This window comes from Zootoca vivipara, chromosome 6 (genome assembly GCF_965207765.1).
Source record: "Zootoca vivipara chromosome 6, rZooViv2.hap1.1, whole genome shotgun sequence".
Classification (NCBI taxonomy): Eukaryota; Metazoa; Chordata; class Lepidosauria; order Squamata; family Lacertidae; genus Zootoca; species Zootoca vivipara.
Genome location: NC_142589.1, coordinates 84,741,611 through 84,881,859, shown reverse-complemented (window position 1 = coordinate 84,881,859; position 140,249 = coordinate 84,741,611). Strand labels below are relative to the sequence as shown.

The 140,249-nt window shown below is 48.0% G+C and overlaps 6 protein-coding genes across 29 annotated transcripts; 3 read left to right on the top strand and 3 right to left on the bottom strand.

Annotated features, from left to right (window-relative positions):
* Positions 1 to 30,286: 30,286 nt before the first annotated feature.
* Positions 30,287 to 44,789, top strand: TMEM161A (transmembrane protein 161A). Its single transcript, XM_035120576.3, has 12 exons — positions 30,287 to 30,630; positions 32,353 to 32,456; positions 32,962 to 33,042; positions 33,280 to 33,377; positions 34,719 to 34,875; positions 37,117 to 37,268; positions 38,151 to 38,211; positions 40,380 to 40,523; positions 40,645 to 40,758; positions 41,349 to 41,523; positions 41,931 to 42,027; positions 44,009 to 44,789. The coding sequence occupies exons 1-12, from the start codon at positions 30,628 to 30,630 to the stop codon at positions 44,284 to 44,286; spliced, it is 1,464 nt and encodes a 487-aa protein (XP_034976467.2). The 5' UTR covers positions 30,287 to 30,627; the 3' UTR covers positions 44,287 to 44,789.
* Positions 44,790 to 47,837: 3,048 nt separating this feature from the next.
* Positions 47,838 to 78,829, bottom strand: SLC25A42 (solute carrier family 25 member 42). Of its 15 annotated transcripts, none has more exons than XM_088672897.1 (10): positions 78,713 to 78,829; positions 74,889 to 75,051; positions 66,702 to 66,947; positions 60,720 to 60,845; positions 59,706 to 59,817; positions 57,523 to 57,548; positions 56,022 to 56,188; positions 55,333 to 55,449; positions 53,124 to 53,275; positions 47,838 to 52,217 (listed from the first exon to the last, which is right to left on the bottom strand). In XM_088672897.1, exons 4-10 carry the CDS (start codon positions 60,804 to 60,806, stop codon positions 51,892 to 51,894), a joined length of 987 nt encoding a protein of 328 aa, XP_088529023.1. In that variant the 5' UTR covers positions 60,807 to 60,845; positions 66,702 to 66,947; positions 74,889 to 75,051; positions 78,713 to 78,829; the 3' UTR covers positions 47,838 to 51,891. The 15 variants fall into 15 exon arrangements, with proteins under 15 accessions (XP_088529023.1, XP_088529022.1, XP_034974448.1 ...); XM_088672896.1 differs by having other exon boundaries at positions 66,847 to 66,947; XM_035118557.3 differs by having other exon boundaries at positions 66,874 to 66,947.
* Positions 78,830 to 82,598: 3,769 nt separating this feature from the next.
* LOC148685508 (uncharacterized) lies at positions 82,599 to 88,394 on the top strand. The gene is made up of 5 exons (XM_088671361.1): positions 82,599 to 82,895; positions 83,151 to 83,300; positions 84,528 to 84,701; positions 85,584 to 85,997; positions 87,980 to 88,394. Exons 1-5 carry the CDS (start codon positions 82,599 to 82,601, stop codon positions 88,268 to 88,270), a joined length of 1,326 nt encoding a protein of 441 aa, XP_088527487.1. The 3' UTR covers positions 88,271 to 88,394.
* Positions 88,395 to 90,770: 2,376 nt separating this feature from the next.
* ARMC6 (armadillo repeat containing 6) lies at positions 90,771 to 104,218 on the bottom strand. Of its 2 annotated transcripts, none has more exons than XM_035120409.3 (8): positions 103,844 to 104,218; positions 101,436 to 101,581; positions 101,220 to 101,302; positions 100,208 to 100,778; positions 98,672 to 98,817; positions 97,258 to 97,389; positions 92,430 to 92,567; positions 90,771 to 91,888 (listed from the first exon to the last, which is right to left on the bottom strand). In XM_035120409.3, the coding sequence occupies exons 2-8, from the start codon at positions 101,554 to 101,556 to the stop codon at positions 91,676 to 91,678; spliced, it is 1,404 nt and encodes a 467-aa protein (XP_034976300.3). In that variant the 5' UTR covers positions 101,557 to 101,581; positions 103,844 to 104,218; the 3' UTR covers positions 90,771 to 91,675. The 2 variants fall into 2 exon arrangements, with proteins under 2 accessions (XP_034976300.3, XP_034976299.3); XM_035120408.3 differs by having other exon boundaries at positions 103,716 to 103,875.
* A 2,369-nt stretch (positions 104,219 to 106,587) lies between these two features.
* On the bottom strand, positions 106,588 to 110,195 carry LOC148685507 (uncharacterized). The gene is made up of 3 exons (XM_088671360.1): positions 110,157 to 110,195; positions 109,314 to 109,727; positions 106,588 to 107,000 (listed from the first exon to the last, which is right to left on the bottom strand). Exons 1-3 carry the CDS (start codon positions 110,193 to 110,195, stop codon positions 106,710 to 106,712), a joined length of 744 nt encoding a protein of 247 aa, XP_088527486.1. The 3' UTR covers positions 106,588 to 106,709.
* Positions 110,196 to 115,477: 5,282 nt separating this feature from the next.
* On the top strand, positions 115,478 to 135,988 carry SUGP2 (SURP and G-patch domain containing 2). Of its 9 annotated transcripts, none has more exons than XM_088672893.1 (12): positions 115,485 to 115,613; positions 115,780 to 115,855; positions 117,954 to 118,069; positions 121,177 to 122,607; positions 123,570 to 123,687; positions 124,082 to 124,530; positions 126,839 to 126,950; positions 128,217 to 128,617; positions 128,750 to 128,811; positions 130,578 to 130,714; positions 132,417 to 132,540; positions 135,660 to 135,988. In XM_088672893.1, exons 3-11 carry the CDS (start codon positions 117,961 to 117,963, stop codon positions 132,538 to 132,540), a joined length of 2,943 nt encoding a protein of 980 aa, XP_088529019.1. In that variant the 5' UTR covers positions 115,485 to 115,613; positions 115,780 to 115,855; positions 117,954 to 117,960; the 3' UTR covers positions 135,660 to 135,988. The 9 variants fall into 9 exon arrangements, with proteins under 9 accessions (XP_060131409.2, XP_088529019.1, XP_034975277.3 ...); XM_035119386.3 differs by having other exon boundaries at positions 132,693 to 135,988; XM_088672892.1 differs by having other exon boundaries at positions 130,572 to 130,714.
* The last annotated feature ends 4,261 nt before the right edge of the window (positions 135,989 to 140,249 follow it).

The following is a 140,249-nucleotide window of genomic DNA, read 5'->3' as shown; positions in this document are numbered from 1 at the left end:
TAAGCGTCTAAACGTCACAAGAGAGACAGTGTGGGGTAGTGGTTAGAGTGTTTTACTAAACCTGGGAGACCAGGGTTCAAATCCTCCACTTGGCCATTGAGCTCATTGGGTGACCTTGTGGCCAGTTACTGCCACGCTGGCTCTCTCCTTCTCCTCCTGGTCCATGTTATTATTTTTATTATTTTAAAAAATGCTTCCCCCACTCTTCCCCCATTCCACCCACCCCCAAAACTGCAACCAATGTACATCAGCCACAACATAATGGAGGTCTTTAAGCAGAGGCTTGACAGGCATATGTCAAGAATGCTTTGATGGTGTTTCCTGCTTGGCAGGGGGTTGGGCTGGATGGCCCTTGTGGTCTCTTCCAACTCTATGATTCTATGATTCTAATTTTGGGTCAGCACCCTGCTCCCAGATACAGATGCAGTGATTGTTAAACCCATCATCCAGTAGCAGGAAGAGAAAAAGTTGGTACAAAAACTGAAGCTGAGGTGTGTTTAAAAGAGAGGAAACTTAACAAAACATACTGGTTATTTCAGTACAGCCTAACCGGGAGTGCCAACTCCTTTCTTGAGTGAGGCTCCTCTGCCTTTAACAGCAGTGCAAAAACGCAAAAATCAACAGGTACACCTTATCATGGAGCTGCAGTAACAATGTGCTGCCTGCGCCTGCTGAATTTCTATGTGCAGCTATTAAATGTGCAAGAGCCTCTTGGGAAGATGCTGGAGGAAAGGAGAAAACAGGAAACCAAGCCTTATGAGGGACAGTTGAAGGAGCTGGGGATGAGGAGAGCCATCTTCAGATATCTCAAGGGCTGTCACAGGGAAGAGGGAACAAGCGTGTTTTCTCCTGCTCTGGAGGGTAGGACTCGAACCCATGACTTCAAGTTACCAGAAAGGAGATTCCAACTAAACATCAGGAAGAACTTTCTGACAGTACGAGCTGCTCGAAAGTGGACCAGTCTCCCTCAGGAGCTTGGGACTCTCCTTCCTTGGAGGTTTCTAAGCAGAGGTTGGATGGCCATCTGCCATGGATGCTTCAGCTGAGATTCCTTCTTTGCAGGGGGTTGGACTAAATGACCCTGGGAATCTCTTCCAACTCGACGATTCTATGAGTCTTCCTTATAGGAAAGGTGGTTGCAATCCTAGTGGTGTTACGAAATCCCCAAATCCATAAATCCTAGTTGGGTTACTTTCAGAGAAAGTAATGCTTCTGAAGACCGGTTGTTGGGAACCACAGGTGGGGGCAGCTACTGTGCTCAGATCCAGTGTTAGGGGTTCCCACCGGGGCACTGTGAGGGCATCATGTTGAACATGTGGGGAGGATGGTGACCAAGATGAAAACCGGTCTGGAAACTGAGTCCTCTGGGGAAAGCTTGAGGGAGGTGTGTGTTGTTGTGAGCTTAGTCTGCACGATGCCCAAGTCCCTTCTAATTAGTGCTGTCCTGGAACCAGCAAGGGTTAAAATGCTTGGAGGATAATAGTCAGGGCATTTGTAGAGTGGGAAGGGGCCCTAAGCGTCATCTAGTCCAACCCCCTGCAATGTAGGAATCAGAGGCTTAGTCAGAAGCCACCTACCAGGGATTCTCCTGCGATTCCTGCATTGCAGGGGGCTGGACTAGATGACACTTGGGGTCCCCTCCCAATGCTGCAATTCTGTGACTCTGTGACTACATGGGCCCCCGTCAATCTGGTCCAGCCGGCTCTGCTGATGTCCTTCCATTTGGTTTCCAGCCTGGTCTTTGGGGACTCCCCCGCTGGTTTTACAGACTCCTGTCATTTAAACAGACTCTCTTTATTGGCCTTAGAACCTCATTTCAAAAGGCAACCTTTCTGCTAACACTGCAGGGCAGCTGATGATGCCGTAAACTATTTGACCTCCATCAAAGAAGGGATCTTGTTCTCCCATTGGCCAAACACAGCAAGAAAGGGCTCTTCCGCCCTTCCTTTTTGCTGCCTTTTTAGGGACAGGTCTACCGTATGTCCAAGCAATAGTTCCCTTTTATAAAATTTCCAATAGTTTTAAAAAATCATAGAATCATAGAATCGTAGAGTTGGAAGAGACCACAAGGGCCATCCAGTCCAACCTCCTGCCAAGCAGGAAACACCATCAAAGCATTCTTGACATATGCCTGTCAAGCCTCTGCTTAAAGACCTCCAAAGAGGTTGCTAGTTTTTCTTTTATTGCTTTATCTTTTTTGTAAACAGTTTTGAGGGTTTTATTTTACAATTGTAAAATTTATATACCGCTTGGTGGTGGTGGTGGTGCTGGTTGTTGTTTTTTTAAAAAAAAACCCACCTCAAAACTGTTTACAAAAAATCTTACAGTGGGCAAGATTTGAGATACAGGCAGCATAGCTACCAAGTTATCCCTTTTTTTAAGGGATTTTCCCTTATGCTGAATAGGCTTCCTCGTGAGAAAAGGGAAAACTTGGCAGCTATGACAGGCAGTGGAAGGAAAATGACAAAATAATTGTAATGTGAAATTTTTTCTGTAATAGATAAAGATATAATGCAGTAGAAAAGGTTTGTGGAAGTGAGAGTGGGAAGTCAACTTGCGAAATAATGTAATTATTTGATTTGAAGGTTATTGTGAAAATATTTGGAAAATGTAATAAAAAAAATTATACGACAAAAAAACTGCTCATAAAAAAAGAAGGCTTTTTGATTCCAGTTAAGTTATGTAGGCTGAGGAGGACATTAAAGCAGAATCCAGTTGCCACTGCAGCCAAATGTTGCAGCATGTGCAGCACTTCAGGTCACAGCTCAGTCAGTTAGCTGCATCCTCCTCCACTTGCGCTGCCCCATTCCCTCCCCTCCCACCCACTTTTCTGTCCATGTTCGCCAGCAGTGAACTGTTCTGAGTTTCTTTCTCTCTCCACTGGGTTGAGTATGCTTGGCATGGAGGAGACGGAGAGGAGATAGAAGAGCCATCTTCCAATATCTCAAGGGCTATAACATGGAAGAGGGAGCAAGCTTGATTTCTCCTGCTCTGGAGGGTAGGACTCGAACCCATGGCTTCCAGTTACAAGAAAGGAGATTCCGACTAAACATCAGGAAGAGCTTTCTGGGCAGTAGGAACTGTCTGGCAGTGGAACAGTCTCCCTTGCAAGGTGGTGGGCTCTCCTTCCTTGGAGGTTTTTAAGCAGAGGTCTAAACAGGCCACCTGTCTTGGATGCTTTAGCTGAGATTCCTGCATTGCAGGGGGTTGGGCTAGATGACCCTTGGAGTTACTTCCAACTCCACAATTCTATGATTCTACAAAACAGGAACCTCTGAAGAGCCAATGGCCTATTTAGTCATAGAATCATAGAATCATAGAGTTGGAAGAGACCACAAGGGCCATCCAGTCCAACTCCCTGCCAATCAGGAAACACCATCAAAGCATTCTTGACATATGTGTGGGATGCAAAGGGTTAAGTGCAGTCAAGTCACAACAATCCCTAGATAGTCCACTTGGAGGACTGAGGAGGAGGATATGACTAAGCGTAGTTTCCTCTTCCTTCACATGCAAATGAGTTGAGGAAGTGGCAGATAAATCCTGAAGGAAACAGCCATTTTCCCTCTCTTGGACCAGACCTCTTGGACTACACACATCTTAGTGAGTCTCTCCCTCAAGGCCTCCAGCCTAGAGAGAGAGATGAGATGGAGTCTCACTTCTTATAAGTGAACTTCACAATGTATATATTACCTTTTAACTAAGCAAGTCTACCTCTTGAGTGTGCTGTACCTCGAGATGCTTGTAAGTAAACATCTTTTATACTTTTAAGAGCATTGTGTTGTGTCTTTTCTTTTAAGAGGGAAAAAGGGGAAATACCAGGAAAATACACTTTATTTTAGTGGCTTAAATCAAGCCTGCGCAAACGTTCTTCTGCTGTGTATTTTGCAAAAGGGGAATGTTTTACTCTGCTAAAGTTTTGTGCTTGCTAGCGCAAGCGGGGATAGGATATATTAAACAATATCTCCTCATCCACATTCCTGAACATTCCCACAAAGGGTTATTGCGGCCCAGAGTTGCGTATTTTGTGTATTTTTGAAGGATTGATTTGGATTGTGATTTTGAACTCTGTAGGATTTTTCCAGTTAGGATTTCCTGGTTGAGCACATGGTCTCTTTGTTCTGCAGTGTGCTTGGGGGATTAACTACCCCTCCCCTCCCTCAGAGTTTACAGCACTGAGAAAGCTCAGAGGTAGTGAAGATATTTTTGAGATTTTGAATTTGATTTTTGAAAGATTTTTGAATTTTGGAAATTTTTGAAGTTTTAAGATGGCAAGCTCCAGTTTTGATAGTGAGGCAAGACCAAGTTTTATGCTGCTGGATGACAATAATTTTGTGCAGTGGAAGCAGCGCGTTTTAGTTTATCTTGCTGCTAGGCGTGTTCTGCAGGCCATTAAGGAAGAAAAGCCTACAGGAACCGATGCAGAAGCTTTAGCTAAGATAGAAGCTTGGAGTATTAAAAATGATGAAGCCAAGCACATAATTTTGAGCAGTTTGAGGAATGAGCATCTATCAATGATAAATTTTGAAGATGATGCATCTAAGATCCTAGAGGACATTGAACGCATTTATGCACAATCTACAGAGAGTTCCTATAGATACTTGTTGGATAAGTTACTCAAGTTGAAGATGAATTCTAGAGAAGAGTTTACAGAGCATTTTAAGAATTTTTCTGAGATTGTTCAAAGAATTGCCTTTACTCCCAGAGCCTTTGATGATGTGACTAAAGTAACGTTTATGCTTGCATCATTGGGACCTACGTTTGCTCCATTTAAAAGTATAATGGATCACACAAAGGATTTAACTTTTAATGAGCTTATCAACCATTTAAGAGAGGAATGCAGAGATAGCCTTGATTCTCAAGAAAGGAATCCAAGGAGGAAGGATAGCAGCTATGCATCCAAGCATTTTGGAAAGTCCAGACAGACATCTAGAGAAATAATTTGTTTTAAATGCAATGGGAAAAACCACATAGCAAGGAACTGCAAGAGTCAAAATGGGGATAAAGTTGAATCCCACCCCTCAAAACCACAAGGTGTTAAGAAGGGGAGTCATGAGCAAACCATGTTGATGCAGGAGAGGAGTTTAGCTGTCCAGGATTGTGAAAATAAGCGCAATAAGTGGATTCTTGACAGTGGAGCGAGTTCTCATTTCTGTTATGAAAAGGAGTATTTTAATGAGATTAATGGGGATGAAACCTCTGAAATTGAGATTGCTGATGGCAACATTGTAAAGGCAATTGGTTCAGGAACTGTGAATTTGAAATTCAACGTAGATCATGAAACAATTAATACTAAGATAACTGAAGTTAAGTTTGCACCAAAGCTTAATTGCAACTTACTCAGCGTGTCCAGTTTGGACAGGAAAGGTTTTAAAATTACATTTGAAAAAGGACAATGTATTGTGACTAAGCATGATGAAGTTTATGTTCAAGGCACACTAAAGGATGGTGTATATGAGCTTAATGTTTCAGAGAACCAGCAGAACCAGTCTGCAAAGGTGGCGCAACCAAGTCAAAAGGATGAAGGAAGTCTGGAACTCTGGCACAAGAGACTTGGACACAGAGACACCAACGTTATTCTGGAACTACAGAAAGGTGATCTTGTGAGAGGTCTGCAGGTAAAGCAAAGCAACACAAATACACCAACATCAAAATGTATAACTTGTGTTAGTGAGAAAGCAACTAAACCTTCTTTCCCACGTTGTGCAGAGAAGAGAAGCACTAAAGTATTGGACATTGTCCATACAGATCTATGTGGACCAATGAATGTGTCTTCTCTAGGAGGTAATAAATATATTTTGATATTTTTGGACGATTTCTCGAGATTCTGCGTAGCCTACTTTATCAAGGAGAAGAGTGAGACAGTGGAATTGTTCAGGGACTATCTTAACATGGTCAAGAACAAGTTCCAGCGAGCCCCTTCCATTTTAATGTCCGATAATGGTGGGGAATTTTGTTCACATGAGATGCAGGCCGTCATGGCTAGAGAAGGCATATCACACGTGACCACAGTTGCCTACACACCCCAACAAAACTCAATTGCAGAGAGGAAATTTAGATCCATTTTGGAAATGACAAGGTGCATGCTAAAGGAAGCTAACTTGTCACACAGGCTGTGGGGTGAAGCGGCTCGTTGCTCAGTCTATCTTCAGAACAGACTGCCCACAAAAGGCGCAGAGCGCACACCATTTGAACTTTGGCATGGAAAAGCCCCAAATTTGTCACATATACGTGTATTTGGAAGTTTGTGCTACTATCATGTGCCCAAGGAGCACAGACACAAACTTGATTCCAGAGCGAAGGCAGGGATCCTAGTTGGGTACGCTTCTGGAGGAAAAGGATATAGAGTCTTGGATCCGCAAACTGGCAAGACAAGTTCGCAGCATGTAATTTACTTCGATGAGCAAGGCAAAGTTGATACAAAGGACACTGCCATTGATTGTTCCAAGGAGCCACAGGATGAGGAATTTGTGATTTTTCCTTTTGAACCAATACAAAGTACTAATCCAACTTCTAGTGTCGTAGCACCCCCTATAGGTGACACCCGAGAAGACGTGGAGGTCCAGGCCCCTGGCAGCACCAGAGACGAAGATGATGACGAGCAGCTGTATGGGGATATGCCACTGCTGGAGGAGGATGAGGAAGCTGATGCGGTCGAAAGACCAGAGGTCAGACGCTCATCCAGAACCAACAGAGGTGTTCCACCATTACGGCTGTCCTACCTTACAAGGTCGGCGTCTCCACAGGAACCTTCCAAATGGGAAGAGATAGAGAGGATGCCACCAGATGAAGCCAGTCTCTGGAGGAAAGCTGCTCAGGAGGAGATAGATGCACTTCATCGGAACAGGACCTGGACACTCACAGAACTACCTCCTGGTAAGGAAGCAATTGGAAGTAAATGGGTGTTCAAGGTTAAAAAGGGTTCAGAAGGGGAGGTGCAACGCTACAAAGCTAGGCTTGTGGCACAAGGTTTTTCCCAGAAGTATGGAGAGGATTACGATCAAGTGTTTGCACCGACAGTTCGATACAGCAGTGTCAGACTACTTTTAAGTATTGCAGCATCTAAGCAAATGTCAGTTTACCATATTGACATTGCGACAGCCTTTCTTCACGGCGAAATTTCTGAGCAGATTTATATGAAGCAGCCCAAAGGTTTCATTAAACCAAATGAGGCACATCTAGTGTGCAAGCTGCAGAAAGGACTTTATGGTTTGAAGCAAGCAGCGAGGGCTTGGAACCAGAAACTCCATGAGATGCTGGTGCAGCTTGGGTACAAGCAAGGGACTGCTGATAAGTGCTTGTACACCAAACAAAGGAATGGACAGTTTTCGTACATTTTAGCCTTTGTTGACGACCTTTTAATTTCTACGTCAAATGAGAAAGACTATAAAGACATAGTCAAACACCTCAACAGGGAAGTAGAGGTCAAGGAACTTGGAAAAGTGAAATACTACTTGGGAATTCAAGTTGAGAGAGAAGAGGATGGATCGTTCTTACTCAGCCAAAGGCAAAAGATAACTGAACTGATTGAAAGCATGCAGATGCAGGACGCACACCCAGTTGCGACACCGATGGCCACAGACTTCTTGAAGAATCAACAAGGTTCGAAGTTGCTGCCAAACAACACGCAATACAGGTCAGCGGTCGGCAAACTTTTGTATTTGGTTACCACATGCAGACCTGACCTGGCAAGTGCAGTGGGGATCCTAAGTAGGAAAGTAAGTTGTCCCACTGAGCATGATTGGGCTGGAGTTAAGAGGGTTGTTCGTTATCTAAAGGGAACCATGGACTGTAAATTAAAACTGCCAGCTGTCAGAGACCCTAAACTGCTTGGGTACACTGATGCGGATTGGGCTGGGGACAATAAGGATTATAAATCCACAAGTGGCTATGTTTTTATGTATGGGGACGGAGCTATTGCATGGGGCAGCTATAAACAGAAATGTGTAGCTTTATCGTCCACAGAATCTGAGTACATTGCGGCTTCGGAAGCTTGCAGAGAGATCCCCTGGCTGGATCAGCTCCTGAAGGACTTTGGCGTGCCAAGAACGGGACCTGTCAGCTTGATGGAGGACAATCAGAGCAGTATGAAGCTGACACAAAGTGAAAAGTTCCTTGCACGCACCAAACACATTGGGGTCAGGTACCACTACATACGCCAGGTGATCGAGGATGGACTTGTTGAAATGTGTTACTGCAACACTGACCAGATGACTGCAGATGTCCTAACAAAGCCCCTGCCAAGAGAGAAGTTCCAGGATCTTCGTGGCAAGCTGGGACTCTTGGGTGGTTGATTAAAGTTATTTATGTATGTTTTTGTGTATGTTGTGAATTGCCTGAGAAGGGGTTTGTGGGATGCAAAGGGTTAAGTGCAGTCAAGTCACAACAATCCCTAGATAGTCCACTTGGAGGACTGAGGAGGAGGATATGACTAAGCGTAGTTTCCTCTTCCTTCACATGCAAATGAGTTGAGGAAGTGGCAGATAAATCCTGAAGGAAACAGCCATTTTCCCTCTCTTGGACCAGACCTCTTGGACTACACACATCTTAGTGAGTCTCTCCCTCAAGGCCTCCAGCCTAGAGAGAGAGATGAGATGGAGTCTCACTTCTTATAAGTGAACTTCACAATGTATATATTACCTTTTAACTAAGCAAGTCTACCTCTTGAGTGTGCTGTACCTCGAGATGCTTGTAAGTAAACATCTTTTATACTTTTAAGAGCATTGTGTTGTGTCTTTTCTTTTAAGAGGGAAAAAGGGGAAATACCAGGAAAATACACTTTATTTTAGTGGCTTAAATCAAGCCTGCGCAAACGTTCTTCTGCTGTGTATTTTGCAAAAGGGGAATGTTTTACTCTGCTAAAGTTTTGTGCTTGCTAGCGCAAGCGGGGATAGGATATATTAAACAATATCTCCTCATCCACATTCCTGAACATTCCCACAATATGCCTGTCAAGCCTCTGCTTAAAGACCTCCAAAGGAGACTCCACCACACTCCTTGGCAGCAAATTCCACTGCCGAACAGCTCTTACTGTCAGGAAGTTCTTTCTAATGTTAAGGTGGAATCTTCTTTCTTGTAGTTTGAATCCATTGCTCCGTGTCCGCTTCTCAGGAGCAGCAGAAAACAACCTTTCTCCCTCCTCTATATGACATCCTTTTATATATTTGAACATGGCTATCATATCACCCCTTAACAGTCCATCCACCTGTTCTCACCAGCCAGATGCCTCAGTGGGAAACTGCAGTTTCCAGGCACTGGTATTCAGAAGTACTGCTGTCTCCATCCTGGTCAATAGCCTTCTCTTCCATGTCCGATTCTCTTTTAAATATGTCCAGGTTGGTGACCCTCATGGCCTCCTGCAGCAGCAAGTTCCATAGCTCAACTATGCGCTGCGTGAATAAGTCCTTTTATCTGTCCTGACATTCAGGTTCACAGGAGGCCTACGAGTTCTAGCATTGCAAGAGGGGAAGGAAAACTTTTCTTTCCCACTTTCTCCAGGCCAGGCCTTGTTTTATGAACTTCTGCCGCCGCATCCCCTCTTTCTCACCTTTTCTCTAAACCAAAACTTCCCAAACGCTGCAACCTTCCCTCTCAAGCAAGTCGCTCCATCCCCTCAATAGTTTTGCTTGCCCTTCCCCCTTTTATAAAAAAATAGTTTTCATTGAAGATTTTCTTGTGTTACAAAAGAAACAAGGAAATGTACATATAGCATCTCCACTTTTGATTCATAGTATCCTGGAATTGTGGAGTTGGCGGGGACCCTGAGGGGTCATCCAGTCCAACCCCCTGCAATGCAGGAATAGGCAGCTGTCCCGTCACACGGGGATCGAACTGGCAACCTTGGCGTCGTCAGCAGCACTCTCTAACCAACCGAGCTCTCCAGAGTCTTTTTCACCGTTTTTCACAGTTTGTTAATGTTCAGTATAAGACATTAATGTAATGGACATCGTACAGTTGGGGGGAAAGAAGGGGGGAAATGGTATTGTTCTTTCATTCTATTGCATAGAGTTAGGGTGGCGATTGGGGCCGGATAACATGGGTAGGCCCTTTATTTCTATATTTATTTGTCTTTATTGGCCTTGCGAGGGATTGGAAGCTCCAGAGCTTGGTGGGTTGTGTTCAGCTAGTTAGGACCCTCGTACCTACGGGACCACCTCTCCTGGTATGCCCCGCAGAGGACCTTAAGTGTCCACAAACAACAACATTTTGCAGATCCCAAGCCATAAGGTGGTTAGACTGACCTCAACTAGGGCCAGGGCACTCAGGGCTGATTTCCTTCAGAATGGATAGGTTTGATCTTCTTGCAGTCCATGGGACTCTCAAGAGCCTCCTCCAGCACCATAATTCAAAAGCATCAATTCTTTGGCGATCAGCCTTCTTTATGGTCCAGCTCTCACTTCCATACATCACTACTGGGAAAACCATAGCTTTAACTATACGGACCTTTGTCGGCAAGGTGATGTCTCTGCTTTTTAAGATGCTGTCTAGGTTTGTCATTGCTTTTCTCCCAAGAAGCGGGCGTCTTTTAATTTCGTGACTGCTGTCACCATCTGCAGTGATCAAGGAGCCCAAGAAAGTAAAATCTCTCACTGCCTCCATTTCTTCCCCTTGTATTTGCCAGGAGGTGATGGGACCAGTGGCCATGATCTTGGTTTTTTTGATGTTGAGCTTCAGACCATATTTTGCGCTCTCCTCTTTTACCCTCATTAAAAGGTTCTTTAATTCCTCCTCACTTTCTGCCATCAAGGTTGTGTCATCTGAGGTTGTTGATATTTCTTCCGGCAATCTTAATGCCGGCTTGGGATTCATCTAGTCCAGCCTTTCGCATGATGAATTCTGCATATAAGTTAAATAAGCAGGGAGACAATATACAGCCTTGTCGTACTCCTTTCCCAATTTTGAACCAATCAGTTCTAACTGTAGCTTCTTGTCCCACATAGAGATTTCTCATTTTAACTAATTGTTTTTCTTTTTTTTATGTTTTGTTGTGGTTTTGTTGGTGTCAGCCGCCCTGAGCCCGGTTTTGACTGGGGAGGGCGGGGTATAAATACATTATTATTATTATTATTATTATTATTATTAGTTGCCGTGTGGCTTGTTTGCCTGTGAGTGGGAGGGTCAGGTTAGCCATATTGAGTTGTGTGCTGTTTTGTCCTGTTGTGCCGTATATATGAAAAAGGAGAGCCACACCGGGGCAAAGGCTTCCACATTTGCTTCTCCCTGTGCTAGCTTGTGTTTGTTGGCTAAATTCTCTAGTAGGGCAGTTTCCCGTACATTTTGGTACCCACTGGTCTATGTTCACACCTGATAGGTCCTTCCAGTGTCCAGTTACCATATTGCTAGCTGCTGAGAGTAAGTGAGTTATGAGTTCCTTGTCATGTTGTTGTTGTTGTTGTTGTTGTTGTTGTTGTTGTTGTTGTTGTTGTTGTTGTTATATTTACTATTGTTATTTTATTATTATCATTTTATTATTTATACCCCACCCATCTGGCCAGGTTTCCCCAGCCACTCTGAGCAGCTCCCAACAGAACACAAAAAAAGAATAAAACTTCAAACATTAAGAACTTCCCTAATAATAATAATAATAATAATAATAATAATAATAATAATAATATATTTATACCCCGCCCATCTGTCTGGGTTTCCCCAGCCACTCTGGGCGGCTTCCAACCGAATATTAAAAACATTATAGACTTCCCTAAACAGGGCCGCCTTCAGTTGTCTTCTAAGAGTAAAAGAGTTACTTAAACAGTGCATTGTTATCCTGGAAGATATTTAATAGGGCTCGCCCCCATTTTCACCGGAGAAATGTTGGAGGGGATGTCTCTATTTCATTGGAGGAAGGTTGGAGGGGATGCTAGTTCTGTGCTTGCTTCTATCACCTGGTTTGCTATTTTTGGAGATTTTCTGCAGTAATAACAAGGCGTTTGCTTTTACCTCTCCTGCTTCTAAATTCTCACTACCCATAGGTAGTGCCTGCCAAAGCCCAGACACCCACTGAGCATGTGTGCATCATGTGCGAGGTGTGGGGCGGAGCAGAGGAGCTGGTGTAGAGTCCATAAATATTATATTGTAACTTCTCTGCATTTTAAGAACTCATCTCGGTTAATGGCCGGGTGAGACAAAGACTGCATTGAACTGTCAACTCGCGGCTAGACACCCCAGCTGTTGTGAATGGGCACGCGGACTGTGGGGCGGGGGGAGATGGGGCACGATAAAAAAGGACCCCAGCGTTCAAGGTCAGAGGTAACTCCACCCTCCCCCACCCTCCCCTCATCACCACCGCCAGGCATGAATTATTCAAACTGTCCTCTTCAGGGCTGTAAAACGAATAAAGTTAACTTAATAGTTGTGTGTGTGCGTTGCGGGGAAAGGGATGCAAGTTGACCTGTATTGGAAAAAGAAAAAAATGCTGGATTGCCCTCAGCAGCAATATTCGTTTATTTTAGTAATCTAATCTGCCCATTTCTAACCAGTGTGCAAGAAGAACGTGAGAGCGTAAGGATCAGGCCTAGGGCTCATCTAGTCCAGTATCCTGTCCCATAGTGGCTAAGAACCCAGGGCTCCAGGTAGATTGCCTCTGGACCTGGAGGTTCCATAGGAACCTAAGGAGAGCCTTGTTACTGGATCAGGCCCAGGACCCGTCAAATCCAGCATCCTGGTCTCACAGAGGCCCACCAGATGCCGCACAAGCAGGATTCGAACACAAGAGCAACCCTCCCCCACTGTGGTTTCCAGAAACCAGTATTCAGAAGCATTGCTGCCTCTAAACTGTTGTTGTTGTTGTTGTTGTTGTTGTTGTTGTTGTTGTTGTTGTTATTGTTATTATTATTTATACCCCGCCCATCTGGCTGGGTTTCCCCAGCCACCCTGGGTGGCTTCCAACAGAAATATTAGAATACACTAATTTCTTAAAGATTAAAAGCTTCCCTAAACAGGGCTGCCTTCAGATGTCCTCTAAAAGTCTGGTAGTTGTTTTTCTTTTTGACATCTGGTGGGAGGGCGTTCCACAGGGCGGGTGCCACTACCGAGAAGGCCCTCTGCCTGGTTCCCTGTAGCTTTGCTTCTCGCAGCGAGGGAGCCACTGACAGCCCTCTCTCCTCCTCCATGAATTTATCCAATCCTCTTTTAAAGCCACTCAAGTTGGTGGCCATCCCTGCAGGGAGTTCCACAGTTTAATAATGTGCTGCGTGATGTGATGTGTTGACTCTTCCAATGTACAACTTCAAATAGAGCCGGCCCCCGTGGTTCCCTAATTATCAGGGGTCCCTCCCCCACAGTTCCCTAAACTCATCCCCAGTGCCCGCTACCCTATAAAAAGCAAAATTCAGAACAGCTGCTTGCAACAACAATCTTTATTATGGTCTATAGATCAATTCATTACAAAGCTATACCCAAGAAGGACATCCTGCTTTCATGTTTCAGAAGCATTTTGTTCAAACTTAGAGTTGGGATCATAGATTCTTGCAACCACCGATAAAAACTTCGCCACTGCTAATGTTCTAGCATTTGACCGGTCCTCCAATAGGAACTCGATATAATAATACTCCTCCAATTTTCCTGGGATCAGGACTGTTGTTGTTGTTGTTTAGTCGTTTAGTCGTGTCGACTCTTTGTGACCCATGGACCAGAGCACGCCAGGCACTCCTGTCTTGCACTGCCTCCCGCAGTTTGGTCAGACTCATGTTCGTAGCTTCGAGAACACTGTCCAACCATCTCGTCCTCTGCCGTCCCCTTCTCCTTGTGCCCGCCATCTTTCCCAACATCAGGGTCTTTTCCAGGGAGTCTTCTCTTCTCATGAGGTGGCCAAAAGTATTGGAGCCTCAGCTTCAGGGTCTGTCCTTCCAGTGAGCACTCAGGGCTGATTTCCTTCACTCAGGGCTGATTTCCTTTTCCGATCTGGAAGCGCGCCGCCGTGCTGCGCGGCGTAAGAGCGGGCGGCGGCAGCGGGCGGAGGGGGTCGTCGCGGGCCAGATTGGGAGGCCAATTGGGCCGCGTCTGGCCAGCGGGCCATAGTTTGGGGACCCCTGGGTTAGAATCATAGAATTGGCCCGCTTGAATGCCTTTCCATCCTCCGTGTTGTCTGGAAGGCTCAGAGGCATCCCTTACCAGAACAGACTCTGCACCTGTGGCCAGAATGTACCTGACTCTATGGATCACATGATTCTGGAATGCCCTCTTTTTAACACCTTACGTGATGAACCCCCGGTGTCCTCTTTATGGCTCTGCACCCCCTCCAATAAACAACTCGTGACCCAATTCCTGCTGAGCGATGACTCTCCTGCACTTACTAGAGTTATGGTGCAATTCTTGAGTAGAATTTTTGAAGTAAAATCTGGGGCAGTTGGGCCTACACAATAGTGACCACCGAGGGCTCATTATCCCCTTCCCCTCTCCCCTTTTCATTGTATGTCTTAGAATTATATTTTGTATAGATGGTTTATATGATTTTATTCCTATATATATATGCCAATAAAGGTGTTGGAAAGGAAAGGAATCATAGAATCATAGAATTGTAGAGTTGGGAGGAACCTGGGAGCCATCTAGGTGGAATCTACAGACATATATAATAAAAGCTGTGAAAATGCTTTTTTAATAAAAAAAAAAATTGAAAAATATATTGAATTTGCCATAGCTCACTGTTGCCATCTAGTGTCACATTTGTATATTTCACTTTATAACCAACTTAAAAATTTATTTGCAACTGCATAGCTGAGTCCCTGGACTAACCCCCTGCAATGCAGGAATCTCAGCTAAAGCGTAAATGAGAGATGGCCATCCAACATCTGCTTAGAAAACTTTCAAGGAAGGAGAGTCTACCACCTCCTGGGGGAGACCCTTCCACTGTCAGACAGCTCTTACTGACAGAAAGTTGAGTTGGAATCTCCTTTCTTGTAACTTGAAGCCATTGGTTCGAGTCCTACCCTCCAGAGCAGGAGAAAACAAGCTTGCTCCATATTCCATGTGCCAGCCACTCCCCTGAATAAATACTTTTTAGATACCCTCCAACATTTATCTTATGAAAATAGGCCGTAGGTTTACCCGTCACCCGGAATTTCCTGGACATAGCCAGGATTCAGCCATCAGAAACTGTGTCTAGGCAGAAACTGCTGAAATGTCCAGAAGATTCCCGATGTATTGCAACCCATGTCGCAAGTGTAGATTTTGGCAAATTTCCTTAAAAAGAACTCTTTTTGAAAAATGGCAACACTAAAAAAGGGAGGTCCTTTTCCATAACAACAACCACAAGCACAATGTTATTATTTATACCCTGCCCATCTGACTGGGTTACCCCAGCTACTCTGTGTGGCTTCCAACATGTATAAAAACATTTTGTTGTTTAGTCATGTCCGACTCTTCGTGACCCCATGGATCAGAGGACGCCAGGCACTCCTGTCTTGTACTGCCTCCCGCAGTTTGGCCAAACTCATGTTGGTAGCTTCGAGAACACTGTCCAACCATCTTGTCCTCTGTCGTCCCCTTCTCCTTGTACTTCTCTGTACAGGGCTGCCTTCAGGTGTCTTCTAAAGGTTGTCTAGTTACTTATCTTACTTATTTAGAGGAGGGAGAAAGGTTGTTTTCTGCTGCTCCAGAGAAGTGGACACGGAGCAATGGATTCAAACTACAAGAAAGAAGATTCCACCTAAACATTAGGAAGAACTTCCTGACAGTAAGAGCTGTTCGGCAGTGGAATTTGCTGCCAAGGAGTGTGGTGGAGTCTCCTTCTTTGGAGGTCTTTAAGCAGAGGCTTGACAGCCATCTGTCAGGAATGCTTTGATGGTGTTTCCTGCTTGGCAGGGGGTTGGACTGGATGGCCCTTGTGGTCTCTTCCAACTCTATGATCCTATGATCTCCTTGGCTCGGGGGCTGCATAACTCCAGACTCTCCAACATTTCTCTGATGAAAATAGGGACATCCTAAGGAAAAGCGGGACATTCCAGGATCAAATCAGAAACCAGGATGGCTTCTTTAAGTCCTGGACTGTCCCTGGAAAATAGGGGCACTTGGAGGGCCTGTTTTAACAGGGTAGGAGGCACTGGGAATGTGCTTATGGAGCCAAAAGGGCAGTGGGCCGAAAAAAGAAGCAATGATTCTTCAACATCAACATCGTTGGACTGGCCATGTTGTGCGGATGCCTGATGATCGTCTTCCAAAGCAACTACTCTATTCCGAACTTAAAAATGGAAAGTGTAATGCTGGTGGTCAACAAAAGAGGTTTAAAGATTGTCTCAAGGCAAGTCTTTAAAAATGTAGTATAAACACAGACAACTGGGAAACACTGGCCTGCGAGAGCTCCAGTTGGAGAACAGCCTTTACCAAAGTGTCATGGGCTTTGAAGAAACTCGATCTCAGGACGCAAGAGAGAAACACGCTAAGAGGAAGGCACGCTTGGCAAATCCACACCGTGATCAACTCCCGCCCGGAAACCAATGTCCCCACTGTGGAAGGACGTGTGGATCCAGAATTGGCCTCCACAGTCACTTACACTTATTTTTTACATTGTTAAAATCGTGTTTATGGAAGACAATCTTACTCGGCTACAAGTGATCGCCAAAGAAGAAGAAGGGCCAAAAATGTTTGGGAGCCACTAATTGAGCCCCAGCCCTTGCTGTCTGTCTCCTGCAGGATATCCCCCCTTGGCTTACGGTTATTGCGTCTTCCTGCCCCACTCCCCTAGGCAATGAAGAGCCCCTTGGGGGGCAGCGGCATGTCGAGACGACAGACATCTCTCTTCCTCCTTGGCATAAATGGGCTGTGTGTCAGGGGAGATGCACAGGGCACACACGCCCTGAATCCTTGCCGTCCTTTTGATGCACGTCTAAGGGCGGGGGGGGGGGGGGGAGAGAGCTAATTGACATCAGCGCCTGGGAGCAGATGGGGTGTCCACCTGCTAGAGAAATGCAAATGATGTCTGGAGCAAGGCGGGCAGCCTTCAGGACGGGGTCAAGCGAGGGAGGGGCGAGGGAGGAGCTCAAGGAGGAAGATCCAACGGTGAACAGAAGTAAAGCCGGATCAGGCCATGTCTTGGCGAGGAGAGAGCCCGTGTCTGTGTGTGTGTGTGTGTGAGTCTGTCTCTCTGGCCTTTCTGGCTGCCGGGAGCAGAGAGAAGGGAATTCTCTACAGTGAGAAGGGGGAAAGTATTTGATCTCCTGCTAAATTTGCCCGTTTGCCTTCTGACGAAGAAATGACCAGTCCAAAATTTTAATAGGTTTATGGTAGCCGTGAGAGACAGAATAACAACAGGGAAACCCCCAGAAGCCCTGTTGTTGTTTTGTCTCTCGCAGCTACAATAAAAAATTCCTTCCAGCAGCACCTTAGAGACCAACTAAGTTTGTCATTGGTATGAGCTTTCATGCGCATGCTTTCGTATCTGAAGAAGTGTGCATGCACACGAAAGCTCATACCAATGACAAACTTAGTTGGTCTCTAAGGTGCTGCTGGAAGGATTTTTTTGTTTGTTTGTCTCGACTACGCCACACCAACACAGCTACCTACCTGTAGCTACAATAAACCTGCCATTTAAATTATGGACTGGTCATTTCTTCGTCAGAGGGCAAACGGGCAAATTTAGCAGGGGATCAAATACTTTCCCCCCACTGTAGTTCTGTTTCTTTTTAAGCAGGGGGTTCGACTAGATGACCGTCAGGGTTCCTTCCAACTCTGATTCACCTTTAACGTAGACAAGTTGTGATGCAACCTTTTAATAGAAATAAGACACTTGCCAAAGTTGGGTGCCACCGCCTCTCTATGCAAGACTCCAGGGGGTTCCAGGCACCCACCCAGGGTCTGTGGTCCTTTGGGGAATTGAGACATGGCAGAGACTGACAAAGCTTTAAGAAATATGGTTTAGTCACCTATTTACACCTTCAGTCTGCCTGGAGGGAGTCCCAATCTTACAACATGGTCATTTCAAGAGGGGTTTGTGCAGCCCTGGAGTCCAAGGCACCTCTCCCGGCCAGCCTGCCCAAGATGAATCCCATCCTTCTCTCCCTTTCTTCTTCCCAGCACACCTTGCTTAAAAACCCTCTCTTTTCCTGCCACTTCACACCCAGTTACCCTTCAGCCTTCCAAACCCCCAGTCTCTGTCCACACCTCAGGACAAGGGGGGAGGACAGTTATCTCCCATTGCCAATGGCTCTCGGTGGACCTCTCTTGTTCCTAAATGGCCCTAGCTTGGCCAGGTCCTTTTGCGCAGGCTAGCCCAGGAATTCCTCTGCGGCTTGTATTTCTCCCTCCACATCCCAAATAATCAAAACCTGGACTCCCTCCATGTAGACTGAAGGTGCAAATAGGCAAAGAAACCATATTTCGTAAAGCTACAACAGTCTCTGCCGTGTCTTAATTCTGCAAAGGAACACAGACCCTGGGTGAGTGCCTCGAACCCCCTGGGCTCTTGCCATCGCTCTGCAGAGAGAGGGGCAGGCACCCAACTTTTGTAGCAATGTTGTGGTTACAATATTGTACACAGGTAAATAAGAAAACATGACATGACGAACATAAAATGGGTCGCCAAGGGTGTAAAAGACTATGTTTTTATTATGTTTCTATATGTGCTTGAAGCCACCTAGAGTGGTTGGGGAACAATATTATTATTATTATTATTATTATTATTATTATTATTAAGCATATTATTTTACAGTACATCATAATAAGATAACAGTAAACTAGGAAAAGGAGTTCTTCAATAAATCCATGTGTGAAACACAGAGTAATTGGCATGAGCTAATGAGCAGCGTCTTCATATCTATTGCAATATATGTTGCATGTATTTCTCATCCTTGTGTTGCTCCATTTGTGCATTTAATAAAACTGCACCATGCAGTGCAAAAAATCCCTTGCTTCTTCTCTCCCCTTGCCACCTCCAATTTTTGTGACAGCTTTTTCATTATGGCTGTTTGCCGGACGATATTATACCAGTGATTGATATTAATTAATTGCAAGGTTTTCTGAGTTCTGGCTACTACCATTCTATCCACTGTTAATAAACATGTTGTCAATTTATTACTTCTTAATTGGTCCGTGTCTGAAGTATATAAATTAAGTAAAACATTGGGGGTATAGAGTCAATGTAGGGCATGTGGATAATGTCATTCTCTTGTTTTGTCACTAGGTCGCACTGTTCTGAGTCGGTTGTTTCCTGCTGGTGCTTAAGAAAGACAATGGTTCTCATTCCTGGATTGCTGCGTGTCCTCTGAGCCTTCCCTGCTAATAGGTGAGGGGGCTTGGAATCCACAATCGCAAGATGCATTTAGAGCGCAATGATACCACTTCAGACAGTTGTGTCTTCCTTACCATTCCCCCCCCCCAAAAAAAAGAAATATTGTGGGAGATGTAGACTCAAAGAATCAAAGAGCTGTCGAGTTGGAAGGGATCCAAAAGGACATCCAGTCCAACCCCCCTGGAGTTTGTTAAGGATGCTGAGTGTTGCTAAGGGACCCTTATATTCCGAGCTACAATTTCCAGAACAGTTTAACAATCTATGCCACTTCATGGGACCTCTGGGAACTGTAGTTTACGGGGCGGGGAATAAGGGTTTCTTAACTACAGTTCCCAGAATTCTTCCTTGCTGCTCCAGAGGACTAGAAGTGATGGTTGGACACCCGTGATATTTTTCTGCCACTGGCACCCAAATGTCCCTGTCTCTCCCTCTGTCCTCTGCCTCCCCTCCCGCACTCACCCCAACACCTTGCGCGAGCCTTTTGGCGAAGGCAAACCCCCCACCCACCAAAATATTCTGCTAGCCAAGCAGTTTCTGCGCACTCAAGAAACGCTCCTTTTAGCCTTGCTGACCTCCCGGGCACCTGCGACGGGCGGAAAGCACATTTCTTAAGTGACAATTTCCCATCACTAAATTAAGAGGGAGAGTCATTTTCCGTCACCCGCCCAAAGGTTCTGAGCAAGGCATAAAATGTGTCATTAGCGAACGTGGGCTTGTGGGGGGGGGCAACACTCTCAATTGGGGGTCGAGGTGGGGGGATGAGACCTGCGCTTGCTAGTTTGCACCTGACACTGCGGGTCGATGCTATTTGCTCAGAAACTCTTGCACTCACATGAGGTGGGGGGGTGATATTTTAAAACTGGCCTTCAAGTACTTCCCAACCCCCTCCCTGGAAAAAACAACCCTAATTCCCCCCCCCCTCTGAATTAAAATTGAAGACATATCAATGTCACTGAATGTCTCTGATGATGCCAAGATATATTGTCAAAAGAACTTGGCAGTTCGAGTAGCGATTACAACTCGGCAGAAAACAGCCCCAAATCTTACACTGGTTGCTCGAGAATACCACTCACTCTGAAATAATGGCCTACCACCCCTTTTCAGGAAAAAAAAATACTCAGTGCCCCCCCCCCTGAAATCTATCTTCTCCAAGCGAACAAACAGAAAGATGCAGGGACAAATTTTCATTCTTGTATGCATCTATATTTCTACAACACAGTAAAGAAAGATGTTGTTGTAAACAAGACACCTTGAAGTTGCTGTAGCATCATTAACAACAGGTGAAACATGTACGAATGATTTTTTTGTTTTTTAATAATTTTTATTAAAGATGTTATTGGTTTACAAAAGCATGTGCCTTGTCTCTTTTTCAGGTTGAAAAGTCTTTTCTACAGATCAGTTACACTTGTTATGAGACATTAGTGGAGAGTACAGTATAAGGCCTGGAAATGATGCCTTATGAGGAACGGCTTAGGGAGCTGGGTATGTTTAGCCTGGAGAAGAGAAGGTTAAGGGGTGATATGATAGCCATGTTCAAATATATGAAAGGATGTCATATGGAGGAGGGAGAAAGATTGTTTTCTGCTGCTCCAGAGAAGCGGACACGGAGCAATGGATTCAAACTTCAAGAAAGATTCCACCTAAACATTAGGAAGAACTTCCTGACAGTAAGAGCTGTTCGGCAGTGGAATTTGCTGCCAAGGAGTGTGGTAGATTCTCCTTCTTTGGAGGTCTTTAAGCGGAGGCTTGACAGCCATCTGTCAGGAATGCTTTGATGGTGTTTCCTGCTTGGCAGGGGGTTGGACTGGATGGCCCTTGTGGTCTCTTCCAACTCTATGATTCTATGATTCTATAAGGCCAGGGAAGAAGAGGGGGGAGAGGAGGAGTGGTGGTGAAACTTATATTATTTTGTGGGGTTTTATGTCAGCCTCAATTGGCTAGATTCTCTTTCTCTTCTCTTCTCTATGCTTCCACTGCCCCCTTATTTTTATTCAACACCCCCAATTGCACCCAAGGCTCATACCGCCGCCCCCCCTGGATCGTTCCAGCGCTCCCCAGGGGGCAGTATCACCCACTTTGGGGAAAACTGTCCCGGGGGTGATCCTGCTCACTTTGGAACCCATTGGATGATACGATCTCCCCAAGGGTCTCCTCCAAGCCTTCACCAAGATTTAGAGGGGCGTGGGAAACAGCAGCCTCAGGAAGCCCCTTTAACAGGAAGATGCCAAGCTGGGAATTGTCTAATTCTTCATTCGGGGGGGGGGGATGGGGTGTCCCGTGCGGAAAACTCAGGACGCTGGCCTGCTTTGGAAGGGGAGCCTTGCCAATCGGAGGCTAGCAAAAGCCACGAGGACATCCACCACTCTGTCACTAACCCCTCTCTCTTCCTCAAACACAGGTGACGAGAGCAAAATTGCCAGCGACGCTCGACACTTTTCTATCCAAGATTTGACTGGATGGTGTCTTCTTTCCAGACCTGCTGGGGTGACTTTTCCTGCCCAAGGGAAGGATCCCCTTGGAGGAAATTTGGGGGAGAACCACATGTTAGCAATTGGCAGGACCAGGGCCAAGACTGGGCAAAGCAATGGGTGCGGATCTCACCTGAGTTCCAGCTGAAAAAATGCCCTGCAAAACAAATAATAAAAAGAATCATAGAGAGTTGGAAGGGACCCTGGTGGTCATCTAGTCCAACCCCCTGCAAGGCAGGAATATGCAACCTGCAAGCTAGGTGTTATGCACACAATGCATTAACCAGCTGAGCTATCCTGAATCAAAACATAGTAAAAATAAAAATAAAGCATAATAAAAACAATAAACAATACACACTAATAAACAATAGAATCTTTAACAAAAGCTCCTAAACATACAAAATCCAAAAGCCCAAATTGACATATAACATTTATCAACAACCTGCTGGTTGGGCTGGAGAAGAGAAAGGTCTGATATTTTCCCAACCTTTCCTGTAACATCGTCTCCCGGAACCAGGCGGGGACTGAAAAGGGAAGAGCAGAAACAGCTTCCACGCAGGCGCAGTCTCCAGCTGTCGGAGGAAGGTACATAAACTGGCGGAGGGGGGGTGGTCCCCAGTCGCTGCAACTGCTCCGTAGAGTGTGGACCTGGCTGCTGAGATTGGTGTGCGAAGGTACCTGCAGTCGTGGAAGAGACTGCCTTATCTTTGACAATAAAGAGTGAAATCTTTGCCGTGTGCATTCCTTTGCCTTGACAGGCCTTGGCCTCGTTTCAACACTCTTGCATTCAGAATGCACATTAAATACCGTAGCACACGCCATCGTCCTTTGCATTCCACACCAAATTCAAGGACATTTCGATAGCAGCAGAGAACAATGGAAATTTGGAGGGGAGTGGTCTGGGAACCGAGCCTGATGAGGAACGATTGAAGGGGCTCCCTATGCTTAGCATAGAAAAGAGACTAAGAGGAGATAGGAGAGCCGTCTTCAAATATCTAAGGGATATGGAAGAGAGAACAAGCTTGTTTTCTCCTGCTCTGGAGGGGAGGACTCAAACCTATAGCTTCAAGTTACAAGAAAGGAGATTCCAACTAAACTTCAGGAAGAACTTTCTGACAAGAAGAGCTGTTTGAAAGTGGGATGGGCTCCCTTGGGAGGTGGTGGCCTCTCCTTCCTTGGAGGTTTTCAAGCAGAGATGGGATGGCCGTCTGTCCTGGATGCTTTAGCCGAGATTCCTGCATTGCAGGGAGTTGGACTAGTTGACCCTCGGGGTCCCTGTCAACTCTACAATTCTATGGTGGTTGGTGGCTTCCCAACTGCTAGCCAATAGGTGCTCGTGCATGATTTGCAGACATCCATTATCTCACAAAAGATGCACTAGCATTGGCATCTTGGCAAAGACAGAGATTGACTGTAGCCAATAAGTGCCTTAGGACATTTTGGATGACTTGTGTCTTAATTGGTTCACTTGAACAGCTGGTCTTTGTCCACCTTAACTCTCCCAATTCAATCTTCTGAAATATTCAGCTTTCTGAAAACTGATACTGTCAACAGGAGCCTGCCAAAACTAATGTTTTGTTGTCCAAGCCAAACCATTCTTTGAGGTGTCATCAGGACGGGACTTTGGGCAGGGGCTGAGCAAGCGCACCATAGGGGGATGGAATTGCCCTAATAAATACGGCTTTATCCTCCTCCCTCCTCTGCCTTCTTTCCTCACGTGCCGTGTCTTTTTGGGATCGTAAGCCTGGTTTTTTGTAACAGGAATTACATTGGCGGAATCAGGACAGGTGAAAGGAAGGAATTCTTTGTGCAGCTCAGTGTGCGCACGCATGTGTGTGCATATATTTCTTTGTTGACAAATAAAAAGTATAAAAGTACAACTGCGCAGCCACAAAAAAGAAGTCACAAAAATACATACAAAATGGAACAAGAAATAGTATCCATGTATAAAACAAAACATAACAATAACAAAAATGTGTACATTACAAAAGGGGAGGGGCTTGCTATTGTAATTAACCAGACCTTAACATAATACGGTGGTTATAAAAATTAATTCCAAATATCGTTAAATTTAACCATGGCAAGTCTACGTTTGTACACAACATGTTCATGTGTAGCGAGTTTGTACAAATCTTCAGTCCAATCATTACAGGCATTTAGATTTTTCCAGTTCATCAATATCAGTCTTGTTGCTGTCGTAAGGGCATGGAGATGGATTCTGTCCCTTTGTTAGATTCCATGTCTTGGGTATATAATTCAAAAGGATATTTTCCTCTGCAAATTTAAGATTGTTCCGTGCAGTCCTATTGATTGCCTTTATTACCTTCTGTCATAAACTTTTCAGTGTAGGACATGGTACGAACATATGTGCAGAGTTAGAACTGCGGAACTCCCTGCCACAAGAGGTAGCGATGGCCACCAACTCGGGTGGCTTTAAAATGAGTTTAGACAAATTTGAGGACGAGGGAGCAGGATAAGGCTATCGAAGGCTACTCAGCCATAGCTCCACCTCTGAATACCAGGCGCTGGCAATTCCAAGCAGGGAGAAATGATTTTGGACTCAGGTTCTGCTTACAAACTTCCCATTGGGATACACACTGAGAGAACAGGTTGCTGGATTCAATGGGCCATTGGTTGTTTGATAGAGGGACAGTCTCTCGGGAGGTGGGGGACTCTTCTTCCCTGGAGGCTTTTAAGCAGGGGTTAGGTGGTCATCTGTCCTGGATGCTTTAGCTGAGATCCCTGCATTGCAGGGGGTTGGACTGGATGGCCCTCAGGGTCCCTTCCACAACTCTACAATGCAGGTTTTTCTTGTGTGAGGGTGGCAAAACTTGGAGGAGAGCTGCGGCTTCTGCCACATCTCCTCCAGCAAGCTGGAAACAAGAGCTAATCTCTCGACCTGACAGCTCCAGCGAGGGCGGGCAGATCTGTGGTGAAGTCCGGCTAAATCCTTAAGTCGCTTGTAAGTTCCCCACCGGAGGGATCTCCTATGGCTGGCTGCTCATTTGCTGGGTGGTCTGTGGACAGAGTTAACGGCGGATTAAGCCCAGGGATGGGGCCCTTTTGTGTCTGCCCAACCAGGCAAAAGAGAAAAAGTTGTAACCTCTCCCTAACGCCGTCCTTCTCTCTCCCTCTTCCGCCATCCCTCTAGAAACACAGGCATCGTATGATCACAGAGTTGCGAGGGACCCCAAGGGTCATCTAGTCCAACTAGAGCATCCCTGGGAGGTGGCCACCCAACCTCTGAGGAAGGAGAGTCCAAGGGAGTCTGTTCCATGACCAAACAACTCTTACTGTCAGAAAATTTTTCCTAAAGTTTAGTCGGGGTGCTCCTTTCTTGTGAGTTGACTCCACTGGTTCAGGTCCTGCCTCTGGGAAGTCCACAAGGAAACAGCTCCCGTTTCTTATTTCTTCCCCTAGCAGCCAGGATACAATGTGGTAGACTGTCTTGGGCTAGGGAGGCTCCATCTGGGTCGAATGGCAAAGCGCTGCTGACAAACCTTTCCAAGCATGTAAGGCCTTGCCTTTGAGGTGGGGGGGGGCGGTGATGGGAGTGCACGGAAAGTGAAAGGAGGGAAAGGAAGAAAGAAGATTCCAAAAGGAAATTGAGGCAGACGGCAGGAGGAAGCCCAGAGGAAAATGGGGGTAGAGGGAGGGAGGGAGGCAAACCCTCCAACATTTCTACAATGAAAATAGGGACATCCCATTCCATCATCATCATCATCATCACCATCATTTTATTATTATTTATACCCCGCTCCTCTGAGTGGGTTGCCCCAGCCACTCTGGGCAGCTTCCAACATATATAAAAATGTAATAGAACATTATACATTTAAAAAAAAACTTCCCTGTGCAGGGCTGCCTTCAGTTGTCTTCTAACGGTTGTCTAGTTACTGGTTTCCTTGGCTCCGGGGTCACATAACTAATCATACCCTCCAACATTTCTCCAATGAAAATAGGGATGTCCTAAGGAAAAGCGGAACATTCCAGGATCAAATCAGAAACCGGGATGGCTTCTGTATACCTGGGATGTCCCTGGCAAATAGGGACACTGGGAAGGTCTGGGAAGGAAGGGCAGAAACCAAGAGGGAAACTGAGGCAGATAAAAGAATTAAAAGGCTTCTGGTTATGTTTTCTAATTTGCCATTCTTTCACTAAAGTTTTCTCTAAACAGTCCTCTTGAACTCTTTCCTATTTTTTTCCTCTCTCTCTTTCTCTCTATTGCTTTGGAAGCTTTCCAAATACTAGATAGATGGCATCTAATCTTGATATTAAAGAGAGATGGAAAATGCCCACTCCCCCAATAAATGAAACCCTGTGTGCCCATATCGCGCATTGTCCCAGATTCCTGTACGAAGGGACCCTCTTCTCCAGGGCTGCGAGGAAAGGCCAAGGGTGTGTGTATTTGTGTGAGGAGGCCGACAACGACATGTGCCGGTTTGTTATGCTAAACCCTAAAGGCCCCCATTCATCAGGGCTCTCGGGCGGAGAGGTCTGGAGAGCAAGGAGTTCACAGGCCCTCTGGCATTGTGATGCTAAGTACCTCCTGCCCGCAGACGTGCGCAGGGCCGCACTATGCTCTGCGCCACAACTCTGGCCAGCTGCTCCTCAGACTGCGAAACCCTCGCCGGCGATCCGGGACAGGCTGGTCTCCTTGCTGTCGCCACACACACACAACACACACACACCTCCGATTCCCCGACTGGAGGAATGTCTGAGAGATCCCGGACAAAGGTGCTAGGCCTCCTTTGGGACGCCAGAGCGAAGACCTAACTCAGACCCACAGTGGAGAAGGGGTCCCTCTTCAGCTAACAGCTGCAGAGGGGGAAATGCAGCTATAAGTCACCCCAACCTCTGAGCAGCAAGAGACTCCGGAGGGGGCCAGGTGCTTACCCAGAGTTCAAATAGAGGTCAGCAGAGACTGCGGTGGCTTTAGGGTTTATTTACACATCTGTGCAACCCGAGCATAGGGTGGAAGGGCTCCTACTTCCTACCCCAGGAAACACAATCCCACTACTGACACCAATGTTGCACATGCCCCGGTCTCTGAACGGTGAGAGATTCCAGGGGTTCCCAGTGTTTACCCAGAGTTTGGTTTCCTTGCAGTTAGGATATATGGTCTTATTTGCGTATATGCACAACATAAGCCTAAGATGGAGGGGCTCACATTGGCCTCCCCTCCCAGTTTGGTGCCATCTGCAAATTTGATCCTCAATTCCCTGGTCCAAGTAGCTTATAGAGACGTTGAACACCAACGGGCCCAAGGCAAAATGTTTAACACGATAACATTAGCAAAGCCTGTCAGACAAGAAGATGCCCTAGTGAGAAGCCAGCTAGCAGGACCTGAGCAGAGCTGCAGAATTCAAAAAAGCTTATAGGCTTCGGTGAATAAATGATATATAAATGTTGTTAAATAAATAAAGTGAAAATGAAAAAAGAAGGTGGATGTTGAACCGTTTTGCTTCGAGTCTCTCCTTCCTTGGAGGTTTTAAAACAGAGGTTGGGTGGCCAACTGCCCAGTATGCTTTAGCTGAGATTCCTGCATTTCAGGGGGTTGGACTGGATGACCCTTGGGGGTCCCTTCCAACTTTACAAGTCTATGATTCTATCATTCACTCTACCTCCATTGCATTGGTCACTGGAATAAAGACATAGGGATTGTCCTTTCACGCCATCCTCACCCCGCATGGAATCGAAACCTGCGTTTCTTGGGGGGATTTTTGGGGGGTTGGTGGGGGGACACAGGGTAAACCGGTTTCCACAAGCTGTTATTCATCCCTGTGATATTAAGTGGATATGCGTTACTAAGCATCACTTTGAATTCATCAGTCTTTTGCATAGCGGTGATTTTGTGTGACAGTGAGTGACCAGCAAATTACTTGTTTTCCTGTTTTCCTAGGAACTTAGGAAACTCAGACCATTGCTTAGCCCAGGGGTCAGCAACCTTTTTCAACCATGGGCCGGTCCACTGTGGTGGGCAGGACTATATTTTTTGGGGGGAAATTGAACAGATTCCTATGCCCCACAAATAACCCAGAGATGCATTTTAAATAAAAGCACACATGCTACTCATGTAAAAACACCAGGCAGGCCCCACAAATAACCCAGAGATGCATTTTAAATAAAAGGACACATTCTACTCATGAGTGCTCACTGGAAGGACAGATTGTGAAGCTGAGGCTCCAATACTTTGGCCACCTCATGAGAAGAACAGAATCCTTGGGAAAGACCCTGATGTTGGGAAAGATTGAGGGCACTAGGAGAAGGGGACGACAGAGGACGAGCTGGTTGGACAGTGTTCTCGAAGCTACCAACATGAGTTTGACCAAACTGCGGGAGGCAGTGCAAGACAGGAGTGCCTGGCGTGCTCTGGTCCATGGGGTCACGAAGTGTCGGACACGACTAAACGACTAAACAACAACTCATGTAAAAACACCAGGTAGGCTCCACAAATAACCCAGAGATGCATTTTAAATAAAAGGACACATTCTACTCATGTAAAAACACGTTGATTCCTGGACTGTCCGTGGGCCGGATTGAGAAGGCGATTGAGCCGCATCCGGCCCACGGGCCTTAGGTTGCCTACCCTTGGCTCAGCCCTTCTGCATGCAAAGCAGCTGCTCTGCTGCCATCTGTAAACTTCACACCAAAAGAAATTCTGAAGCTCCACCCAGTGGACAAGGACCAGAAGGACCTCTCATCGCCCAGAGGCGTATCCATGGCAACCCTGCATCTCTCCCAGCCAATCAGAACCCCAACACCAGAGCCCTCTCCCCTCCTGTGGTTTCCAGCACCTGGGATTCAGAAGCATTGCTACCCTCTGGTGGTCTGGCGGTTAGGATTCAGTTCTCTCACCACCACCACCCAAGTTCAGGGAAGTTGCTTTTGGGAACATGCCATGCTCCTTCTGGGGTCGTTTGTCCACCTTTGCTCCCCACCTCCACCCAGCTTTCACCTGTGGCTCCTGGAAGCTGTCAGCAGGCGACAGCGGCCACAATCTTGGGAATGGCTTTGACTGCTGGCCGGCTGAACCAGGTGAGGGGAGCCGGTGTGCCTTGAACGCTTGGTGAGTTAGGGACTCCCTCTGTATGCAAAGACAGGCTCTGGTGGAATGCAGGGATGAGAGCAATAGCCCAACAATGATCAAGAAGGCAGTTTCTGTAGAGGGAAGCGAGGGGAAGGTGGGGCTTGTTCACCTGGGAAGGGAGCCCATCTAGGAGAAGGAAAACTCTGGTCCTTAACCTCTGCTGCCTTGCCTGCGGTATATCTTTGGGGGAAGAAAAGGCTCAGGAGTGAACCCTGCAAAAATCCCTAAGGCGGTTGGATGGCACCTTACACGCGGCCTCCTTCTGGCAACTCCTGCTGCCCAGCTGGTGCCCAGTGTCTTGCTCTGCTTTCCTTTGGACCCCGTCAGCAAGGCCGAGATTGGGGTCTAGTCCTCTGGGTAGCCTGGGACCCCCAGACACAGTGCCCAGGCTTGCGCCCCCCCCCGGAGAGGTCACTTGGGTGCTGCTGATGCAGCAAAGACAACGCAGGAGGCAGCAGTTACAAATTCACAGAATCATAGCATTGTGGAGTTGGAAGGGACCCCAAGGGTCATCTAGTCCAACCCCCCGCAATGCAGGGGTTACCGGCCTCTGCAGCCGCAGTCGGTGCTCTGATTCCCCAGCGATTTGACCACCTCCGGAGGTGACAGACAGATGCCAACGACCAGGGGAAGGAGAACACAGCCATCCTGCCTAGTAGTTATAGTAGTTGTTGTTGTTGTTGTTGTTTAGTCGTTTAGTCGTGTCCGACTCTTCGTGACCCCATGGACCATAGCACGCCAGGCACTCCTGTCTTGCACTGCCTCCCGCAGTTTGGTCAAACTCATGTTCGTAGCTTCGAGAACACTGTCCAACCATCTCGTCCTCTGTCGTCCCCTTCTCCTAGTGCCCTCAATCTTTCCCAACATCAGGGTCTTTTCCAAGGATTCTTCTCTTCTCATGAGGTGGCCAAAGTATTGGAGCCTCAGCTTCACGATCTGTCCTTCCAGGGAGCACTCAGGGCTGATTTCCTGAAGAATGGATAGGTTTCATCTTCTTGCAGTCCATGGGACTCTCAAGAGTCTCCTCCAGCACCATAATTCAAAAGCATCAATTCTTCGGCGATCAGCCTTCTTTATGGTCCAGCTCTCACTTCCATACATCACTACTGGGAAAACCATAGCTTTAACTATACGGACCTTTGTCGGCAAGGTGATGTCTCTGCTTTTTAAGATGCTGTCTAGGTTTGTCATTGCTTTTCTCCCAAGAAGCAGGCGTCTTTTAATTTCGTGACTGCTGTCACCATCTGCAGTGATCAAGGAGCCCAAGAAGGTGAAATCTCTCACTGCCTCCATTTCTTCCCCTTCTATTTGCCAGGAGGTGATGGGACCAGTGGCCATGATCTTGGTTTTTTTGATGTTGAGCTTCAGACCATATTTTACTACATATAGTAGTAGCCACTGGATTTGTGAAAAAATCCCACGGATTTGTGCAATCCTCTTCTAAAGACATCCATACTGGTTGCAAAACGGCGTGCGTGATTTACAGGGAAGGAAAAACATTGTGATTTTTTGCAGAGGAAAACGTGCAAAAAAAATTCTCTCTCCGTTCCATCTTAAAGAACCTGGTCTGGGAAAGGAAACTACAAGCCCCGAAATGCAACGCGCTTGGCAGGCGACTGAAAACCGGTAGCAGGTGGGGGGATGGCAAAAATCCCCGCCTATCTTCAAACTTTTTTATTTTTTATTTTGCTTTGTCATTGGCTGCCTGGCTGGCAATCACGGGAAGTGCCCGCTTGTGATTGGCTGGGAGGGTCGCACTCCTTCTTTGGTCTGCAAGATCATAAGTGCAGGAAAACTTGCTTGCCTTGCCTGTCTTTTGATTTGGGGGCGTTTTTTGCTCGTGACCCTCCAAGAAAATGGTAAGTTTTTTTAAAAAAATTGCAAGAATGCATTGGTGGGCGTTTATGGACTTAGGGGACTGGAGTTGGGCTTGCGGGGCAAGTGGGTTTGCTTTCTGTATGAGAGAGAAGGTTTGCAAGCTTGCCAGGGTCCTAGGACCACAGAACTGTAGAGTTGGACGGGGACCCCCAAAGGACATCTAGCCCAAACCCGTGCAGGGCACGAAACACAGCTGCAGAACCCCTGGCAGGTGGTCATCCGACCGCAGTTGAAGAACCTCCAAGGAAGGAGAGATTGAGATCACCACCTTCCGGGGTCATAGAGCTGTAGAGCTGGAAGGGACCCCCAAGGGTCATCCAGTCCAACCCCCTGCAATGCAGGAATCTCAGCTAAAGCATCCATGACAGATGGCCATCCAACCTCTGCTCACGAACTCCCAAGGAGGGAGAGTCCTCCACCTCCCGAGGAAGACCGTTCCACTGTCAAAAGGTTTCCCCCAATGTTAAGTGGGAATCTCCTTCCTTGAAATTTGAATCCCATGTCCAGGCCACACAGCCAGCCGCCAGCTCCACTTCCTACTCTTAAAATAGAAGGGGACTCAATATCTCTGCACTAACCTTACATGGGGTCTACGTTTTTGGTACAGCTGCAGAGAGGTGCAGAGAAGTGTAGGATTTGGGGCGGGGGGGCGGGGTGGAGGGCGAACGTCGAGGTGGATCTGAAAAGTGGGGTGAGAAATTCACTACCTGCTTCTAAAACTGAATGCAGGATCCCAGCTGGAACAGCCCAAAGGGGTAGAACTGTAGAGTTGGAAGGGACCCCGTGGGTCCTCCAGTCTGCCCAGGATGGGGTTTGAACCCATGACCCAGAGATTAACAGCCTCATGCTCTGCCAACTGAGCTATCCTTCACACGAAGGTATAGACTAGAATCATAAGAGTTGGAAGGGACCCTGAGGGTCATCCAGTCTAACCCCCAGCAGTGCAATAATAGGCAGCTGTCCATTGTGGGGATCGGAGCTGCCTGCAACCTTGGCGTGTGCCCCTATTTTCCAGGGACAGTCTCGAATTTGCAGGAGCCGTCCCGGTTTCTGATTTGATCCCGGGACGTCCCACTTTCCCTTAGGACGTTGCTCTTTTTGTCGGAGAAACGTTAAAGGGAATAGTATTATTGGTAGTAATAATAATAATAATAATACTGAGGTCCAGCACTGAGGTCCAGCACGGAGGGCCTTCTGGCGGTTCCCTCGTTGCGAGAAGCCAAGTTGCAGGGAACTAGGCAGAGGGCCTTCTCGGTGGTGGCGCCTGCCCTGTGGAACGCCCTCCCAACAGATGTCAAAGAGGAAAACAGCTACCAGACTTTTAGAAGACATCTGAAGGCAGCCCTGTTCAGGGAGGCTTTTAATGTTTAATAGATTACTGTGTTTTATTTTTCTGTTGGAAGCCGCCCAGAGTGGCTGGGGAAACCCAGCCAGATGGGCGGGGTATAAATAATAAATTATTATTATTATTATTATTATTATTATTAATATGGCTGGGTTTCCACAGCCTCTCTGGGTGGCTTCAGTGCCATCCTCTAACCAACTAAGCTATCCGACTTATCATCATCATCATTGAATAGGATGTCTCTATTCTCATTGGAGAAATGTTGTAGAGGATGATGATGATGATAATAAATAGAACTTTGGCGAGAATAAAGCATTTGACTTGACCCAAGGCCTCTTCCTCTGCTTCTGCCCTATAGGCGGTGATGGGGGTGCAGCTTGTGGTCTCCCTGCTAGTTGCCAGCATCATGCAGAAGATGGCCCCTCACTGGTCCTTCGCCCGGTGGATCCTGTGCAACGGAAGGTAGCAGAAATTCCCTTTTTCCATGCTTATAATTCTTATAATTATTTTTCACATCGTAATTCTACCTTGAGATCACAAATGCTACAACAACCCTGCTAATGTTTCCAGATTTTTACAGTGCTCTTTAAAGTAATCTACAAAAATTTCCCATTCATGATTAAATTTTTCTTCATCTTGGTGCCTGATCTGCATGGTGAGTTTTGCCATTTTGGCATAGTCTATCACCTTAGTCCTCCATTCTTCTTTCATTGGAACGTTCTCTTCTTTCCATTTCTGGGCAAGTAACATTCTGGCAACTGTGGTCGCATACAGAAATAGTCTCTTTTGTTTCTTTGGCACTTCATCTCCTAATATTCCTAGTAAAAAAGCCTCTGGTTTTTTTAACAAACAAACATTTTTTCATTTCATTATATATCATTCCCCATCAATCCCAATGGGACTCCTTTTGAGTTGTGTTCGGCCCAATTTCTGTTTGGTGACCCCTTTCCCCCTCTTCTTCCGACAGCCTGCGCCGGTTCAAACACCCTTCGGAAGAGGAGCTGCTCGCCCTCGCGGGGAAGCCGAGGCCGAAGGGGAAGAGGGAGCGGTGAGTGGAGTTGACGTGAGGGCGGCCATCTTGTCTGTCCAGCAGGCTGAGGGAGCTGGTGGCCGGCGGTGGGGCGGCAGCTGGGGGAAGGAGCTACGAATCTCCACCCGCAGCACGGAGACACCTGGGAAAGGCGTGGGGGCAACTTAGATCCACCTTTGCCCCCCTGGCGCTGTCTTTGGACCACACAGTTCCCTCTGGTGCCAACCGGCTGACGTTTGTCTGTTTATCTGACAGGAAGATCAACGGCGTCACCGAGGAAAAGCCTTCCTCCGTCCCCCGGAATATTGACCTTCACTTGGACAGCAGCCCCATCACGGCCGTGGACGCTCTGGGTAAATGCACCGAGGTTGGATCCCCTAAGCCAGGCATCCCCAAACTTTGGCCCTCCAGATGTTTTGGACTACAATTCCCATCACCCCTGACCACTGGTCCTGATAGCTAGGGATCATGGGAGTTGTAGGCCAAAACATCTGGAGGACCGCAGTTTGGGGATACCTGCCCTAAGCTCTCTCTCTTTGGCAGAAATGGGGGGCTGTCTATCCTCCTCTCACTTCCCCAAATAGCTTTGGGGATCAGGGAGGCCTGAGGTGGTCTGGTCCCCTTGGGGACACCCCAAGCCTTTCTTCCTGAGATTGTTTTAGCTTTTGTTTGTCAGAGCCAAGTTTCTAGTCCCTTTGGCCGGCGGATAGAGTTGTGCCCAATTTTCCCTGAAGCAAGCAAGTTTCCTGCCACTTGCCATAGGCTGCCCAGCGAGTTACGGGGATCGTAGACGGCATTTGTGTATTATTAGTATTAGGTACTTGTTTATATATCACTTACATGCCAAAGGAGTTTCTCAGCAGTTTAATTATGATGATGATGATGTTGATGATATTTATATGCCGCCTATCTGACTGCAGCGGCTAGTGTGTTGGACTATGACCTGGGAGAGACCAGAGTTCAAATTCCCCCCTTCGCCAGGAAGCTTACAGGTTTATACTAAAAATAATAATTCATACCCCACCCATCTGACTGGGTTGCCCCAGCCACTCTGGACAGCTCCCAACAAATGCCCTCCCATCAGATGTCAAGGAATAAACAATTATCTGACTTTTAGAAGACATCTGAAGACAGCCCTATATAGGGAAATTTTTGATGTTTGATGTCTTAGTTGTGTTTTAATTTGTTGGAAGCCGCCAGGAGTGGGTGGGATATTATTATTATTATTATTATTATTATTATTATTATACTACATTAAAAATCTTCAGTGGTGCAGAATTCGGCAGCCAGGATGCACACTGGGGTAAAGACAGTTTGAGCATATTGCACCGATCCTGGCCCGACAGCACTGACTGCCAATTAGTTTCCGGGTCCAATTCAGTGCTAAGCTGGGATGGCTTTAGATAAGGCAGGCTCCACGGTTCCTTGTCAGATCAACCATTTATTTGGAATATAACTCAGTCGGCAAACCGTAAGACTCTGAATCTCAGAGTAGTGGGTTTGAGCCCCACGTTGTGCAAAAAGATTCCTACATTGCAGGGGGTTGGGCTGGATGACTCTCAGGGTCCCTTCCCACCCGTTCTAGACCATTCCACAAGGACTGGGAATTTGCTGTTTCTTTTTGGAAGAGACTTTTGAGTGCTGCTCGTCAGGCTCAGGAGGCGATAAGAGCATCTTCCTGTCTCTCTTCTTAGTGCTGTGCTATTTCCTGGAATATCAGTGGTATGTGGACTTTGCAGCATATGCCACGGGGATCTACGTCTTCACTGAAGGCTATTACTGCCTGGTTGACCCCCGGAAGGAAGCCAACATCGGGATTCTCTGGTGCTTGCTGGCGGTCATCTTCTCCGTGTATCCTTTGGCCCCGGGGACGTCATTTGCGGCCACCAACTTGGGACAGCTTTAAAAGAGGATTGGGTCCAATTGAGGAACACTGGGATTCCTGCATTGCAAGGGGGTTGGACTAGATGACCGTTGGGTCCCTTCCGACTCTATGATTCTAAACTAGGAGAGGGCTCTCGAGGGCAGATGGTGCCCAGAGTGGCTTGGGAAGCCTGGTCAGATGGGCAGGATATAATTATCACCATCATCATCCTCAGGGGAGAGTTGTTCTTCTGATTGGATCCTGTTTCTGGGCTTCCTTTTCAGGCATCTGCTTGGCCCCTGTGACAGCAGGCTGCTGGACTAGAGGGGCCCCTGGCCTGATCCAGAAGGCTCCTCTTAGCTTCTTATGACCGCTTCCCATTTCACATGCTTTCATAAAAAAAAAGTGTCTGCATATCATAATAATATAATAATAATAATAATTTATTATTTATACCCCGCCCATCTGGCTGGGTTTCCCCAGCCACTCTGGGCGGCTTCCAACAGAAAAATAAAACACAATAATCTATTAAACATTAAAAGCCTCCCTGAACAGGGCTGCCTTCAGATGTCTTCTAAAAGTCTGGTAGTTGTTTTCCTCTTTGACATCTGTTGGGAGGGCGTTCCACAGGGCAGGCGCCACCACCGAGAAGGCCCTCATGATTTATAAGTCTGAGAAATTGAGCTTTACGTTTAAGAAATGCGCCAAGTTTCCTGGGCAAGAGGCCTGGACTCCTGTCTTCAGCTCTGGGCGCTACAGTTTGAGAAGGATGTCGACATGGTGGAAGGTGTGCAGAGGAGGGCAAATGAGATGATCAAGGGTCTGGAAAGCAAGCCTGATGAGGGACAGTTGAAGGAGCTGGGTACGTTTAGCCTGGGAAAGAGGAGACTGAGAGGAGATAGGGGAAGACTGAGATCTTCAAATATCTCAAAGGCTGCCGCACGGAAGATAGAGCATCTTGTTTTCTCCTGCTCTGGAGGGTAGGACTCGAACCCATGGCTTCAAGTGACAAGAAAGGAGATTCCAATGAAACACCTGGAAAGAACTTTCTGGCAGTTAAGAGCAGTTCAACTGTGGGGTGGAAGGTGGTGGACTCTCCCCTCCTTGGAAGTTTTTAAGCAGAGGTTTTTAAGCATCTGTCCTGGATGCTTTAGTTGAGATTCCTGCGTTGCAGGGGGTTGGACTACATGACCCTCGGGTCCCCTTCCCACCTTGCAGTGTTATGCTTCTATGCTTCAACACCTCAGGATTAAAAGACAAAGTTTTAAAGCATTTGAATATCCAGTTTATAGATCTTGTGGTGGCAAAACAATCAGTATTTCTGCAGGAGGTGCCAGGAAGCTGACAGGCAGGGGATTAACCATTATTCCTCTTCCCAGGGAACTCTGGGAATTGTAGCTCTGAGAGAGGAATGGGTGGGTTGCGTGTCACCGCTCTGAGCAAACTACAGCTCCCAGAATTCTTTGGAGGGGAATGCCATGGTTGTTAAAGTTGCATCAGAGAGCTTTTAATTGCATAGAGTCAAGGTGGCCGAAGCGATACTCGGAGTAGACCCAATGGGATTTAGGAACCCGTGTTAGTTGCCGGGAGAGAGGGGCAGATTGATAGAGCACCCTGGGAACTGTAGTTCCGTGAAGGGAACAGCGGGCATGAAATAATCCCCAAAGTGAAGCTATTTCAGGATCGTGGCCCAACCAAGGAGGTGTGTCAGACTAAACGAATGGAAGAATAAGGAACCAAGAAGAAAGAAATTTCATCTAGGAACGGGGAAAATTTGTGGAATACTGTATCTGAATTTAAAAAAAAATTACACACAATTAAGTTCATTAGCAGGATTAAGGTAAAACAAGCCGTTAAGTGTAACTTTCATGAAAAATCAGGGAGTAATAAATGGAATAACGTGGGAAATGCTGTGTTAAAAATTAACATTATAAGAAACCTCAAGGGTGAAGGGAAGGGCCTCTTTCTCTGTATATATATATATGTGTGTGTGTGTGTGTGTGTGTGTGTGTGTGTGTGTGTGTGTATATATATATATATATACGCACACACACACACACGTATATGTGTATTTATTGGAAAGTTATTTGATTTGTATGCCTGTAAAAAAAATCTAAAATTGAAAAAAACTGTATAGAGACGAATGAATGAATAAAGTGAAACCCTTGTCTTTCTCTGGAGAAGCGAGGTTTCCGGCATATGATCCTTAGCGCAACCCTTCCCTTCAGCAAAATCTTTTTCACGGTGATGACGCATTACTTCCGATCCAAAGAGGGGGGCGAGCGATCGGTCTGCCTGGCCTTTGCTTTCTTCTTCTTCCTCGTCGCCATGCTGGTCCTGGTCGTCCGCGAAGACTACCTTGAATTTGGCCTCGACGCAGGTGGGTGAGCTGGGGTTGAGCTCACAAAGCAGGGGTTATATAGAAATAATTTTACTTATTTCCTAAAGTGTATGCACCGCTCGATGGTCGGAAGAATGAAAAAAGTAGTTTTTCTAAAATTTTCTAGAATTCTAAAACTTTTAGATACGAAAAGGTTAGAATACCAAATCAGGTTACTACTACTAATAATAATAATAATTTATTATTTATACCCCGCCCATATGGCTGGGTTTCCCCAGCCACTCTGGGCAGCTACCAACCGAATATTAAAAACACAATACAGCATTAAACATTAAAAACCTCCCTAAACAGGGCTGCCTTCAGATGTCTTTTAAAAGTAAGATAGTTGCTTATTGCCTTGACATCTGAGGGGAGGGCGTTCCACATACCCTTCGCCCCCCACAATAAAATATTTGAGGGGCCCCTCCAAAGTTGATGGCCATTGCCTTCCAAATAGTGTGTGTGCACTGCGTCACGTGACTGATTATGCGGGGCTTACCTGCAGCCCCGCTCCCCAATATTTTATTCCAATTGGCACCTCTGGCATCGTGCCTGCATTTTCATCCCCCCATAACTCAAAAAAATTAGGACCTAGGAGACCTTTATTCACACCAGTGGCTTGGCCTTTGTACAGCAATTTTTATGAAAATCTGAGATTGATTTTTTTTTAAAAAAATTGTGATCTGTCATGGGAAGAAGAAGATGACAGTGGTTACTTAGACCTCATTGCTGGTTGTGTTGGGGTCCCTGTGAAAATTCAATTTTTTGGGGGGGGGGGGGTAAATGTAGGTCCGCCACTGTATTTTGATAAGGCCTCATTCCTGTCAGCAATCGTGCTGCAGCATTCTCCTGGATTCTCACCTGGCTCTCTTGTCCCCACAGGGCTGAATAGCGTCCATGACAACTTGGAGGTCTTCTTGAAGGGGCAAGGTTGGGACTGGACGTAAGTGTGTCTCTGAAATCTTTTTTTAAAAAAATTAAATTTTTATTCACTTATCTTTCTCTATCATTACATACATCCATAGCTGCCAAGTACCCCGTTTTCCCCGGGAAACCCCCGTTTTTACTTACCTTTTCCCGGTGGTCCCCCGTATCACTTCTTCTCCCGTTTTTCTCCATTATTTTCTCCTGCCGGAGGCCAATTTTTTCTTTCCGATTTGCCCTTCTATGGGCACCAAAAATAGCCGCCGCTGGCTTCAAAAGTCGCATCTACGCATGTCCGGAAGTGCATAGACACGACTTCTGGTGTTGGCGGCGGCCATTTTGGTGCCCATAGATGGGCGGAGCAACACCGGAAGTTGCATCGATGCACTTCCTGACATGCGTAAAAGCGACTTTCGAAGCCGGCGGCGGCCAATTTTGCTGCCCATAGAAGGGCAAAGCAACACCGGAAGTTACGTTGACGCAACTTCCGGTGTCACACGGCTGCCGGTCCCGGATTCTGCAGTCCGGGACTTGGAAGGTAAGCATACATCCCATATCAATAACATTTATATTTCATTCCCTCTTCCCTTTCCTCCTGGGCTTCCCCCAACTTCCACTTCTGGTTTGTTCCCCCCTGGTTACATACTGCTGTTTCTTAAAGGTCCACTATACCATTGTCATTTAAAATGTTCTTTGTTAATAAAGATGTGAGTATTTAAATCTTGCCATCAAGTCAATAGTCTTCTTTGTTTCTGCAAGTATATTATAAATCAGGCATCCCCCAAACTTCGGCCCTCCAGATGTTTTGGACTACAATTCCCATCATCCCTGACCGCTGGTCCTGTTAGCTAGGGATCATGGGAGTTGTAGGCCAAAAACACCTGGAGGGCCACAGTTTGGGGGTGGCTGTTATAACTGGTTCCCACTCTTTTTCAAAGTCTCTGTTGTCTTTTTCTCGAAGTCTGTCTGTCAATTTTGCCAGTTCTGCATAATTCATCAATTTCTCCTGCCATTTTTCTTTAGTTGGAATTTCTCCAGTCTTCCACTTTTGTGCTATCTGAATTCTTGCCACCATAGTAACATACATAAATAATGTCCTCTTCTCTCAAATCTTATGCCCCGCCCAGATTTATTTATTCGTCCACCTCCGACCCTCAAGTGGAGCTCTGATGTCTGAAACGAGGCCACTCCAGGACTGTTTTGGTCAGCTCACATCAAAAAGGATATTCTAGAGTTAGGAAAGGTTGGCCAAAATGAGCCAGGTGATTTCCCTACAAGGAAAAGTTGCCGCGTTTAGGGCTTTGTAGTTTGCAAAAAAAGGCGGGGAAGATTGTTCCTAAAACCGGTGCTGAATTTTCATTTGGCTCAGCTGGACAAATCAAGGAAAGTCATAGTCCTGCTCTGTTCTGCCTTGGTCAGACCACACTTGGAATATTGTGTCCAATTCTGGGCACCACAATTTAAGAAGGATGTTGACAAGCTGGAAGGTGTGCAGAGAGAAGGGCGACCAAGATGATCAAGGGACTGGAAATCAAGCCTTATGAAGAATGGTTGAAGGAGCTGGGTATGCTTAAGCCTGGAAAGAGGGGATATGAGAGCCATTTTCAAATATCTCAAGGGCTGTCACATGGAAGAGGGAACAAGCTTGTTTTCGCTTGCTCTGGATGGTAGAATCATAGAGTTGGAAGAGACCACAAGCGCCATCCAGTCCAACCCCCTGCCAAGCAGGAAAACCATCAAAACATTCCTGGTAGGACTCGAACCCATGGCTTCAAGTTACAAGGGAGGAGATTCCAACTCAACATCAGGTAGAACTCCCTTAGGAGGTGAAGGGCTCTCCTTCTTTGGGGGTTTTTAAGCAGAGGCTGGCTTCTGTCCTGGATGCTTTAGTTGAGATTCCTGCATTGCAGGGGGTTGGACTAGATGACTCTCAGGTCCCTTCCAACTCCTACAATTCTATGATTCTCTGGCACCCACCGAACCTCCATGGAGGGAGCATTCCACAAAGGGGGAGCCACTGCAGAAAAGGCCCTGTTTTGTGTTAGGGATTCTTTAGCTGCGATGCCTTGCCTTGCAGGGATGGCCCTTGGAGTCCCTTCCAACTCCACCGCTCTCTGATTCTGTGACCCAGCATCTCCAGCAGCCTTAGCCCTTCCCAAAAGACGCCCCCTTCTCTCTTCCCTCCAGGGTCCCCGTGACCAAGCTGACCGTCAAGCTTTGCCTGGTGGCCTTCTGCTCGTTCCTCGGCGCCTGCCTGACCTTCCCAGGGCTGCGATTGGCGCAGACTCACCTGGATGCCCTCAAGATGGCCGCAGACCAGCCGGCGATCCAGTTGCGTAACGGCTTGCCCCAGTCCTGAAAGACGGGTGGGGGGGATAAGTGGCAGGGATGCGGAGGGAGGTAGCCTGTGGGGGGGCCTGACCCTTCTTCTCCTTGACCCCTAACACGGCAGGCTGCTCCTCCACGCCAGCTTCCTTGCACCCGTGGCTGTCGTGCTGATGTGGGTCAAGCCCATTTCCCGGGACCTCCTGCTCAACGCCCCCATGGGGAAAGAGACCGTCCAAATGTAAGTGCTTCTGCGATCGCCAGGAAGGAGAGGCGGACCTTCAGAGCTCTCCCTCTGGCCCCCGGAGCTCTCCCTAGGCCACCGCCACACCACCTCCCCGCTCCTCTCTCCCCGGCATCATCCTTTATAAATAACCCTCATATTAATTTTTACAAATTTTAACCTAAACCATAAGTTACTTTATCCCTTGACTTCTCATCTTCCCCCTCCATGGTTTCCATAAAGGTAAAGGGACCCCTGACCATTAGGTCCAGTTGTGACCGACTCTGGGGTTGCGGCGCTTATCTCGCATTATTGGCCGAGGGAGCCGGCGTATTTTGTTTTGACTACGCCAGACCAGCTTGGCTACCTACCAGAAAATAATATAGACTTTCGGGGTTGGTGTGTTGTGCGACAAGCACACAGAGTGCCATGAGATTGAGTGTTTGGGGGGGGGGGGAGGCTCGGTTAATTTCATTGTACACAGGTTGTACATTGACAATAAAGTTGTTGTTGTTGTTGTTACAACACACTTAAGACTTTTATTTGTGGCTGTACAGTATATCTGCAGTCTCTTGTATGTGTGTGTCTGTTTTTCTTTCTGCCCGCAGCCTTTCCAATGCTTCGTATAATTCGGTGCGCCTCTGGACCATTGTAGCTCTGTGCCTCCTCCGCCTGGCTGTCGTACGCTACCACCTGCAGGCCTACCTGAACCTTGCTGAGAGATGGGTGGAGCAGATGAAGAGGGAGGCCGGGAGGATTGCCGTCCTGGAGATCCAGCGGAAGGTGCGGAGGCAGAGCAAGGCGGGGGGGACATCAGGCGTACATAAAGGGACGACTTTGTGGGACAAGTTGGGACTTGCTGAAGGTTCCCCCACCCCACCCCTGTATTAAAAGCGAAGGCGATCCCTTCCTTGCTGTACGCTGGTAGGCGAACAGACACAGCATGAAAGGAAAAAGGTATGCAGAGGGAAGAAGAAACTCAGGTGTCGTCTGGCTGGCAGATGGGACATTTCGCTGCAGCGGCCATAAGTTCCAAACAAAGTATTGGAGGGGCTTGATCCTGGGCAAAATTAAATGTCCTGTTTATTTTTTAAGTTCCATTCCTCCAAATGGCAACGTTACTAAGATGGTGTTTTTGTTCTGTTTTGGAGTTTGTTTTTTATATTATTATTATTATTATTTAATTACAGATCACCAGAATCTACTGCTACGTCACCGTGGTCAGTTTGCAGTACCTGGCCCCAATCCTGCTCACCTTGCACTGCACGTTCCTCCTCAAAACGCTAGGTAAGTGGTGGCAGAGGGGAGGCCTTCAAGGAGCTGAATGGGGCTGCCGCATAGCTAAATGCCCCCACTTTAGTTTCTAGCCGGACACATGCATTTATTATCAAATACTAGCACAGGAATTGGGGGGGGGAATACATCCATGGTCCTGCTGGTGTTTGATGAACTTTTCCTCCCATCATCCCTGATCATGGGGTGTGTTTGCTGGAAGTTCAGCAGTATCCAGACAGACCCAGTTTTCCCCTCCAGCATCTAGGAAGAGACCTTCCCTGCTTTCTCAAGATGGGAAATGCCTCTTTGAAATAGAGCCACCCACCCAAAAAAAAAAAATCTCTGGCCTGCGGTGTGCCATGCTACTGGTTGAGCAAGGGAGGGCAACTTTTGTGGCCCTCCAGACGTTGCTAGGCTCCAACTCCCAGCAGCCAGCATGCCCAGTGGTCTGGGATGACGGGCATCCAGATCCCAGCAACATCTCAAGGGACCCAGGAGTTCCCCGTCTCTACAAGAGTGTCAAAAGCAAGCCGGCAGCAAATCACACGAATAAATCATTATTCATAAGACAGGATCTGCACAGACTTGGCTAAGCACCAGGCCTAAGGAGCAGAGCAGCTCATCCCTGGCAGGTCTTGCCCCCCCATGAAGCAGTTGCTGAGACTGAAAGTCCCCGTCTCTCCGCAGCTGCCTAAGTCTCCTCCTCTCTAGGGTTTTCCCCAAGCAATTGGAGACAGTGCCGTCATGCAGCCAACCTCTCCTCTGCACTTTTCATGCCTCTCCTGGTTCTGGGAGGGCAGCGGGGAGGGCAGCTTGATGCAGCAGGAGGTGGAGACACCTATGACTCTTTACCAGCCAGGCTCCCTTCTTCTTCTGCTTCAGTTTCTGCCTCTGATTCTGGACTGATTCTCTGCCACCGACTCTCTCCACTTACTAAGCCCTGTTGCCTCTTCCGCTTCCAACACCTCCTCCTCAGACTCCTCCCTCTTCTCCCTCTGGCCACTCATCATCATCCCACTCCACCCCCCACCCCAGACTCTGAGCTTCTTCCCTTTGGGGTTCCGCAGTTGGCTCCTCCCGCCATTCTTCTGCCTCCAGCCAGGCTGTTGACAGAGAGACGGTGGAATGTCTCCATCCCAGTGCCCACTTTTGCCACCCTGTGCTGGGGAGGCCCAGCCCGCCGGGTGGCAGCCTGCTTTGCTGTGTGCTGACCCACTGGCCCCCTTGCTCGCCTGCACGCAGTTCCTGCTTGCCTGTGGCGACCAGCAAAGGGCTTGAATACTAGGCTGGGTTAGGAGTTGTGTGTGAATCATAGAATCATAGAATCATAGAGTTGGAAGAGACCACAAGGGCCATCCAGTCCAACCCCCTGCCAAGCAGGAAACACCATCAAAGCATTCTTGACATATGTCTGTCAAGCCTCTGCTTAAAGACCTTCAAAGAAGGAGACTCCACCACACTCCTTGGCAGCAAATTCCACTGTCGGACAGCTCTTACTGTCAGGAAATTCTTCCTAATGTTTAGGTGGAATCTTCTTTATTGAAGTTTGAATCCATTGCTCCGTGTCCGCTTCTCTGGAGCAGCAGAAAACAACCTTTCTCCCTCCTCTATATGACATCCTTTTATATATTTGAACATGGCTATCATATCACCCCTTAACCTTCTCTTCTCCAGGCTAAACATACCCAGTTCCCTAAGCCGTTCCTCATAAGGCATTGTTTCCAGGCCTTTGACCATTTTGGTTGCCCTCCCTCCTCTGGACACGTTCCAGCTTGTCTGTATCCTTCTGGAACTGTGGTGCCCAGAACTGGACACAGTACTCCAGGTGAGGTCTGACCAGAGCAGAATACAGTGGTACTATTACTTCCCTTGATCTAGACGCTATACTCCTATTGATGCAGCCCAGAATTGCATCGGCTTTTTTAGCTGCTGCATCACACTGTTGACTCATGTGTGCCTTGCCCTGTTTCTCACCTGTGTGTCTCTTTAATAGGCGACTATTCCTGGGGGCTGTACCCAGAGCCCGCCCTGACCTCGCCAGCAGTGGATGCGGTTCGTGCCCCCCAGGCCGCCCCCTCGAACGACGGGGGAACGGAGGACATCCAGGCAGCGGTGGAGCAGATCACGGGGGCCCTGGGGGCTTTCAGCACGGTCTTCACGCCACTTTTCTACCGGGGGCTTCTCTCTTTCTTCACCTGGTGGGTGTCCGCCTGCCAGGTCATCGCCACCCTCTTCGGCCTGTATTTCCACCAGCACCTGGCTGCGTCCTAACTGCAAGTTTTCTGTGGGGAGCGCTCCCTGGATGGGACAAACCAGAAGACCACCCAACCCCTTCGGGGTGTGACTGGCAGGAGAGCAGGCCGTCGCAATTGGTCAGTTCCTGCTCAGGGTGCTGCCAACTTGGTATTATTGCGCAATGCAGGCAGAGACCTTTTGAGAAAACTCTTCTAGTGCCTGCTGCCAATTTTGATGGTCCACAGAGAGTTGCGCGGGACTTTTGCAGGAGGATTTTGGCTGCCCCGCGGCCGGATCCTACACACACAGATCTTTATGTGTGCTGGGGAGATTTACAGCTGTGTTGCAGGCTGCTGATTGAAGAAGTCAGCTGGCTGGGGAATCTTAACTTTCATTAAAAAAAACACAATGGTATCAAGTTTCTAGACCTTATGGTGGGTCCCCAAAGGGCTTAAAAGCATCTGTATAGCAAGTTTCTAGATCTCATGGTTGCAAAAGGGATTAAAAGTCTTTGTCTGCTTGGCTGCAGCTGAGAACACGATGCTGGAGTAGATAGGCCATTGGCCTGATCCAGCACTCTTCTTATACTCCTGTGTGTGTGTGTTGAAAAATAAAATGTACAAAATTACAAGTACACAGAATAAGATAAGACACAAAAGAAAATGAAACAAGAAATAGTACCCATGTAGAGAACAAAACAGAAAAAAGATATTGTGTACATTACAAAAAAAGAGGGAGGGAATTGTTATTGTAGTTAACAAGGCCGAAACCTTCTACGGCAGGCATGTCAAACATGCGGCCCTCCAGATGTTTTGGACTACAATTCCCATCTTCCCCAACCACTGGTCCTGCTAGCTAGGGATCATGGGAGTTGTAGGCCAAAACATCTGGAGGGCCGCATGTTTGACATGCCTGTTCTACGGTATTTATAAGAATGAATTCCAAATATTGTTAAATTTGCCCATGGCAGGTCTACATTTGTATACAGCTTGTTCATGTGTAGCGAGTTTGTCCATATATTCAATTCTTGCATTCTTAATATTCCAGTTTCCAGATCTTGTGGTTGCCAAAACACAAGGCCTTAAAAGCAGTCAAGTTTCTGGATCTCATGGTTCCAAAAGAAGCCAACCTAGTTGCGGGAGGCCCCAGCATCTCCCAGTAGGACTAGGGCTGGCCTGTCTGAAATTGTGGAAAGCTGTCCTTGAGTTTAGGTTAGACTCAGTGATCTGACTCGGTATAAGAGAGATTCCGGCATTCCTGTATCAAGTTTCTAAACTGCACAGGAAAAGGAGGGGTGGTGGTGGAGAATAATAGGCTTGAAAAGTATTCATATATCAGAATTCCTGTAAATCTCCTTGCCCACCCCGCAATACTGGCAAAATTGGGGTTGGTGGCAGAGGCGGGGAGGGGGGGGGGTCCTGCAGAACAAATGATGCAAAACAAAGAGGATTCTTTGCATAACTGACGGCAAAGGTTGACATTTGCATCTAGGCTGCAGTCTTTGCAGTTTCCAAAGCAAATCTAGCCGCAAAAAAAGAGAGCAGATTTTTTCTACAAGGCAGAATTTGGGGTGTGGGTTGTTTGAGGAAGGGCTGTAGATAATTCCATTTCCTAGAGCAGTGTTTCCCAACCTTGAGTCTCCAGCTCTTCTCGGACTACAATTCCCATCATCCCTGACCACAGGTCCTGCTAGCTAGGGATTATGGGAGTTGTAGTCCAAAAACAGCTGGAGCCCCAAGGTTGGGAAACTCTGCCCTAGAGGGATTGGGGGTTTTTTGCCTCTCTTTTTACAATATTTTTTTTAAAAAAAAAACACCTTAAATCGTGGCTTACCTTTCCTCCTTCCTCTTCAACCCAACTTCAAAGCATTTTGCCTGTCTTTTGAGAGAGAGAGAGAGAAAATGTGTCCTGTTCATTGCAGTGGGCTGGGCTGGATGACCCTTGAGGGTCCCTTTCAACCCTATAGTTCTATTGTTCTCATTGCTCCTACAGGGCGCCTACGAGTCGGGCCATAGACCTCATCCTGGGAGCAGCTCTGTAACCGCTTCAGACACGTCCTCTCTGGGGACCAGTTAGGAGGGGAGAGAGATCCACTCTTTTAAAAAAAGTGTCTGAGCACACAAGCCAGACCTGTTTGGTCCCAATTGTGTAACAAGACAGTGAGCTTCTCTCTGTCCCTCTAGGTTTTGAAGCGCGACCCCCCCCCCCCGCCCCTTTCCAGGCCCCAAATAAAAGGCACCATCTGCCCCGTCTCTCCCCTAAGAAGGGACCTCGTGGGTTTCGAGCGGAAGCCCGGTACCTCAAATGCAAACACAAGCAACTTCACTTTGCCCTCTATGCTTGTTTTGGGGCAAAGAAGAGGCGGGGGGGGGACTGGCACTGCTCCCCTTAACCCCCCCACCAGCATTTATCTATGCAGTGTTTACATCCCCAAACTGTAGCCAAAAAGGGGCCTGCAAAAATCAGTCCTAAAGACTCGTGCTCTTAAAAAAGACATGGCAGCGGAGGAAAGAGCAGGGAGGAGGGAAGAGGAAAAAAACGCCGGTCCACAGGGCAGCCCCTACAAGTTTCAGATAATGCGAGTGGCATTTCAGGCCTTCGTTACCTCGAGGTGTGAAATCTCTCACCAGAAGGAAGCTGCTCCCCCTAAGCTTCCCACCAGCATTTATTGACGGTATTTATAACCCCACCCCACGCCGGCTGCCCTCTCAGAGCGACTTGCAAAAAGCCAGTACTAAGACGTGCGCTCTGAAAATATGAGACTGGAGGAAAGAGGGGGAAGGAAGCTCAAGTTCTTGAAATTTCAGCTCTTGAAAATTACAGCTTTGGCTGCCTTCCTGCTCGCCTGAAGCCCCAGTTAGATCCAGGAGCAGGACTGGTGGAAACGTCTGCTCCTGCCCCATAGTTGTTGTTTCAGACAGCTAAGTATACAGTACTTACATTATATTGGTTTCGTAGTTTTTGAGCCAGCAATATATCTCAAATCATGTTAGGTATGTGTATGTCTGCTGTGCAAAAATCACAATGCAGGAAAAACCGTGAAGCCAGCCAATGGCTCTCGAAAGCTCCAGAACTTATTTCAGACGTTGTGATGTATTGGTATATCGCAGTGTTGAGCTGGTGATACATCACAATGTTGAAAACCAGATATTGCCCAGCCCCAGAGACTAATATCTGAAGGAAGGGGTGTCCCATGGAAGATGGCGCGAGCTTGTTTTCTCTGGGGTTTTTTTTTGGGGGGGGGATAGGACTCGAACCAATCAGGTCAAATGACGAGAAAAGAGATTCTGACTAAACATCAGGAAGAACTTTCTGACAGTAAGAGGAGTTTGACAGTGGGAAGGGAATCCCCTGGAAGGTGGGGGGGCACTCCTTCATTGCAGGATTGCCCCCTGCCTGGCATTATTTAGCTGCAATTCCTGCATCGCAGCGGGCTGGACTAGATGACCCTCAGAGGTCCCTTTCAACTCTGCAGCTCTACAAAAACAGGTCCGCCCCAGCACCTACAACAAGAATTGAGAGGGGGCGGCCGTTGGGTGGGAGAAGCAAAGGCGGTCGTTCGAGAGACAGAGCAGCCACACACAAGCCTCGATAAATCATCTCTTTATTATTAAATATACATCATTTCTTGGCACAGATCTTTGTACAAGTTATGTCACTATAGACACACGTTTGTGTGTGTATGTATATATATATATATATATAAAACAAAAGGATCAAAAATCCACACACGCACAGGACCCTCGGGAGGCAACCAGGCATAGGCAATCTTGGCTCTCCAGATGTTTTGGAACTACAACCCCCATGATCCCTGACCACTGGCCCTGTTAGCTAGGGATCATGGGAGTTGTAGTTCCAAAACATCTGGAGAGCCAAGGTTGCCTCTGCCTGCATCAGACGCACTCGCTTCGAGAGACACAAAGGCAGCATTTGACAACGGACCGCACAAACACTCCTGCATAGAGTTACCCCACCTTCCCTGCAAAAAGCCATCCTGGTTAATACATTATCATGACGAGAGGGAGGAGGAGAGGGGGGATTGGCTGGGGACACTGTTTGCAGACTCGCTATTCTGGGGACCTGCCCGGAAAAAGTACTCACCAGGGATCACCAGTGGCAGACAAAGGCCCCCGGATAGCTTTTTGACCCTCACTATCAATTTGTACCCCATAGTATCAAGAATGATGAGCTGGGGGAGTGTTGGCCCCTGCCCCTTGTGAAGCGAGCAACAGATTCTTGGATCCCTTCCCTGGAATGGGGAATGAGTGCCCCCATGGCGGAAGGTCTCGGTTCTTAGGGAGGGGTGGTGTTTAAAGCACCGCATTTCCAGCAGCCGGGAATGAAGGGCAACTGCAACACAGCTGGAAAAGGCTCTCTCGGATCCCAGCTCCGTTGTGCATCAATTCAAGTGCTGCAATTACGACTTCTCCTACCTGCCGAAGAAACGCCACCCTTGGGTGCTGGGGAGCAGGGCGGCAGCGAGCATCTGTGTCCCTCCAGGTGCCCGACTGATAGGGGCTAGAAAGGTGCAGATACCCCCACCCATGTCGCCGTAGCACCATCTTGAAGCCAGAGGGCAGCCAACCTCTGCTGGTACAGGGACCCCCGGAAATGACCTCTGCCCCCTCTATGTTATGAGGAACACTGGTAGGAAGGGGAGCTAGGTCAGTGTTCCCCCAACTTGGGTCTCTGGCTGTTTTTGGACTACAGTTCCCATCGTCCCTGACCACTGGTCCTGCTAGCTGAGGATGATGGGAGTTGTAGTCCAAAAACAGCCGGAGACCCAAGCTGGGGGAAACCCTGGGCTAGATTCAAGGGAGGGGAAAGCTCTCTGGGATCGCTGCTTTGGAAAATCTGGTTCTCTGCAGGCTGGGGCAAGGGGTTGGCGGGGGGGGGGGCTGTATGTATAACCCACAGCCCAGAGAAGCCCAGGAAAGATTCTCTAGCCGTCTGACGCCCATCTTGGGGTAGGGAGACCTCACACCAAGGCCGGCAGGATGGCTTTCACCGATTAAACTGCTCCTTGCCAACTTTGTAATTTGCAAAAATAAACCCAGCCCCACAGCTCAAAGCTATCAGGAAGGGGGGAATGCGGCCGACTGGGAAGGGGATGGTGCGATTGTGGGTCAGGAAGGGAGATGGGATGGGGAGATGCTCAGGTCTTCGCTTCAGGAGTCTGGCTGGTGGCGGAAACTCAAAAGGGAGAGGGAAGAAAAGGTCACCCCAAGTACTCAAAACCTTGCAGGAAGCTATGTTACTAGACTACCGATCCCATCAGCCCTGATTGTTGGTCCAAGATGGCAGGGGATTATGGGAGTTGTAGTCCAGCCATCAAAAGACACTAGCTTGCAGCCTCTTAGACGCGAAAAGGGAAAGTAATCTTCCCCGGGCTTCTTGTTCTATTTTTACCTTACGGTTTTAGGACGTGCAGGCAGATGTTTAAAAGGAAGTACCCCAGACTCCGAAGGAAGGAGCAACTTGAGACTTAGCACATCAGCAAGCCACCTTCTTTGAGCTGGCAATCTATCTCCTAGAATATATACATACTCCTAGAATATATATGCTCCCAAGATCTGGGTTTGACACAGTGAGATGAGCATTATCTCGCTGGCGCCTGCCGTCCCTGTGGAATTCTCTACCCCCGACAAAAGCGAAACCCGCTGAGCCACAATTGCGATCCATCACAACTGCTGATGGCACGGAGAATTAGAAAAATGAGAATTGGGGAAACGGGGGGGTGTAGTCCAGGGTTTCCCAAACCAGGGTCTCCAGCTGTTTAGGGACTACAACTGGCACCCCCCCCCCAGCTAACAGGACCAGTGGTTAGGGATGATGGGAATTGTAGTCCCCAAGCAGCTGGAGTTTGGAAACCCTGTGTAGGTTCTGCTCTGCCGGTGGTAGTGCATCTTTTCCAGAATGTGCAAAACACCCCAACCTGCATAAGCAGAGTCTTGGGGGCCGGGGGGGGGGGCTACATGAACTGAGCTTCCTGTTTAGGACATGCATCACCCCGTTCAATCTATTTTCATACCGGGGAGGTAAAAGCTCTTGAGGTTTGCATCTGGTGGTGGTGGGTGAATCCAAGGTGCGGTTTTGTCGAAGGCAGGCACTGTGCTTGCTAAGGGTTAGGAAGCAGTACAGGGAAGCGACGGGCAGGTGACAGAGAGGGAGAGATTAGCAGGGTTAATTGAGCATGGTTTCCAGGAAAAGGGCTGGGTCAACATCTGGAGGGACACAGGATCGCTGCGCTGTTCTAGGAGAGTGGGGAGTGCCTGAGCTCGTACACGGCGAGAGACCCAGGACTCTCTGGCAAAACACCCACTCCTCTTCCCAGGAGGAGACCTGCAAAATGCCTTCTCCGATCTGACTCCTCTCTAGATGTTCGAGGCACCTGGCTCTCATCCTCACCATCCCTGGCTGCTGGAAGTTCAGCAACATACGGAAGTCCATTTTTCGTTGTCATCCCTGACCGTTGGGATGGAAGTTTCCCCATCTCTCCAATCTGAGACGAGGCATCTATGATTCTATGATCTCCTGCTCTGGGCTAGGAATGCCTCTTCTAAAGAGTCCTTATTCCTGCCATCTTTTGCTTGCAGTGGGGAATCCTGCTTCTCAGAGCACGGGTGGGAAACATCTGTGGGGCCCTGCAGAAGTTGCTGGATCTCCCCGTGGGGCCAGAGAGGGACCCACTTTCAATACTGACATTTAATACTGGAGGGGGGAGCCCTGCTAAAAAGCAGAGACAATTCGGAGGAGCAAAGGTTAGCTCGACCGGATGCCATCTTCCGAAGCTGGAGCTCTGAAATATGTGTGCATATCTAAATACAGATCATTAAAATAGTCTCTGAAACGCAAGGAAAGAAGGCTGCGACATCCCAAACTTCTGATCCCATCTCGGAACCAGGAGCTGCCCGGATTGCAGCAGCGAGAGAATTCAAGATTGCACTGCGGCCTCTCTGCCTTGGACAAACCCCAAGGAAAGGAAAGAATCCAGTCTTTGGTTTGTTTTTTTCTCCCCGGGGGCCGGTTGGCCCTCTTCCAGGAGGTTTTGGGGCAGAATTTTAAAAGCATTTGAAGTAGGAAGAGGGGAGATGAAGGGCCCCATTTTCCAGGTATTGGAAAACAAACCATTTGCTGGGAGGGGAGGGGGAGACCGTAGGGGGCGGAAACCACAAGACAGACACACCCCACGTGTTAAACATACAGATAAGTTCGGCTTCCTACAAAATAAAGGGTGCAGGAGACTTAGAGGCAGGAGATGTAACGGGACTGTGTCGCCATGGTTTAGAACGACGAGGCAAAATCGAGTAAATAGCACGTCTGCAGCCTTCTGGAAGGACCCCTTGCCTGTTGCCCAAATCCAAGCAGAATTCAGAGGAATTTCAACCACTTCGGTAGGAAAAGGAGAGGGAAAGCAAGAAAACAACACCGGCAAAGACGCGGCGGCTTCTCTTTCACAAACGCAAGCTCGGGGAAGCAGGGGGCAGGATGCTGCAGCCGCGGGGACCTAACGGAGATTGCCCTGGGTTACTCAGCTCTGCCACGAGAACCCTCTGGCTCGGGGAGGGAGGGGAGGAGGAAGAGGATGCCTGCCCACGTTTCCACCAACATTTGTACCAACCGCCAGCCACTGGCCGGCCACTACCTCTCCACGTTCACCCCTCGCTCCCACTTCCGGAGGAGGATCTGCGTGAGGTCGAAGGTCGTGAAGCTGATCCCCACGGCGATGGGGCCCTTGACCCAGTTCATGCTGAGTCCCTTGTAGAGGCCGCGGACGAGTCCTTCCTCCCGGATGATGTCCCGCATAGTGCGCAGGATGGAGCCGTAGATGTGGCCCATCACCCCAGCCGTCTGCATCCGCCGCCGCACAACGTCCAGCGGGTAGGAGGCGGACTGCCCGATCAGGCCGGCGCAGGCCCCGAAGACGAGCCGCTCCGTGGGGTGGGGCTGCGTCCTGCCGCTGCGCTCTGGAGGAAGAGGAAACGCTGGTGGGCAACTGTGGAGACGCACAGGGACAGCGCAAACAGGTCTCCCTCTCTCCCTTCCGCCACGGGGCCTCAGGACCCCCAGAGTGCAAAGCCCTTAGTGCAACAGCAACTCTCCCCAGTCGCAATTGGCAGGAACCAGGAGGTAGAGTGCCTCCAAACAGTGGAGGCACAGCCATCCCGGGTGGCATGGATTTGTTACGAGGCAGAGGAATGGTGGGAGGAACCAGCTGGGGGACCCCCAAGGGAGGGAGGCTCAGAGCCCAGGGAGTTGCAGTGGGACGATGATGAGTGGCCAGGGGGAGATGACTGGGAGGAGGAAGAGGAGGAGGTGTCAGAAGCGGAAGAGGCAACAAGGCTTGGTGAGCAGGGAGAGTCTGTGGCAGAGAGAAGTCCAGAATCGGAGGCAGAAGCTGAAGCAGGAGAGGAAGGAGGCCAAGAGGCAGAGCCCCCTCCTGCTGCAACAAACTCCCCTCCCCCTGGTCTCCCAGAACCAGGAGAGGCACGAAGAGGGTGGAGGAGAAGTTGGCTGCATGCAGGTGCATTCTTCGATTGCTTGGGGGAAATCCTGGAAGGACTTGGATGGCGGTGGAGAGGCAGAGACCTTCAGTCTCAGCAGCTGCTTCATGGGGGGCAAGACCTACTGGGCGTGAGCTGCTGTGCTCCTTAGGCCTGACACTCCTGTTCAGATCATGTCCTTGCTAATAAAGAGTTAACTCCCAATTGTATGGTGTGATTTACTGCCAGCTCACCTCTGAGACGTGGCTAGTAGCCACTGCTCTTCCATGGATTGGCCTAATCTTAAAAGCCATTCCTAAGAGTCCATCTTCTGGATGATGCCCAAAGAAGCCCCCATCAAGCCTGGCATCCTGGCCCCACTGCTTTTACCTGCGTGAAACTTCTTCAGGGTCTCGTAGGTGAAGAAGCTCAGCCCAGCATATGGAATCACCCCCAGGATGGTGGGGGCAAAGCCCCGGTAGAGGGTCTTCAACCCTTCCTCCCGGGATATCCGAATGAAGACATGGACAATGTTGCTGTACCTGCCGGGAGAGCGGAGCAAGGGAAATCATGCCTTGTTATCATGCCTCTCGAGCAACAAGCCTTGTTGGCTACCAAAGGGTGTGGGCTGCCGCACCGGTGCGGCAAGAGAGGGCAGCAGGAGTGGCCAGAAGATTCGGAGACAATCAAAGGAACCTTAGAACATTTCAGTGTAGTATAGCCTAACATCTGTGGGGTTGATTTAGGGAAGTGGCGTGGCATACCCGCCAATCCTCTAGGATTAGGAAGAGTAATACTGGCAAGCCAGTACAGTGACCGGCCAGGAGGTGAAGGTATGGGTCAGCTGTACTGGGAGAGGCTTGATGAATCTGGAGAGAGTAGGATAGAACTGGTTGGTACAGGCTTGACAGGGGAAGACCGGGATGGGTCAAATTAGGGTTAGGAAGAAACAATGGAAACAGGTAGAGTGCTTGGAAAAGTACTCGAGATCACAGGATTAGAAGGAGGGGGGTGTTTGATGAGTGAGACATGTGACAGGTACATGATGTGAGGGATGTGCAGTCCACCACTTCCTCTATGGCGGAAAGTTTGGGGTGTTGGCAGGAAGTGACCTGTACCTGTACATGTTTATGCATGAAGTTTGCTCTGTGATTGGCTGGAAGTTACATCGTGAGTTAATGTTCACCTGTCAAAGCTGCTGCTAATAAATACAAGCTCCCGAGCTCCGCCCGGGGTTGGTCTTTGTGGAACTCAGCCTTGTCTCATTTCCTTATTGGATTTAACCGTTTACTGCAAACATCGTATCGAGATTTTTAAAAAATCTGAATACTCAGGGTGGGCTCCCTTGCCAACGCTTCGACATTCTCTCCCCCCCCCCAAAGCCATAAGAGAGACAACACACAAACACACCAAGGGCCCATATCACAACTTAACTATTTTGGGCACCCGATGACACCTGGTGTGCAGCCGAGAAGGACCCAGGCTATTTTAGACGCTGGACAACAGCCATGTGGGGCGTTGGAGGAGGGGAAGAGGAACACTGAACAAAACACTGAGAGGAAAAGCCAGCGGTTGTTGGGCAAAAGGCCCCTTCATTAGAGGGGCTTGGACTAGATGGGCCTCGGGGATCCCTCCCAACACCACCGTTCTAGGATTCTACTTCTCAAGCCAGGGCTGGTCAGTTCCATGCACTGAAGGGTGGGCTGACTGGTACTTTTAAAGCAGGGAGGAGATCAGGAGTGTGTGTTTCCTTTCGGGTAGGATGTATGGCAATTCATGGGGTGCAACCACAGATAGCCCTTCGCTTTGGTACCAGAGACCACGTTCCAGCCGGAGGGAGCGCCTTCTCTGCACAGAACCGCTCATTTATTGAGATCTGCAGGTCAAATCCTGCCTGGTTGTGTTGCAGGCACATTAATATGTCTTGCAACAATCCCACGAGAGGAGAACCTTGTTTGCTGAGATCCCCACCCCCCAAAAGAAGACTTAGGAACCCACATCAACCTTATCAGGCTCTGTAAAAAACCTGTCTTTGTCATCCAGCGTTTCATCCCCTAGCGATTTAGCCTTTTGCTACAGTTGGGGTCGATGGAGAAAATAATAATTTCATGAAACTGTGTCGTTTTGGTATTCCGTTTTCGTTTGAGCCTCTAGCCCAGGCATCCCCAGACTTCGGCCCTCCAGATGTTTTGGACTACAATTCCCATCATCCCTGTTACCTAGGGATCATGGGAGTTGTAGGCCAAAACATCTGGAGGGCCGCAGTTTGGGGGTGCCTGCTCTAGCCCATCTAAACCCAACAGGCCTGTGCCTGCCTACCTTTTTACAGTGCAAATCTAGCTGCTTTGAGGTGTTGCTTTTAGGCAGTGGCGGGGGAAGAGAAGTGCACCGCCCCTGGCAGCGCGATCCCGGTGGGGTGCCATTGCAGCTGCTCCCCCGCCCGCGCTGGGCGCCACGCCCCCAGGACGTGCGCCAGCCCCGCCCCCGCCTGCTCTCCGCTCCCCCCCTCCCGGTGCCAGAGCATGAAGCTCTGCCACTGCTTTGAGGTACTCCCATCCCACCCCAAAATCCCACAGGAGCATCCGCAGCGCCAACTCACATTTCCTTTGGCGTAACGGCCATCCGGGCACGGACTAGGTCCAGGGGGTACGTCAACATGGCAGCCGTCGTGCCCGCGAGTGAGCCAGCTATGAACCTGGGCAATGGGGTAAGTGCCCTGGAAACAGAAAGGAGAAAGAGAGGCTCCGGCAGCTGAACAAAACTGGTTTACAGTTCCATTGTGGGCAGGGAAGGATCAGTTTTTTTAGGGAAAGTTTCCTGGTGGATCATAGAATTGAAGCATTGGATGAGACCTTAAGAGGCATCTAGCCCAACCCCCTGCGATGCAGGAATATGCAGCTGTCCCACAGGGGGACCGAACCTGCAACCTTGGCATTATGCTCTCACCAACTGAAACTATTCAAACCAAGTGCTAAGTGCTCATTCCCAGTGGGGTCTTACTCCATGAAAATCTGTTGCTGAAACTGAAAATCTCCATCTTCCCACAGCCATCTAAGTCCCTTCCTATCCAGGGCTTTCCCCCAAGCAATTGGAGACTGTGCCAGTGTGAAGGCAACCTCTCCTCCGCCTTTTCATGCCTCTCTTAGTCCTGGGAGACAAGGGGGGAAGGGGAGCTTGTCGCAGCAGGAGAGGGAGACCCTCGTGACTCTTCACCCGCTGGACTGACCAAGGCCTGAGGTTCCCCAACCCTGTTGCAGAAGACCCCCCCCAACCCCAGCAGCCTCTTACTTCCCCTGGAAGCCGTAGTAACTGCCCAGGATCTGCTTGTACTCCTCGTGGGCGCAAAACTGGATGGCGGCATAAGGGATCACGCGGACCATGGTGGCAGAGTTCCCCCGCCAGAGGCTGAAGAAGCCCTCGTGGAGGTAGGTGCGGTAGATCAGGCGGTAAGCCTCCTAAGGAGAGCGGAAGCAGAGTTATTGGAAAAGAGAGACCGAGAGAGGCGGAGCGCATAATCTGAACCAGGGGCTCTTGGTTTGCCTCACTTTTGACAAACCACAAACTGTAATCCCAAAAAGGAGGTTTTGTTCCAGAGGTGCAGTGTGCTGCTGCTGTTGGCATCTGTCTGCCTCAAGAGACAATGGAGTGTGCTTCTGGGGGTGAAGCCGAACTGCTGGGTTTGCAGCACTCAAGTGCCCTCCCCGGGACGCAGGCCTGGGCAGTGTGCATGGAGGTCCTGGGTTACCCAGACGACAAGACGCCCCTCTTGGGCTCACTGAGGGGGTCCAAAGGAAAGCAGATCAAGACATTTGGCACCAGCTTGGCTGCAGGAGTTGCTGGAAGGAGGCGTACAAGGCACCATCCGACCGCCTTAGGGACTCCCCTCAAGATTTGTGTAGCCTTTTCTGCTCCCAAAGATGTCCCACAAGGACCAGAGTCTTCTTTCTCATAGATAGGCTCCCTTCCCAGGTGGGTGGGCCCACCTGCCCCTCACTTCCCTCTACAGAAACCACCTTCTTGGCCACTGAATCCCCTCTTAGTCTTGTCCACTCCATCCGCTGGAGCCTGGCTTCGCATGCAGGGGAGGCCCCTGACTCACTGAGGGTTTGAGACCCATCGGCTCCCCTCACCTGGTTTGGCCGGCCAGTCGAAGCCGTTCCTGGGATTGTGGCGACTGTCGCCTGCTGGCAGTACCTAGCAGCTGCAGGTGAGAGCTGACTGCAGGGTGGGGCCAGAGGTGGACCAACTGCCCCTGAAAGAGCATGACGTGTCCCCCACCAGAGAGACTGCCCTCCCCTAACACCCCAGCAGGGGGTGTAAAGGTAAAGGGACCCCTGATCATTGTGTCCAGTTGTGACCAACTCTGGGGTTGCGGCGCTCATCTCATGTTATTGGCCGAGGGAGCCGGTGTACAGCTTCTACGTCATGTGGCCAGCATGACAAAGCCGCTTCTAGCAAACCAGAGCAGCACAGAGAAACACCGTTTACCTTCCCGCTGGAGGGGTACCTATTTATCTACTTGCACTTTGTGCTTTCAAACTGCTAGGTTGACAGGAGCAGGGACCAAGCAACGGGAGCTCACTCCGCTGCGGGGATTCGAACCACCGACCTTCTGATCGGCAAGCCCTAGGCTCTGTGGTTTAACCCACAGCGCCACCCGCGTCCCTAACCTGTACAGGGGGTGTACAGGTTAACAATTTGGGGGCAGGGGACTTTATTAGGTGAAAACCCAAAGCTGCTCAGCTAAGCAACAGAGCAAAGAAAGGAGGGTTGTGCTTTTAAGTCTTACCTTGGCAGAAAACCGATTTGATGATACTGAAAGAGAAAAGCAGACAAATTAAAAGCAAGCATGCTTTGACTCATTTGCAGGTACAAATCAGTTCATCTGCTAACACTCATGGATCAATGAACTAGGATTTCTCTAAAAATCAAATAAGAGCCCTAACTATTTCTTTCAAAGCTCTTTATCAATACTGGAGCCTAGAAGGATTTAAAGATCAGCCGCATTCTCTTGTGATTTATACTTCAAACAAAAAACCCACCAGAATTCTCCCCTGCTTTCCCAGTTTCCCCCACCCCATATAGCTGTATTGGTTATCTCTTAGGCAATTTGCAAACACCCCAAAACAATTCTCTCTCTCCCCCCCCCCCAATCTCAGTTTGACTCTGCCTGCTCCCGATTATCCCAGCCGGGAGATAAGCCAGTCCAAAGACAAGCAAACAAACCCTGAAACGAGGCAAATCTCTTTCCAGCAATAACTCATTGGAAGATTAATCCTCAAAACAGAAATATATATATATATATATATATATATAGAGAGAGAGAGAGAGAGAGAGAGAGAGAGAGGGAGAGAGGGAGAGAGGGGGAAGAGCTTTTAATCTGAGCTGCAAACCAGGCTTTAAGTTGGGGGGGGGGGTTCTCTGCCCTGTCGATGGGAGTTGAAAGTCCACAGCATTAAAAACAGGATTGTCCACCTAATTAAGTTTTCCCTGCAGGGACCCAAGTGGCACTATGGGTTAAACCACAGAGTCTAGGGCTTGCTGATCAGAAGGTCGGCGGTTCGAATCCCTGCAACGGGGTGAGCTTCCCAGCTCCTGCCCACCTAGCAGTTTGAAAGCACATCAAAGTGCAAGTAGATAAATAGGGACCGCTCCGGCGGGAAGGTAAACGGCGTTTCTGTGCGCTGCTCTGGTTCGCCAGAAGCAGCTTTGTCATGCTGGCCACATGACCTGGAAGCTGTCTGTGGACAAACGCCGGCTCCCTCGGCCTATAGAGCGAGATGAGCGCCGCAACCCCAGAGTCAGACACAACTGGACCTGATGGTCAGGGGCCCCTTTACCTTTACCTATATAATATGTATTAAATTTCCACAAATTTAACACAAAATTCCAACACATATTAAATTTTTCTTCGGTTTTATCAACTTCCCATCCCATTGTCTGCTGTGCTTTTTTCTCATTGCTGGACCCAATCTTCACTCCCTTATATCATAACCATAATACAATAGTCACTAATTATTTCTTGTTGCTCATAGCTCAAATCCTGCTCGTGAATTCATCGTATCAAAATATTTCTTTAAATAGTCCAAAAAAGACCTTCCCATTCTTCCAAGAAACAGCCATCATTATGTGCTCTTATTTTAGCTGATTGATTGATCAATCGATTTCCCTCTGATCTCAGGGCAGTTCACAACATGAAACCACAATATACAAAACACAAAATGAAAGTAAGAACAAACCAATAATTCTCCCCCCCCCCCAATGACGTTGTGTAGGCTATAGCTCTTATTTATTTCCCTGCTGCCAGTTCTCCCCAGTCTAATGCAACTGGGTGGTTTCCAGCACAGATAAAAACACAATAAAGCATCAAACATTAATAACAACAATTTAACCCAATACAGAAAAGCCACAATAACTTTAAAACAAACAACTTATATCAAATAAAGCAACATTCAATACAGTGGTGCCTCGCTAGATGAATTTAATTCGTTCCACGGGTCTTTTCTTATAACGAAAAATTCATCTAGCGAATCCCATAGGAATGCATTGACATTTTTTCCGAATTTTTTTTTGCCCATAGGAATGTATTAATTGAATTTCAATGCATTCCTATGGGAAACCACGATTCGCTAGACGAATTTTTCGTAAAACGAATTTGTCTAGCAAGGCAACCTCCACTAGAAAAAACCTCTTAAGTGGAAATTTCGTTAAGTAGGGCATTCGTTAAGCGAGGCACCACTGTAATCCATTATCTCACAGGAAACAGTAAAATTAAATATCAGCAAATAATAATTACGCAGTTTACACTTGTCAGTTACAATATAGAATTACTAAACTATAATCAACAACAATAACGGCAAGTCGCAATTCATAAAATACCACAAAACATAGGAAACCATTTAAACGTTCAACCTGAGAAGCAAGGACACACAACTTATAAAATTATAAAAAGCTGCCCCCTCCCAGAAATACCTTGGAATATGATTTTCGTCCTGTCCAGAGGCGCCACTGCAGTCTTGGCCACAGCGCCGGCAAACGCCCCAGATACCAGGGAGTTGAGGACGCTCTTTCTCTCCTGGGCAGCCTGGAACCGAAAACCAAAGGCAGGTTGGCAAGGAAGCAGCCTGGAGACTCACAAGCCATAGGCGATCAGGCCTGCCCCTTTCTTTCACACCTTGAGATTGCAAATCTATATGGATTTATGTGGGATTAGTAAATTTACCTGGTTTAACTGCAAGGCTGTTCCAGCGCAGCATTTGCCAACCTGGTGCCCCCCCCCAGATGCTCTGGGCCCTTCATCCCTGAAACTCTCTCCACCTACAATGCCCACCGCCCGTCCGCCACGCCCCACCCCCACTTTGAGACCAGCACAAAACTCTCTTCTATTAGTTGTACCTTGGTTTTCAAACGCCTTGGGAGTCAGACGTTTTGGCTCGCAAATGATCAAAACCCGGAGGTGGTTGTTCCAGTTTTTGAACGTTATTTGGAACCCGAACGTCCGACGCGACTTTCACAGCTTCCTGCAGCCAATCGGAAGCCATGGCTTGGTTTCTGAATTTTATGGAAGTTGAACGGACTTCCGGAACAGATTCCATTTGACTTCCAAGGTACCACTGTATTATAGTTTTTTATTAAGTTTTCAATTTTGCATCTCAAACTAACATCTTACAATCAGGCATAGGCAAACTCGGCCCTCCAGCTGTTTTGGGACTACAATTCCCATCATCCCTGACCACTGGTCCTGTTAGCTAGGGATCATGGGAGTTGTAGTCCCAAAAACATCTGGAGGGGACGAGTTTGCCTCTGCCTGTATACATTTGATGGCTTCCCTCTTTCCCCTTCCACGGCTCATTTAGTTTATCCACCATTCCTGCATTTTACTGTAACCATTTTATTCAGTTCTCCTATCTTCCATCTCTCAAGTATTTGTCATCCTGTTGAACTGACCCTCACGCTGCCAGCGTTCTCAGCAAGACAAGCACTCACCTCTGGCAAAATCGGCACGTGGATCTGAGGCTCTACATCTTTCTGCTTGAAACCCACTTGACCTCCTGCTGCTCGACCATTCCCCATACCAGGCTCAGGGGCTGCCTAGGAAAAGAACCAGACCTCCTGAGGAAGAGAAGGGGAGCGGGGAGGAGTTAAGGGCAGCAGCTGAAAACCTAAATCGGATGAACTTGTTAGGAAGTCAAAGAAGTACCCTAATTTAGAACAACAATGACAACGACAAAAGGCTCCCAGGGCAGCCAACAAATTACTCAAGAAAAAGCTTACAATCTAAATAGACACAGCACAAAAAGAAAATGAGCTTGGAGGGAGGAGGAAAGAGGAGAGTTCCTGCACACCCCTCTAACTGGGTTGGCCCCAGCCACTCTGGGCACCTTCTGATGAAATGTTAAAAATGCAGTAAAACACCAAAATTCAAAAACTCCCCTGTACAGGGCCTGCCTTCAGGAAGCTGTGCAGTTGTTTATTTCCTCGGCATCTGACGGGAGGGCGTTCCACAAGGCGGGAGCCACCGCCAAAAAGGCCCTCTGCCTGATTCCCTGTAACCTCACTTCTTGCAGTGAAGGAACGCCAGAAGGTCCTCGGAGCTGGACCTCAGCGTCCGGGCAGAACGATGGGGGTGGACACACTCCTTATATGTTTTCATATATATGTGCTTGTGTATTAATGTTTATTTGTGTTTTTTTTACAATTCTTCTCCCCCCCCCCCAATATTTTCAGCTATTTCTATTTAAGCTGTAATCTACCTTGAGTCTCTGTTAGACAAAAAGGCAGGATATTATTATTATTATTATTATTATTATTATTATTATTATTATTCACACAGAGCTGGGTAAGGAACTGACACATCAGTGGATGGCTAGACAGACAGACAGACTTGAAGAAAGAATCATTCTTCTCTTGAACTACTAATTTCACTTTGGGAAAAACAGGCCTGTGGTTACAACACACCCCTCTGCTACCCCCCTCCCCTCCTTCATCCCTTTTCCATCCTAGCTTATTTTTGGCCACGAAAGGATCGCAACAGGAAGCTTCCAGGCCAGAAACGCTCTCTGACATCCCGCTTTCAGCAATGCACAACTTCACAGAGAGAGGAGAAGAGGAGCAGCGGAGTCACCAGAACGAAGCTCAAGGTCGAGAATAAAAAAACAGGGCAGGGACAACACAAATCAGGTTTCAGAGCGGCAGCAGAGCAAAGAGGACCTCACCCCTGCTCCTGGACTAGAGGGATTTCTACTTAGGTTTTTTTAAAAAACATGCACACGAACATTTCCATGATTAACGCAGCACATATTATAGACCCTCCAACATTTCTCTGGTGAAAATAAGAATCATTACCGAGCGCCTTCTCGGTGGTGGCGCCCACCCTGTGGAACACCCTCCCATCAGATGTCAAGGAGATAAACAACTATTTGACGTTTAGAGGACATCTGAAGGCAGCCCTGTCTAAGGAATTTTTTAATGACTGATGTTTTAATGTACTTTTTATCTTTTGCTGGAAGCCGCCAATATGTTGTTGTTGTTGTTGTTGTTGTTGTTGTTAAATCAGAATTGTAAGGGAATCCCAAGGGTCATCTAGTCCAACCCGCTGCAAGGAAGAAATCCTTGGATGCCCTATTTCATCATCAACATCATCATCAGTACTTTTCTTCTAGAGTATTTTTGTAAATTCTAATTATCATGAATTATTGTAATACGTAATGTTTTGATTTCGTAAAAAAAAAATTTTTTGGTTAATCTGTTTGGAATTTCAATAAAGTTTATTGAACACACACACAAAAAAAAAAATAGAGAGAAAAACCATGCCAGTACTGCGTACACTTGAGTACCCCCCAAAAAACCCACTGAGCCCGGTTTTTGACTGGGGAGGGCGGGGTATAAATAAAAATTATTATTATTATTATTTATACCCCACCCGTCTGACTGGGCTGCCTCAGCCACTCTGGGCGGCTTCCAAAATGTATAATAAACATAATAGAACATCAAACGTTAAAAAACCTTCAGATGCTTAACTCCTTGGCTAACAAAGCTAAATTCTGGGAGATTCGGGACAGATGGAAGAACAACATATAGTTGCAACACATAGTTAAACTATGGAACTCCTTGCCACAGGAGGCAGTATGACCACCAACCTGGATGGCTTCCAAAGAGGATTGGATTAACTCACAGAGGAATGGCTACTAGCCAATGGGGAATGCTCAGAGGGAGAAATCTTTCTGCATCCCAGATGCAGGAGGGGAGAGGGCTCGGGGGTTCAAATCCTGCTTGCGGGTTTTCCGTCATGGGCCATGGTGAGGAGAGGATGCTGGCCCCTGGGCCTGATCCGGCAGGCTCTCCTTGTGCTGTTTTTTTTTTACTCACCCGCCCTTCGCCCTCAAGGGCCAGGGCTGCTCACAAGCATCTGTGCCAGCTTTCGAGCACCGGCACTGGAAACCTTTCTATTCCGCCAGGCAGCCTGTGGCAACTTAGTGCCTCTCGGCTTAGCCTACCTCGCAGGGCTGCAGTGGGGATTAAATGAGGAGGGGGAAGAGGAGAACCACATACGTCGCGTTGAGCTCCTTGTGTAGGGCGAAAGGGGGAATGAAATTAATTCCCTGCAACAAAGAACTCGGGCAAAGCAGAAACCAGTACTGATATAGGGTGGGGTTTTTTCCTGCAAACAACAGGCTTACTTGGAATGTCACCGGCTGCCCCACTTACTGAGAAGGGCTGAGGGCGGCAGGCACAATATTTTTCACATTATTATCATCACTCAGAGCTTCAGCTTGAGTGCCTGCCAAGGAGAGACGGCAAGATTATGTGGGTGGGAGTAGTCTGAGCTAACCTCCCGGCTGCTATCTTAATTCTCCCGCTGCAACTTGAGCAGGAGAGATCTTAATCTCAAGCACAGGACATTATGACGCTAGCCAGAGCCGTGCACACAGGGTTAGAAACTCAGATATATCAGCTAATCGCCAATCGGCACTTTAAATCTAGTTGCGTTCACCATGACAGAATGTCCAGGCACCTTTTGTCTTTTTTGCAATGAACATTATTATTATTATTATTATTATTATTATTATTATTTATTTATTAATTATTATTATTATTATAAATTATTATTATTTTCATTCTATACCACTTCACATTTTAAAGAAAACAAATTGCCAAGCAGTTTACAACACATTAAAACACCATAGAATCATAGAATCGTAGAGTTGGAAGAGACCACAAGGGCCATCAGTCCAACCCCCTGCCGAGCAGGAAACACCATCAAAGCATTCTTGACATATGCCTGTCAAGCCTCTGCTTAAAGACCTCCAAAGAAGGAGACTCCACCACACTCCTTGGTAGCAAATTCCACTGTCGAACAGCTCTTACCAAAAAGAATGATTCAGAATAAAACAGCTCAGTTGGTAAAGCATGCGACTCTTAATCTCAGGGTTGTGGGCTTGAGTCCCACGTTGGGCAAAATATTCCCTTTGTTCCTGTGTGATGTTTTACAATACTTTTATATATGTTGGAAGCCACTCAGAGTGGCTGGGGCTACCCAGTCAGATGGGTGTGTTATAACAACAACAACAACAACAACAACAACTATGTATGTATGTATGTATGTATTATTATTATTATTATTATTATTATTATTATTATTATTATTATTATTCTAGATGACCCTCATGGACGCTATGATTCTATGATTCCTACAATGAAACTCAAGCTTCAAGGAAAAGATTTTATCTAAGGGACACTTTGCTTTCCCCATATTTATTTGCCTACTTAACTCTGGGAAGCCAGTGGGGTGTAGTGGTTAGAGTGTTGTCGGACAAGGACCTGGGAGATCAGGGTTCAAATCCCCACTCTGCCCTGAAGCTCCCAGGGTGACCTTGTGAGTCAGTTCATAGCCTCTTAACTTCCCTCCCTGAGGAGGGGGGTGAACCATGTACTCCTTTGAGAAAAAGTTGGGAGATAAATGGAGTACAGTGGTACCTCGGTTTAAGTACACAATTGGTTCCGGAAGTCCATACTTAACCTGAAGCGAACTTAACCTGCAGCGAACTTTCCCATTGAAAGTAAGGGAAAGTGGATTAATCCGTTCCAGACGGGTCTGCAGAGTACTTAAACTGAAAGTACTCAAACCGAAGCGTACTTAAACCGAGGTATGACTGTAAATATGCCGACCTGCTTAAGAAAGTCGGAGGGGCCAGCCCGAGGGAGACGTTGGGTGCCAAATTGACTCCCTGAGATCTCCACAGGATCACAATTGGACCCCAACCAGCCGCAAAACGTGCCTGTTGCCAGGGGGATTTTGTGTTTTTTATAATATTTTTTATTAATGTTTGCAGATATTTTAAACATAACATTCAACTTATATATAATATAAAAAGCATTTGGCCACAACACCCTGAGACTTCCGTCCTCCTCGACTAATGGTTTTCCCACTTATTATCTAATACTGCATTTTAGGATTATAATTATTACTATGGTGACAGCAGTCACGAAATTAAAAGACGCCTGCTTCTTGGGAGAAAAGCAATGACAAACCTAGGCAGCATCTTAAAAAGCAGAGACATCACCTTGCCGACAAAGGTCCATATAGTTAAAGCTATGGTTTTCCCAGTAGTGATGTATGGAAGTGAGAGCTGGACCATAAAGAAGGCTGATCGCCGAAGAATTGATGCTTTTGAATTATGGTGCTGGAGGAGACTCTTGAGAGTCCCATGGACTGCAAGTAGATCAAACCTATCCATTCTGAAAGAATAAAAATAAAAAATCCTTCCAGTAGCACCTTAGAGACCAACTAAGTTTGTCATAGGTATGAGCTTTCATGTATCTGAAGAAGTGTGCATGCACACGAAAGCTCATACCTATGACAAACTTAGTTGGTCTCTAAGGTGCTACTGGAATGATTTTTTATTTTTATTCATTCTGAAAGAAATCAGCCCTGAGTGCTCACTGGAAGGACAGATCGTGAAGCTGAGGCTCCAATACTTTGGCCACCTCATGAGAAGAGAAGAATCCTTGGAAAAGACCCTGATGTTGGGAAAGATTGAGGGCACAAGGAGAAGGGGACGACAGAGGACGAGATGGTTGGACAGTGTTCTCGAAGCTACGAACATGAGTTTGACCAAACTGCGGGAGGCAGTGCAAGACAGGAGTGCCTGGCGTGCTCTGGTCCATGGGGTCACAAAGAGTCGGACACGACTAAACGACTAAACAACAACATTAAATCCTAATCATAGATCAACAATTTTTAAATTATACTTTGCAATAATTGATAAAGTCCACCTTACAAAACTTCTTGCAACCCTACTAGCGAAGTTAGTTGTTTACAATTGTCTTTCAGGTATTCTGTAAATTTATTCCAGTCTTTCGGGAAAGTCTGGTCTTGCTGGTTCCGAATTTTCCCTGTTAGTTCCACCAACTCGCATAGTCCATTAGTATCGTCTGCCCCTCTTCTTTTGTTGGTATCTCTTGTTGCTTCACCTCCTAACAGACCCTCCATATATGGTAAAAAGTAGTCATACCTCGGTTTAAGTACGCCTCGGTTTGGGTACTTTCAGTTTAAGTACTCCGCGGACCTGTCTGGAACGAATTAATCCACTTTCCATTACTTTCAATGGGAAAGTTCGCTTCAGGTTAAGTATGCTTCAGGTTAAGTACAGACTTCCGGAACCAATTGTGTTTGTAAACCGAGGTACTGTACCACTGTACCTTCCTATGATTACTTGTTTTATAGATTGCCAGGGGGATTTTGAACACTGCATGCAGCCCGGCAGGTTTCCTCCATCCTTCTCCCCCGCCAGCACGTTGAGGTGCCCAGCACCATCGGCTCCCCAAAAATTAAACTGGAAGAAACCAGACCCAAATACAGAGAAAGGAGCGGAAAGACACGGGTTCCTCCCACAAATTCCAGCCGAAAGAAACTTAACATGAAGCACACACACAGCAGGGGGAAGGTAGGACAACAAATATTCTTGCCTGGGTCCAGAGGTGGGGCTTGTGGCAGGGAAGATCCGAGAGGGAGGTTGGCTGAGCTCGGCAGGAGAAAGGACACCACACACACACACACACACACACACACACACACACACACGGGCACCGCAAGGAAATGGACAAAATTGACCTTCGTTGCTCAACTCGGCACAGAGACCTGCCTTTGTCCGTTCCAAGGCGATCTTCCTGGCGTGCTCGGCGTCCCGGTGAGATTGGTCAAGTGTCGCCAGCCTTTAAATAATATTAACAGCAATAAATTAACCCAATGTTACTAAGAACTTTCTGCGGGGGGACTGACAGCTGGTCAACGTACAGTTGCAATCAAAATTATCCAACCCCCATTGCAAATCAGGTTTATTATCAAAATTTACAGACTGGAGAAGCCAGTACAAGTTGCAGTTTCAGCTGAATTTGAGGGAACCACTGGAAGCATCTGTTGTGTTGAGCTATTTCATTGCTTCTTTTTCCCCCTCATTGCAAACAGCTAAAAGTCTGGAAATTTTGATAATACGTCCAATTTGCAATTGGGGGGGGGTTTGAATAATTTTGATTACAACTGCGGGTGGGACTCTCTGTGGCCTTAAGTCTGCCAAAAGATGGATACCGATTCACTGGAAAGATAATATTATCCTTCATTTGAGGGGGTCTTTAGCTGTGATTCCTGCGGTCTCTTCCATGCTCAGTGATTAGAGCATTTGCATACAGAAGGGTTCCAGGTTCAACAGGGCAATGTAGCAAAAACAAAAGCTAATGCTACTCTAGGCTGCATCAACAGAAGTCTAGTGTCCTGGTCAAGGGAAGTAAAAGTACTGATCTCTTCTGCCTTGCTCAGACCACACCTGGAATTCTGGGCACCACAATTTAAGAAGGATGTTGACAAGCTGGAAGGTGTGCAGAGGAGGGCGACCAAGATGATCAAGGGCCTGAAAACCAAGCCTTATGAGGAATGGTTGAAGGAGCTGGGTATGTTTAGCCTGGGAAAGAGAAGACATGAGAGCCATCTTCAAATATCTCAAGGGCTGCCACATGGAAGAGGGAGCAAGCTTGTTTTCTCCTGTTCCAGAGGGTAGGACTCAAACCCATGGCTTCAAGTTACAAGGAAGGAGATTCCGACTAAACATCAGGAAAAACTCAGGAGGTTGCACACACCCCCTCCTTGGAGGTTTTTAAGCAGAGGTTGGATGGCTGTCTGTCATTGATGCTTTGGTTGAGATTCCTGTATTGCAGGCAGTTGGACTAGATGACCCTCAGAGGTCCCTCCCAACTCAACGATTCTATTATTCTATGATTCTTAGCTTAACCTACCTAACAGGGTTGTTGTGAGGATGAAATGGGCACTTCAATTTAAAAGCATTCCTCCATTGCCAACATACCAGGAAGAAGAGTCCAGACAACCCAATGTTTTAAAACATAAATGTTTTATGTTATGTTATGTTATGTTATGTTATGTTATGTTATGTTATGTTACGTTACGTTACGTTACGTTATGTTGCTGTTATGTTGCTGTTATGTTGTTGTTATGCTATGCTATGTTAGTATCCAATCACTGATATGCGTAGAAGTGACTTCCGGTGCCGCTCTGCCCAATTTTTGGTGCGCAGACATGGGCAGAGCGGCACCCGAAATGGAGCCTCCCGGGCAGGTAGGAAATCTGGGGGATTTTCGGGATTTTTTTCTATTCGGGATAACAGCGGGAAATGGATTAAAATCTGGGGGTTTCCCGCGAAAAACGGGAAACTTGGCAGCTATGCCTCTGCCTGGTTTCTTGTAACCTCACTTCTTGCAGGGAGGGAACTGCCAGAAGACCCTCGGAGCTGGACCTCAGTCTTTGGGCTGGATGATGGGGGTGGAAATGCTCCTTCTGGTATACAGGGCTGAGGTCGTTTAGGGCCTTAAAGGTCAGCACCAACACTTTGAATGGTGCTCAGAAACATACTGGGAGCCAATGTAGATCTCTCAGGACTGGTGTTATGTGGTCCCGGCGGCCGCTCCCAGTCACCAGTCTAGCTACTGCATTCTGGATTAGTTGTAGTTTCGGGGTCACCTTCCAAGGTAGCCCCACATAGAGCGCATTGCAGTAGTCCATGCGGGAGCTAACCACTCTGGCAAGACACTCAGATGGAGCTGGCAGGAAGCTGCCCTGGACACAGAATTGACCTGAGCCTCCATGGACAGCGGTGAGTCCAAAATGACCCCCAGGCTGTGTACCTGGTCATTCAGGGGCACAGTTAGCTCACGAAGGACCAAGGAGTCCCCCACACCCACCCGCCCCCTGTCCTCCAGAAACAGCCCTTCTGTCTTGTTGGGATTCAACCTCAAGACAGACTGAGACCAGTTTCCCTACGAAAACCTCTCCAAAAGGCAGAGGTGATGTCACAGGCAACCCATTCTGCACTGCTTAATACTTCCTCAAACCCAAAGCCAGCCATAAACCCCAGGATTCAAACAGAAGGGGAATCAAGCCACATTTCGCTTTTGAAACTGGAGTGCTAAGACTTTAAACACATCAAAACCAGCAGCATAGCAACACTCCTTGGAATTCAGTAACCAAGCAGATTCTCTATAAAACGAAGAGGCATTTTTCACAAGCCAACAAGAGAGGGTGAAACTGGGCACAGAAGCTTTCAGCTGTTTTTTTTTTAAAATCATTTTTATTGTGCGATTATAACTTGCCGCACTGGGATTTGCAGAAGATGCATTATATATATTTTAAACAATTTCACTGAAGGTTTTTAACATATTGAGCACTAAAATCAAAACACACTTATAAAAATATAATAAACAACAATATATTATTACAAAACACAATTTTATAGGTAAGAGAAAAAGCAAGAAAAGAAGAGGAAAATTTTGTTCTTTCCTTTTTATAATCTTTTTAGAAATGTTTTGGGATTTTAGTGCTCAATATGTTAAAAAAACTTTCAATAAAACTGTTGTTGTTTTTTTAAAAAAAATCTTCCCCCCCTTTTTTCTATATAATTGCGTTTTGTAAGGAAATTGCATTATCAAACCACTGGTCCATCTAGCTCTGTATTGCCCACAGTGACTGGCAGCAGCCCTTTGCCATTCCCAGTGACAGACCTTCCCAGTCCTATCTGGAGATGCCGGGACCTGAACCCGTGATCTCATCCACGTATACAGATTTTTTTTTTGTGGTTTTTTGCAACCATGAGATCTAGAAACTTGACAAGTTAGTGGTTGCAAATAGTGGTTTGTATTGCCCACCAAGGAATATGCTAACCTGGTTGCTTCTCAAAGGGCGGCAGGAGAGGATGACAATTGTGCTGCGAAGATTCAAGGACAATTAAAGAAACATTTTAACTTTTCTGTGTATTACAGCATGGTATCATATCAAAATACACACACACACACACACACACACACACACACACACACACAACCCCTAGAAACAATATCCATGCCTCTCTTCAAGACTATTAGCTATTCTTCTACAGTTATCCACATCATATTGTTGTGAACAGGGATTTTCCTACAAATATGAAAGATCAGAAAAGAGAAAGGCTTCTTTCTGTTGATGAGATGAGTGTTTGTTTGTCTCAAATTTGAGCTAATATAAATGAGATTACCTGGCAAAAAAACAAGCTCACACCTCTCACTGAGTTCATATGTAAGGTCAGTGGTTTTTTCTATATAAAAAAAAGATGTTTAGGGGTATGTGTCCCCCTGCATCCCCCTGAAAAAGCACTGTTTAAGGTTCATATGTAAGAGGCTCGCTTACAATTATATTTTGGGAATGATGTGTGTCCTTACATAGCTGCATTGTTTAATACTTTCCGGGTGTCCCATGATCATATCATAAAGTAACTGTGCTCTACGTTACAAATCAAACACAGCCAGAAGTTGTTTCTTTTTGTTTTCCAATATATTTCTTATCAATAAAAGAATATCCGGCGTGGCGTGAGCAAATTTTTATTCTGAAAGCTCGAGAACCACTGTGTTGACACCGTAAGATTCAAATCAGTAACGATTAATTGCACATTTATTCGAATGATAATAATATTATAATTTTTTTATTTATACCCCGCCCATCTGGCTGGGTTTCCCCAGCCACTCTGGGCGGCTTCCAACAGAAAAATAAAACAAAATCCAATTCAAAATCCAACTCAAACGATTTCGAGCCCCAGATTGGGCAAAAGAGTTGCAGGGGGCGGGGGGGGATATCTTCCAACTCTACAACACTGTGATTTCATTTCCTTTAATTAATTCCGCAAAATTGATGGTCTCGATCCAGCGACACCAGTATTCCCAAGCCTGCTGCTCCCAGGGCGGGTGAAACTGCCCACTTTGGGAACCTCTGGTTCAAAGCATAGATTTGGGTGCATTTCCCACCCATGACCCTTTGCAGCCACAGTAAACAAGATTTCCTCCTGTTCTCTTGGGACCAGGCTAGGCGCCAGTTCAACCACGTAGAGAGAAGCCCTCACCATTTTTTTTAAAAAAGGGATCAGCCTCCCCACCAGTCCAAGAACTTTTGGGATTTTTCCCAGCTGGGAGATCAGGAGCCAGGCTCTTCCACTATCTCTTCACAAAACCACAAAATTCTCGCTGCCCACCAGCAAGCAGCGAAAGGATGGTGAAACGAAAACCTCCCTTCGCTTGCCCACTCCCCTCCTCGGCCAAAGGCAGCTGGCTGGCAAGCTGTAAGATAATCCTGAATGGCTGTTTTCCCAAAAAGGCATTGACCTATTTCTTTTTCCCTTGGGGAAAAACTCAGAGCTTAACAGGTTTCCTCAGACGTCTTGGAGATGGAGACCTTGTCTTTCCTGAACTGAAAGGTGCAAAAAGAAGACGCAGAGCGAGCGAGAGCCAGCTGCTTTCAGAGGAGTCTGCCCGCGTCTCTCTGTGCGAGTATCTGATATGCAATTTTATTCATAAAATGAGGACCAGCTGGCTTCACAGGAGCCCACCCATGTCCCTCTGTGTGAGTCTCCGAGCTATTACTGTATTTTGTAAGATCAGTGTTCAAAATTAGCCAGGCACTCATTTCTGATCTTTATTGTTAGAGGGAGCAATTTCACGGAACATGGTTAAACAGTAAAATGTTGCCTATCGCTAATAATGTGTCCATACTGGACTACTGCAGAGTGCTCTCTGTGGGGCTTGACTTGCACTCGACCCTGAAGATGCCTTTGAGGCACCTAGTCGGCCACTGTGAGAGCAGCATGCAAGACTAGCTGGCTCTCCTTTGGCGTGATCCAGCCCTTCCAATAACCATTCCCCATCATGCTCCAGTGGGTTCCCTTCCCCAGGGGTGAGGGTCCCACTCCCAGCCAACTTCACCAGAGTCAACCAGCTTTCTCTGCTAGTTCATCCTGTTTGCTGACCCTGTCTGCCTACCAGGGGAGAATTCCTGCAGAGGTTCCCCACCTGGAGCTCTGTCCAGAACCAGAGTGTTCAAAGTCTACCTGCTGGGCAGCTCCTTAGGCAAACATACTATTTATCCTCAAGATTAAAAGTCCTCTTTGCAGCACTGCAAGTAGCACGTCGAAAAAACATCAGTGCTCCCTAGCTGTTTTTAAGGATTCCGGTAGAGTCTCCAGGCAAAAAGATGTAGGACTTTTAAAAAAGAGAGCGGAACGGCAATGTTTCGGTCCTGAGTTCAAATCCCTGCTATGCTATGAAATTATCCCCTGCAGCCTCAGTTTTTCCACCCACACTTCTATCAGCCACATGAAGAGAGAACTCCTTGCCTACCTCACAGGGCTGGTGCAAAAAGTGACGAGAAAGCCTTGGCTCCCAAACACCTGGGAGTCATAGAATCTTATAATTGTAGAGTTGGAAGGGAGCCCAAGAGTCATATAGCCCAACCCCCTGCAATGCAGAGGGTCGTTATTTTACCAGTGCTCGTTTTCTTGGAAAAGAGGTGCTGGAACTCACTTTGAATGCCTCCCTCATTCTCTTAAAGTGGCAAAGGCAACGGCCCGAGAGGCACTGCAACTGAGTTCCAGCTGGGGGGGAAAGCCTTGCTTTTGCTCATTGTGGGGCTTGAACCCACAACCCTGAGATTCGAGCCTCATGCTCCATCGACTGAGCTCATCCGTTGCCAGCAGGCGTTCCACGCAGGAAAGCAAGCAGACTGGGCAGGGGGTGGGTCCTTTCTGCCACCGCCATGTTATACACTACGGACTGGGCGCCTTCCTTTACATTGGCGAGGCTGGAAGATGAGCCCTGCTTGGTCGGGGATAAAAGATGCAGAAGTCCTCCGCCCTCGCCACCCCCCATCTACAAGGCTGCCAGGGTGCCCGGTTGGTGGTGACCCAAGACGTGGCCTCCTTGGTGGTGGCTTCCTGCTTGTGAGACACCCTCACTCATGAAGTGTATCCATCTCCCTCACTACCTATTAGCTTCCAGGAGAAATTTAAAAGCAAACCAGGCATTTGGGAGCTGAAGTTGTTTTGAGAGCTGCCGGTTCCTTTTAGGAGTTGTTATCTGCTTTTATCTGCTTTTAATCCAGCTTTAAGTACTTAAAGAAAAGAAGCCATTACACAATTCTTGTCCTAAAATTTCAGTCAATTGATCAACAAAAGCTCCACAATGGTCCACAAAACCTGAAGTGAAGTTATGGAGGTTTTTACAATAAATAAGGCTACTTTTTTGCATATGTAGTTGGACCTGTTTTGGTGTGGATCAGGATTTCCGCACCAGAGTTTCCCAAACTTGGGTCTCCAGCTGTTTTTGGACTACAATTCCCATCATCCCCGACCACTTGTCTTGCTAGCTAGGGAAGGGAGTTGTAGTCCAAAAACAGCTGGGAACCCAAGTTTGGGAAACTCTGGTGCGGACCATCCTTTGTCAACCTGGTGTCATCCAGATGTTGGGCTCCAACTCCCATCCGGAGGTGCCGGCACTGTCAGGCTCTGCCTCAATCTATATACACAGGGGAAAGCAATGCACTTTTGCAAAGAGTGGGGGTGGTGGGTGGGGAGAAATCTAGCTCCAGACTGATGTGGTTTTTCTGTGGGTGGGCTTATTGTGCAGCATGAACACAGGCTTCTGGATCCAGCCTACAGCCCATCAAGAAACTGAATTTTAGCGTTGAATGGCACCCTGAGGGTCATCTAGTCCAACCCCCTGCGAGTTGCCCCATATGGGAATCAAACCTGCAACCTTGGTTCTAACCAGCATCCTGTTGTCACTGTGCCCAACCAGATGCCCCCAATGGGAAGCCCACGAGCAGGACCCAAGCTCAAGAGCCCTCTCCCCTTCGGTGGCTTCCAGCAACTGGGATTTTGAAGCCTTGCGGCCTATGAACATGGAAGCAGAGCATAGCCATGGTGGCAAGTTGCCACTGGTAGTTTTCTTCTCCTCCCTGAATTTGCCCAATCAGCTTTCAAAGCCATCAAAGTTGGTGGCCATCCCTGCCTCAAGTGGGAGGGAGTGCCAGTTTTAAGGACTTGCTTTTATCTGTCCTGGACCCGCCTCTTACCTGCCTTTTCTCCTAACTAAAAAGTCCCAGACGCTGAAGAAACCTTTCCTCCTCGGGGAGTTTGCTGCAACTGATCAGGTCATTTTGCAGGATTTCAGCAAGAAATTACAGAGCATGCGCCAATTAGGAGCATCTGCCCTCAAAACTATGCAGGGACAGTATCAAAGGCAGGATTGCAAGCGGGATTCATAGAATCACAGAGTTGGAAGAGACCACAAGGGCCATCCAGTCCAATCCTCTGCCAAGCAGGAAACACCATCAAAGCATTCTTGACATATGCCTGTCAAGCCTCTGCTTAAAGACCTCCAAAGAAGGAGACTCCACCACACTCCTTGGTAGCAAATTCCATTGCCGAACAGCTCTTACTGTCAGGATTTTTGGTTTGGTTTCTTGCCCTGAGGTATACAGATGTAGGGCAATATACAAACTTAATTAATTAAGTGGCCACCCTGATACCAGCACCACAAGAATAAGAATAATGTAACCACACCAATTATCGCCATGAACACAAATCCCAATGGATTCATGTTAAATAGGGCTTGGGGACGGGGGGCACAAGGAACTCAGCTGGTCCTTAGGGACACAGGAAGCTTACAAAGTCAAACCGCTCGTCTGCCTAGGTCAATATAGTCTGCACTGGCTGGCAGCAGCTCTCCACCATTTGATCCAGGAGACATCAACTGAAGTCTAGTGTCAAGGCAAGTCATTGTCCCACTCTGTTCTACCTTGGTCTGACCACACCTGGAATACTCTGTCCAGTTCTGGGCACCACGATTTAAGAAGGATGTTGACAAGCTGGAAGGCGTACAGAGGAGGGTGAACAAGATGATCAAGGGTCTGGAAACCAAGCCTGATGAGGAGCGCTTGAAGGAGCTGGGGATGCTTAGCCTGGAAAAAAGGAGATATGAGAGCCATCTTCCAACATCTCAAGGGTTGTCACATGGAAGAGGGAGCAAGCTTGTTTTCTCCTGCTCTGGAGGGTAGGATCCAAACCAGTGGCTTCAAGTTACAAGAAAGGAGATTCCGAATCAGCCTCAGGAAAGACTGTCTGACAATAAGAGCTGTTCGGCAGTGGAACAGGTGGTGGGCTCTCCTTCCTTGGAGGTTTTAAAGCAGAGGTTGGATGGCCATCTGTCATGGATGTTTGAGCTGAGATTCCTGCATTGCAGGGGGTTGGACTAGATGACTCTTGGGAGTCCCTTCCAACTCTACAAATCTATGATTCTATGGCATTCCCAGTCCTATCGGGAGATGCTGGGAAGTGAACCTGGGACCTCAGCAAGCAGGTTGATGTTGATTTATTTTTATTTTTATTTTGCAATCTAGAAACTTGGTATGCTGCCTTATGCAGAGCCAGACCTTCCATTACTCCACGTTGCTCAGTATCATCTACACTGACCAGCAGCAGCTCTCCCAGTCCTACCTGGAGATGCTTGGGACTGAACCTGGGATCTTCTGCATGCAGAGCAGGTGTCCTGCTGGGCTATGACTCTCTTGGTATTCTACTATAAACTCTCCCCAGATACTTTGGAGAGGATAATCAGGAGGAGAAAACATCTATTTTACAGGTTTTGCTGAATTTCAACTCCCAACATCGCCCCTGACCATTCCTGGCTGCTGGGAGTTGGAGTACTGCAACAGCTGGAGGGCCATGGGTGCGAATTCCCACCAATATTTTGCCCAAGGAAACCACGGATTCCAATAGGTGAATCTGCCTTATTCCAAATCAGGCCATTGGCCAGTCTCTCCCAGTATGGTGCATTCCTCCAAGAAGCAAATGTCTCCCCCACACACACACAGTTTTAAGATCTCACTTGAGGCTGGATAGCTAAATTGGTAGAGCATTAGTTTCTCAATCCCTGGGTTGAGGGTTCAAGCCCCACATTGGGAGACAGATTCCTGCATTGCAGGGGGTTGGACTAGATGCCCCCCGGTCCCTTCTGACGATATGTTACTATGATTTTTTCCCATCAGGGAGCAGCTTTTTCAACCCAAAGGACACCAGCAGAGCAATGTCTGAGGCTCTTAACCTTTGTACATTCCAGCTGTGCCAGAGATATTTCTCAATCTCTCTCTTTATGTACTGTGGAACCTCGGAAGCCAAGTGCCTTTGAACTCGAACGTTTCGGCTCCCGAACAATCAGAAACCAGAAGTAATTGTTCTGGTTTTCGAACGATTTTCGGAAGCTGATCAGAAGACGCCCCTTGGTTTTCAAACTATTCTGGAGTTGAACAGACTCCCGGAACGGATTGAATTAAAAAACCAAGGTACAACTGTATCCAATATAGCAGGGGAAAAGCAGGTAGATCACTTGATGTCTGTAGTAGATCACTGGCTCCCCCCAAACAAGCTCAACAACTTTGGCTCCCCTAAAGAAAGTTCAACAGTGGCACACACAAACAAACAAAAAAACCCCAGGGCTTTCCTTTCCTTCCTAAAAAAAAGGCTCAACAACTTTGACCAACAACTACCCAAAAAAGGGGGTAGATCACTGCCAGTTTTTAACTCTATGAGGTAGATCACTGTGTCTTGGGCAGGGCAGGGGTCAGCAAACTTTTTCAGCAGGGGGCTGGTCCACTGTCCCTCAGACCTTGTGGGGGGCCGGATTATATTTTGAAAAAAAATATGAACGAATTCCTATGCCCCACAAATAACCCAGAGATGCATTTTAAATAAAAGGACACATTCTACTCATGTAAAAACATGTTGATTCCCAGACCATCCGCGGGCCGGACTGAGAAGGCGATTGGGCCGCATCCGGCCCCCGGGCCTTAGTTTGGGCACCCTGGTCTTGGGAGTTGGCCACCCCTGCAATATAGAGAGTTGTTTTGTTGGCACCCGTCTGTCTCGATAAACAGTTAATATATACACACCCATATTATACATTTTTAGCAGAAAAAGACAGAGCATCAAGGGGGAGAATATTTCTTTTAAAAAATAACTTTGCATGCATTGATGTTTGGAAGAGGTATCTCTTTTTTTTACCCCCCAAACTGGCTTATAAATACTTTAAATCAAGGGTGGCCAACTCTCAAGAGACTGCGAGCTACTCACAGAGTTAAAAACTGGCAGTGATCTACCCCATTTTGGGGGGTTCAGGTCAAAATTATTGAGCTTTTTTTTAAGGAAGGAAGGCACTGTTTTGGGGGGCTAATGGCTTTTTTTAGGGGACCCAAAGTTGTTGAGCTTCTTTGGGAGGAGCCAGTGATCTATCACAGACGTCCAGTGATCTACCGGTAAATCATGATCTACTTGTTGGACGTGCCTGCAATAAATAAATTTGGAGTGGGTGGGAGGAATGCCAAGGAGAAAGGAAGCCAAAACACTTTTCAAAAAAACTCTTCCAACCCCTAAAGAAACAAACCTCTTCCCATTTTTTGTCCTTCAAAGTTGTTCTCTACTCCCCAGCCTCAAACTCTGACCAGGAAAACAAAGTCACCTTCCACGCCCCCCACCCCAGAACTGAAATTTCCCTGAGTCCTTGAAAGGTTAAGTGTTTTCAAAGCCCCCCCCCTTTCAAGCCAAGTGGTGGCAGACAAATGGGGAGGAAGCAGAACTTAACCCTTTTTCTACCCCCCCCCTTCAAGCAGAGTTAATGTATAAATAAGTGGGGGAATTAACCCCTTAATGCCCACAGAGGCCGTTCATTCTCTACCTGCTGGGGGGGGGGGGAAGAGACAAGGCAGATAAACTTTTTATTTGGAGGGGGTCATACCAGGGGGTTTTTAGTCCGAAGATCTCCCCCCCCCCCACGCAACCCACCGAAAAAACACCCATAAGCACTCAGGCTTGATAAGGAGAAATTAAGCCCCCTGCCCCATTGCTTGCAGGGCAGGGTGGGGCACTAGGAAGAGAAACGAGTAAGCCAATTCACTTTTAGAGACAGATCTTTCCTAATGGGTGGGTTGTGGATTTTTTTGACAACTACCCCCCTCCCCACAAACAAAAAGGATCTCAGCTCTTCTGAAGAGGCGAGGGACTCAACCTCTGAACCCCAAAAATTGTAGGGAGTGTTTCTTTTCTCCCCCAAATCCGTATCTCAGAGACTGCCCCTTGCCCCACTTCAGTTCCAAAAAAGGGGAGGTGACAGAAAGTAACCATTTGAGCCTCCCTTCTTTCAGACAGCTAGGGGAGCAATTAAGCTCTCTACCCCCTTACTTTAACCCTCCCTGATTTCACATTGGGGGGAGTGTCACATTTATAAGCCCCCCAATATATCAGCAAAGGCATAAGCCCCCCAAGCAGCTTCAACCCAGAGGGGAGGGAGGCCAGGAATCAAGCCTTCCCCTCCCCCCAAGTGGGGTGGTGGTGGAATTGGCCTTTAAAATAGGGAGGGGTCAGAGCCACAGACTTTAAGCCCCCTAACCTATTGGAGCAAACTATGGAGGGGAGAGCAAAAATAACTCATAATAACATTAAAGATACACTTTTTTATAAGGGGGGTCCATCTCAGTTACCCCTCCCCACCCATTTCCCCCCTTAGGTGAGGAGTGGGGCAGCTGTCCCGTGCGCATGCGCGTCCCGCCGCCGACCACGCTGAGAACTCACCCCCTCCCCTCAGGTGCGCTCGCTCGCGCTCCTTCCTCCAGCTGCTTCTGCCGCCGTCGCCTCGCCTCCCTCCGGGCTAGTCCCGCAGAGCCGCGCCCCTTACGCCCCCGTCTCGGCCAATCAGCGTGGGGCAAGGGCGAGGGGCGGGGAGGGCGAGGCAAGCGGGAAGAGAGGGGAGCGGGGAGCTCCGGCGCTCGCGGGAGTGGCAGTCCGCCTGCGCCAATCCGGGAGAGGCATTGTTGAAAGGAGGCGGGGAGAGTGGAACTGGGGAAGGCAATAGGTCGCGAAAGGCGGGGGGGAGGGTTAGTTGGGTGGTCACGCCCAATGGGCGGGGCGGGGCGAAGCTGGGAGGAGCCTCTGGCTTAACTTTATTATTACAGTACAGTAGTACGAATATTACGGTAATTAGTCCAAGCACTGAGTTACTGTACTATAGGATACTTCATTTATTTATGTGTTTATATTTTATGAAATATGCATTTTAATAGTACAGTATTGCACATTGATTATTATATTAACAATGCACTTAAAATGACCACACACAAAAATGAATAAGTGATTGCAATGTACACACAGTTAAGCAGTATAAATATGTGTGAACAATGTTCTTAACACCCAATATGCCAGCAAGTTTGGAAAACTCAGCAATGGTCAGAGGATTGGAGAAAATCAGTCTACATCCCAATCCCAAGGAAGGGCAGTGCCAAAGAATGCTCCAACTACCGTACAATTGCGCTCATTTCACATGCTAGCAAGGTTATGCTTAAAATTCTACAAGGCAGGCTTAGGCAGTATGTGGACCGAGAACTCCCAGAAGTACAAGCTGGATTTCGAAGGGGCAGAGGAACCAGAGACCAAATAGCAAACATGCACTGGATTATGGAGAAAGCTAGAGCGTTCCAGAAAAACGTCTACTTCTGCTTCATTGACCATGCAAAAGCCTTTGACTGTGTCAACAACAGCAAACTATGGCAAGTTCTTAAAGAAATGGGAGTGCCTGATCACCTCATCTGTCTCCTGAGAAATCTCTATGTGGGACAAGAAGCTACAGTTAGAACTGGATATGGAACAACTGATTGGTTCAAAATTGGGAAAGGAGTACGACAAGGTTGTATATTGTCTCCCTGCTTATTTAACTTATATGCAGAATTCATCATGCGAAAGGCTGGACTAGATGAATCCCAAACCGGAATTAAGATTGCCGGAAGAAATATCAACTACCGCAGATATGCAGATGAAGTGAGGAGGAATTAAAGAACCTTTTAATGAGGGTGAAAGAGGAGAGCGTAAAATATGGTCTGAAGCTCAACATCAAAACAACCAAGATCATGGCAACTGGTCCCATCACCTCCTGGCAAATAGAAGGGGAAGAAATGGAGGCAGTGAGAGATTTTACTTTCTTGGGTTCCATGATCACTGCAGATGGTGACAGCAGTCACAAAATTAAAAGACGCCTGCTTCTTGGGAGAAAAGCAATGCCAAACCTAGACAGCATCTTAAAAAGCAGAGACATCACCTTGCCGACAAAGGTCCGTATAGTTAAAGCTATGGTTTTCCCGGTAGTGATGTATGGAAGTGAGAGCTGGACCATAAAGAAGGCTGATCGCCGAAGAATTGATGCTTTTGAATTATGGTGCTGGAGGAGACTCTTGAGAGTCCCATGGACTGCAAGAAGAGCAAACCTATCCATTCTGAAGGAAATCAGCCCTGAGTGCTCACTGGAAGGACAGATCGTGAAGCTGAGGCTCCAATACTTTGGCCACCTCATGAGAAGAGACGACTCCCTGGAAAAGACCCTGATGTTGGAAAAGATGGAGGACACAAGGAGAAGGGGACGACAGAGGACGAGATGGTTAGACAGTGTTCTCGAAGCTACGAACATGAGTTTGACCAAACTGCGGGAGGCAGTGGAAAACAGGAGTGCCTGTATAGATGGCATTTAACTCCAGTTAAGATCCACAAAATGTATAGAACTAAGGACAACCTGTGTTGGAAATGCCAGAAGGAGACGGGGACATTTATACATGCGTGGTGGCACTGTGGGGAAATAAAGAATTTCTGGAACCAGGTATTTGAGGAAATTTTAAAAATATTCAAATATAACATAAAGAAAAGCCCCGAGTCTTTTCTACTGGGGATAGTGGACAACTCAGTTAAAAAACAAGATGGGACATTGTTCTTGTATGCTGTGGCAGCGGCAAGAACTCTAATTGCAGCACATTGGAAGAGTAAAGAAGTACCCAAAATTTCAGACTGGCAAGAGAAATTATTTGGATATTTGGACCTAGATAATTTGACCAATTCAATCAGAGGGCATTCCAATAAGAAATTTCAGCATAATTGGGAAAAATTTGGAGAATACATGAAAGCACATTCCCCCACGATAAAATCCTGGGTCTATTTCTAAAGGTCTCATATAGATCTGTTTTGATTTGATTTAATCTATGTTATCAATTTTGAATGACGGTGAATTGTCTAATTTTCTTTTTTTTCCCTTGTATAGTACGAATACTTTCAGGAATTATAGGACATAGATTTATAGACTTGAGGGGAAGCAGTACTGGAATATAGTTTCTGATAAACCTGGGAGTGAGATGAGGGGAAGTCGGACAGGAGAGGGGGAGGAGGGGGGGGGATAAGAATATGTAATTGAAAGACATTTAAATTGTCTCGATTATTTTGATTAAGGATATGAATGATTATCTGAATGTATATACTTGATTGTTGATTCTTTTTAGTTAATTTTTTTTCCTTTTATGTTTTTCCTTTTTTGAGTGTGTATGTGAAGGTGTTTATATTATTGTATTTTTATTTGGAATTTAATAAAGTTTATTTTAAACCAAAAAAAAAAGGAAAACAGGAGTGCCTGGTGTGCTATGGTCCATGGGGTCACGAAGAGTCGGACACGACTAAATGACTAAACAACAAAACAATGCCAATAATAATAATACCGGTAATTTATTAATTCCCCAGCCACTCTGGACAGCTTCCAACCGAATATTAAAAACACAATACAGCATTAAACATTAAAAACTTCCCTAATATTACTATCTTTCCTATTGTGATTAGTGTTACCTTTATTGCTACTAATACCAGTGGCTTACAAGATCAAGCCCTGTTCTGAGGTCCGGAAACCAAGCCTTATGAGGAATGGTTGAGGGAGCTGGGTTTCTTTAGCCTGGAGAAGAGAAAACTCAGAGCAGACAGTAGAGCCACACAGAACTAAAAGATTTCTCTGCTTTTCTCCTTCGTTTTCTCTTGGGTGGTGTGTTAAGTGGTCACCCTAAGGGGAAACAGCCCCCCCCCTTGGTGAAAATGGACTGATCGGAACCTGTCTATGACATTAGCTCAGAATCTCAGCCTCACTTTGCAGTTGAGTGCCCCCCCCCCCCCGGCCTTGGGTCAGCAGCCTGTGGGTGGCTTGGCTGGGACAGAATCAGAAAAACGGGGGGCTTAAAAATCACCACATATTAGCCGGAGTGACCATCAGCAAAGCCTGAATATTAATGGCTGGAAAACTGGTGAGGGGACCAATCTCTATTACTAATGGGCGTATGGGGGCGTTTTCAGTCCTTATTTTATTCTTATTTTATTCTGTTGTTTCAATTATGGGTACCTTGAGTTTTAATGTGGTTTTTTAAAATGTCTTTTGCATTTTAATGTTCATGTTACTTGTTTTTATATTTGGGAATAAGCTGCTTATGGCACACAAATCACGAAATGTATAATAATCATTCTCTTTCTCCCTCTGCTACAACCATTCTTTCTTGAGACCCCCTTGTTCTCCGTGGCTTAGATCCCATTAGCTTCCACCCAGCGGAGACCTATTCAGAGTCATGGGCCGGAGTTATTCCTTCTCATTCATTTCAATGGGTCTACTCTGAGCATGGCTGATGTCAGATACAATCCAGAGCCCCAAGATTACATTCCTGGACAGCCTTTTGCCTCTCTGATCCACCGCTGCCTCTTCCTTATGCTGACACCCTCCCTCATGTCAGCCTCCTATTGTAGCTTCCTTGAGGCAGAGACCTGCTTGTGCGGCAGATGCCACACATTCTCTCCCCTCATCCTTCTCCCTCTTCCCCCACAGTTCCTCGAAACAGATATTGGTGATTCCGAGGATGTGTGCAGGAGGAGCCCCCTGAGCTTAGAAACCATGGGGAGCTCTGAAGACATCAAAGAGGTACGTAGCAGAGAGAGGAGGGAAGCCCAGGCACGGAAGATTGCCGGCCGCAAGCAAGGGGGCAGGCAAGCAGGGGGCTTGCTGCCCCACTAGTCCCAATGGCACCAAGGCTTTAGGGCTTCCCTGGCAAGCCAATCAATGTGGGCCTCTGGGTTTGGCTTCTGGGTTCCTGCCTGTCTCATTTTGGGCTTCTGTCTTTTACTTCGCTTTCCCCCACCCCACCCACCACCTCTGGGGTCCTGACTCTGCCAGCAGTCAGCATCTGAGGGCCAAGAACCTCGTGACAAACTGGCTGGTCAGGGGGACAAGCCAAAGGAAGAGCTGGGCAGCCCCCCGGAAGGAGAAGGAGAAGGCAAGAAGGAGACCCCGAGACCACAGTGTACAGATTTGCTTGATTTTCGATGGGTAAGTGACAGCAGCCTACAGGGCGATTGGCAGAAGGGGAGGGGGGCGTATCAACCGCATGAATGAAAGGCAGCTGGAGGCCTTTGGAGGGCAACCTACCCCCCATTATATTAATTTATTAATTAATGCTACCAGAATAATCACTTCTAACCCCCTCTTCAGTAAAAAGGCTCCCAGAGCAGCTTGAAGCTCAGTAAAATGCAAGGCACTTCCTCTGCCCTCAGCCTGGCAAATACAGCACAACACATCCTGAAAGACGCAACACAAAAGGAAAGAGGGATGAGGAGGGAAGAGGGAAACAAGCAAGCTCAGGCTCCAACTCTTCAACTTGTAGTTTCTACAGTCCCCAGATGTAATATCTGGTTACACAATGTGAGAAACATGAGGCTGGACTAGGCAGATCTTTCCTACGAATTATTTAGGAAATAGAGACCCTCTCAGGACATCTTTGCATGCTCTTGTTATAAGAAAAAAGCTGCGCCTTTTCCCTTATGGGGTATCCAAGAGCCCATATACGGTAGAGTCCTTAAGTGGGTTCCCTATCAGTAGGAGAAAATAACAGAGGCCAACCAGAGAATATTGAGAAGCAAAGCAGCTAGCAAGCCTGATCTTTATTAAACTGTTGCAACAGGGTCCTCACCACCTACAGGAGGCAGGAGGAACCCAGAACAATGGTGTGCAAGCCCTTATATAGACTTTTGAAATTGCCCACCCTGTAGCTCAAGACCCCCCCAAAAAAAAACATCCCTCCATCACAGAAGAAGGTGGTCTCCAGCTGACATACATCACAGGAGGCGGTCTATAGCAGAAATCCTGTCTGTCAGGATACCTGTTAATGGTCACTGATTGCATTGCCTGGGCAGCCTGGCCATACTTTTGTAATGGTAAATACCGCTACAGTACTTTAGTTCCTGAATCCAGGTCACAGGCTCACCCTATTCATGCACAAATATGCCCTTAAGACAGGATTTGTGAGCAAAAAGACAATGGGGAGGCTTTCCCAATTCCTTCCTCACTGCAGAGGAATATTTGAGGTCACTGAGAGAGTCAAAATGGTTTCAGGATTCCTCTCCTCTACTATTTCAGACACGTGGTTTATATACTTATGTTTGTGTTTGCCTTGTACATTTATGAACAGGTATTTTATATTTGAGACCTTAGAATTCTTATAACACTGTTCTTCAAACTTCTTCATGCTGTTATTTTTGTTTTGAATTTGTCCCCCAGCTGCAGGAAAAGGAAGAAGAAGAGGGGTCTTTACAGGAGCAGCCTGGAATCACCCCAGAAAACAACAGCAGCCAAGGGCCGCCCTGCATAAATTCACCTACGGATGCTGTGGAGGGGCTGTGGCCCCCGTCTGGCGACAACAAAGAACAACAACTGGAGCCAAGAGTGAATGAGGTCAGAAACACGTAGTAATTGAGTCCTAGGAACTGCCTGCCACCAGAGCTGGTGAGATGGCAGGACTGGGTGGCCCTAAAAGGGACACTTAAGTTGGTGTGGGTGGCCCTTTAACACAACTCCAAAGAAAAGAGTGCGCAAATTTCTATGGAACTGGACTGGGCTTGCGTCTAAGCCAGGCATGGGGAAGATGTGACCCTCCAGATGTTGCTGAACTGAACTGCAACTCCCGTAGTCACTGCATGCTCGCTGGGAGTTGTAGTTTTGCAACATCTGGATGGCCAAAGGGATAGATTTAGGAATAAGGGCTGGAATTTAAATCCGTAGAAACACAACCCATCACTCCACAGTAGAGGGCGCTGAGAACTAGGATAGTACAGGGTTATTACTTCTAAGGTCAAACAATGGAGCATTAGTATTTCACTTCTTGCTTGGCAATGATGGTTTCTACCCATCCACACTTTAATGCAGAGAAAAGGGTGTGCATGCCCCTATCTCCAGGGGTTCCAGGCAGGGATGGTCAAGATATGCTTTTCAACATCAGGATATATCACCAGCTAAACAATGCGATGTCTGAAATAAAGTGTAGGGCCCTTGGCCGGTTTTGCATAGCACACGAACACACACCTCATGATTTGCAATATATTGCCAGGTCAAAAACCATGAAACCTCAGGAAAAGCGGGGTATTCCGTTCTGAGAACAAATCGGGAACAGGGACGGCTTATCGAAATCCGGGACTGTCCTGGGAAAATAGGGACACTTGGAGGGTCTCAATTCACCCAAACCAACCCTGCAATCCTACAGATCTAACACTCCAGTGCGATTCCGTTTCATTTCATTAGATTGCAGTCTTGTTTTCTTTCTTCTTTGAAAAATTAAAGGTCCTCCCTTCTGACCCGACTAAGCCAGACCGACCGGAAAGTGCTGTAGTGGATCACGAGGCTTACTACCTGGCCGATGACGAGGAGACACTCCTGAGCGACTCGTGCGCCTCCACGGGCTACTTCCCCTGCTACCGGACCTACGAGGAGTTCCCCCGCTACCAGCCCCCCGGGCGCCCCGAGGACAGAGAGAGTGGCGCCCCCCGACCAGCCAGGAAGAAGATCCCACACACAAAGGGACCCCACCACAGCCCTCCATCGCCTCTGCCAGCGGCCAGTGTGAGCAGGAAGTGCCCCCAAAAGAGAAAGAACCGAGGGGGCCCAGAGAAGGAGCAGGCCACAGAAGGGGGGCTGAAGCCACGCCTGCAAGACCAGCGCTCTCTGCCCCCCAACCCAGAAGAGGAGGGGAAGCAGGTAGGGTGCGATGTGAGTTCAAATTCTGGGAGGTGCCCAGCAAGCATACCCTCCAACTTTTATCCAATGAAAATAGGGATGTATTATTCAATAATATTATTAATAATTTTATTATTTATACCCTGTACATCTAACTGGGTTGCCCCAGCCACTCTAGACACCTTCCAGCATATATAAAGAGCATTGAAAAACTTCCCTGTACAGGGCTGCCTTCAGATGTCCTCAAAAGGTTGTAAAGTTACTTATCTCCTTTGCTTGGGGCTCATATAAGCTCCATGCCCTACAGAATTTCCTCAATGAAAACAGGACGTCCTAAGGAAAAGCGGGACATTCTGGGATCAAATAGAAAACCGGGGCAGCTTCTGTATATCTGGGTCTGTCCCTGGGAAAAAGGGACACTAGGAGAGTCTGCAGCAGGGCTTGTGGCGCAGCGGTCGAGTGCCGTGGCTTTGCAGGGTATGAGGTCCCAAGTTCGACCCCCAGGTGTGCAGGTGCCTTGTGGGAGCAGCTGTTAGTTCGCCATACCTAAGCTGTGTGGATCCTCAGAGATCTCCTGCTCCCTGCAGAGCAGCTCCTTCCAGAGTCCCTAGTGTCAGACGCAGGCGAGCAAGGCTCTGTTGACCGTGAAGTTGACTTCATTCAGGGAAATGAACAGACAACTTGGCCTAGTGGTCTTAGCAAGCCTTAACAGCAGGTCTTGCCCCTATGGAGCCTTTGCCAGGACTGAAGGTCCCTGCCTTCCAAGGCTTCCCCTCCACCAGATGTTTCCCAAGCAATTTCCAACTATGTCTGCGCACAATCTCTTTCAATTTCTCTGTGCACCCTTGGAGAATGAGGGGAGGGGAGATTGTGGCTGCCAGAAAGGGAGACTCTTCTGAATTGCTCCCTGTCGCAGGCTCTCCCTGCTCACTAAACCCTGCTGCCCCTTTGGCATCCGGCACCACCTCTCATTCCTCTGACCTCTCCTCGGTGTCCCACCACCAGACCCCTGGCTCTGGGCCTTCCTCCTCGGGGAGGGGCTCCCCAGCTGGTTCCTCCCACCAGCCCTCTTGGCTCTCTCAAAATCGGAAGTGTGCCCACTGCTCTGTACTGGTTGGCGAGGTCGCAGCTGGCACAGGGAGTGGGAAGCCCCTGCCACCTTCCACAATAAAGAGGCCTCGGCAGTTCTTCAGTATGCAACCCTGCCTGTGCGCAGCCCAGCCATAGGCCCTCCTGACCTCAATCGAGGAATAGTAATAATTTATTATGTAGAGGCCGCCCATCTGAGTGGCTCCCAACCCATATGAAAACATTACAAAACGTCAAACCTTAAACACTTCCCTCTACACGGACTGCCTTCAGATGTCTTCTGAAAGTCAGATAGATGTTTATTTCCTTGACATCTGACGGGCTGGGTGCCACTACCGAGAAGGCTCTGTGCCTGGTTCCCTGTAACCTCACTTCTCGCAGTGAGGGAACCAGCAGAAGACCCTCAGAGCTGGACCTCAGTGGCTGGGCTGAACGATGGGGAGGTGCTGCTTCGGGTATACTGGGCTGTTTAGGGCTTTAAAGGTCAGCACCAGGCCTTTGAATTGTGCTTGGAAACGTACTGGGAGCCAATGTAGGTCTTTCAGGACCAGTGTTATGTGGTCTCAGTCACTAGTGTAGTTGCCGCATTCAAGGTTAGTTGTTTCCAAGTCACCTCCTAAAGTAGCCCCACGGAGAGCGCATGGCAGTAGTCCAAGTGGGAAATAACCAGGGCATGGACCACTCTGGCAAGACAGGGATCAGGCAGGGAGGGTCTCAGTTGGAGCTGGCAGACAGCTGCCCTGGACACAGAACTGACCTGCGCCTCCATGGGCAGCGGAGAGTCCAAAATGACCCCCCAGGCTGTGCACCTGCTCCTTTAGGGGAACAGTTATCCCATTTGGGACCATCTGAATAGTAACCAGAGTTTCCCAGAATCCCTTGGGCTGGAGGTAATTTGTTTGCTTTTCTCGCAGGTCAGGCTAGAGACTGAAAGAGGGAAAAGGAGTCCCCAGGAGGAGCCTTCTGCTAGGAGTTGCACCCCAGCCAAGGAGACTCACAACACCCCATCAGAGCCCCACACGACTCCCTCACGCCTCAGCCTCCGGTCCCTCATATCCTGGGTCCGGAAGGTCTTCAGGAAAGCGCCACAGCCTCCACCACAACCCAGCACCAGTAGTGGGGCGCAAGTGGGGAGACCGCTGGCTGGGCGGCTGGGGCGGTGGATTGCCCAGTACCGTGGTCGCATCCACCCCCAGTCGATGTGACTCTGGCGCACCCTGCTTTGGAGAGGATTCAGACCTTGGGGGCCCGGTTGGGGTGTGCTGCAGGGTATTTTGCAGAAACCAATCATTTCTATTAAAATTCCCACTTTCTTCTTGGCTCACAACACAGAACTAAAACCTGAGAGTCATTTCACATCGCCACATGGGCACCACTGGGGGTTGGAGCATTGGCTGGGATGACCCTGCGATTGCAACCCTTTTTATACTACGCCTCTTCCAGTGTACACACTTGGCCTCCGCCCCTTTGGGGAGGTGCTATGGGGAACGATTTAGGATTTTCACGGCATTGAAGGAGGGGGGTGTGCTCAAGGAGCCAGCCAGCAATAAACTACGCGGAGTAAGTGAACTGTTTATTAGAAGAAACAGGGCTTCCTCAAGGCTGCCAGGCCCAATGAGCACAGCAATTCTTCTCGGCTGATCTTACCCCAAGGAGGCAGTTGTGGAGACTAAAGGTGGCCACTTCCCACATCTGCCTGTCTCCTTTCCCAAGCAACCGGAGACTTTGCCAGAGCGCCTGCCTCTGCCTCTTCATACCTCTTCTAGTCCTGGGAGACCAGGGGAGAGGGGAGACATCCTGGCTCCTTCACCAGCCTGACTCATCTCTGCCTCTTTGCACCTCTCCTTTCAAGGCTAAAATGCGCCCATGCTCACTGTTGGAGGCAGCAAGCTCCTAAATACCATATGCTGGGATCGCAGGTGGAGAGCCTTGCCGATTTCTAAGGCTTCCCACTGCGAGGCCAGGATGCTGGGCCAATGATTCCTTGTCCTGATCCATCAGGGATCTACTTAGGCCTCTGCGTACATAGTCCTACTATTGAGTGAACAACCCTTTCGGAGGGAGTGTCACCTCGCAGCCAGTTGGGATGAACCTGGAAGCATTCTGGGAAGCAACTTTTGGATCTCCTTAAGCGAGACCCTAGCTCAATAGTGGAACATTTGCCATGCGCGCAGAAGGCCACAGGCTCAGTCTCCAGGGGAGATGGAGGAAAGAGCCATAGGTAAAACCCAAGGCAGCTTTTGACAGCAAGTACTGCGGCTCCCTTGGCCAGTAAAGCGAGATGAGCGCTGCAACCCCTGAGTCGTCCGCGACTGGACCTAATGGTCAGGGCTCCCTTTACCTTTACTGAGCTAGACAAAACAAGGATCTTAGTTTTTGTGTGTGTGTGCACGTTCACACGACAGGTTTACATAGCCCAATGGGTGGGGTGGCTGCAACCCTTCAGATAATGATGGGGTGGCAGGGGAGGGGTGGTACCTCTGTGTGTGGGGGGGGTGTCATGTAGTGCTCTTTCTGGGGTAGTCTGTACACCTTCGGTCCCCACCTGGACCCAACTCTCACCTGTCGCTCCCAAACACTGTCAGCAGGCGACAACGGCCACAATCCTGGGAGCAGCTTTGATTGGCTGGCTAAATCAGGTGAGGGGAGCCGATGAGTCTCAAACCCTCAGTGAGTCAGGGGCTTCCCCTGCGTGCGAAGCCAGGCTCCAGTGGATGGAGTGGACAAGACCAAGAGGGGGTTCAATGGTCAAGAAGGCGTTTTCTACATGGACTATAGACTCAAGGGGAGTGAGGGGCAGGAGGGGCACGTCCACCTGGAAGGGAGACTGTCTAGAAGAAAACTCTGATCCTAAACCTCCACTGCCTTGTGGGACATCTTTGAGAGAGAAAAGGCTCAGGAGTAAACCCAAGACAAATCCAGAGTGGAGACCCTAAGGTGGTTGGAGGGCGCCTTGTCTACCTCCTTCTGGCAACTCCTGCAGTCAAGCTGGTGCCAAACGTCTTGCTCTGCTTTCCTTTGGACCCCCTCAGTGAGACCGAGAGGGGGGGTCTTGTCACCTGGGCAGCCCAGGACCTCCAGACACGCTGCCCAGGTATGTGCCCTGGGGAGGTCACTTCCGCACTGCCAACACAGCAATCTGACTTCACCCCTGGAGGCGCACTCCATTGTCTCTTGAGACAGACAGATCACACACACACACACACACACACACCGCCATCATCTCAGACCACTGGCTGGGGCAGATGCGAGCTGGAGGAACTTTCAATGGGGCTCCGGAGGTTCCCCATCCCAGCTCTAAGAGACATTCCCTGCTCTTGGAAGGGCATGCCTCTTCCGATTAGAGGCATTTTCCTTCCTTCCTGCAGCCAGTAGGGAATGTCTCCTCTTAGGACCAGGGAGGGGAAACCTGCGGAGTCTGGGTGTTGCTGGATTCCGTCTCCCACCACTCCCGACTTTCTGCAATGCTGGCTGGGGCTGAGGGACGCTGGAGTCCAATGACATCTAGAGAGCTCCTCCCTGTCTCAGCCAAGCAAGCTTCTTCAGAAAGAAAGACTGAATGCCTTCAACTTGCATCTTTTATGCTCATTCGTTCACGCTGCTCCCTGCTTGCATCATACCCTCCAACATTTCTCTCATGAAAATAGGGACCTCCTAAGGAAAAGCAGGAAAACTTGACTTTAAAAAAAGAAAGAAAACAGAGGATGTGAGAGAGCCAACTTTTATCCAATTGGAATGAGAATTGTTGAGTTGGAAGAGATTCCCAGGGTCCTCTAGTCCAACCTTCTGCAATGCAGGAATCTCAGCTGATGGCCATCCAAGCTCTGCTTCAAAACCTCCAAGGAAGGAGTGTCTGCAACCTCCCGAGGGAGACCATTCCGCTATTCCACTGTTGAAAGGCTCTTGCCAACAGAAGGTTATTCCTAATGTTCAGTTGGAATCTCCTTTCTTGTAACTATCATGAGACCAAAGAGGAAAACCTTCGAGAACAATAATGAGACAGGCACATGATTGTTTTAAACCGGCAGCATGATGACACAAGAGGAAAAAGAACGGCCAAGGGCAAGAGGAGGGCACATTTGGAAGAACAATGGAGGATAGCAGGGAGCAGTGGTTGCCACAGTAACAGATGCCTAATTGAAGCTGGAGAAGCCTGCCAGGCCGAGCCCTGCCCTGGCGATACGGAGAGCCAGGGTAGGGCCAAAATATATCTGTAAATGGAACAAGCGGCCTGCCAGCCTTCTCCCCTACCCACCATTGTTGCTGATTTTTGCTCTTGGCCACTTTAATATAAAGGGAAGCTTTCTCTGCAGGTGCCCCAAAGTGTCGCAGAGGTGCCACCCCATTTTCTAGAGTTGGGCCAGTCAAGTTCTCAAAACGGTATATATTTAAAATAACAACAAAAACCGCGCAGAAGACAGCGCAGAAAAGTAAATGGCGGCGCACCGGTGAATTTCCGGGGCCTGTGCAGCTAATGGCACCCATGGCCAACAGCCTCCTTCTCCCCTGGCTTCCAACCCATAGGGCTGCGTTTATTCCTGTCTGCAAGTCCGTCTTTTTGTCCACTCATCCCCACCGCTTCCAACCCCGTTTCTCGACGTCTGCGGGTGTCAACGCGCCAGGCTGCCCTTCTGGCCTGTCCAGAGCTCCCTCAGCTCCACCTGGCAGCCCAGGTCCCTCAAGGCGGCCTTGGCCACGTCCTCGCACGTCTGGTGGGTGGCCCGGGCCTCGGTGATCAAGTCCTCTGCACCCATTTCCAGAATGAGCTGGGAGAAATCCTGAGTGTGGGAGACGAGGTTGCGGATCAGCATGCAGGCTTGTTTCTGGACGGAGAAAGAGAAAAATGGCAAAGTACTTACTTCATTAGCAGAAGAAAGCGCCCAGCGTCACTTGGGAACTCTGAGAAGCAACAAAAAAAAAAACCCAGTGCCGTTTCGATTCAAAATGATTCAAAATGTTGTATCCAAATATAGACCGAAACCTGCGCCTTGATCTCAAGGACCACTACACAATTTTTGAATAAAATCAGCACCATTTTGAAAGGTTCTGCTTGCCATCTTGAGTCAAGACTACCCCTACGCAGGCAGAAAACTGATCGCAGAAACCATCATGCAAAAATTGCCTATGATACCTTGAGAGGTATCATAATGTAATGTAAAGGGCGAGGAGAGAAACAGGACCAGGGGGTCCCCCACACCTGCCTGCCCCCTGTCCCCCAGAAGCAGTAGTTTCAACACCAGATGCAGCCCATTTTATACCCTCGTGGGAAAGCAGGCTTGATACCTTCAGAGGTGATTGTGATTATGCCAGGGCAGAGGGTGGGTGAAAGAGCGACTCCTGTTTCTTACACCTCAAAATTGTTACCTGCACGCCAGCTTCCTTGGGGTGCATCTTCATGGCCTGCAGCGCTGCCAAGGCCCCGCCCCCTTCCATGATGACCCGGCAGTTCTCGGGCTTCCGCAGCGCCAGCATGCACAAGGCCGCGCAACTCTGCTCACATACCTGAGGGCGGAAACGCAGGCAGCCATGTTCAACCTTCTGACAACACACTTGCATTTTTATTATATAGCAAGCTTGACGCCACTATTGTATTGTATTGTATTGTACAGTAATATTATTTCTGCAACTTTAAGTTCTTTTCAACTGCTTTTAATATAAAGGGTAAGGTAAAGGGACCCCTGACCATTAGGTCCAGTCGTGACCGACTCTGGGGTTGCGCGCTCATCTCGCATTATTGGCCGAGGGAGCCGGCGTACAGCTTCCAGGTCATGTGGCCAGCATGACAAAGCCACTTCTGGCAAGCCAGAGCAGCACATGGAAACGCCGTTTACCTTCCCGCTGTAGCGGTTCCTATTTATCTACTTGCATTTTGATGTGCTTTCGAACTGCTAGGTTGGCAGGAGCTGGGACCAAGCAACAGGAGCTCACCCCGTCACAGGGATTCGAACCGCCGACCTTCTGATCAGCAAGCCCCTAGGCTCAGTGGTTTAACCACAGCGCCACCTGGGTCCCCTGCTTTTTAATATAGTGTAACATTTATTTCTTTATTAAATTTGCATGCTGCCCCTTTCAACTCTACAATTCTATGATCCCTTGGAACAGGGAAGAAGAGCGTGCACGCACCCTCTTTTTTCTGGAGGGGGCTCATCCAGGGGAGGGGGGGCAAAAGATGAGGGAGGGGGTTCAAGAACAGCAAAGGAACTGGGAGCAACCAAGGAGAGCCAATGTGCTGTAGTGGTTAAAGCAGTGGCACCCTGGGGTATCTTGAATGATGATCAGGGGTACAGTGGGAACACTGGCCTCTGTCCCTCTTTCCTTCCCTCCCTCCTCTGATGCCCACTTGCATCTCTGCCTCCCAAAGGCTTGCCCAGCTGTTTGTTGCAGCAGCCCGGCTATAAGCTTCCCAGGCAAAAGGTGCCTCTGGGAGGCATCTCTTTGGGGCAGGGGGGGGGTGCAGCTCAGAGACCAGGGGTGTCAGTAGTAGCTGCCTAGAGGACTGCCAAGAAGAGGGGAGAGGAGAGGAGGCTGAGGGAACAAAGTGTAGGATCATGGCAATGAAAATAATGAATAGATAACACAACCCTATTTAACACTTGATCCCACTGTGAATGGTTCACTTTGAGCGCCATTGTTATCTGCAATTGCTGCTGTCATATTATCATGGAGGAGCCAAATGATGTTCACAAATTCATCTGGGCAGCCAATTGTCAGAAGGACAGTCTACAGAGCATTACGATTTACAGTGTCAAAGGCCAGGTCAGTAAACGCCATATACAGGGGTTGGTTTTGCTCTCTGCATTTTTATTGAAGCTGTTGAGCGGTGAAAATCATGTCCACTGTCCCCCTAGAACAGGCATCCCCAAACTCGGCCCTCCAGTTTTTTGGGGGGACTACAATTCCCATCATCCCGGACCACTGGTCCTATCAGCTAGGGATGATGGGAGTTGTAGTCCAACAACAGCTGGAGGGCCGAGTTTGGGGATGCCTACCCTAGAGGGTCTAAAACCATTTTGGGATTCAGGAAGGGTCGCCTTGGATATTGTTAAGAGACCGTTTGCTAAGATCCTTACAAGAATTTTGCCGGCTGCAGGTAATAGAGAGATGCCTTGATAGTTTTCGCAATCAGTTCTGTCACCTTGTTTAAAGAGATTGATAATTTAGGCATACCTAAAGTCTGCTGCAATCTCTTCTCTCTGCCATATTTTTTCGATGAGTTTGTGAAGTTGTTGTGCAAGTCCAATTCCGCAACTGTGAAGACTTTGGCAGGTATTCTGTCAGATCCACTGGCTTCGTTGTTTTTCGTTTGGTTAATAGCTGTACACAACTCTCCCAGTTACAGGTAGGTAGCCGTGTTGGTCTGAGTCGAAGCAAAATAAAAAAATTCCTTCAGTAGCACCTTAAAGACCAACTAAGTTTAGATTTTGGTATGAGCTTTCGTGTGCATGTGTATCTGAAGAAGTGTGCATGCACACGAAAGCTCATACCAAAATCTAAACTTAGTTGGTCTTTAAGGTGCTACTGAAGGAATTTTTTTATTTTGCTACAACTCTCCCAGATATGGAGATACTGCAAGCTCATATCTAACGGGGATATTGCGGTTAAGGAGATGCTCGTAATGTTCCTTCCAGTGCAATGCAATAGCTTCTTTATCTTTTAGAAATCTGTTGAGCGTAGGGGTATATGCCATGATTTATTGGCCCATAGATGGTCTTTGTGGCTTTAAAGAAACTCTGTGCATCATGAGTGTCGGCTAAGTGCTGGATCTCTTGAGCTTTTATTATGCACCAGGTGTTTTTTAGTTCTCTGGTTCTTCTTTGAACCTCAGTTTTAGTATTGGCATAAGGTTTTTTTTTTATTCTTAGTGGCACAGTTTCTATCCCTTTGCCAGATCTGAAAGGCCTTCCTTTTCTTGTCAATCATGCGTTCAATCTCACTGTCAAACCAGTCCTGGTGTTTCTTGGTTTGGTACCCAATAGTTTGTTCCCAGGCTGCAGTAATAGATGTTTTTAACTTGGTCTGGTGTTCCTCAATATTATCAGGGAATTCTGAAATCAGATGGTCCTTAAGTGTCATTTGGAAGCAATCCTGCTTAATGGGATCTTGAAGGGCTTGAGTATTCATTTTGCTCCTTGGTTTTCTTCCTTGAAGCCTGCGTTGAGGTATAATCTTGATAGCCACCGTGGAGCGTATTAATCGGTGATTTTTCCAGCAGTCGTCAGCACTCGTCATAGCTCTAGTAAGGTGCACATCATGGCGATCTTCAGCTTGGACAATTACATAGTTTAAGCAGTGTCAGTAGTTTGACTGAGGGTACCTCCAAGTTTTTTTTTAGTTTTTTTGTGTGTCAAGAGTGTGTTGGTAATAACAAGGTTGTGCACTGCACATATCGTCAAAGGAATATTCTGATTTGGTTGCTGTTGCCAATTCCTTCTTTCCCAATAGTCCCAGGCCACAGATCAAAATCTTGCCCAACTCTTGCATTAAAAGTACCCAGGAGGATATACAGCTGAGAGTAAAAAAATTATTTAATGTCTTTATCGGCATCCAGTGTTGGTGCATAAGCACTTAGAATTGTAGCCTGTTGGTTTGGGGTGAGTTTTAGTTGAAAGGTTGAAAGTCGCTCATTAATGCCATTAGGGACTTCTGACAAGAGCTTCACAAGATCCTTTATGATAGCAAAGCCTACTCCGTGTATTCAACGTTCTTGTTCAGAAGAAAGTGTAGCCTCGCTTTTCTTCCTTCAGTTGTCCCTCACCTGCTCTGCGAGTTTCTTGAAGTGCTGCAATATCGATGTTAAAACACGACAGCTCTCTTGCCATGATGGCAGTTCTGTGTTTGGGATGCTGATTGTCTGGGCTATCCAACAAAGTCCGCATAGTCCATGTTCCAAAGTTCAACTGTCTCTTACGACCGCTGGGTGGTGACCTCAAAGGCCGCGGTAATCCAGTCAGGGAAAAAGGGAGTTCAGACTATATTTAAGGCACCTTTTTCTAGCCCCTCCCCCTTCTCGGGGTGAGAAGAGTGGATCCTAAATAGGGCTGCTCAGTCATGGATACAGCTGCGGAGCTGCCCAACTGCCTCATTCCTTGAGTCAGAGGGACTGATTCTGTATCCACAGCCCATGTGCCGGTTCATGGCTAGGGGCTTCCAGATTTCAAGGTCCTGCCAGTCCTGGGTTTTTGGAAGATGCCTGTGTGTGAATTTGTTTGGTGTGTAGAACAGGGCACGCTGACCAACGCAGTCTTCGCAGTAAGGCTGTACAGTGGTACCCTGCAAGACGAACGCCCCGCGCAATGAAAAAATCGCAAAACGAAGCCGTCTATGGCCGTGCTCCTTGCGAGGAGAAGGGAAGCCACCGCTGCTGCTTACCTTTAAGACTCCGCCAGTGATGTCCATAGCCGCCACTTCTGCCTCCTGCGACAGTGTGGTGCTCATGCCGGCCTCCGTGGCTCCGGCCTTGCCTCCTCCGCGGCTCCAGCCTTGCCCTCCATGGTGGCTTACGCAGCTCCGGCAGGAGCAGCAGCGGGGCTCGCCAGGCGGCCCTTGGCGGGAACAGCGGCAGCGCCTGAAGGAACGGAGGCTGCGGCGGGAGGAGACCCCGCAGCTCCGGCTTTGCTTTCCCCCATCTCTGTAAATGGCTTCCGGACTCCTTCCAGACCCCTGGCCCTCCTCCTGCTTCCCCCTATGCATTCCTATGGGAAACCGCGCTTCGCAAGACGAAATTATCGCAACACGAAACGACTCGTGGAGCAAATTAATTTCGTCTTGCGAGGTACCACTGTATTCCAATGGCATGAGGATCACGACGACCGGTAGATTTTTCATCCGCCTTCACAGCTGTTGTAACACACTGCTTGTTGTCTTCTGCCTGTTCTGCCGTTGAGGACTTCTTGGATCATTCTTTGTCTACCTCCTCCCCTTTGACCTTACCCCCTTGAGTGACCTTGCTGGGAGTACGAGACTCCCGATGGCCACACTCAAGGGTCATAGGAACGTGCAAGCCCACTCACCATGCTAAGGTGATGGGCTGGTTGGGGACTCTCAGTCTAGCCCCCCTCACATTGAAGCTTTGAGGGTTACACGTGTAGAGGTGAACGACCTAACGCCGCTGTAAGCTGCTTGGAGGAAGAGGCGGGATAAATGCTGCAAAGCAACCAACAAATGGAAGCTTCCTCTACCGACACCCACTCACCAAAGGGCTGCCGAGGTGCCGAGTCATGGCCAGCACGATGAGGTCTGTCCCTCCGGCATTGACAATGGCGTCCTTCACGTCGTCGTTGCCCGCGATCGCCTGGATGGCGCTCATCACCTGCTTCACCAGGTCCTACAATCCGCAACAGAAGGGCAAAGACCCAAGGCGTGAGAACAGGCTGCCCGCTTGGAAAAGAAAGCCACACAGTCGTAGAGTTGGAAGGGACCCTGGGGGTCCTCTAGTCCCACCCGCTGCAATGCAGGAATCTCAGCTCAGGCATCCATGACACACGGCCACCCAACCAAATCAGCTAAAGTTTAGATCTGGGGTGGAGAAACAAACACTAAGATACTGGAAAAACAAATACCTTACTATTCTTTTTTTTTAGGGGAACGGCTGTAGCTCCAAGGCAGACCATCTGCTTTCCAAGATTCTAGATTCAGATAGGTGGTCTGATGCAGTTGAAATTAAAAATCAAAAAATTGTCCAGTAGTACCTGAGAAACCAACTCAGGTGTATCTGAAGAAGTGTGCATGCACACAAAAGCTTATATCCAGAACAAACTTACTTGATCTCTAAGGTGCTACTGGACATTTTTTAAATTTTTAATTTTGACTCCTTTCCAAGATGATGATGAAGATTTCTATACTGCCCTCCATCTGATGATCACAGGGCAGTTTGCAATATAAGAAATACTATAATAACAAACAAAAACTCCCCCATGCAAAGTTTAAAAGGCCATAGATTGTTCTTTTCATTATTAATATTACCCAACGCAAGCCCACTGAAATGAAAATGGTCAAGTCTGTGCTGCAGTTAGGACAGCCTCCCCTTTGATTTTAGCTGTTTTTACCCAAAAGGGAGGGGGGAGTTTTGGAGCATTGGTGAGAAAACTCTCAAAAGTCCCAGATCCTGTTGGATTCATTATTCTGAAACCAACTTTTCCAGGAGGAGTTTGGTCTCAGACTTCCTTTCAAACAAAACACAGATCAACAAAAACCACAAAAAATGAGTGAATATGAGTTTAATCCCTGGCATAGCCGCCCAGAGTGGCTGGGGGAACCCGGCCAGATGGGCGGGGTATAAATAATAAATTATTATTATTATTATTATTATTATGTCTGGAATGTCCCCTGGAACTCCTAGGACCCTGGATAACGGCTGTCAGTCTGTGTCGGTAATACTGAGGTAGATGGATTACTGGGGCAGTACAATATGAAGATGCTGCCTAGATTTCTAGTCCATCAGTCCATCCTTCAGAATAATGAGGACCGAAATTTTGATTTATTTTGATGCACGGCGTATCCACGGATCAGGCCAGCCCCGCCTGGAGTGCTGCTGCCAGTCAGAGTAGGTACTACTGGGTTGGACAGACACAGTGATCTGACATGGCAGCTACCTACATCTGTAGTACCTGGTGGTCAATGCAGTCGGCCAGCAGTGCCACCATGAAGTTTAAACCGCCCAGGTCCACAATCTCCTGGCAGAACTCGTTCCGGACAGAGAGGCGCCCCAGAGTCGCACAGATCTCCCTCAGGACGCTGCAGTCATCGGGGAAGGCTGAGCAGAGAGGAGGAGGAAGAGAAAGCGGGATGGTTTGTGAAAAGTAAAAGTGAGCTTTTGGGCTTCATGCATGCAAAAGGAAAGAAAAGGAATTTGAGAAGTGACAATTAATGATTCATTGTGGATTTGATAATTTCTGGAGTAACCTCACTTGTAGGTAATAATAATAATAATAATAATAATAATAATAATAATAATAATTTATTATTTATACCCCGCCACTCTGGGCAGCTTCCAACAAAGATTAAAAATACAATAAACACCAGTCATTAAAAACTTCCCTAAACAGGGCTGCCTTCAGATGTCATCTAAAAGTCTGATAGTTGCTCATCTCTTCGCCATCTGATGGGAGGGTGTTCCACAGGGTGGGCGGCACTACCGAAAAGGCCCTCTGCCTGGTTCCCTGTAACCTCACTTCTCACAGTGAGGGAACTGCCAGAAGGCCCTCAGCTTCTCACAGTGAGGGAACTGCCAGAAGGCCCTCAGCGCTAGATCTGAGTGTCTGGGCAGAGTGACGGGGGTGGAGATGCTCCGTCCGGTATAATGGGCTGAGGCCGTTTAGGGCTTTAAAGGTCAGCACCAAAACTTTGAATTGTGCTCAGAAACATACTGAGAGCCAATGTAGGTCTTTCAAGACTGGTGTTCTGTGGTCTCGGCGGCTGCTGTCAGTCACCACTCTGGCTGCCGCATTCTGGATTAATTGCAGTTTCCAGGTCACCTTGAAAGGTAGCTCCACATAGAGCGCGTTGCAGTAGTCCAAGTGGGTGATAACTAGAGTATGCACCACTCTGGCGAAACTCAGCCTGCGTACCAGATGGAGCTGGTAGACAGCTGCCCTGGACACAGAATTGACCTGCACCTCCATGGACAGCTGTGAGTCCAAAATGACTCACAAGCTGCGCACCTGGCCCTTTAGGGGCACAGTTGCCCCATTCAGGACTAGGGAGTTCCCCATACCCGCCCGCCCCCTGTCTCCCAAGAACAGTACTTCAACCACAATCCTCAATGTTGCAAATGTTAAAATATCGTATGTGCAGGAATTGGCAAGCGGAGAGCTGATGGTTCAGAATAAGTATGTTTAATGGAATAAGCATTTGAAACAATGGGGGGGGGCGGAAGCAACAGGAGGAAACCTTGAGCGGAGTGTGGGAAGCCAATTTTGGGGGGAAATTGTGTTGAATTTGGAAAAACAGTAAAAACAATTTGGCAAAAAACCCAACAACACTCAAAACTATTTCTTGGTTGTCTTTGACTGGCGTTGGAAAGACAGAGAGGGAGGTCTTGCCTCCGGGAACACTAGAATCGAATTCCCACACTCCCTTTGGCCTGATCCAGAAGGGCTCTCCTTGCATTCCCAGGGGTAGGTAGGAAGGGGGAATGCTTCTACCTTTGGCAGCTTCGATGAGGACCCTCAGTCCGCCGTGCTCCGTCACGATCATCTTGGCGTGCTCGTGGGCATTGCCAAAGGGCACCCGGATATCGTCGTCGAAGGTCATGAACCGCAGCCCCGCGCAGGCCTCCCGAACCACATCGGCCCGGTCCCCATGGTGGACTATGGCCCTGACCAGCAGGGAGAGGACGCCGCCTTTCACCAGGTCCTGCCGGTTCCGCTCGTGCTTGAGGGACGCCTGCCGGACGCAGCGGATCGTGGCCAGGGTCAGGTCGCCATCATCCTGCCGCTCCCGCAAGACGCGCAGAAGCAGCTCCTGCCCGGGGGCATCGAGGAAGTCGGGCTGGCCCTCCAGGAGGGCGGAGAGGGCGCGGAGGGCTTTGAGGAGGGAGCAGCCTTCCTCAGAAGCCAGGCGGCAGGCGGCCAGCACGGCAGGATAAGCGCCCTTCTGCCCCGCCAAATAGCGGACAGCCATCTCCTGCCTGCACTGCTCCGCAAAGCTCACCAGCAGCTCGTCCACCGCGCCTGAGTCGGCATCAGCAACTGCCTTCTGCAAGGAGTCCAGCGTCTGCGGAAGGAAAGGAGTGAGTAGGGCGGGGCAATATCTGGTTTTCAACATTGCGGGAAATCGCCAGCTACACATTGCGACACACCAGTAGATCACAATGGCTGATATAAGGACGGGGCTGGATTTAACATCGCGATACCATTTTGCACCTGGCTGGTGAAGATGCCTGGGTGCCAGGAAGGCGCCTGACGTTACCACCACCTGGAGGTGCCTGCCTGGGGGTCCTTGGGAACCAAGATTCTAGTGCTCGTGGTTTTGATTAAACCCTGGTTTAAATAGGAATAGAGGGAACATTCCTAGCCCAACTTCAGGGAGCCTGGGATTCAGCCTGAGATCCCTGTAGTGCAAAGCACAATGTTCTGCCACTGGGCCATGGCCCCTTCCCAAAACAACCCCTGGGGCTTTCATACTTCCTTGGGTGGCCCCAAGCACCCTTCTCACCTGCAAAACAGCATGTTGTGGCTCTTGCCCATCCTCAGAGGTGGAATTGGGGGCTGCCTTCACAATGTTGCTTAAGTCAACACCTGGAGAAGAGACATGGAGCGGAGGGGGCAATGAGTTGGGGTCCTTAGTAGGGATTCTTAGAACAGCAGAGAATGCTGTGCCATCTCAGGTCTACCCAGCAAGTTAAGAACATCTCTTCCGCAAAAACCACACCTTGAGACTCAAACTGCTGGACGGCTTCGATCACGGCCTCTTCCGGATCCATGCCGAGGTCGCTGATGTTCTCCTGCACAATATCGTCAAACGTCTCCTGGGTGATCCGCTTGGCCGCCATTTTCACCTGCGCCTGTCTTCTCGGTCTGCGGGACAAGAATTCTACTGTTGGAAGGTGCCCCAAGGGACATCTAGTCCAACCCCCTGCAATGCAGGAATCTCACCTAAAGCACCCATGACAGGCGGCCGCCCAAGCTCTGCTTCAAAACCTCCAAGGAAGGAGAGTCCACAAAAGAACGGTTTACATATGGTGGTGTGTGTTCTTTTTAAAAAAGAAAGATATAGGATCCCCAAAGAAAGGGAAGGAGTGTAGCTGAGGCCTTAGAGCACCCAATTTGCCTGCAGACAAGCTCAGGTTCAATCCCCGATGACCACTCCGGCTAGGGCCATGAGAGATATTGGCTGGAAACTCTGGAGAGCCACTGCTGGTCAGAATATACAATACTGCACTAGACTGACCAATGGTCTACTGCAGAACAAGATGGTCCCTTATGCCCCCGTCAGTGCTAGAAACTCAGATATATAAGCTAGGTGCCAAATGGGTCCTTAAACCAAGGCTACAGTCGCTAAAGAGTCTACAGAGGTCGGAATAGGCCAATATATTCAGTATGTGGACTGTCCCTGGATCAAGGGACTTTTCTTCTTTAAGTTCTTCAAGCTCTTAACCAAGCTCAAGGTTGTCCTCTGAACTAGCCAGATGTTTAACTAAGAATCAATCACAGTCAATGCATAAAGTAAGACTTTAGAGCTGTGTTGCCCCCAAATGGCAACTAGACATTCTGTTTATTTTTAAAATAGATTTATATCCCAATTTTTAACCCAAAGAGCTCATTGTGGCATACAAACACCTCCCCGCCCCTTCCATTTTTATCATCACAACTACCCTACCGGATAGGTTAGTTAGGCTGAGAGAATGACTGGCCCAAGGTAATTCCGTGAGCTTGATGGCCAAGTGGAGATTTCAAACCTGGTCTTTCTGGTTCTGGTTTTGGCGCCTGTAACCTTGGTTTAAGGTCCCATTTGGTGGTTAGCTTATATATCTGAGTTTCTAACACTGCCTGGAAGATGCAGGGTGGTCTTTTCTGCTGAGTAATCAGTTTCAGATTGTGCATGAACAAGAAGACATTCTTTAATGCAGAAGGCAGGAAGGATAATCAGCACCACAGATTTGAAAAATAAAATGCTCCCTTTCCAAATGCTGCATCCTGCCTGAATATTCCCTTTTCAGAAGATCTGCAGCCTGAGGTTTTTCAGACATTTTGAAAAGCTGATCTATTTCCCCCTTGCTGTTAATTGAAGGTTTGATTGTATGTGCTCCCATAGCTTTTGAATGACATTTTAAAACTTTGGCCACCTCATGAGAAGAGAAGACTCCCTGGAAAAGACCCTGATGCTGGGAAAGATGGAGGGCACAAGGAGAAGGGGACGACAGAGGACGAGATGGCTGGACAGTGTTCTCGAAGCTACGAACATGAGTTTGACCAAACTGCGGGAGGCAGTGGAAGACAGGAGTGCCTGGCGTGCTATGGTCCATGGGGTCACGAAGAGTCGGACACAACTAAACGACTAAACAACAACAAAAGGTCATGTTGACTTTTGTTCATTGTTTGATATTTGGATTATTTTGCATTAATTTTATATTTAAACATCTGTCATGCTCTGGAAGATTTGCAATGAACAGCAGTATAAAAAATATGAAAACGATTAAATAAATGATTTTTAAAAAGTCAAGGTCAGGGCTTAACACTGGTGCAGGAGAGGAGAGGGGGGATAATATACAGAAGGATTGATCAGAATGCCTCTTTTTAGTTTATTATTATTTTTAGTTTATTATAAACTTCAGTCTACAGTGATTGGCAGCAGGCATCCAGTCTTAGAAACTGGGCTGAAAGCTGGGCTAAAATGTGGTGAGATAACCAGCTGCTTCCCAAAACCCCTGGAGCTGAGCTGCCTCCAAGGACTCAAAAATTATTATTGTTGTTGTCGTCGTTGTTATCATTATTATCGTTATTTGGTTACAACCCCCAAAACACAACATTAATATCAAAACACAGTATTAAAAGCAGTTTAAAACAGCTCAAAGTTTCCAAACTGAGGCGGGTCTCAAGTCATAACGACCTCCTCCTCCTCCAACTGGAACGGTCTGAAAGCCCCTAAGACGCAGCCTGAGAGGAAGCTGTGCCTCTGAGCATACACAGAGGGCAGGCGAGCACATCCTACCTCCTTACAACCACCATCAACGGTTTCCGCCCCTGACTGGGGTGGGGGACACCGGGGCTCTGAGCATGTGCAGAGCGCAACCTCCCCACCCCCAACCGCCGCAAGATTCTATTATTGCATCACTTCACCTGGTATGTCCCTCGGCGCTCGCCGTCTCGTCAAAGAATCCGCATGACAGCGAGGGTCGTTACCGCGACGACTGCCGGGTAATTTTGTCTCCACGCGGCTGCCGTACGCGAAAGGGCGAATCCACCCACCGCAGCGCAGCCCGAGACAGACAAAGCGCGTGCGCAGAGCGCAACAGGCCCAAACCCTCCCCTTTGTCGAGCGCGCCGCTTGGTAAACGGCGCTGCGCGTGCGCGACCTCCGGTCTCTGAAGGGGGACGCATTAGTGTACTGCGCATGCCCAAGACACCACCCCCACCCGCTTGCCGTGAGGAAACCCGAACAACGGATGGCGTCGAGTTCGCTAAACCTTCCGTCAAGAATGGACTCATTAGCCTCTAATCCCCCGGAAAGGCTTTACTACGCACGTAACTGCGCGTGTGCGGAAAGGGCCCCCCGGCCTTCGCGGCACCTTTTGCCGTGAAGAAAGGGCAGGGAAGTTCGGCGCGTGCGCCTTTTGCGCAGGCGCCAAGTGGAGAGCGCCCCGATTGAATGCTTCCAAAAGTGCAAGGAGGACGCCGTAAAAGGGTTCACTTAGACTTGCATGGTGGGATTTATTGCCAGCTCGCTTCTGACAGGTATGGGGGAGAATACTCTGCAGGCTTAATGACTTGGACCAATAATTCCAATAAAAAAACAAATTCCTGGGATCCCAAGGTATCAGCAAAGAGAGATTATCTGTTGCCTCCCTGCACGACTCTGCTCTGGCCTCTGCATGAAAAGCCAACAACACTTGCTGAATTCTTCTAGTGCAGGGATGTGGACCATCTGTACCCCTCCAGATGTTCTTGGGCTCTAGCTCCCACCAGCTCTCGACAACATATACCAGTTTCCCAGACTTGGGTCTCCAGCTGTTGTTGGACTACAACTCCCATAATCCCTAGCTACCAGGACCAGTGGTCAGGGATGATGAGAATTGTAGTCCCAAAACTGCTGGAGACCCAAGTCTGGGAGACCCTGGCATATACAATGCTCAAAGGTGATGGGAGTCAGAGTTTGTCAATTCATGGAGACACACAGATTGCCAACAGGTTTCGTTCAGTGAGCAATAACTGCTATTCTTTAAGAACCTAGGAAAAGAAAAGAGGTTTAAGGACTGCACAGGGTAAAATATGTGGGATGTAATCCTTGTAGCAGTCAAGTACAACATTCCTTGTTTGCCTAGGGTTTGCCTAGGAAGTTCCCTTCTTACTTGCCAGGGACAGGACTTTCAACTCTTAAATACCTTATTTCAACAGGGATACCTTTAAATTTCTCATAGAAGCTAATAGAGAGGGAGGCGGATGCACCTCACGAGTGAGGGCATCTCACAAATGGGAAGCCACTGCCATGTCTTGGGTCACCACCAACCGGGCACCCTGGCAGCCTTGTGCTAACCTTGTAGATGCAGGGTGGCGTGAGTGGAGGACTTCTGCCTGCAAATGGGGCATCTTTTACCTGGCCAGGCTAAACATGTCCACTCCCTTCCAACCTTTCCTCATCGGACTGTTTCCCACCCATTCCAGTTTGTCCCTATCCTCCTTTAAAGTGTGGGACCCTCAACTGGGCATATTCCCACTGATGTTCAAGGAAATCACACCTGGCCTAACAGGCCTCTCATTCCAGGCACCGTCTTCGAAGGAAGCAGCACTTTCTGTGTTTTTTTAAAGGTGGTTGTTACAATATAGTAATTTCTATATTAAATTATGAAAATTTAATATATGTGTGACCGATCGTGCATCATTAATGAAATATATTAATGAAAATTGCATATATTAATGAAAATTTAATATATGTGTGACTGATTGTGCATCACATCCACTTTCTGGAAATTCCTGGGTGGTGTTGATGCTGCTGCTTATATCTTCTTTTTTGATATCAAGAGGAAAGGGGAGGTTGGAACGTAAACCATCTGGTTCTGAAACAGGCCTCCCAGCTCCTCCTGGAAGTCATATTGGCTGTGTGTGGACGCAACTGCCCCAGCTGGATTACGCCGGTGGCACTGGCGGCAGCACTATCCTAAAGACCTCCCGGACTCAGGAGACGAGGGAACGGAGGCCGAGGTGGTCATGTGGGGCTCTGATGGGGTGCCGTGATTGAGGTGTGGCCCCATCAAATTCATACTCTACAAGTGTCATATTAATCCCGCTAACGTCTTCAGAGAGACAGATGGCTGCATGACTGGACCTTTGGTTAAGTCTGCTAGGGTCACGCCTGTCTACTTGATCACATGCAGGCGGAGGATGCTCCAGACAGGTGTTACAGGAAGGTCAACTGGCTGGATCAACATCCTCCTGTCTGAGTCCACCCTAGGCAAAGTCTCCGGTTGCTTGGGAAAGTCCCATGGGAGAAGGAGACAGGCAGATGTGGAAAGTGGCCACCTTTAGTCTCCACAACTGCCTCCTTGGGGTAAGATCAGCCGAGAAGAATTGCTGTGCTCAATGGGCCTGGCAGCCTTGAGGAAGCCCTGTTTCTTCTAATAAACAGTTCACTTACTCCATGGGGTGTATTGCTGGCTGGCTCCTTGAGCACCCCCCCTCCTTCCATGCTGTGAAAATCCTAAATCGTTCCCCATAGCACCTCCCCAAAGGGGCGGAGGCCAAGTATGTACACTGGAAGAGGCGTGGTATAAAAAGGGTTGCAATCGCAGGGTCATCCCAGCCAATGCTCCAACCCCCAATGGTGCCCATGTGGCGATGTGAAATGACTCTCAGGTTTTAGTTCTGTGTTGTGAGCCAAGAAGAAAGTGGGAATTTTAATAGAAATGATTGGTTTCTGCAAAATACCCTGCAGCACACCCCAACCGGGCCCCCAAGGTCTGAATCCTCTCCAAAGCAGGGTGCGCCAGAGTCACATCGACTGGGGGTGGATGCGACCGCGGTACTGGGCAATCCACCGCCCCAGCCGCCCGGCCAGCGGTCTCCCCACTTGCGCCCCACTACTGGTGCTCGGTTGTGGTGGATGCTGCGGCGCTTTCCTGAAGACCTTCCGGACCCAGGATATGAGGGACCGGAGGCTGAGGCGTGAGGGGGTCGTGCGGGGCTCTGACGGGGTGTTGTGAGTCTCCTTGACTGGGGTGCAACTCCTAGCAGAAGGCTCCTCCTGGGGACTCCTTTTCCCTCTTTCAGTCTCTAGCCTGACCTGCGAGAAAAGCAAACAAGTTACCTCCAGCCCAAGGGATTCTGGGAAACTCTGGTTACTATTCCAATGGTCCCAAATGGGATAACTGTTCCCCTAAAGGAGCAGGTGCACAGCCTGGGGGGTCATTTTGGACTCTCCGCTGCCCATGGAGGTGCAGGTCAATTCTGTGTCCAGGGCAGCTGTCTGCCAGCTCCATCTGAGACCCTCCCTGCCTGATCCCTGTCCTGCCAGAGTGGTCCATGCCCTGGTTATTTCCCACATGGACTACTGCCATGCGCTCTCCATGGGGCTACTTTAGGAGGTGACTTGGAAACAACTAACCTTGAATGCGGCAACTACACTAGTGACTGAGACCACATAACACTGGTCCTGAAAGACCTACATTGGCTCCCAGTACGTTTCCAAGCACAATTCAAAGGCTGGTGCTGACCTTTAAAGCCCTAAACAGCCCAGTATACCCGAAGCAGCACCTCCCCATCGTTCAGCCAAGCCACTGAGGTCCAGCTCTGAGGGTCTTCTGCTGGTTCCCTCACTGCGAGAAGTGAGGTTACAGGGAACCAGGCAGAGAGCCTTCTCGGTAGTGGCACCCAGCCCGTCAGATGTCAAGGAAATAAACATCTATCTGACTTTCAGAAGACATCTGAAGGCAGTCCTGTATAGGGAAGTGTTTAACGTTTGACGTTTTATAATGTTTTCATATGTGTTGGGAGCTACTCAGATGGGCGGCCTCTACATAATAAATTATTACTATTCCTGGGTTGAGGTCAGGAGGGCCTATGGCTGGGCTGCGCACAGGCGGGGTTGGATACTGAAGAACTGCCGAGGCCTCTTTATTGTGGAAGGTGGCAGGGGCTTCCCACTCCCTGTGCCAGCTGTGACCTCGCCAACCAGTACAGAGCAGTGGGCACACTTCCGATTTTGAGAGAGCCAAGAGGGCTGGTGGGAGGAACCAGCTGGGGAGCCCCTCCCCGAGGAGGAAGGCCCAGAGCCAGGGGTCTGGTGGTGGGACAGCGAGGAGAGGTCAGAGGAATGAGAGGAGGTGCCGGATGCCGAAGGGGCAGCAGGGTTTAGTGAGCAGGGAGAGCCTGCGACAGGGAGCAATTCAGAAGAGTCTCCCTTTCCGGCAGCCATAAGCTCCCCTCCGCTCATTCTCCAAGGGTGCACAGAAAAATGGAAAGAGATTGATTGTGCGCAGACATAGTTGGAGATTGCTTGGGAAACATCTGGGAGAGGAGAAGCCTTGGAAGGCAAGGACCTTCAGTCCTGGCAAAGGCTCCATAGGGACAAGACCTGCTGTTAAGGCTTGCTAAGACCACTAGGCCAAGTTGTCTGTTCATTTCCCTGAATGAAGTCAACTTCACGGACAACAGAGCCTTGCTCGCCTGCGTCTGACACTAGGGACTCTGGAAGGAGCTGCTCTGCAGGGAGCAGGAGATCTGTGAGGATCCACACAGCTTAGGTATGGCGAACTAACAGCTGCTCCCACAAGGCACCTGCACACCTGGGGGTCGAACTTGGGACCTCATACCCTGCAAAGCCACGGCACTCGACCGCTGCGCTACAAGCCCTGCTGCAGACTCTCCTAGTGTCCCTTTTTCCCAGGGACAGACCCAGATTTACAGAAGCTGCCCCGGTTTTCTATTTGATCCCAGAATGTCCCGCTTTTCCTTAGGACGTCCTGTTTTCATTGGGGAAATGCTGTAGGGTAGGGGTCAGCAAACCTTTTCAGCAGGGGGCCAGTCCACCGGCCCTCAGACCTTGTGGGGGGCCGGACTATATTTTGAAAAAAATAATAATGAATTCCTATGCCCCACAAATAACCCAGAGATGCATTTTAAATAAAAGAACACATTCTACTCATGTAAAAACACCAGGCAGGCCGCCACACAAATAACCCAGAGATGCATTTTAAATAAAAGAACACATTCTACTCATGTAAAAACATGCTGATTCCTAGACCATCCGTGGGCCGGATTTAGAAGGCGATTGGGCCGCATCCGGCCCCTGGGCCTTAGTTTGGAAACCCCTGCTATAGGGCATGGAGTTATATGAGCCCCAAGCAAAGGAGATAAGTAACTTTACAACCTTTTGAGGACATCTGAAGGCAGCCCTGTACAGGGAAGTTTTTCAGTGCTCTTATATATGCTGGAAGCTGTCTAGAGTGGCTGGGGCAACCCAGTTAGCTGTACAGAGTATAAATAATAAAATTATTAATAATATTATTGAATAATACATTCCTATTTTCATTGGATAAAAGTTGGAGGGTATGCTTGCTGGGCAACTCCCAGAATTTGAACTCGCATCGCACCCTACCTGCTTCCCCTCCTCCTCTGGGTTGGGGGGCAGAGAGCGCTGGTCTTGCAGGTGTGGCTTCAGCCCCCCTTCTGTGGCCTGCTCCTTCTCTGGGCCCCCTCGGTTCTTCCTCTTTTGGGGGCACTTCCTGCTCACACTGGCCGCTGGCAGAGGCGATGGAGGGCTGTGGTGGGGTCCCTTTGTGTGTGGGATCTTCTTCCTGGCTGGTCGGGGGGCGCCACTCTCTCTGTCCTCGGGGCGCCCGGGGGGCTGGTAGCGGGGGAACTCCTCGTAGGTCCGGTAGCAGGGGAAGTAGCCCGTGGAGGCGCACGAGTCGCTCAGGAGCGTCTCCTCGTCATCGGCCAGGTAGTAAGCCTCGTGATCCACTACGGCACTTTCCGGTCGGTCTGGCTTAGTTGTGTCAGAAGGGAGGACCTTTAATTTTTCAAAGAAGAAAGAAAACAAGGCTGCAATCTAATGGAATGAAACTGAATCGCACTGGAGTGTTAGATCTGTAGGATTGCAGGGTTGGTTTGGGTGAATTGAGACCCTCCAAGTGTCCCTATTTTCCCAGGACAGTCCCGGATTTCCAGAAGCCGTCCCTGTTCCTGATTTGTTCTCAGAACGGAATGCCCTGCTTTTCCTGAGGTTTCATGATTTTTGACCTGGCAATATATTGCAAATCATGAGGTGCGTGTTCGTGTGCTATGCAAAACCGTGAAGCTGGCCAAGGGCTCTACACTTTATTTCAGACATCGAGATATATTGCTATATCACATTTTCTAGCTGGTGATATATCCTGATGTTGAAAAGCATATCTTTCCCATCCCTGCCTGGAACCCCTGGAGATTGGGGCATGCGCACCCGTGTCTCTGCATTAATGTGTGGATGGGTAGAAACCATCATTGCCAAGCAAGAAGTGAAATACCGTAGTGCTCCATTGTTTGACCTTAGAAGTAATACAGTAACTCTGTACTGTCCTAGTTCTCAGCGCCCTCTACTGTGGAGTGATGGGTTGTGTTTCTACGTATTTAAATTCCAGCCCTTATTCCTAAATCTATCCCTTTGGCCATCCAGATGTTGCAAAACTACAACTCCCGGCGAGCATGCAGTGACTACGGGAGTTGCAGTTCAGCAACATCTGGAGGGTCACATCTTCCCCATGCCTGGCTTAGACGCAAGCCCAGTCCAGTTCCATAGAAATTTGCGCACTCTTTTCTTTGGAGTTGTGTTAAAGGGCCACCCACTCCAACTTAAGCGTCCCTTTTAGGGCCACCCAGTCCTGCCATCTCACCAGTTCTGGTGGCAGGCAGTTCCTAGGACTCAATTACTACGTGTTTCTGACCTCATTCACTCTTGGCTCCAGTTGTTGTTCTTTGTTGTCGCCAGACGGGGGCCACAGCCCCTCCACAGCATCCGTAGGTGAATTTATGCAGGGCGGCCCTTGGCCGCTGTTGTTTTCTGGGGTGATTCCAGGCTGCTCCTGTAAAGACCCCTCTTCTTCTTCCTTTTCCTGCAGCTGGGGGACAAATTCAAAACAAAAATAGCAATATGAAGAAGTTTGAAGAACAGTGTTATATGAATTCTAAGGTCTCAAATATAAAATACCTGTTCATAAATGTACAAGGCAAACACAAACATAAGTATATAAACCACGTGTCTGAAATAGTAGAGGAGAGCAATCCTGAAACCATTTTGACTCTCTCAGTGACCTCAAATATTCCTCTGCAGTGAGGAAGGAATTGGGAAAGCCTCCCCATTGTCTTTTTGCTCACAAATCCTGCCTTAAGGGCATATTTGTGCATGAATAGGGTGAGCCTGTGACCTGGATTCAGGAACTAAAGTTCTGTAGCGGTATTTACCATTACAAAAGTATGGCCAGGCTGCCCAGGCAATGCAATAAGTGACCATTAACAGGTATTCTGACAGACAGGATTTCTACTGTAGACTGCCTCCTGTGATGTATGTCAGCTGGAGACAACCTTCTTCTGTGATGGATGTATGATGTCCATGGGGGTAGTCTTGAGCTACAGGGTGGGCAATTTCAAAAGTTTATGCAAGTATAAGGGCTTGCACACCATTGTTCTGGGTTCCTCCTGCCTCCTGTAGGTGGTGAGTGAGGACCCTGTTGCAACAGTTTAATAAAGATCAGGCTTGCTAGCTGCTTTGCTTCTCAATATTCTCTGGTTGGCCTCTGTTATTTTCTCCTACTGATAGGGAACCCACTTTAGGCCTCTATACGGGCTCTTGGATACCCCATAAGGGAAAAGGCGAAGCTTTTTTCTTATAACAAGAGCATGCAAAGATGTCCTGAGGGGGTCTCTATTTCCTAAATAACTTGTAGGAAAGATCTGCCTAGTCCAGACTCATGTTTCTCACATTGTGTAACCAGATACAGTATTACACCTGGAGACTGTAGAAACTACAAGTTGAAGAGTTGGAGCCTGAGCTTGCTTGTTTCCCTCTTCCCTCCTCATCCCTCTTTCCTTTTGTGTTGTGTCTTTCAGGATGTGTTGTGTTGTATTTGCCAGGCTGAGGGCAGAGGAAGTGCCTTGCATTTTACTGAGCTTCAAGCTGCTCTGGGAGCCTTTTTACTGAAGAGGGGGGTAGAAGTGATTATTCTGGTAGCATTAATTAATAAATTAATATAATGGGGGGGGTAGGTTGCCCTCAAAAGGCCTCCAGCAGCCTTTCATTCTGCGGTTGATACGCTCCCCTCCCCTTCTGCCAATCGCCCCTTAGGCTGCTGTCACTTACCCATCGAAAATCAAGCAAATCTGTACACTGTGGTCTCGGGGTCTCCTTCTTGCCTTCTCCTTCTCCTTCCGGGGGGCTGCCCAGCTCTTCCTTTGGCTTGTCCCCCTGACCAGCCAGTTTGTCACGAGGTTCTTGGCCCTCAGATGCTGACTGCTGGCAGAGTCAGGACCCCAGAGGTGGTGGGTGGGGTGGGGGAAAGTGAAGAAAAAGACAGAAGCCCAAAATGAGACAGGCAGGAACCCAGAAGCCAAACCCAGAGGCCCACATTGATTGGCTTGCCAGGGAAGCCCTAAAGCCTTGGTGCCACTGGGGGCTGTCTGGCTCCTTGTTTGCGACCGGTCCAGAAGGTGGCCCAGCCAGCCATCTTCCCTGCCTGGGCTTCCCTCCTCTCTCTGCCACGTACCTCTTCGATGTCTTCAGAGCCCCCCATGGTTTCTAAGCTCAGGGGGCTCCTCCTGCACGCATCCTTGGAATCACCAATATCTGTTTCGGGGAACTGTGGGGGAAGAGGGAGAAGGATGAGGGGAGAGAATGTGTGGCATCTGCCGCACAAGCAGGTCTCTGCCTCAAGGAAGCTACAATAGGAGGCTGACAAGAGGGAGGGTGTCAGCATGAGGAAGAGGCAGGGGTGGATCAGAGAGGCAAAAGGCTGTCCAGGAATGTAATCTTGGGGCTCTGGATTGTATCTGACATCAGCCATGCTCCGAGTAGACCCGTTGAAATGAATGAATGAGAAGCAATAACTCCGGCCCATGACTCTGAATGAGTCTACGCTGGGTGGACCTAATGGGATCTAAGCCATTCAAGAAAGAATGATTGTAGCAGAGGGAGAAAGAGAATGATTATTATGCATTTAGTGATTCGTGTTGTTACTGGGATTTTTGAGAAGGTGTGTGTGTGTGGGGGGGGTTGTTTCCAGTTAAACGGGACACTGCACCCCAGATCATGCCTCAAAACACACCACATTCAATTTTGTAAATACAGTCATACCTCGACATCTGAACGCTTCGACTTCTGAAGGTCTTTTCTCCACGCACGCCTGGCGATCGCATTGCGGTGCGCTGTCGGCACATGCGCTGAAGCGGTGCTTCGAGAACCGAAAACCTTGACTTATGAAGACGGCCGCGGAATGGATCGTCCTCGTAAGTCGAGGTACCACTTGTATCCCCATAAAATCCGCCAGAGTTTTACTGTGTTGTATCTTGTTCAAGGTTACATAGTATTCACCTTTTCTTGTAGCAGAAAACCTTCAGAAAATATCACTCCAGTGTTGGATTTTCGCCATTCCAATGTTGTTCTGCTCAGGAAGGAAATGGCTACCAAGGGGAAATCTTGGGATATGAGTGAAGGCCGCCAAGCTCCCTAAAGCATGAGCCCAGCAGCCCCTCTGCCTGGGTGATGATCTCTGGCATCCTGAAACCTGGGTACCAGACAAGTAGCCATTCCAGGGATAATAGTAAACCCAACTTCAGTTCATAAGGTCTTGGTCAAGAGAAAAGGGGCGTGATTAACCCAGGCATAGGCAAACTCGGCCCTCCAGCTGTTTTGGGATGGGGAAAAACCTGATGAACAGGTTTCTGCCAGAAGACCCCTCCCAGATTATGACATAGGTGTGGTGTATATATGATGTATGTGTGATGCTTCACTAAGGTGTTGTGGGTAAAAAGGGAAACTATATATATATATATATATATATATATATATATATATATATATATATATGGGAGCCATCCTTTATTATGGGCTTCTTCCTGCTTCTTCTATGGGGTGGGTGCAAGTCCTTTTGAATAAGCCAAGTTACAGGGAACCAGGGAGAGGGCCTTCTCGGTAGTGGCACCCACCCTGTGGAATGCCCTCCCACCAGATGTCAAAGAGAACAATAATTACCAGACCTTTGGAAGGCATCTCAAGGCAGCCCTGTTTAAGGAAGCTTTTAATGTTTGATGGATTTCTGTATTTTAATATTTTGTTGGAAGCCGCCCAGAGTGGCTGGGGGAACCTGGCCAGATGGGCGAGGTATAAATAATAAATAATAATAATAATAATAATAATTATTATTATTATTATTATTATTATTATTATTATTATTATTATTATTACCAGGCCTACAGACTGCTGTTTTGCTCCAATACGTTTGGCTGGTGTCTTTGTTTGGCAATCCAAATGAGCCCAAGGGTTTCCCTGTAACAGTGTGCCATATGCAGCTCTTTCCAAAATACAAAAACCAATAACATGAACATTAAAATGCAAAAAGACCAGCAATTAAAAAAAACACACAAAAAAACTGAAGGCACCCATAATTGAATAAGGACTCAAAAAAACACCCTTAGCAATTTCCCGTTAGCAATGGAGATTGGTCCCCTCACCAGTTTCCCAGCCATTAATCCTCAGGCTTTGCTGATGGTCTTTCTCACTTTCTAATATATGTTGATATTTTTTAATTAACCCCTAGCTTTTCTGATTCTGTCCCAGCCAAGCCAAGCCACCCACAGGCTGCTGACCCAAGGCTGGGATGGTGGCCCTCAACTGCAAAGTGACCTCACAAACGGGTCCCAGGTCTGTCCTTGGGTGGAGTCCACCCATCTCCTCTGAGGGTGGACCGGTTTCCCCTTAGAGCAGGCACCCCCAGACTGCGGCCCTCCAGATGCTTTGGCCTACAACTCCCATGATCCCTAGCTAACAGGACCAGTGGTCGGGGAAGATGGGAATTGTAGTCCAAAATATCTGGAGGGCCGAAGTTTGGGGATGCCTGCCTTACGAGTGACAGCTTACCGCGCTCCCCCAGAGAAAATGGAGGAGAAAAGCAATAGACACATAGAATTAAGACAAAGTTGTTTTATTATATATAGGTACAAATTTAGGAAGGAATTGCCACCCTTTAAATCAGGTGTTGGGTACCTTTGGTCCCCCTGGTGCTGCTGAACTATATCTCCCGTTCATTAAGCACACCTGCCAGGGATGACTGGAGTTGCTGTTCAGCAACATGTGGAGACACAAAGAATTAAACAGACTAAGGATTCAAGGGATTCAATACTTATTACAGTATTATTCATTAAATTTTCATACCACCCTTCATCCGTAGAGTTCAGGGCGGTTTACAACATGAAATTACAACAATCAGATTTACTGTACTAATTATTCGTTATTCGTTCACTTCGAGCATAAAGAAAAAGAAGCGCTTCAGTCTGCAAAAGCAGCTGAGGCCGAATAATTTGACAAGCACATTGTGGGCATGCGCCTCACGACAGAGCCCTTGCGACGGAAGAGGTGTGTGTGTTTGTGTATCTATGCGTGTGTTTTTTCTTTTGCGCGTGCGCACAAGAGGGAGGGAAGAAGTGGTGGAGGCGCGAGATCTTTTTTAAAAAAGGGCAGGGTTGGGTAGAAAGCGGCTGCGCGTGCGCGCAGTACAATCTCCACGCGCGTGCGCAGTGGAATCTCTGCGCATGCGTAGTGGCAGACACCTCCTGCCTGCCTGGTTTCGAGACTGTGTGTTGCTGGGGATTTCTGTATTAATTTAAATAAGTGGGGAACTCCGCCCCCCCTCCATTTTCTTATTAGCCTTTGGTAAGTGAAAGCTCTGAGGGGGGGGGGGGAAGAAAGAAAGAAAAGCGGGAGGAGGAAGAGCAGAGGGTTGCCAACTGACCTTCAGGCACCCTCCTCTTCTGCTTTTAGAGGCCAATTTGCTGGGCAGGCCCAGGCAATCGGTAAACGCGGCTTTTATTTTTTCCAGGGCCCAAAGCACTGGCAACAGCCTGCGAACTGATGTCGGGGCCTGCCTCCTTTCAACGGTGCAAAGGGAGATCCTGGTAAGGTGGCAACCTCTGTCAAAAGAACCCTCCGCTCCCGAGGTTCCTCCCCTTTAGGTGCCTTAAAAAGAAGGACTTCTTGGTTGTACGTTGGCTAACTTGGATAACCTTTCCTGCTACCACCACTATTAACTGGTTTTGGTGCTGGGCAAAGGACTCCCCCCCCCATTATTTGAGGGTATTTTAAATTATTACGGTGACAAAAGTCTCCTGGCAGATATCGAATGAGTCTTGTAAAATAACGCAACGGTAGAGAAAATCAGAATTAAGAAGGAGAAAAAACAATTCTAGGAAACTGTAAAAAAAAATTTAAATTGCAAAATAGTACAACAGGTATAGTTGGAAGGTTCTTCTTATTTTAAACAAACTCATTTTCTATTTCTTTTCTCTCCCCCCTTTTTTTCTATGTTTGTAATTTATTGGATTATTTGTACAGTAATGTGTAATGTTTGTATTGTATGTACTTTATTTGTGCAATAAAGGGACATATATATATGTATATATGGTATCAATAGCCCTCCCCCCCTCAAGGAGCTCAAGGTGGTGTACAAGGCACTCCCCTTCCCCCATAGTTGCCAAGTTCTCCCTTTTTTAAAGGGAAATTCCCTTATGCTGAATAGGCTTCCTCGTGAGAAAAGGGAAAACTTGGCAGCTATGCCCTTCCCCTCAATCCCCACAACAACCCTGTGAGGTAGGCTAGGCTGAGAGGCGGCAGCTGGACCTCAACATCCCCCTTTGCAGCTATTTTGCAAAGCTTTTTGCAGATAAATTCGTGGGAGTGCCAGCTCTCTGTCTAGTCAAGTTTTATGGGATCAGTTTCAACATGTTAACACCCCCCCCCCAAGAATGCAAACAAGCAGCTTGGATGAGCAAAACCTGTCTTCTCAACCCTTGCAGGGGTTCTGCTTCTTCCTCCTGGGTAGTGTCCAGAAAGTAGTGGTGGGAGATGAATGTTCGGACTACTCAGGGCTCCATCCTCTCCCCCATGCTTTTTAACATCTATATCAGGCACGTCCAACAGGTATATCATGATCACTGGACGCCTGTGGTAGATCACTGGTTTTCCTCCTCCCTCAAAAAAGCTACACAATTTAGACCTGAACCCCTAGAAATGGATGGACCTCCCTCTTCCCTAAAAAAAGCTCAATAACTTTGACCTGAAGCCTCCAAAAGGGGATTGATCACTGCCAGTTTTTAACACTGAGAGTAGATCGCAGTCTCTTGGGAGTTGGCCACCCCTGATCTACATGAAATGGCTGGGAGAGTTCATCAGGGGGTTGGGGCTGGGTGTTCACCAGTATGCGGATGATACCCAGTTCTACCTCTCAACATGGCTGGGTGGATGCTTTTCAACAGAAACAAGGAAAAGAGAGAGTAGTCTGCTCCTTTCTAAACTTGTTTGCCCAGTCTCGCAAAACTTAAAAATGAAAACTCCTCTGTCCTCCAGCCTACTGCTCTGGAGTCTCTCAGTGAGCTGAAAGTTACTATCTCTTTTCATTGGAAGAAAGTTGGAAGCAGGAGTGATGCAGCTTTGAATATTGCATCTGGTGACAGAGGTGTAAGTCGGTTAGTCTTCGACATGCGTTTGGGGACACAGATGGGTGGGGTATAAATAATAAAAATTATTACTATTAGTATCATTAGGCAATGCTGCTGCTGTGACCCACCATAGATTAGGCTTTGGCCTGGTAAGTGGGTCACCACCCAGCAGTTGAAGACAGCTGGCACAAGTCACCTGATGCGGTTGAGTGCAGGTAGAGCATAAGAAACGCCCTGCTGCATCCACCACCCTTGTCCTCATGCTGGCCACCTAGATGCCGATGGGAAGCCCAGAAACAAGAATGTGAGGTTCATAGCTCTCCCCCTCTGCTGTGCATAGAGGAAAGGTTTTTCTCCTCCTTTCCTAACAGTAGAACTCTTGGGCATCCAGTGAAGCTGAACGTTGGAAGATTCAGAGCATGTAGTAGAAGGGACTTATTCGCTTTATTTTATATGTGCTGAGTCTCCCTGATTTAAGAATCATGCTCAAGGATTGCTAGGTGATATGGATGCCAACTGTTCCCCCTCCCCCCTAGCTCTTCTTCCTTTCTCATTACAGAGCCCAGATGGCTGCTCGGCGGATGACGCAGGAGTCTTTTGATGCCCTCATGCAAGTCAAGGCGAAACGTCTGGACAGGAGCGACCCCATCGATGAGGCCCTCCACCAGTTTAGAGGTATGGTTGGTCCAAATGCCCTTGAGCTATTTGTTGCTGCTGCTCGACAGCCTTTGACCCCGTTCCTGCTTCCGGCCTCAGGGACTCAAGTCGTTTTAGATTAGCGTTATGACCCCAGTAAATTTATCCTGAGCCAGAAAATAATTCCACATGCCTTGCTCTCTTCCATTTCTGAGACCTTCCCCTAAAGCAGGGATGGGGACGCTCAGGCCTCGGAGGACAGGTGCCACCCTCCAGATTCTCCCCAGGCCACTCTCCTTGCCAGCCCTGCTTTGCACACAGAGTGCTTTTGTGTAGCTGGGATGTGTCCTTGAGCTTTGTAGAGGCTGCCCATCTGAGTGGGGGCCCCCGGCCACTCTGAGTGGCTCCCAACACATATGAAAACATTGTTGTTGTTGTTGTTGTTTAGTCGTTTAGTCGTGTCCGACTCTTCGTGACCCCATGGACCATAGCACGCCAGGCACTCCTGTCTTGCACTGCCTCCCGCAGTTTGGTCAAACTCATGTTCGTAGCTTCGAGAACACTGTCCAACCATCTTGTCCTCTGTCGTCCCCTTCTCCTAGTGCCCTCAATCTTTCCCAACATCAGGGTCTTTTCCAAGGATTCTTCTCTTCTCATGAGGTGGCCAAAGTATTGGAGCCTCAGCTTCACGATCCGTCCTTCCAGGGAGCACTCAGGGCTGATTTCCTTAAGAATGGATAGGTTTGATCTTCTTGCAGTCCATGGGACTCTCAAGAGTCTCCTCCAGCACCATAATTCAAAAGCATCAATTCTTCGGCGATCAGCCTTCTTTATGGTCCAACTCTCACTTCCATACATCACTACTGGGAAAACCATAGCTTTAACTATACGGACCTTTGTCGGCAAGGTGATGTCTCTGCTTTTTAAGATGCTGTCTAGGTTTGTCATTGCTTTTCTCCCAAGAAGCAGGCGTCTTTTAATTTCGTGACTGCTGTCACCATCTGCAGTGATCAAGGAGCCCAAGAAAGTAAAATCTCTCACTGCCTCCATTTCTTCCCCTTCTATTTGCCAGGAGGTGATGGGACCAGTGGCCATGATCTTGGTTTTTTTGATGTTGAGCTTCAGACCATATTTTGCGCTCTCCTCTTTCACCCTCATTAAAAGGTTCTTTAATTCCTCCTCGCTTTCTGCCATCAAGGTTGTGTCATCTGCATATCTGAGGTTGTTGATATTTCTTCCGGCAATCTTAATTCCGGCTTGGGATTCATCTAGTCCAGCCTTTCGCATGATGAATTCTGCATATAAGTTAAATAAGCAGGGAGACAATATACAACCTTGTCGTACTCCTTTCCCAATTTTGAACCAATCAGTTGTTCCATATCCAGTTCTAACTGTAGCTTCTTGTCCCACATACAAAACATTACAAAACATCAAACCTTAAACACTTCCCTATACAGGACTGCCTTCAGATGTCTTCTGAAAATCAGATAGATGTTTATTTCCTTGACATCTGACGGGCTGGGAAGCAGAAGTAGACGTTTTTCTGGAACTCTCTTGCTTTCTCCATAAATTAGTATAGAGCGGTATACTAATTTAATAATAAATAAAGGAATCAACACTGCAACCTTGGCGTTATCAGCACCATGCTCTAACTGAGTGAGCCATCCAGGCTGATGTGGATGTGAAATTAAAAAACTTTCCCATGCTGAGTCTGGGCCCTTCCAATTGCTGTTGGAGTGCACATCCCCATCACCCCTGCCCCTTGGCCAGGATGCCCGGGGCTGGTATTTGATGGGGTCCAACCAACATCACCTAGAGCAGTAGTCTTCAACTTTTCCAGAACCCAGGACTCACTTTTAACCCAAACATGCATTTCTTAATCTTTCATGAATTTATCCTGTTGCAACCCACCTTGGACCAGGCTGTGACACACAAGTGCAGTGGCTCTCAAAGGTGGCGTTAGTGTCCACTGGGGGGCAGGGGGATAACTTAGAAGGTGCACTAAGAGGCAGGAGTACTTGAGGGGTGACTATCAGATTCTGAAAAGTTCATCAAAGTTGTTGAATTAATTAAACTAATTAATTGGATCTGAAGGCAGCCCTGTTTGGGGAAGTTTTTAATGTTTGGAATTTTATTCCGTTTCTAATGTTCTGTTGAAAGCCGCCCAGGGTGGCTGGGGAAACCCAGCCAGGTGAGCGGGGTAGAAATAATAAATAATTATAATTATTATGAATGAATGTACAATTAAGTGTTAACTGTTTTGAGTTTTATGACATTTTTATTTTCTTTAGTGGGTAATGCTATTCAAATGCTTCTTAGAGAGTAGGTTAGGGGGTGCTGGGGATGAGTTTATGGAACCAAGGGAGCGGCCCCAAAAAGATTGGAATCACTATGCTAGTAGGTCCCAACACATCAGTTAAGGCCAGTGATCCAAAGGTCTCCCGTTATTATTATTATTATTATTATTGGATCAAGGAAGCAAGTTCTCCTGCTGTTCCTTTTTTTCTCCTCCTCCGTCCAGTTCCATCCTTCAACTGATACTCTTTCCAGATCCCTTTTGGTGACCTTTAGACTTTCAGTTTTCTGTAAATTTGCAAATACTGTAAATACCCTCTTGCATTCATAGAATCATAGAACTGTAGAGTTTGAAGGGACCACAAGGGTCGTCTATTCCAACACCTTGCAATTCAGGAAACTTTTGCCCAACATGGGGTTCGAACCCACAACCCTGAGATTAAGAGCGTGCAAATCACAGGTTTTCTACCTCTGGGTTTTGGCTCCTGTTTGGAAATCCTGCTTGCTTGAGAAAGGCTATGATTCAGTAGTGGAGCATTTGCCTTGCACACAAAACCTCCCAGTTTTTATATCAAACTATTATTTGTGTAGAAGGCAATAAACTGTTTATCAAAGTTATCCAGAAGATTTTATCATGTGAGGAGAGGTCTCTATTTTAATCTTTTAACGATGGACGTAATAAAGGCATGCTGTTCTATTACAAAAGAGTCTGCACCAATTTTGTTTTACTTAGTTTTTACGCTGGTGCCATCATGTTGCACCAATTAGTTGAAGAAGCACCCTGTTGAGTTCTCCCGGTGTCCTTGGTTTTATGCCATGAGAAATAGCTTTCTTTTTTCTTCCTCCAACAGTTCATTCGCACCCAGCCCAGCGAGCCCGGTACAAGGATGAAGACTCCAGTGACTGGAGGGGAGAAGCCCGAGAAGCCCCCAAAGAAGACTATTCGGTGCCTCCCTATCAGTCAGAGGAGGAGGATTACCGCACACAAACATTTTCACGGAACCAAAAATACGCCCAGGCCCCTTCCCGTGACCGGGACTATGGCCGTTTGTCTTCTGCGGAAAGGGAGCTCGCCGGCCCATCAACCAGGGAACGGGGTTACGGTCGCCTGGCCTCTCGGGAAAGGGACTATGGCCGTGTCTCCTCCCGAGAGACCTCCAGGCTCCGTGATGCTGACTACAGTTCAGCAAAGCTGTTAAGTGGCTTCCGTTCTCCAGGGCTATTGGAAGAGGAGTTTGGGACTGTGAGGAGTCAGGATTCCAGCCTGGAGGCTGGGAGAGAGTTTGCTCCCTCTTTACATGCGGGGAGGGGCCTGGCGGCAAAGCACCTCCTGGCACCACAGGGCCTGGTCAAAAGCAAGACTGATGTGGTCCTCCCCATGAAGAAAGGGGTCCAGGCTTTGTCCTCAGATCTGCTGGGGGAGCCCTCTGACCCCGCCAAGAAGAGGGCCTTCCCCGCTCACCACCAGCTCGGCCAGCGGCCGCCGTCCCTGCCCCTGAGGGGCACCCTGAAGTACGACGACCCGGACACCATGAGGTATGCCCGGCACAAAGAGCCGGAGGATGTTTTCACCACCTTTGGGGTGGAGATCATCAATTGGGCCGGCTTCCACAAGATCAAGAAGGACCCGGAGTACACGGAAATGTACCGCACGCTCTTCAAGGTGGAGACAGAGACGTGTGCCAAGATGCTGGCCTCCTTCAAGTGCCCACTGAAGATGGGGCACCAGGACTTCTGCTATTCCATTGTGCGGACTCTGCAGCACCCGGCGCTGCAGACGCCCAAAGTGGACGGCCAGTTCTTGAACCTGCTCCTGGAAAAGAAGCTGGTGGAAACCAAGAGCGGCTTCTTCCAGCTCATCAAACCTTTTGACCGGTACATGATGCATTTCCAGGCTTGCCTCCTGAAGAGCACCGTCCCGCTCCTGATGGCCTGCAATGGCTATGAGCTGAACTCCAAGTCCAGCAACTTCTTCAGCGACGCGGGACGGATGGCGGATGCCTTCAAGACCACTGCCTCCCTCTGCCGGAAGTCCCTGGTGCTCATCGGCCAGACCTTCGCCCTGGCCTCCTCCTTCCGGCAGGAGAAAATCCTGGAGGCCGTCGGGCTGAAGAGGGTGGCCCCTCTGCCCATCTCGTTCCCCAATTTTGACGACTCGGCCTTGTTTGGGAAGGAGTACATTGAACACCTGCAGGACTGGCTGGAGAAAAGCGGGTACCAGATGGAGCTGAAGAAGCCAAGTGCGGAGGAAACCAAGAGCCCGCAGGAAACCAGGCCTAAGAGTAAGGGGGTCCTACTTCCGACTGTCTGTTGTCAGTGACGGCTGGGTCCTTTTTCTTTGGGGGAAAAATTATTTCCATCTATAGACTTTCTAGCGTTCACGTTGTTTCAGTTTGTGAGTCTTTGTCCTCTTCTCCCACCTTGCTTCTGTTGTTAGGGCACCTGTGAGCATTTAATTTCATTTCTTCGGGTTGATGATGATGATGATGTTAACGATTCATATGCTTCCCATCGGACTGGGTTACTCCAGCCACTCTGGGCAGCTCCCAACAAAATACTAAAAACACAATAAAACACCAACCATTAAAAACTTGCCTGTACAAGGCTGCCTTCAGGTGTCTTCTAAAAGTCAGATAGTTCTTTATTTCCTTGACATCTGATGGGAGGGCATACCCACAGGGTGGGCGCCACCACTGAGAAGGCCCTCTGCCTGTTTCCCTGTAACTTCCCTTCTCGCAGGGAGGAAACCGCCGGAAGGCTCTCAGAACTGGACATCAGTGTCCGGGGTGAATGATGGGGGTGCAGAGAATCCTTCAGGTATACTGTACTGGGCCAATGTCGTTTAGGGCTTTAAAGGTCAGCACCAACATTTTGAATTGTCAGGGTTATAGTTTCGGTATGGGGCTTGTTGGCATGAGGTGGGGCTTGCTCTACCCTGCCTTCCCACTCCCCAAAATTAAATATACCCAAAGGAAAAACCCACACCCCAAATTGCCGATAATGTTAATCTTTTGCTGGGCTCTGGAAAGGTCTCATAAGATTTTATATCGCCTCTCCCAACTGCCCACTACCCTCCCCCAGCTCTCCATTTATTTATTATCCCCCGCCTCTTCCCACGCAAAGCTGCAAATGCATAAGGAAATCACGCATGAGTTGTGGCCCTACTGTAAGTTTGTGATTGTGAAGTTCCCACGAGGAAGGTTTTCATTTTATCCCCACCCCCACCCGTTTCTTGTCCTCCTAGCTCCGCAACGCGCTGACAAGAAGGTCACCGAGACGATCGAGAAGATGGTGGATGGCATCATTTCTGGCACTCTGAAAGGGGAAGAGAGAGATCAGTTGAAGGACAACCCAGATTACTGGTAAATATCTTCTGGTTGTTTTGTGGGGGTTTTCCGCTCCCTTGACTCTGAGCCTGCCAGGAATAGGGCTTCTTGGGCCAGCCTAACTTACCTTTTTAATACCAGCTCCTTATTAGTATAACTCAAATCGTTTCACAAAACAGTGCCTATAACTTTGGAACTCCCTGCCTATTGGTGTCAGGCAGGTCCCTTCACTGTATCATTTCCGGTGCCTGCTGAAAACATTCTTGTTCAGAAAAGCCTACCCAGATGTTTGGAAAGTTTATGTGACTTTTAACCGGTTTTGGTCTATTCTTTTTAACCTTTTGTACATTTTAAGATATTGTTGTAAATTGTTTCTAGTGATAAATCTACTGTTTTGATTAGCTGCTCCTTTCGCCCCGGGTCGAAACAGGTTTCTGAAGGAAGAAGACAGCCTGGAGCACAAATATTACAAGCTCAAGCTGTCCGAGATGTATCGGCTGATGTCGGCAGCCAAAGAAAAGCCCAAGGAGGAGAAGACCCCTGAGCTGCAGGATTTGGCTGTCATGGGGGCCTTGCTGCGGGCCCGCAAAGTCCTCCACATCAAGAAGCGGCTCTTCGGGAAGAGGATGCCCAGGATCCTTCAGCGGCGGGTGGCGAGAGCCCAGAGGCTGAAGCGGGCCACCGTGGGGACCCAGACGCTCCGGCCTGCCAGGAGAATGCTCAAGCAGAAGCGCCTGGCGCAGAGCCCCAAAGCCCACCCAGCAGAGACCTCCTTGGAGAAGGCGGGAGTCTGCGACTCAGCCACTGACCCAGAAGATGCGCCCGGGGAAGGTTTGGGTGCTGCAAGCTCGCTTGGGCTAGCATGCCCGTTCCCTGATGGTAGGTGAATTTCAGGGCAGGCGGGATGTGGCCTGGTCTAGGGCTGGACAATATATCAATATATCACCCAAAACTGGATTGAAATCCATATTGTGGTATCAGTTCCATCATTTTTGACCTGGCAATATATTTTGACTCCCGATATGTGTGAGATCTGCAAGTATAGGGCAGTATACAAATTTAATAAATAAATGATAATAGTAACAACAACAACAACAACAACAACAACAACAACAACAACAACAACAACAACGGCCTTTAGAAGACTTCTGAAGGCAGCCCTGTATAGGGAAGCTTTTTAATGTGTAATGTTTTGTTATGTTTTTATATAGGAAGCTGTTCAGAGTGGCTGGGGCAACCCAGTCAGATGAGCAGAATACAAATAATAAACTTATTGTTATTTATTATGAGGACTTGGCGATATATCATCCAAAACCAGTTTGAAGTCCCTATCATGTTATCGGTATCATAATTTTTGACCTGGCAACATACCACAAATTGTGGCGTGTGCGTGCTCTATGCAAAAATCACAATTTGGGAAAAATCATTTAAGCCAGTCAACATGGCTCTCAATTCCTGCAGCCCCTGTTAACTGCTGGCTCAGCTCTCCCCTACAAGGAATCACAAGAGCAGGCGCCGGCAAAAATCACAATGCAGGAAAAACCACAAAGCCAGCCAATGCCTCTACTGTACAGAGTTGCATCCTTATTTCAGACTTCATGATCCATCAGTATATCATGCTGTTTAGCTGGTGATATATTGCGATGTTGAAAACCAGATATCGTCCAGCCTTAGCCTGGTCTCACTTTGCATTGCCTGCCAATGCCTCTGCTGGGTCCTGGACAGAGAGGATTCCCCCCCCCCCTGCTTTTTAGCTGGAGGTGGGACCTGTGACCCTTGAGCTGCTGAGCCGCCTTCTACTGAGTCAAATCCTTTGGCCCACTGAACAGCTGCCTTGAGCCAATGGTGTTTTGTTTCCTCTGCTCCTCCTTTAGGTGATTTTCATTGGGAGTGGGCATTTTGTGCCCAGGGGCTTTTGAATCCAAAGGAGATGCCCCTTTGCTCCCATAATTCTCTCTGGGATCTTCGCTGTGGGGTAGCTTATGGGGCCACTTAGAAGGTTGACCTCTCTGGCAAGCTCTTCTTAACATTATTACACAGGAATATAGGAAGCTGCCTTATCACGAGTCAGACCATCTTGCAGAAAAGGCCTGTTCTCGTATTGCCACCGTCCGGATCTCTCGGAGGATGAGGGCAGGGTCTTTGTCGGTTCATATGGGGAGAGGCAGTCCTTGAGCCATTTGAGGGTTAGAGGTCAAAAAACAGCACAGAAACTCATTGGGAGGCCAGGATCCACGCAATATGCTCAAACCACCTTGCCCTGGTGAGCAGCCTGGCTGTAAAATTCTGCACCAGCTGACGTTTCCGAACTGTTTAGAGCCAGCCCACATATACCAGCGTAATCTAACCTGGAGGTTACTAGAGCATAGATGAAGTTAAGGGCATAGCTGGGCCACCACTTGAACCGGATGGAAGGCACTGAGGCCACCTGAGCCTAGTTTGCAGTGCATGTGCCAATTTTGTATTATTTTCTGCAGCCGAGATACATTCCAGACACCGGGATATATGTACATACTGCGGTCTTTAGCTGCTGATATATCACCCTGTTGAAAACCAGGTATCGTCCAGCTCTAGTCTCCAGTTGTTTTTGGACTACCAACTCCCATCAGCCCTAGCTAGCGTCCTGTATCCCTGTGTTTTCCTGTCCTTCGTGAATCCCTGGGGTCACGAAGAGTCGGACACGACTAAACGACTAAACAACAACAACAAAATCCCTGTGTTTTGTGGCTGTATCCCACCAGTGTTTCAGCAATATACAGGTGAAACTCGGAAAATCGGAATATCGTCGAAAAGTGCATTTATTTCAGTAATGCAACTTATTATTTTTTATTTTTCTTTTCATTTTTACAAATGCTTTCTTTTGGAAATTCCACAGCAATAAAACAAATAGTTACAATAATACAAAAATAAACATCGCTATTGCATTTCATTAATTACATTCCATTTATAATTGACCCGCCTAGCGACAAATAATTATAATTACAGCAAATAAAGGCTTGACATATCTTGCTTTGCATGCCATGCATCTATCTCATATATTGGTTTCACCTTTTAAGTTGCATTACTGAAATAAATGCACTTTTCGACGATATTCTAATTTTCCGAGTTTCACCTGTAAGCCCTGTTCAAAATGGAGCAGGAATAATTTTGTTATCTTCCCCCACCCCACCCCACCCCTGCTTTCCAGTGGATCCCAAAACGATGGTGACAGCAGAGAGGCTGGCCAAGTTTGTGGCGGAGGTGGGACCCGAGATCGAGCAGTTCAGCATCGACAACAGTACAGATAACCCGGATCTGTGGTGAGCTACCCTCTGCCTCCCCAGCAAAATCATGTGGCGTGCTTGTGGAGCATCCCGAGCCTTATTGCATGAGCCGGGCATTACAGTAACAACACTCAACATGTGGTGCCTTATTATTTATTTATTAATTTTATATTTATTATTAGTGTAATATAACATCAAACATAAAAAAATTCTTAAACAGAGCTGCCTTCAGATGTCTTGTAAAAGTCAGATAGTTGTTTATTTCCTTGACATCTGATGGGAGGGTGTTCCACAGGGCAGGCGCCACCACCGAGAAGGCCCTCTGCCTGGTTCCCTGTAACCTCACTTCTCGCAGTGAGGGAACCGCCGGAAGGCCCTCTGAGCTGGACCACAGTGGCTGGGCTGAACGATGGGGAGATGCTGCTTCGGGTATACAGGGCCGAGGCTGTTTAGGGCTTTCAAGGTCAGCACCAGGCCTTTGAATTGTGCTTGGAAATGTACTGGGAGGCAGTGTAGATCCTTTAGAATTGGAGTTATATGGTCCCAGTCACCAGTTTATCTGCCACATTCTGGGTTAGTTGTTGTTTCCAAGTCACCTTCAAAGCTAGAGTGCATGGCAGTAGTCCAAGCGGGAGAAAACCAGAGCATGGGCCACTCTGGCGAGACAATGCACAAGCAGGTAGGGTCTCAGCCGGCATACCAGATGGAGCTGACAGACGGCTGCCCTGGACATAGAATTGACTTGCACCTCCAGGGACAGACTCTCAGGCTGCACACCTGGTCCTTTAGGGGCACAGTTACCCCATTCTAGTGAGACAGTGCACAAGTGGGCATAGTTTGTTGCAAACCACTGTGATATATTTCTCTGATACAGTGGTATCTAAATGTTTTTAGAAATAAATCAGTGAACAAGCCTAGTTCCTTCTACGTGTGAAGCTCAGAGCTGCAGCTTGTCGCCAGATACAGTGGTACCTCTACTTACGAATTTAATGTGTTCCAAACGCACATTCGTAAGTTGAAAAAAATTGTAAGTCGAATCCCATAGGAATGCATTGGGAGAAAAAATTCGTAAGTAGAAGCAACCCTATCTACAAATTCGTAAGTAGAAAAAACCCTATCTAAACCGCATCCAAGATGGCGGACGGAGCTCCATTCGTAAGTAGAAACATTCGTAAGTAGAGTTATTCGTAAGTAGAGGTACCACTGTACTTGTATGGGCCACTTCAGGGTCCTCACACAGGAGGCGACGCAGAAATGTCACAGAGCAACAGTGCAGTGAAGTCCTCCTGTGCTCTCTCTTAGGTTCCTGCATGACCGTGAGAGCTCGGCCTTCAAGCTTTACCGGATGAAAGTCTATGAGCTGTGCCCCTCCATCAACTTCAGCGCTATCCCAGGGCCTGCCAGCGAGAGCCCCGCAGCCTCGGAGGGTGACTGGGAGAACAACGAGGAGGAGGAGGAAGAAGAAGAAGAGGAGGAAGCTCCCCAGTCTGGAATGGAAGAGGAAGAAGCTCAAGCAGGCTCTGCCAACGTGGGAACCTCGAGTACAGCTGGAGAAGGGCAGCCAGAGGGCACCACCTCAGAAGCATCTGCCCAGGGTCCTCTGCGGGGCAGTGCCTTTGGGCGCAAGAGGGCCAGCAGCAGGTCCTTGAAGGTGGGCCTGATCCCAGCCTCCAAGAGGGTCTGTCTCATTGATGAACCGAAAGGTGAGTGAGGCAGCTGGGGTGGGGGTGGGGGGTGTTGCGCTCTTTAAGCCAGGCAGGTAATTCTTTCTCAAATTTTGTTTGTTTTCTGGATTGACCTTTGACTTCTGGATTTGCTTTTTTTCCCCATTACAGTCCACGACCCTGTCCGGATTGCGTATGACCGACCCCGCGGCTATCAGTCCCACAAAAATAAGGTGAGAAGGGGGCAAAATAATAAATACGTGCATTTATTCTCTAAGAGATCCAGTGCACTGTGCTTTCCAGGCAGAGGCCTCCCAGTGCAGCTTTCAAAGCCAGCTTGAAACCCCCATAAAATGTACGTGTGAGCTTCTGTTCACCAGTTAGGTACTGGCAATAACCTCAGCCCAATGGTTCCCAAACTTTCTCAGGCCCCCTCGGTTCCCTGAACTAATTCCCAATGTCCCCAACCCTATAAAATGCATTGTTCAGAGGAGTGGTTCACACAAATCTCTGAAGAAGACAATAAAATTTTGAAAAGATCAATTAATTGCCCATGCATTCAAAGTGCATTTATTTATTTTTCTTCATAAAATTTACCCACAGCTCGGCTACAGAAGAAACCTCAAAGCGTTGTGTAGTTGTTGTTTTTTGCGGGTAATTTTTTTTTTAATAAAAAAAAAAGCCGATGAAAAAGCAAAGTTATCACTAATAAAAACATACAAAAATTTAAAACAATAGACCAGGGCTTCCCAAACTTGGGTCTCCAACTGTTTTTGGATTACAATTCCCATCGTCTCCGTGGGTCCTGCTAGCTAGGGATGATGGGAGTTGTAGTCCAACAACAGCTGGAGACCCGAGTTTGGGAAACACTGCAATAGACTGAAACAAATTAAAACTCACATCCACCTCAGCATAAGGACAGGCTTGTCTAAACCAGGATGTTTTTAGGAGGCGCCAAAGTGCCTGCCTGCATCAATAGGCAGGGAGTTCCAGATTTTGGGTGCGGCCACACTAAAAGATCAGTTTCTTTAAAATGTGAAGATGGCAACCAGTACAGATCTCAGCAGGGATGTCGCAAGGCCTTGCTCCTGTCAGCAATCGTGCTGCAGCATCCTGTGCGGACTGCACCTTTTGGGTTGAGCGCAAGGGAAGCCCCATGTGCAGCGCATTGCAGTAATCCAGTCTTGACGTAAGCAGTGCAGCAGCTGCCATAGCCGGGCTCTTGCAGTCCAGGAATGGCTCTAGCTGTTGAACAATTGGTTGAACAAATGGATTTGTTCCAATGATACCAGCTTCTCAAAGCCTGGTGGCCATTTTTGCCTCCAGCAACCCCTCCCCCTGCTGTTCTCTTTTCTCTTGGCCACCCCCTCAGGGTAATCCTTCTGCCCCCTTTGGGAAGCTCTGGTCTAGCCAGAGTGTTTTGCACCTGAATTCAGTGGCCAGGTTGCTCACCAGAGCAAGACGGTTTGAGCATAATTACACCGATCCTGGTCCGTCTGCACTGGCTGCCAGTTAGTTTCTGGGCCCAATTCAAAGTGCCATAAAGCCTTAAACAGCTCAGGACCACAATACCTCAAGGACCTCTGGTCCCTGAGATTGTCATCTGAAGCCCTTCTTTGTGTGCCTTCTCCAGAGGGTAGCAACACGAGAATGGGCCTTTTCTGCAGTGGCTCCCGTTTGTGAGAATGCTCTCCCCAGGGAGGTTCAGCTGGCGCCTTCCTTATATACCTTTAGGCGCTAGGCAAAAATGTTCCCCTTTAACCAGGCCTTGGGCTGATTGACATCTGATGCCCTTTTAAAATGTGTTGCTGAGGGGGACGTTATTGCATTCTTTCTTGTTTGCAAACCACCATGAGACCTGCTGGTATAGGGCGTTATACAAATAATAATAATAAATTATTATTATTAATGATAACAATCACCCTGCCATGGCGTTCTGTTGCTTTAATGAGGTGTTTATGATAAGGATGATGGTGATCAGTTTTGTTCTCAGTGGCAGAAGTCAAAGGATTTGGAGTTTTCCCACAAGCGGCTGAACCAGAAGAACATTGGCTTCCAGATGCTGCAGAAAATGGGCTGGAAGGAAGGCCTTGGGCTTGGTACCCATGGAAAGGGCATCAAGGACCCCGTCAAAGTGTACGTAGCACGTGAGCGAGTGGCACACTCCTCCTTTTTTATTTAAAAACAAACAGGTTTTGGAATGGATTGATATCTCACCACAGTTACTCCCTGTTGCAGAGGTCGCCAACTCAGTCCCAGCGGGTACCATTCTGCCCACAAAGGCTTCTAGTGGTGCCCCTGGGCAGGCGCCCCCCAGCTCTGAGCTGTTGTTTAGAAACAGAAAACAAAAAACCCCAAAGCCCTCCCAGAAAGAAACTTGCAGGTACCTTCTAAGTGATTTCCCGTTTTGCAAGTGCTGGGAAGCTGTGTCTGCCTTCTGCCAGAGCAGGGATGGGGAGGACGCCCCCTGCCCAACACCCTCAGAGACCCGCTGCCGAATGAAACAAACGGCTCATTTACGAGCCGTGACCCTGGGGTCTCTCACCCAAAGAAAGGCCTTCTTCACGCAGCTCCCTCCTGCAGGAGGCAGGGATGGGCGCCAACTTGTATGGGTTTCGGGTGGCAGCGTTTCGGAATTTGTAGCTCAGAGAAAAGGTGCTGTCACAGAAGGGTGTTGGCTACTCCCGAGTAAGCACTCCACACATCCTCTGGATTTTCAGTTTTATTGTACATGTTATATACAGTGGTGAGATGTCTCAAATAATGTCTGCTCTGCATGGGGCAGAAGCCCGCAATGGTCTCTCGTGGGCTCTGACTGGGCATCCAAACGCCCCTCCTCCTTGCTCTACGGGTCTTCCGTGGTCACAAACCAGGCTCCTGAGGTGCCGTTCTACCTCCTCCCTCCTTTCCAGCCCCTGCTGAAGCTAGCTCCTCCCCTGCTTCCCTGCTACCCACCTGGAGCTGAGCCTCCAGGACTCTGCAGAGCCCTGGACCCTTCTTTGCCACTTCCTGTTCCTGGTTTTCCCTCCCATACTTGCTGCTCTCGCTGCTGCTCTCCCAGCTGGTGGAAGTAAGCAGAGTGGGCTGCTCTCTGCAAGCCCTCTCTCTTACAGGTGCATTATAAAATTATGCAAGGCATGGGGAAAGCGGGATGGAAATAGGTCCCCCCCCCCTCGTAACCCTGCAGAACACATGGACATCCAATGAGGCTGGACATTGAGAGATTCAGGACAGATGTAAGGAAGCCCTTCATTGCACAGTCTGTGGTTAAGCTGTGGAACTCGCTGCCACAACCTGGATGGCTTTTTAAAAGATGATGAGACAAATGGCTGCTAGCCATGATGGCTCAGCTTTGCCTGCACACTTTGGAGGCAGCGATGCTTCTGAATGCCAGTTGCTGGAAACCACAGGAGGGGGAGAGCGGCTCTTCTGTTTGAATCCTGCTTGTGGATTTCCCATTGGGAGCATCTGTTGGGCGAACAGGATGCTGAACCCTTTGGCCTTGATCTACCTGCTTCTGATGTTATTACCTCTCACAACATGCCTTTCTGTTTCGTTTTGTTTCTTTTCGCGGGGGGAATACAACTGTGTAAAATTTAAGGGCGCAGTTTTGTTTGCCCGTTTTGTAGCACTGTCCAAAATTGACTCCTATGGCTTTTGGGGTTGGCGCGAGCCAAAGGAACTGGGCGTAGGGAAGGACTGACCCGGAGCTCGGCCGTCTCTTTCGAAACACAATGGCCAAGACATCATCGCCCGTTGGCCCTGCGCTTTTGTCAAGGGAGCCGGTGCCCGGGCATGTGCATGCTTAACTTTCTCTTTGATTTTGCCTCCCTTTCAGGGGCTCCACCTCAGCGGGGGAGGGCTTGGGTGTGGCGGGGGACGAGAACAAGGAGGACACCTTTGCCACCTTCCGCCAGAGGATGATCCAGATGTACTATCTGAAAAGAGCCTCTAATAAATAGGTAGGTTGTATGCAGCAAGTCAGCTTTGTCCCCCCCTTTGAATTAATTCAATTAATTCAATTAATATTTACTGTGTGCACACAAAGCTTATCTGGATTTGTTTTTAACCGGTTTCCCCCCCCCCCATATTTGTTTCCATTTTGAATGACCAGAATGAGCTTTGAACCAAAGAAGCGAAGATCAGTGTGCTGGAGAGAGGACAGGCCATCTTCTGAGAACCCCCACCCCTTTTAAATTTGGAGCAATTAGATGAGCAAATTGCTTTTAAGAATCCGTAACCTCCTAAACAAATCAAAACAAACATTGCCGTTCTTTGGATGCAGGAACAGCTGGGTCTACTTTTTGATCAAATCTCTTAACAAGAGCCTAGGACGTACAGGCTCCCCCCCCCCTCCCCACTTACGCGAGGCTGACTTGCGTACAACCACATGTGCATGCAGTGCTGGGAAATAATAACTCAATTGGCTACTCCTACCTGCGGCTCAGATCCCCACTCTTGAGTGCTGTGAGGCACATGTCCACACACACACACACACACACACACACACACACGCACACGCCAGCCTGGTCCTGGCTGCAGCAACAAACTCAAGGTATGAGTGCGCAGAGGGAGGGGACTGGAGCACATGAGATCAGCACTGCTGGGTCCGAAAGCACCTCTTGAGGGCACCCTAGAGAATGGGCTGCCCAGTGCCCCACTAGCCGTGCAGCCCTGAACCAGTGGGTGAGGCACAAATCCATCTTCCAACAAGGCAGGGTCAGTGCTCAGAGCAGAAAAGGAGTGGCAGGGGGAGAATGTGAGTAGCTGAGCCAATGGTGGGGGGCCATGGGTCACAGCGGGAAGGGGAGGGGAGGAGCAAATCAAAAGAAGTGAACAATTGTGGCCTGGAAGTCTCTCAGGACTGCTGCCCGGGAGAGAAGGCAGCAGCCCCATCGACGCACGTGAGTCTGTCTCATCCTATTAAAGCAGCATGCTCCCCACTTTATGCAATTTCACTTCTGCATGTGGGGCCCCCGGAGCACAACCCCTGTGTAGGTGTGTGTTCGCCTGTATCCATTCCAGACAGGACAAAAAAATGGACTGCCCTCTACGTGGACTATGTGATCTTCCTGCCTTTCTCAAGATTCAGAACGTCCATCTTTACACAATTTGATGTCTTTTTCTGTTGCTTTGGGTCTGCACAACGAGCTGCAGTTATTGAATAACCATTACTTGTTTGATTCATGGAACCATCACTTTTGTTTGCTTTAAATAAAATACAAACAGTATGTAGAAGCCGATACCATGTAGGGCAGATACGAACCTCACTTTTGTTTCTGAGGTCTGTGTTATCAACAATCGGTGCCACTGCCAGGCACGCAGGATTCCGCTTGCCTGCATTTCAGTCTTCTTTAACAGTCTTGGTTACCTTTTCCTTCTGCAAAGGAACCTTAGTGCTGTTTTCTTGCAGGAAGGTCTCTGGGGAGCTTTCCCCCCCTTTTTTGTGGGGGGTACAAGGTTGTCTGAAATTTGGGATTCACTCCATTGCTGACCCCTCTAGACTGTGCACAAACTCTACTTACGAACCGTCTCAACGGCATCCCGATTTTGAATTTGACAGTGTTTTCTGAATGATGAGTCTCACTCTTAATCCATTTCCCCTCTGGAGTTCTCCTATAACAATTTGCCACCCAGCCTCTCCTGGCTTTTCCGCAAAAGGCTACTTCATCATGGTGACGGGACACAGACCAATTGTTAACTCTGAAACATCCTGTCCGTTGTGGACCTTGGTTTCTCACAGCCACCCATTTGTGGTGGGGGGTCTTGTGTTGTGCAGGATCATTCACACCCCCTTCCCCCTTCATAGCCAAAGTGGACTTTTTAGTGGGAAATCATACTCCACTCTGGTTTGCTGCATTCCTTCCTGCTCAGAACCAGCTTTTCCGCCCCAGGAAACTCTGAATCAAAGTGTGGTGTTGAAGTCAGCTTGAGCTTCATGCCATCATCAGGAACATGCGATGGGGAACTTCTTCCTCTGCCTTTCTGAGAAATGCAAGAGTCATTCATGGGACTCGGTGGGGCTCCTGCTGTTGTTTGAGCCAAGAAGTTTGCTGCTGATAGCAAGGTGTTGAAGAACCCCACGAGACCCCCTTCCTTCGGCCTGCAGGATCCAGTTCTGTCAAGCTGAAGCTGCCACAGGGTCTGGCCACCGTCCTGTTAAAACCACTCTGTTACCCAATTTCTAGGGGTGTTTTGGTTTCTCTTTCATAATTGAGCGTTGCATTTTTTTTAAAAAAAAAAATAACATTATCTCTCAGCCCAACCTGGCCTTTTGGCCTTCTGTGAGTTGGATTGCTGATTCCCCTGGCCCATAAATGGGTTGTAGCTGTTTGAATGTGAAGCTTCTGTGTTCAGCCACAGTTTTTTCACCCCACCCCATATATTCAGCCAGCTCTCGTGTCTTCTTACGAGTTGCTAGAATCTTTTCTCCTCCTGACTTCAGGAGCTTGCAGAGAGTGAGATGACTGCATAACCAAACCTTTTCTCTTGCATTTTGTGGGAGGGGTGGGGTCCTCTCTTCCAGCTGGTTCAGTTGCCTTTGTGGTTTGAACCCAATTCTTGGGGTGTCAACTTACGAATCTTCATATCCAGGCTGGGGAATTAAATGGCTGTGTGTTTAAACCCAATTTTGGTGGGGTGGTACTGCTGATTCTGGACTTTCTCCAGAGCTGCAGTACATAGCAATCTTTTATTTTTATTTTTTTAAAAGATAGAACACTCTCTTTCTTGGGATGGGGCCAAAGAGGGCTTTTAATCTTCTCCAGCCCTTCAAGATAACCATGATTACAGCCAGCCTTCCTAATTTATGCTAAGATTTGTTTTAGGACAGCATTGAACTGAGCAACACTGGTGTTCTTTAAATTCCCATTGTTGCTTTCGCACCCAAGGATCTTTTGGGGTTATTTTAAAACCAAAATCCACTCCTCTCCTGTGTGTGATATCTTCTAAGAATCTGCTTTTCACTGGGCAACTTTCGGGGAACCTCTTTAATGGGTCTGCGAAAATATTTTCAAACGCAGAGCAAAAATGGCCACTTGGTAGCCAATTTGGTTCACTAGGTTTTTTCCTCTTATTATAGTTTTCCAGGCTCTCTCACGAAGACCACAAGCATCCATGAACACTCTTCCTGCAGTCGCTAGAGCATGTGTATTCTCTATCCTGTGTCTCTCCCCCAACCCTCTGTTTAGTGATGGTGTTGTTTTTTCAGTGGCACTTGATCAGGATTCCCCCCCCCCCCTTCTCCCTTTCCTGTGCCATCTGAACTGTATTGACCTGTAGTGGAAAGAGAAGTTTGTTAGCTGATTCATAGTTTCTTTTTTAAATGTTTAACGGCATGTAATCCTTTTGCTTTATTTTATTTTTTAACAAAAAAGCCTTCAATAAACATGAACCTGATTATTAGCCTCATTTTCAGTTCCTTGCTGTTACTTTTAGCTGCCCTACATACGTAGGTATCAGGGACTGGCTAGATGAGGAAGAGTGGCTTCCAGGGAAATGGCAGGAGAATACAGTTTGGACCCAGGTTCATGGTGGTGGGAAACAGGAGATGCCCCAGAGGAGGAGGAGGAGAGCTGGGAAATACTGGGTGCTGGGAGTCAGGAGGCTGAGGAGCAGGAGGAAGCACAGAGAAACCCCAGCCATGAGCAAGGACAGGAGTCGGGTATAATAATATAATAATAATTTATTATTTATACCCCGCCCATCTGGCTGGGTTTCCCCAGCCACTCTGGGCGGCTTCCCACAAAAGATTAAAAATACATTAGAACATCAGTCATTTTAAACTTCCCTAAACAGGGCTGCCTTCAGATGTCTTCTAAACGTTAGATAGTTGTTTATTTCTTTACCGTCTGATGGGAGGGCATTCCACAGGGTGGTTGCCACTACTGAGAAGGCCCTCTGCCTGGTTCCCTGTCACTTTGCTTCTCGCAGTTAGGGAACCGCCAGAAGGCCCTCTCAGTATCTGGGTTGAACGATGGTGTCATGGGCTTTGAAGACACTCAAACTCAGGACGCAAGGGAGAAACGTGCTAAGAGGAAGGCACGCTTGGCAAATCCACACTGTGATCAACTTCCGCCTGGAAACCAATGTCCCCATTGTAGAAGGATGTGTGGATCCAGAATCCACAGTCACTTACGGACTCATTGTTAAAACCGTGTTTATAGAAGACAATCTTACTCGGCTACAAGTGGTCGCCAAAGAAGAAGACGACTTGCTTGTTCTCTGGCAGAATGACAAACATGGCACATGTGTTGCAGCAGCAGCTCCCTTGCCCTCCATGTCTCTGGTCCTATGCACACCAAGAGAGAAAACTCTGGGCTTCCCCCTTAAACTCCCCTGCTAAATGCCTTCGCAAACGCGCGTTTGCAAGGTCTGCTCAAGAGCTCCTGGGATCTGCACTGAGCTAAGTTTGACTGCTGCTGGTTGCTCACTCCTCCCTCAACCCGGCTGTGTCTGTGGTGGCAACAGTTGGCTGTCCGACACACTCCTGCTTCCCTCCACCGCCCCGCCTAGCTGCATACAAAGCTGAACCACTGGAAGGGGAGGTGTGAGAAGCTGGGAAATAAAGGCACAGGTGGAACAGAAGCAGAGTGCAAGATCTTTCTACCCAGCAGCTAGCCAGAACTTGGAGAAAGGAGAAATTTCTTCAATTTATCTCTCTTACAAAAAAGCCCAGGCAGCAGAAACGCCAGCCATTTCAAAACAAGAAAATCTAAAGCAGTTTTTTTTTCAATCTTAAAAACAATTTAAACAACTACAGGCTGTTCGGGTAAAAACATTGTTCCATTCAGTGATCTTGGGGTTGCTAGGGGTGATAATCTTCTGCCACCAAATGCCTGGGTGTAAACAGGAATGTTTTCAAATGTCTCCTGAAAGTTAACAACAATGGTGGAGTCTTTCCCTAGGGAAGATCATAATAATTGGCAATCTGTTTGTTTCAAAGTTCAGAACTGAAGCCTGCCGATTGATTGATTGATTGATTGCTTTCTTGCAAAGTCCAGAACTGAAGCCTGGAAGCTGCTGCTGCTGCTTATTATTATTATTATGATTATTATTATTACGACGACGACGACTATTTACTTATTGTTATTACAAAATACATAACTGCAGCCTGGAGTAGGGTGGAGAGACCCCAATTATTACCATTTGATGGAATGATTGTTTCGAACTCCAGAACTGCAGCCTACGCGCTTATCTCCCGCTTGCTTGCCTTCAGCTTCAGCCCACCGAAGCTCCTTTGTTTGCCCCACGCGCGACGCACGTTCTGGAGCTCAGAGGGGGCGGGGCTCCGGGGGGCGAGGCCACGTGTGGGTGCGCAGGTCACGTGGACGTATAAAAGCGCCCTCCCCCGGCCGTTTCCCTCTCCCCCGCCAGGTAATTTGAGGAAGGAGACTCCTGAGGGGGAATAATAGTAATGATAATAATATTGGCAGGTTTAATCATTTGGTGGGGGGGGGTGAGAGCTGAAAATAAAGTGGGGTGGCGTCCTGAAGGCACCTAGAAAAAGGAGGTTTGAGGCAGGTGAATAAAAAGGTGGGGTTGATAAGGGCGAAATTGGGGAGGGGGCCGTTATAGGGGGGCCAATAGGGGGAAGAGCTGGAAGGGCTACCAAAGGCCCTCTAGTCCAGCCCCCTTGCAATGCATGAGATCCAAACCCATCCAAAATAAGGGTATCCTGAGAAGAATTTGGAGTGTAGGTGTGTGTTTGACCTGGTGAAATTGATGGGGAGGGGCTATCCTGAGGAGAATTATGGGGAGATCATAATAATAACGGGGGGGCAGGGGGAGGCTGCAACTGAAGACCAGGGATGGGGTTTCCTGAGAGGAATATTTTGGGGTTGGGGACGTCTTTTATTCTAGGGGGAGATGCCCTTGTTTAAAGGTAAAGGGACCCCTGACCATTAGGTCCAGTCGTGACCGACTCTGGGGTTGCGCGCTCATCTCGCATTATTGGCCGAGGGAGCAGGCGTACAGCTTCCAGGTCATGTGGCCAGCATGACAAAGCCGCTTCTGGCAAACCAGAGCAGCACACGGAAACGCCGTTTACCTTCCCGCCGGAGCGGTACCTATTTATCTACTTGCACTTTTGATGTGCTTTCGAACTGCTAGGTGGGCAGGAGCTGGGACTGAGCAACGGGAGCTCACCCCGTCACAGGGATTCGAAACGCCGACCTTCTGATCGGCAAGCCCTAGGCTCAGTGGTTTAACCACAGCGCCACCTGGGTCCCTTGCTTAGAGAGACAATTATGAAGAGTTAATATGGGGATATTTGGTAGGGCGAGGGGAGATGTCCTGAGGATCTGTGTGTGTGTGTACACACACACACACACACACACACACACATGTACATATATATATATATATATGGGGGTCAATACAGGAAAAAGAAACAAAACCTCAAAGTGATTTTTCGGGGGGCGGGGGGCTAGGGTTGTTTGCACTGCTGTGCTTTCAAATTCCTAGGTTGGCAGGAGCTGGGACCAAACAACGGGAGCTCACCCTGTTGTGGGGATTTGAACCGCCGACCTTCTGATCGGCAAGCCCAAGAGGCTCGGTGGTTTAGACCACAGCGCCTTTTGTGGCAACAGTAGGATTCAAGGATTGTCTCCCATGTCAGACCTCTTCAGATGAAATTCAACAACTTAGGCCCAGTTCTTTATTTTGTATTGCTAAACTTACAAAGTTTATAAACTTATAAAGAATAACCTCTAAGTGGTTTGCAAAAAATATTGAAATGATCAATAAAGCACGGTTCCAAACAACTAATTAAAACCTTTCAAAAGGTAATTAACACTAACAGCAAGAGATTATAAAACACACTTTGTCAGCATTATCTGACATTACATATTTTACATTCTCTTGTCAGCTTATCTTAAAGGGCAATTGTAAGGTTAATGGCAACATAAGGACCACTCAGAACACCTAATGTTAATTATTATTAATTTACTTCCACACATATATATATTCCACATTCATTATGACAGAGCCCCAAAATGGTTTACAAAAAGAAAAGTTAGATTATCAATAAAAACAATTAAAAACAGGTATTCTTAAAACATTTCAAAGGTGATTGAAATCAACAGTAGCGCTAAAAACAAGGATGAATGTAACTCCTACATGTCTGGAGAGGCTTGCTTAAACAAAAAAATAATTTAAGCAGGTTCCAAAAAGAGTGCAGTGGAGTTGCCTGCTTGAGGTCAAGAGGCGGTGAGTTCCAAAGTGCAGGTGCCGCCACGCTAAAATTGTTGTCTTCCTACAGCTGTGGAAGGAGTTTTATGTGACACTTGTAACCATGTCATGGGTCTGTTCTGAGTATAAGCCGCCCAGAATGGGCGGGGTATAAGAAATTATTATTATTATTATTACTATTACTATTATTATTATTAGAATTTGTTGGATACCACTTCTGGAAAATGGTATCCAACCAGCAGCACAAATATAAGCCCTGGGACACCTGGCTTGCCAGTAGTACCGGTAGATGTGAAAAGGATTTAGGGGCCTTAGAAGACCACAAGCTGAACATGAATCAACAGTGTGATGCAGCAGGGAAAAAAGTGAATGCTATTCTAGGCTGCATCAATAGAAGTCTTGTGTCCTGATCAAGGGAAGTCATATTCCTGCTCTGTTCTGCAGGTCAGATCACACCTGGAGTCCTGTGTCCAGTTCTGGA

What these genes read in the sequence shown, in the direction of transcription:
- TMEM161A (XM_035120576.3), top strand. An exon ending in CCGAAGGGGAAGAGGGAGCG is followed by an intron (nt 33,043 to 33,279) that starts GTGAGTGGAGTT and finishes TTTATCTGACAG; the next exon opens with GAAGATCAACGGCGTCACCG. An exon ending in GGGAAAGAGACCGTCCAAAT is followed by an intron (nt 40,759 to 41,348) that starts GTAAGTGCTTCT and finishes TTCTGCCCGCAG; the next exon opens with CCTTTCCAATGCTTCGTATA.
- SLC25A42 (XM_088672897.1), bottom strand. Translation starts at nt 60,806, where the DNA reads ATGGGGAATGGTCGAGCAGCAGGAGGTCAAGTGGGTTTCAAGCAGAAA. An exon ending in GACGAAAATCATATTCCAAG is followed by an intron (nt 57,549 to 59,705) that starts GTATTTCTGGGA and finishes TTTCTCTTTCAG; the next exon opens with TATCATCAAATCGGTTTTCT. An exon ending in GCCGTTACGCCAAAGGAAAT is followed by an intron (nt 53,276 to 55,332) that starts GTGAGTTGGCGC and finishes CTCTCCCGGCAG; the next exon opens with GTACAGCAACATTGTCCATG.
- LOC148685508 (XM_088671361.1), top strand. Translation starts at nt 82,599, where the DNA reads ATGGCTGATGTCAGATACAATCCAGAGCCCCAAGATTACATTCCTGGA. An exon ending in GCTCTGAAGACATCAAAGAG is followed by an intron (nt 82,896 to 83,150) that starts GTACGTAGCAGA and finishes CTCTGCCAGCAG; the next exon opens with TCAGCATCTGAGGGCCAAGA. An exon ending in TGGAGCCAAGAGTGAATGAG is followed by an intron (nt 84,702 to 85,583) that starts GTCAGAAACACG and finishes GAAAAATTAAAG; the next exon opens with GTCCTCCCTTCTGACCCGAC.
- ARMC6 (XM_035120408.3), bottom strand. An exon ending in CCAGCAGTTTGAGTCTCAAG is followed by an intron (nt 101,303 to 101,435) that starts GTGTGGTTTTTG and finishes TCTCTTCTCCAG; the next exon opens with GTGTTGACTTAAGCAACATT. An exon ending in CCAAGGAAGCTGGCGTGCAG is followed by an intron (nt 91,889 to 92,429) that starts GTAACAATTTTG and finishes TTCTCCGTCCAG; the next exon opens with AAACAAGCCTGCATGCTGAT.
- LOC148685507 (XM_088671360.1), bottom strand. Translation starts at nt 110,195, where the DNA reads ATGGTTTCTACCCATCCACACATTAATGCAGAGACACGG. An exon ending in ACATTAATGCAGAGACACGG is followed by an intron (nt 109,728 to 110,156) that starts GTGCGCATGCCC and finishes GAAAAATTAAAG; the next exon opens with GTCCTCCCTTCTGACACAAC. An exon ending in CAGAGGAGGAGGGGAAGCAG is followed by an intron (nt 107,001 to 109,313) that starts GTAGGGTGCGAT and finishes CTTTTCTCGCAG; the next exon opens with GTCAGGCTAGAGACTGAAAG.
- SUGP2 (XM_060275426.2), top strand. Translation starts at nt 117,961, where the DNA reads ATGGCTGCTCGGCGGATGACGCAGGAGTCTTTTGATGCCCTCATGCAA. An exon ending in GGCCCTCCACCAGTTTAGAG is followed by an intron (nt 118,070 to 121,176) that starts GTATGGTTGGTC and finishes TTCCTCCAACAG; the next exon opens with TTCATTCGCACCCAGCCCAG. An exon ending in AAGGACAACCCAGATTACTG is followed by an intron (nt 123,688 to 124,081) that starts GTAAATATCTTC and finishes GGGTCGAAACAG; the next exon opens with GTTTCTGAAGGAAGAAGACA.